We start from the raw sequence: 122,977 nt of genomic DNA on the forward strand, positions 1-122,977 counted from the left end.
AAAATGCTGCAGGCTATTGGAAACTCCAGCCGTAAGTGGTACGCTAACCATCACCACTTTCAAACGGAGCAGCACCTGAGGGTTTTATCTTCGAACCCTTCAGGGGGCCACTTTGGAAAAATTCAGTGTGAACAGAGGCAGAAGAACTGAGCAGCTCACAGTGAACCAAACTAAGTTACTCTGTTCCTCTACCAGGCCTCTTCTACACTGGGGTTTCGGCCCCTGGGATAGCTGCACAGGTGCAAACCCCTCATGTCAACACAAGTTGCAGTGGCATAAATCATGTCTGAGCTAAGGGTTTTCCCAGTGCAGCTACTTGATGATTAAAACCTCAGGGCCAAATTCTCTGCTAATGGAAACTGGCACAGCTCTATTTGGATTCAGCCCCCAGTGTAGACAAAACCTCAGATAGAGTTTAGATGTGGATCTTGGAGCTTGACTTTCTTTTGTATCAAAGAAGATAAAGGTGGAGAGGAACCTGTTATGGGCACAAAGGGAAAACACCCTCCTGTGCCACGTCCCCTGCCTTTGGGTCCATCACTCTTCGCGCCATCTATCCATCCATTCCCACTTGGATCTGATCCTTCTGAAGATCCTTCTGAATCCTTCTGAGATTTGAGTTCTCAGCTTTACAGGGAACACTTTTAAAATAAATAAACACTGATAGGCAGTCCTTGACACCATCAATAACAATAAGACAGCAGCAAGGGGCTGAGCTGGTGTGGTCCCAGGACAACCAGGTAACTAGCCAATGGCTTGATAAGCTCAGAAGGGCCCTGACCTGCCGCTGCCACTCGCCACCAGACACTCCCCCACATCCTGCTGCAGTCTCTCACAGCTGGGTTTCTCAGATCTAAGCATCGCCCGGGGCTGGGAGCTCCATCAGGGGAGACAGAGAGTGTGAGTAAAGTGAAAGTGTCAGAAATCTCACTCCAGACCTGACACGCAGCATCACCTCATATTCCAGTTCTGGGTATCCCAGTCCTGAGCCACAGCCCCCTCGGCTATTCTAAATCAATGGTGGGAGAAATTACCAATGGTTAGAGCAGGGGCAGGCAGTCAAGCGAGCTGGGTTTTATTCCGGGCCATGTCACTGACCTGCTGGGTGACCTATGCAAGATTCTTAACCTCTGTCTCCTTCCGTTTTCCCATCTGTAAATACAGACACTTGCTGTAACTATGTTAACTCTGCCTCCTACAGATGGTATCCTGCCATCTTTCCCTCTTTGCACACAGCATATAGAAAATATGCACCCGTGCATTGCTTTTATAACTTAGCGCATGCATGTCTCCACTACCATGTGTGCTTTAACACCACATGTACCTTCTCTCTTTTCAAACGCAAGGATACTGTGATATGCTAGCTCTGTGTCTAACAATCCACGGAGAACTGGTGGCCACATGGAATCATAAGGCCAGATTCTGTGAGGTGCTGAATATGAACCGATCACCTGGTACGTTCGGGACTTTAATGATGAATGGGGGGTGATTACCTTCAGTATTTGTCTATTCAGGAATTTGTAAAATCCTTGTTTGCATTGTGTGCCTGGCTGGAAAGCAGTCCCACCACTACACAACTGTCACTGAGACATTGGCCGGGTTTGTGATCACTAACAGAATGAAGCTCTGTGTTATGGAACGATGATGGCATCTGTCTTTCTGACTTTCCCAGGGCTATCATGAGAGGGGTGAAGTTAAGGTGATTTGGGTTCCTTGCTTGATAACTGCATTTAACTTTAACTCTGCATTTCTATGAGATGCTTTTTGTTTTGTTTAACTTTAACATTCTTGAAAGACAATATACACACAGACTTCTGCTCTGGGCCTGCAGTCTGTGTGCGCCTAGCACCTGCCATTGTGCTGCCTAAGCGTTGGGTTTCATTGTTGCATTGACCCCTATGCATTGTGGTGTGCTGCATTGCCTTGCCTTTCAGTGCCCGGTTGAGGGATCGGGGTGGTGCAGGGTGTTGTGTAGCACTGAACCCTCTGGCAATAGAGCAGGATGCAGGGCACCGTTGCATATGGTGTGTCACTCTGTAAGTAAATGAATGGATCACATGCACACTGCCTGCCTCCAGCCTGCTACACACACTGCCTGCCCCCAGCCTGTACACACATACACTGCCTGCCCCCCACAGCCTGCTACACACACACACTACCTGACCCCAGCACACACACACTGCCTGCCCCCCACAGCCTGCTACACACACACACTGCCTGCCCCCAAGGGCACACACACTGCCTGCCCCCCCAGCCTGCTACACACATACACTGCCTGCCCCCAGCACACACACTGCCTGCCCCCAGCCTGTACACACACTGCCTGCCCCCCACAGCCTGCTACACACACACTACCTGCCCCCAGCACACACACTGCCTGCCCCCAACAGCCTGCTACACACATGCACGGCCTGCCCCCCACAGCCTGCTACACACACACACTGCCTGCCCCCCACAGCCTGCTACACACACACACACACACTGCCTGCCCCCCACAGCCTGCTACACACACACACACTACCTGCCCCCAGCACACACACTGCCTGCCCCCCACAGCCTGCTACACACACGCACTGCCTGCCCCCCACAGCCTGCTACACACACACACTGCCTGCCCCCCACAGCCTGCTACACACACACACACTGCCTGCCCCCCACAGCCTGCTACACACACACACACTACCTGCCCCCAGCACACACACTGCCTGCCCCCCACAGCCTGCTACACACATGCACGGCCTGCCCCCCACAGCCTGCTACACACACACACTGCCTGCCCCCCCACAGCCTGCTACACACACACTACCTGCCCCCAGCACGCGCGCGCGCGCGCGCGCGCACACACACACACACTCTACCCCCCCCCCGCCGCACAGACACGTTGCCTGGTGCCGCTGTCCCTTTAAGGCCGGCCGGGTGGGGGCGGGGGCGCCCAGCTCCGGGAGGCTGTCGCGTTCCGATGATGTCACACAATGGCCGCCCTGCGCCGCCGCCGCGAGTAGAGGCCCCGTCCCGCGCCGAGAGCCGGAGCCGCCTCCCCCACCCGCCTCGGAGGCGCTGCCGCTCCCCCTCCCCCGCCCCGCGCGAGCCGCCCGCCCCCGCCCAGGTCAGCAGCCGGGGGGCGGCCTAGCCGCCGGGGGGGCTCCAGGGAGCCGGGCGCCTGAGGGGGCCGCCCCGGGCTCCGGCTCCCGGGCAGGGGGGCGGGCCCGGCCCCCAGGATGGAGGAGCTGGCCCCGCGGGGGGGGCAGCGGAGGGGCTCGGGGCTCTGAGCCCCAGGCTGGGAGGGTCGGGGGCTGGGGGGCCCTTACTCCAGGGGAGGAGCGGGATGCGGGCCCCGAAGGGAGGAAGCTGCCTGGAGAGGCGGGGCCCTGCGGGGTGAGTGGGTCTGGGGGGCGGGCTGAGGCACTGGGGAGCTGCAGTAGCACCTGGGTAGGGTGGGGTTGCAGGCAGCCCTGACCGTCGGTGGGCAGTGGAGGTCTAGGGCAGGGTTGTGCTGGGTTCTCAGCCTTTTTCTGTCTCAGCCCCTCCATCCCCCCGACATGCTATAAAAACTCCACCGCCCACCTGTGCCTCAATAACTGGTTTTCTGCGTAAAAAAACAGGTACCGAGTTAAGAGGTAGCAAGCAGGCTATTTGCCTGGGGCCCCAATAAAGCTACATTGCTCAGGTATTGGCTTCAGCCCTGGGTGGCCAGGCTCAGGGCTTCAGCTCCATATTGTGGGGCTTTGGCTTGCTACCCTGGTCCTCAGCAAGTCAAATGCTGGCCCTGCTTGATGACTCCCCTGAAATGTGCTTGTGCCCCTCCCCCCCGGCGGGGGAGGGATTGGACCCCTGGTTGAGAACCACAGCTTCTCCCAAGTGGCTAGGTGCAGGTGGATCTGGGGAAGGTGGGGGCCTGAGTTAGTATACCCACTGGTAAATATATGGGGAGATGATGGATTATTTAAACTGGACAGCTTGTTCAGAATTGTGGATAGATGCAAAGTGACCTGAAGTGAGGCAAAGCTTTACTGATGAAAACCCTTCAGGGCTGTCTGGAAAACATGCTCCCTGGAAATCCAGATGCTGCTCCCTATTCTTTTAAAGCATAATGTTTTACATCTAGACTTGTTTTTCTTTTGTCGCTTCTTCTGACATTGCATATGTGGATTTGTTTTAGAATGAATTTTGCATATTAAGAACATAGGTATTGTGTTAATGAACTCATAAATTAAATGCTCTAACCCTTTTGTTTAGAATGCTAGCCTTTGCCATATAGATATCTATGCCCTATTGGCTTGTTTCATCTGTACAGTGAAATGGTAGCACTGAGGTCTCTCCATGGTATAGCTGTAACCACGTTATCGACAACTGTATTTCAAAACTCTTGTTTCTAGGCTGAGTTCCCTGAGCAGTGTGGACAGGGTTTTTTCCTTAGAATAGTGCTGCGGAGTTACTCACTAACTTGATTTTCAGGCAAATCTGTCAGCAGTGGTTCAACTGTTTTGAAACAGTTATTACTAGCACTGGTCCAGCAGTAGTATGAGCTAGGGCAAATGTGTGAATTCTTTCTTCTGATCTTCATAGGGTTTATCCAGTGTGTGGAAAGAGGTTAAGATCTCTTCCTAGCGTAAGCAAACTCTTACTAACCATCTCACTCAACTTATTTTAATGCAGTTTAATTCTGAAACCTAATTATTAATGAATAATGTGCTTAATAAGTTTAACAACTTCATTTTTATTCTCTGTAATTAGACTGATGTGCCAATAGTTTAAGGTGGGAATTTCACAGATTACAGATATTAGAAAAGCTTTGCATGGTCCAACAGTAGCACCTTCAAGATTATGGGAGAGCTGGACGAAAGGAGACCACAAAAATCATTTCAGCAGCCAGGGGGCTACCTCTCCCACAACCTCTTAACTGTACTGAGGAGGGATGTCTTCTAGTCCTTTCTCCCTCAGCTTCTGTTTTATAAGGCATCCTTCTCTCCAGGGCCTGCCTCTGATGCTCAGAGCTCTCTAAAGTCCCCAGAATGAAATTGACTTGTTTCAATGATGGCTCATGGAATTCCAATATTGAAATTGACAATACTCTGATTAGTTTCCACTTTGCTGTAGTTTGGAGAGCCTGAGCAGTTGCAGAGATGCTGGAGCTGAGGGAGACGTTACTTCATGGGCTTACACTTTGTTCATGTTTGGAAGACGTTCTTTTCAATAATGATGGTTAAACCTTTTTAATGAAAGCTTAGGTGCTGTGCAAATTGATGACATTTGCCCAAGAAAGCTTTTCTATTAGTCCCGGGAGACTGGATTTTTCTAACATTTGCTTAAATAGATTTTAGTGTATCAAGGACAAAACTGTTTTCAGCATGGTTACAGAAAGTATTCTTAAGATCTGATGACAGCAAGTTACTGTTTTCAGCACTAGTTCAGTGGACTTACTGCTAACAGATTGTTTTCAGCAGCTGGTCAGTTTGCTATTGTAGGCAGAGCTTAACTTTCTGGAGATTTAATTGAGTATACTACTTAAATAGTTGTACCTTTTAACGAGTTTCTGTCAAATATTGCTCAAATAGTGGAATTTTCCTTCTGCAGAAAGAAGAGCTCTAGGAACAGATTTTGATTAACACCTACTTTAAGACAGCTTGTCCAAATAAGAAACATACATCTCCAGCCATTTAAAACATCTTTGTTAAAACTAGATAAATTCTGCCCTTAGAGTCATGTGGACAGCTCCTGTTGATTTCACTGGGATATGCATAGAGCAAGAGAGGACTGAATTTAGCACTATTTCTTGTAAAAGGCATTAACAAGGGCCCTGAGCCCAGAAGACTAAGCTACCTTAAATTCCATTGCTGTTATCTTCTCTCTAAACTATTTCCCGTAGATGCTTCTGTCTTAACTATTTCCCTTATACACTTAACCTCCACACAAAGAGAGCAACAGTGTTAGTTAGAATCCAGCCTCTCTGTTCAGTGTACCTGTCAAACTGTGCTGCAGCAACTCAAGAACAGGAGTACCAACCTCAGGGCAAACTGTTAAGAAGCAGGTCACAAACCTCAATTGGAGGAGAATTTTATACTTAGTTTTCCCCAACCATTTATTAAGTGTAAACTCCTCAAGCACCATAACAGCCTAACTATGAAGTCACACACAGTTCCCTTGGGCATTCCGATCTATCTTGCCATCCAGGTAACCTTACCTTTGTGGTAGATAGTCTTTTATACCAAAAATCACAACAATGTTCAGTGTTGTATTCAGGTCCCAGGATATTAGACAAGGTAGATGAGGCAATATCTTTTACTGGACCAACTTCTCTTGGTGAGAGACAAATTGAACTCTTTGTAAGCTCGAAAGCATGTCTGTGTCACCAACAGAAGTTGGTCCAATAGAAGACATTTCTGCACCCACCTTGTTTCTCCTTTGACAGGGTTACTGTTCCAGACAATAGAAGTTGAACATAGTCTTGAGCACAGGACCAGAAGTTTGGAATTCCTGAGTTCTAATCTAGGCTCTGTTGCCTTGAGCAAGTCAGGTTAAAAATCATATTTCAAAAAATAACATCCTTGTGTTATGAACAGTACTTTGCTTAATAAAATGGAAATAATTTTAAAATCTCTTCACTAGTTAAGCTGTTTTATATTGCGTTTGTTTCCATTTCCAAATTTCAGTGTGGAATTTCTCCTGCGTAGCTCCAATGCTGTCTTGTTTAACTTGCAAAAGTGCAGAAGAATACTTTTGTATTAAAAAAAAAGATTTAATAATTTTTTTAAGAACATTTTTATTGGTCTTTGGTTTGGTAAAAGTTTATTTTAACATAACCAGAAGTGGGATAAATATGAACAGACTGCCCTTTTCACCTCTCCTCAGTAAGCAGATCCATTTTATGTACTGTAAAAATGAGGATAAAAACTTAAGTACCTGCAGTGATGGTCTGAGGATTTGTTCATATTTACATCCAAAAACCTACATTAAAACAAAGTCAAACACTCAAAAGTTACGAAATGCCAGAACTCAGGTTGTCCGTGCAACCTTAATTTTACCACCTCATGCACCTGCGTTATGATAGTCTTCTATTGCACGATCACATTCTGTTTTTTCCTCGCAGGATATCTGCCTCATTCTGTGCACAGGATGGGCCTGCTTTGGAGATGAATCAGGACTGTGTAGTGAATGAGGCTTTTTGCCTTTAGCACTCCTGCATCATGTGTCACAGATCTGGAACATGTATAGTGAATGAGGCAGGGGATTGCAGGAAAAGAAGAATGTTACTGTAGCAAATTGGATTCTATTCCTGCCTCTGCCACAGAATTCCTATGTGATAGGCAAGTCACTTAAACCAAAGTTTCCATTGGTAGCCATCGTGTGTTCCTCATCTTCTGGGTACTGAACATGAGACACTTAGGGTCAAAGTTACGGAAATGCTGAGCACTCCAGTTGCAGCTGAGGTCGCTGGGAGTTTTGCTCTGAATAGGCCGACCCTTGGCATCTCAAACTGGGGACCCTACATTAGTGCCACACTTTTGACGTCGCCCTTCTGCAGTCAGGTCAGACCGTTTCCTCCTTTATGCTCCCTGGTGTAGAGGGAGGAAGGCAGAGGCTTTGAAAGCACAGGAGAGACAGTCTCCCTGCTTTCAGTTGTGGTGCCACAACCCTTGGTGGCAAGGGAGGTGCAATTGCAGGGAAGGTCCTGCTCAGCCTCTGCACCCTTGCAATGGAACATGTTCAGCTGCTCTGTGGGGATAACACATGCACAGTCCAGTCACATATAGAAACCGTGAAGGATGCAGAATGTTCAGTGCATGCAGAATCTTAGGAGAATTTAGCTACCAAAGTCTAGCAAGTCTCTACTGAGCATATGTGAACTAGATTTTTTTCAGAAGCTTATTACTTGGCCAAATGTGGGTGAATTCTCATGGGGCCAGCAAAAGGTACATCCCTGGCACCAGAACAACCCTGCCTGCCAAATTTAAAATCCCAGATCCAATGCATGAAGGCATTTTTTTTACTTGAGTGAAACCAACATTTTTCTACAATCCCATTCTCAGAAACAACTGAAATGTTTAGTTGAAACTTTCAGGAAAAACAAACAAACAAAACAGCCTGGTTCAGGCACTGATTCAGGTTAAAGTTTGGCAAAGTTACTGGCAACTGAAAACAGGGCTTTCTAATGAAAAAAGTCGGGTGACCTTAAACAGAGGTGGCCCCACCCATAAATTATGAAGTGGTTTTGAAGTATGTTAAGTTGAAGGTAGTATTTATTAATTGGTTTATTGCCACATAACTCTAGGTTATAAGTCCTGTAGCATTATATGTAGATTGGTAGTTCTGCAAAAAAAAAAAAAAATCCATTTGTATTTCTCACAAATTTGCCTTTAACCCATTATAAACTGGGCCAATTTTATAGCATGAGGTTCAGAGTTATTCCTTTTCTTTGAACAGATCTGTTTAGTTCACCTCCACTCAGCCAGTCACAGTGCATCTCTTCCTGTCCTATTGTACTTCTGTAATACTGCTCCAAATAAAGCCCTTGCGGTGTTAGCACAGCTTCCTCACTTGCTTTCCCTCCAGTCCTCTGGACCTGTTTGGGGAATCTGAGAACTCAGAGACAAGTGTGTCATCTAGGACCTAGGCATCTGCATTTCAGCCAGAGCAGGACTGATTGCAGTGGTAGGGTGGTAAATGCTGTCAATCTAAACTTCTTGGAGTAAATTTTAGGCTGGAATTTTCACTAACCTTCGTTTCATTGAAGGAACAACAGTTAGTGGCCTACAAGGAGAATGGTGGCCACTCCTGTCCCCATGTTAATATAAAAAATTATCACACCATTTTATCATCCCACTTTTTTCCTTGTTCTAGTTTCACCTTGTGATTCTTATGGTGGGTTTTCTTGATTTCCATAGAGTTGCTTGTAGCATAATAATCACATCATTTGTTCATCTGGGCATAGTTTTTCTATTGTACTGGTGAACTGAGGCAGAGTGATGACCATGGAAATTGACCAGCTGACTGAAGCGAGGGCCCTCGGTGTATCCACATGACAGCAGACAGTGCAAACTTCCCATGTGCGCTGCCTCACTAAAGTAGCTTTAGAGATGACCCAGCAGACGAGGTTTGAGGCCCGTTGCTGAGGATCGGTATGGGGAAACTTGCAGTGCTGCTGCTGGGAAGCAGGAAATATGTCATGAACTAACATGAACGCTTGCCTTTGTGAATGCTGTTGTTAAGACAGCACTGGTTCTATGTACATTTGTCCCTTCTATCACTTCTTAGTGGAGCTCAACAGGAGAGAGAGGTGCCTGGACTAGACTGTGGTCTTGTAGTTTTAGGAACAGCCAGCAGAGGTGAACGTTTGTACTCAGCAGCCAAATGGATAAAATGAGCATAAGCACATTTTCTCCCACTCCCTTCACATCCCCTAAACCGCATCCTCTTTTTAAACAACTTGTTTGCAGCAGGTTAGAAAACAAATAAATTCCCCTATCTCATCTTTGCTTGACAGTTTGTACGTTTCTCCAGGCCTGTTAATGTTGACCTTTTATGTGAGATGTAACAAATTGTAAGTAAATTGCCATGCATGTGCTGGAAAGGGTAATTTCTCAGGCAGTTAGATAATTAAAATTGTCATAGAACTGTTCTTACAGGAAGTAACAATTTGTGACTGACATTTGAGTTCAGCATCAACCTTTAAATGTTTTTGAAAACACAATTTATTAGAAATCTGTCCCGTAATGCACTTAACTGTCCAGAACTGCAATTAGCAAGAGGCAATTAGCTGTATTTTTATTGAGCTTTTAATTTCGTAATAAAATCACAAAGTTGGTCATTTGAGGAAGCTCTGTGTGCTGAGAAACACTGGAAACTACTACTAGGGCCAAAATGTGTCTACCATAATCTCAGTGGTAAACTGGGCTGACTGGGAGTGAGAGCGACCCATGGGGGGTGGGGGGGCTGTTGGAAGAAGACACAAAAACAAAAGTGGGGGAAAACGAAGGCTCTGTTGTTGTTGTTTTTAACATGAGGAAACTGAGAAACCCAGGCTAAGCAAATTGCCCAAGCCAACACAGCAAATCGATAGCAAGGATTGGAGTTCCAGAGTTCCTGGTTTCCTATCCTGGGCTCTAACTACTAAACCATGTTACCTGTAACACCCTTCCTGCCCCATATCCGTGCTGAGAGCCAAACTCCTTAATAATCAGCCAGGGTTTGGTGTTTAAAGTTCTGAGACTTGTTGTTTTTTTCAGTCTTAAAATCTGTTTAGATTTCATGGCAGTCTGCTTGACCACTAGTGACCTAGCATGCCCCTGTCGTCGTCTGTTGCCTGTCCCTAAGGTAAATGGCAGCCTTTTTTGCTACAGTCTGGGCCAGAGAAACTCCGTAGTAAAGAGTGAGTGAGCTACTGTTGTGGACCAGGAAAGGAGAAAACACTGCGGTGGTAACTCTCTTTCTTCACACAGAAGTAGAATTGATGGATACAAGCTGTTTGAAGGAGACATAGGTTGTCTCCTTAAAGAAGCTCCCTTCTACTTGGTTTAATATAATATTTTATATGTGCAGCATCTTTCATCTGAAGAGTTTAAATGTAAACTGAAAATCTGGCACTTTATGCAGCTCTCAACTGCAGTTGTTTCACAAAGTGGACAAGCTTTTAGCGATCTGTAATGGAGATGAATCAGTTGAGTGAAGCATGACGCATATTTTGAGGGATGGAATCGGTTTGTGAGAGGAGTTTAATAAAACTGATTTGCAATCCCATGATTTTTCTTTCAGCTATAAAGCTACCTTAACAAGCCTAATACCAGTTCTTCTCTTGACTTCTAACTTCTGCCTCCTGCCCTCCAAAACCTACATTATTATAGAACACTTTCACAAAGAAAAGTCAGACTATGTGTGCGTGCGCGTGTGTGTACACACATATACATCTATATATATAAAATTAATGGTGAATTTAGTACTTTGGAAAAGCATCAGATTGACAATGCTGGGAACTTAAAGCCTCTGTTTAATCATCCATAGATAAAGGACTGAGAATACAGTATGAACTTTCTCATGCTACACAATTAGTTTGCCTCTCCAGCATTCTGGAGGAGTAACCTCGATACCCAGTTTAGACCCATACCCCTTCAGTCCTGGGATTCTTCTGAGACTGCCAACTGATGCCAGTTATTGTGGTGTGTCTGGTGATACGTACTTTGTTCTCAGGGTTAAGGTATCTGCACAGAGTACCAAATAGCTATCAAATGGTAACAACTTTACCTGGAGGTCAGAAGATCTGTACCTCATTACCAGTTCCCTGGGCCATCCAGTCCCCTATAAAGTCAGCCTTCTCCTTTGTGGAACGCAAATGCGTTTGCCGTATTACTTCTGAAATACCTTCTGCCTTGCCTCTTGTCATTACTGTACTTTATCTCTTCTATTATAAAGAGAGACCTAATTGTGAAATGTTCATATTGAACTTACAAGAAAAGACATGATGCAGCACATGGATATATTTGATATTGAAATGTTTACTTCAAGATATTTTAGATACAGTATTACTATGTAGAGAGGGTGGTGCTTAGACATCGTTTTTCATTCTAAATTTAACTTTATTAAAAGTTTCTTAATAATCTAAACCAGCCACACACATGTGCAGTTCTTGTTTTGTCTTTGCCCTGGCCAATATGTATAGCTCTTCTCTGCTAAGATATTGAGGTAAGCCCTGACCATGCATTCAGGCAACATCTCCTCCAGTAGAAAGATACCAACTGTATCCCTGTATTTTATACAATAAGTGAGGGCAAGGTTTTTGTTCCACATACTAAATGTATTGTGTTTGCCCTTAGCAGACTAGCAAGTACTGATGGATGTTTCCGACAGCCCTGAGCAACACCCCTGCTCTCCTGAGGAGGAGGACCAGCAGCTCTCAGACGACGAAATCCTGAAAGAGAGTGGCTCAGATCGGGAACTGGATGGAGAGGGTCATGGCAACATTCTGGAGGAAGAGGAAGAGGAGGATGCAGCCAGGGGACTGAGTCAGGGTGAAGAGGAGAACCACTCAGATGAGGAGGACCACTTAAGTGAAACCAAGTCTCAGGACTCTGATAATAATGAGCAGAGCAGGGAGCTGAAGAGCTCCCTGTGTCACAAGGAGGAGGAGGAAGACCGGACAATTGATCTTGGAGACGAAGCATCCTCTGTCACTCGGGAGCTGGATGAGCATGAATTGGACTACGATGAGGAGGTTCCCGAGGAGCCAAGTGCTGCTGTTCCAGAGGATGAGGCAGAGAAGGTCGGGGGTGAGGATGACGAGGAGGAAGAGAAGGGAGACGATGCACCTGAGGATGAGAAGAAATCCAACAGTAAAAGCGATGATGAAAAGGATGGCCAGGATCCCCTCAAAGAGAAGAAGAAAGAGGAAGATGATGGAGAAATTGATGATGGCGAAATTGATGTAAGTTTGAGTTATCCTTAGACAAGGGAGGGAATTCAGCAATGCCTGTGTGGGGTGGGGAAATCTGTTGTTCTGCCCTTGGATTCAGAATTAGCTGGCTCTTAGGCTGGCATGCCCTGAACATCTGTCTAATTTATGGCCTCTAACTACTGTAGGCTCTCAAACTGTCCATCACTGCCTGTCCCTCACGAGCTCAGGTTATGCCCCAGCATATAAATGAGATGCATATTTCTGAAAAGGAAGGCCTGCTGTGTATATAACTGTGACTTCAGTTGCTGTGTACTCTGGAAAAACTTACTGCGCCCAACATCTGTAAAGATGTCTCAAGTAAACTCGGTCCTGATCAGTGCACAGGGTCTCCAGAGCTTCAGATTTCTACCTTTGCTCACCAAGGACTTTTGGGTAATGCTAGCACCTAGTTAGCCAGCCACATGCTAGGCGCTTACAAGCTATGCCATCACTTGTACGTTGTTAACCTACCAGGCTATAATGGCTCCTGAGGATGGGATGTGTGGCAAACCCAAGTGTTTTAAAATAGATTTTATTGTTTGTATTGCAATAGTGCCTTAAAACCCTAGTCGTGGATCAGGACTCCATTGTGCTAGGCAGTGTACAAACAACATAACAAAAAGAGCTGACAATAGAAGTAGATTGTTGTCTGCCGCTTTGGTGATGAGCACTTCCTGTGGTGATGGATCTAAGTTTGTGCTCGGAAAGGCAAAGTGAGCGATCCCATTAGGAACTGTGGTCAATAGCACTTACTTAGCACTTTGTGCCCAGATTGCTGTGTGGCAGCACTCTGCAGTCACCATGTGTAATATTAGTGCCATTTTACAAGTGGAGAAGAATGAGCTGGTGGTGAAATGACTTTCTCAGTACCACAGATCAGGGACGCAGAACCCTTCCTATGGGCTCCCAGTCTTGTGGTTAGGCCATACTTCACTCTGACTACTGGGAGTGTAAGACAGCACTTAAAATATAAAAGCCGAATGGTTAGCATTAATTCCTCTGTGTCAGAGACCCAAGTGCAATTTCTTGGCTCTATTTCTTGTTCCCCATGCATGAGGTGCAACTGGGCAGGGAAAGTTTGTCACTGCAGCACCACTCGATAATCAAGCAAGGAAGCAATGGGTTTAGAAAGGAGTCATTTCTAGTCCTACTCAGCCAAGGAAGATTGCCCAAACCTGAGAGCGAGAATGTCAGGGTAGAAGAGTAGGATGTTCTCCACTGATGACTAAGCCCTGGTCTACACTGGGTGGGGGGATGTCGACATAAGATATGCAACTTCAGCTGGAGCCGGCGTATCTTAGGTCGGCTTGCCGCTGTCCTCATGGCCAGGTGAGTCGACCGCTGCCGCTTCCCCATCGACTCTGCTTCCGCCTCTCGCGAGCTGGCGTTTTGGAGTCAACGGGGAGCGCATTCGGGAATCAATTTATCCACGTCTAGACGAGACGCGATAAATCGATCCCCAATAGATAGATCTCTACCCGCCGATCCGGCGCATAGTGAAGACCTGCCCTAAGGGAGAGGAAGTTAATTGGAGGAGACGTACAAAATAATAGTCTGTCATTTCAATTTGTTTTTCAGTTGGGCTGCAGCTAGCAGTGACATTTTCTGAAAAAGAGGTTCAGATTGGAACGGAAATTGTAGTAGACCAGAATTAGCTGAAGTTAGCGTAGAATGCAAATTATGCATTGCTGTCTGGCTGAACTACTCCATTATGATAAAATGTTCAGGAAACTTGGGTGAATGACAGAGGATTTAGCTTATTAGAACTTCTTGAAAAAGACCTCAAGTCCTAAATCTTGTGGGTAGAATACAGTAACAGAATTGATCTTTCCTGCATTGACCACCTGTCTTTGCTTTGATCAGTTGAATGGCTCAGTTCTTAGCCCAAAGGTCTGGTTCACACCCCAGTCAGCAATCCTCTGACAAATATCTTGAATTTTCTTTATTGATTTAATCACATGGTGCTTTGGCTAACTTAGTGGTCAGGATCACACGTTTCCTCTTATGTTCTGCTCATTGTGGAAGATGATCTGATAAAATTCATTATATATTTTCAAACGACTCAAACATTCTGACTCAGTTTCACTACAGGTTAAACCAGGGATGGGCAAAATACGGCCCATGGGCCAGATCTGGCCCGTCTAACATTTCTGTCCAGCCCACCAGGCTCTTTGCCCCTGTGGCATAGCGGGGCGCTTGGGCAGGCTGCCTACCTGCTGTGACCCTGTGCTGCTCCTGGAAGTAGACGACTGCTGTTAGCATGTCTCTGAGCGCCTCCGGTGGAAACCGGCCAATGGGAACTGCGGGGGTGGTGCTTGTGAACGCGGGCAGTGCACCGAGACCCACTGCTGTCCTCCCCCCAAGGGACACGCAGAGGTGTGCCAGCAGCAGCCAGCCATAGCTGGTTCCAGGAGCAGCGTGGGGCTACAGCATGCAGGCAGCCTGCCTGAGCCCTGCTGCGCTGCTGGCCAGGAGCTGCCTGTGATAAGCCCCTCCCGGTCATACCCCCTCCTGCATCCCAATTCCCAACCCCAGCCCAGAGCCCCCTCCTCCACCAAACTCCCTCCCAGACCCCACACTCTCTCCCGCACCCCAACCATCTGCCCCAGGTCAGAGCCCCCTTCTGCACCCAAGCTCCCTCCCAGACTCCCTCCATTAATATAGTAGAAATGGACGGCCCATGATGACTTATCAAAATTTGTGGCTTGGCCTCCTGCGAAAATTATTTCCCACCCCTAGGTTAGACATTTCTGTGTTCTATACTACCTGAAATCCTTGTGGTGTGAGAACCCAAGCAATTAAATTTACTGGATCCCTAAAATCATTTCAGAATAACTTTTAACACGCAGCTTGATACAGTTCTAAAGCGTTCCTCCCGATTGCTAGGGATTCCTGAGAACGCTGTCCACACTAATATGCAAGATGAATTTGCACTCCGAATGGCTTTCATATATTAGCTTATAATGGGGATCCCAGCTGTCTGATTCTTGTTAGACCACGCCGAATTAAATACTCTCTCTTTTGTTCAAGCACCAGATTTGCAAAGATTTCGCACAGTTCTAGTGAGAAGAGCTGCATTAAGCTGGCTATTCCATTCACATTATGTTGAATGCAAGACCCATCTTTTCTGGGGGGGATGTTAATTTGTCTGCAATTTATGCTGTTTGTGGACATTTTTAGCTTGATGGGGAAGAAAAGCTAGCACAAGATTTAAACATATACACTATTTGTAGGCATTTTAAAAAAGGAGCTCTGGCCCGAGAGAATCTCGGAAGGAATAGAGTGAAAGAGAGGTGGGTTATCCAGAGCCAAGTGGACATTTCTTCTGCTTTCCAGCTGTTACATTACTAAAAATACATAAAACGCTTTCCTCATATAACTTTTCCATGGATGTAATCACTGTAGTTGCTACAGGGATGTCATGACTGTCAGTGAGAGGGAAGGTATCCACAAGACACTTTCTCTGTTAAGATGTGTTCCACAGTATGGCAATATTTGCATCTCTTTGAGGTAGAGAAGCTGAGAGGGCAAGGTAAGGTTCCAACACCTTGTTGGGTACATCTACACTGCATCTGGGAGTGTGTTTCCCAGAATGGGTAGACAGAGACACACTAGCTCTGCTTCAGCTAGCATGCTAAAAATAGCAGTGTAGCCAGGGGTCGTGTGGGCAGCAACTTGGGCTTGTTGCTGTAGAACGTACCCAGGATGTCCAGACGTGTTAATGGGCAGGTGGCTAGCCTGAGCCATTGCCAATGCAATTGCTGGCTATGCTGCTATTTTTAGCATGCAACCTTGAGGAGAGCTAGCACATGTCCATCTGTCCAAGCTGGGAAGCACGCTGCCAGCTGCATTGTATGCATACCCTTAGTCCGAACAGCTGTCATTCTGGCCCCTAGTGCCTTTGATGTCACTTGTCACATATGTTTTCTCTCCACTGGACCCCTTTAAAAAAAACCTCCCTTTGACCTGACAAATCCAAGTGGCTAAAAGCTTTTTCCAAAAGGGTTTCCTTTGGGAACAAAAGCAAGGCCTGCTCTGTGAAGCTACACTTGTTTTATTCTGTGGATATACATTTTCATAAATCATATTTGGATGTCTAATCTTCCAGGATGACTAATCCTGAAGGCAACTTGGAGAGCCTCTACGCACTCCATCTTTCTAAGGTTCTCCCTGTGCTGCATCATGGCTCTCAGTTTATGCTGAGTTCCATTACAAGCCATGCTGCTTTATGACTCGACGCTGAACTCCTGAGCAGTGTTTAAAAATCAAAGGGTAGGAATCGTGGAGAAGGGAGTGTGATTTAACTGCTGCAACAGGGGACTATGAAAACAACAGATTTAACTTCCTCCCTGAAAGGCTGGTCATGAGATTCTGTCACTACACACGATAAAGAAGCATATTCAAATGGGTGTTAGAACACAGCAGTTGTCCTCCAGAACTTAATATGTAGGTTCCCAACATCTGTATCAGCTCTCCTCATCAGTCACTCTTTCAGGGTGGTCTGTATACAAGAGTCACAGCATTGTAATTAAACATGCATTTTTAAATTGATAAACTAAAGGAGGGACTCAAGATAAATTAGTATGATACGGTTCAGTTGATTTCAGAGTGTCCACTTGAGTTTGTCCCAGTTTAACTAAAACAATTTAAAAACATGGAAAATGGATGCCACTTAGTCCCTAGACAAGGCTTCAGATTCTAAAAGAAGCTCTTGATGCTTGCAGGATTTCCAGTCTTCCCTGGAACACTAGAATTAATACCCTCCCTACCCTTTCTTAGGCACAGGAAGGTCCACAGTGCATATCACACTGTTATGTTCCCAGTTGCCCCGGGACACAAATTCCCTGTAACTGTGGAGTTGCTGGCTTTGATTTGATTGTGGAAGAGTTTGTGGTTTTCATGATGACTTGACTTTCTTAAGCATCTGTCCTTCTGTGCCTTGCAGGATGATGATCTGGAAGAGGGAGAAGTTAAAGACCCCAGTGATAGGAAAGTGAGGCCACGTCCCACCTGCCGATTCTTCATGAAAGGTAACAATACACTGCAGCAGAGGGAATGAATCGAGCACTCTGTGGCTTCTCTTGTTCAGTAGTGTAACTGTTGGACTACCAATCACATGAGGCATGCCGTCCCAGACATCACTCAGATCACTTTTCTTTTCCATGGTGGCCAAGTGCTGATTGTGCAAAGGGCCAACATGCAAAATATGTAAAAAGTGTTCTTTCTGAAGTGCAGAATACCTCAAATAAAGGATGACTTACCGCACCTTGAAATAAAAATTTCTTCAGACGTCCTCTTAATAATCAAATATTGCTTCAAATGTTTTAAAAATATTACATTGTACAAGTTAGAGATGGAGAATACTCATTCGTTCTTGTCTAGTTCATGCCCTGCCAGGGCAGAATTGTTCCCTGCAGCCCAATGTCCAGGTTATGTCTGTAAATCTCAAACAATAGGATTCCCCTTCTTCCTTTGAGAGACATTTATTGAAATATCTTTTATTGAAGACAAGGCTAGAAATAAAGTTGCATTTCCCTGTAAATGTTAACTTGGTGTGTCATGTTCCTTTCCTCTCAGCTCCACCAACACTGATCTGCTCGGTATTGCATTTAATGAATAGCGTCTGCCATTTCTACCAAGCAATGCGCTGTATGTAAATGTGCTGTTCTGAAATGCAGAACATTTTTAGAAACTGTCCATAAAGAGTTCCAAAGAAGCACAGTGTTCAAGTCAGACGTAGCATCAGGACTGATTGATTAGGTGAGGAATGGTAGTTTTCCTTTTATTACAGAACACTGGATTCACACTGAGTAGGCTACTAGCATGGTCGGGAAGAGAAACTTTTCCCCTCAGTATAGAAAATCAAAAATGTGAGACCTATTGAAGTATATGATACAATATAATCTGGATTAATGAAGTTTTAGGTCTTTATGGTCTTCATGATAACAGATCATAATGGCAGAGTCCTCACTGAAGGTCATGACACTACATGCCGGTGGAGGGATTACTGTGACAATCTGTATGCCTCGTCAGAGCCACTTAAAATACAAGACCGCAGAAAGGAGTGTGTGGAGCGGGAGCCATTAATCCTGCAACAGGAAGTGGTGCATGCTATTATATATATTAAAAAAAAAAAAAAAGCCTGGTAAATGTTAAAAGTGAATGATGACCACATATTGATGTCATGTCGAAAATTTGCAGTGATGTATGGATGATTAGAACTGACCTGATAGCTGGACGAATGAAATCCTTCTGCCTGTATCAGAGAAAGGAGACATAACGGAGTGTAGTAACAGTCATATTATCTCCCTATTATTGCACATGAGCGAAATTCTGCTCTGCGTAATCCAGGATTGCATGAAGGAAGGATAGAAACAGAAACCACCATAACAAGCCGGTTTCAGAGAGGGAAGAGGCACGTGATCAGGTCACAAGCATCACATATAAAATGGTAGGGATAGGGTCTAAATTAGATGGGGTCTAAATTCCCACTCAAGAAAGAGATCTTGGAGTCACTGTGGCTAGTTCTCTGAAAAGATCCACTCAGTGTGCCACGGCAGTCAGAAAAGATAAGTGTTGGGAATCATTAAGAAAGGGATAGATAATAAAACAGAAAATATCATGTTGCCTCTGTATAAATCCATGGTACGCCCACATCTTGAATACTGCGTGCAGATGTGGTCGCCCCATTTCAAAAACGATGTATTAGAATTGGGAAAGGTTCAGAAAAGGACAACAAAAAGGAGCAGCTTCCTTATGAGGGGTGATTTAATAAGACTGGGACTTTTCAGCTTGGAAAATAGACCACTAAGGGGGGATATGATAGAGGTCTATAAAATCATGACTGGTGTGGAGAAAGAAAATAAGGAAGTGTTACTTCCTCTCGTACCACAAGAAGTAGGGGTCACCAAATGAAATTAATAGGCAGCAGGCTTAAAACAAAAGGAAATATTTTTAATACAGCGCACAGTCTGTGGAACTCTTTGCCAGAAGATGTTGTGAAGGCCAAGATATAACAGGATTCAAAAAGAACTAGATAAGTTCATGGAGGATAGGTCCATCAATGGCTATTAGCCAGGATGGGCAGGGATGGTGTCCCTAGCCTCTGTTTGCCAGAATCTGGTACTGGATGACACGGGATGAGGATCACTTGATGATTCCCTGTTCTGTTCATTCCCTCTGGGGCACCTGGCATTGGCTGCTGTCGGAAGACAGGATACAGGGCTAGATGGACCTTTGGTCTGACCCAGTGTGGCCATTCTTATGTTCATAGCCATTACATCATTGAAAAATGCGAGGAGTTTAATCACCTGTTGATCATGTGTTTCAATGACTACTCAAAAGCGTTGACACCTTCTGACATGACTCTTTGGAGGATACTGGCAGACATGGGGATTCCAAAACATCTCCGTGAACTCATTGCAAGTCTCCACTGTCAATAACAGACCACAGTGCAAACAGCAGCAGGTGATAGTGACTGGTTATCCACTGGGTGAGACAAGGGTGTATTCTGTCCCCAAACCTTTTCAACATGTATGCAGAATTAGTTACAAGACATGCCCTGGAAGGTTTTGACAAAGTGGAAGGAGCTGGGATTTCATTAGCAGACACCTCTTAACCAGTCTCAGCTGATGACACAATGCTCTTTGCTATAGCCACTGAGGGAAGGCAACAGCTGTTGGAGTCTGTTTTACTATGGACTAACCCTGAATGAAGTGAAAATGAAATGCGTGCACATTGACATGATTAACAAAAACAGAATACTCGGGCAGTACAATTACGTCAAGTTGTAGAAGCAGTAGAGTAATTATCTGGACTCATACATACCAACCAAGGAGGCTGTTCCAAAGAAATCAGAATATGACTAGGAATGGCTCATCCGTAATGACCTCCATTACAAAACTTTGGAAACACTGTGGCATCTCAATATTTAATTTAATTTTTTCCATAGTGACTTATGGATGTGAATTGTGGGAAACTAATGCTGCTGACAAGAAGAAAATCCAAGCCTTTGAGATGTGGTGCTGGCAAAACCTTGTGCATATCTCCTGGATGTGGGGAAAAAAAAAAAGACACATGCATATGTTAGAAATATTATTGGAGACAAGCAGACCCTACTGTCAGAAATCAATAGGCACAATCTTATGCACGTTGGTGAAGTGAATGTAACCTCAAAAGTGCCAGGTCATCGTAGTAGAGGACGACCAGCGACTGGATGGATAAATGATTTGTGGCAGATCAGTTGGAGGTCAGCTGCCAAATGTTCAAAGCTAGCTATAGATTGAAGGCGTCCAAAAACTCTGCTATAATGGCCTGGTCTACACTACGCGTTTATACCGATTTTAGCAGTTTTAAATCGATTTAACGCCGCACCCATCCACGCAGCAAGGCCCTTTATATTGATATAAAGGGCTCTTTAAACTAGTTTCTGTACTCCTCCTCAACGAGAGGAGTAGCGCTGAAATCGGTATTACCATATTGGATTAGGGTTAGTGTGGCCGCAAATAGATGGTATTGGCCTCTGGGCGGTATCCCACAGTGCACCACTGTGACCGCTCTGGACAGCGGTACATGGATGCACACCGCCGAATTAATGTGCTTAGTGTGGCCACGTGCATTCAACTTTATACAATCTGTTTTACAAAACCGGTTTATGTAAAATCGGAATAATCCCGTAGTGTAGACATACCCAATGTCACCAATATTCAGACATGAATAAATGGATTTTACTTACTTGGGTCTTTATGGACTGGGTTTAAAGAGGAGTGCTATGGAGTGAAAACCCATATTTTTAAGAAACACATTTTCTTGCCTTCGTTACACACAACACCTGAGATTAGTAAAACAAAGGTTTAAAAACTAACTTGTTTGTGCTTTCTGCTTGCTTTTTTGCATTTTCTCCATCTTGACCATTGGAAATAAACTAACCAGTTTCACTTTCACGGTTTCATATGCTAGCACATTGTTGCAAAGACTGCGGAGGAATGTTTAAAAACTAAAATCTGTTTCCATGGAATTTCTTCAAAAGATGTGGAGACTTGGTTTTGTAAAGTCTTGTTTATAAGAGAATTTAATATGGACTATATTAGACTGAGTTCCTTCAACTTCCCATCTAAGTTGTGTTCACCCAAATGCTTTTGTTTTAGTAGAAATGGTAAATGAAATAAACTAACTAAAATAAAGCCAGAAAGGGCGAAGTGGGAAGACTTGCTTTCACTGCCGTGTTGAAAAAAAGATGACACAGGGATTTGTTTGGGATTTTTCCAAGAGCTGAGCATTGAGTGTAGCTCTCCTGTGTTATTGAATGGCTTCCTGTGTTTAATTGTTTGTTTCCTGTCATGAGTTTGGTAGTGATATCGCTGGAAGGGGTGTGTTCCTCTGTTTGAACCAAGTGAGTTTTCCCTGGGTGGGGTTGTTTGTTCCTTCATTCTTAGTGTTGTTTAATCAGATTACATCCCAATGCGTCACAGAATTATTGTAATCACCAGACCCTTATCTCAGTGTGTGAAAATTCAGATTGCATCACATCAAGCTTTTTTGCCAAAGATACATTCCTTTGATTTTACCTTTATTTGAGTGACCTTAATTTCCTCTCTGACTTCCCCAGTACAAGAGATCTATGGAAATATTGCCTTCCAGGAGCCAAGCTAAAAGCATCATTGTGGGACCTCCGATGCTCAAATTCTAGTCTCAGCTCTTTCTGAGGAATTAATTGCAAAGTGTCATGTCATGTGGCTGCATCCATCCATTTTGATTAATATAACTGATTCTGTGGAATAATGTGTGTTTATACCCATCCTAGTGGAACACCTAATTCATAGCCGTTCAACCACATGCACAAGAACCTCTTACTTGCCAGGCATAAGTCTTGCACTTGACATATTTGAATAAGAAATAGAAAATGGTCTGTATAGATTCTTATTAATAGTCCCAGCATTCAACTTTCAAATCCTTTATACATTTACTGGAAATTAGGGTGCTTAATTAATCACAGTTAACTCACGCGATTAACTCAGAAAAAATTAATTGTGATTCAAAAAATTAATTGTGATTAATCGCAGTTTTAATTACAGTTAATACCAATTTAAATATATGCAATATTTTGGATGTTTTTCTACATTTTTATAGATATTGTTTTCTGTCTTGTAATTGAAGGCGCTCGGAGCTGGGCAGCGCAGGGAGGCAGCCGCGGGGCTGGGGAGCCGCTGGGCAAGGGATGAGCGGGCTCCATGGCATGGCACGGCTCCCTGGGCAGCAGCGGTGCCTCACTCCTGTGAGAGACACTTCCCTGCCGGGACCTAGCGGAGCTTGGCAGGTACTGGGCAGCATGGGGCCATGTCTGCTCTGCACGCCGGGGCTTTCGGCAGCTGAGGCACCTCCGCCTCTGTGATGAAGCTGAAGCCAAACCAGGCGTGGACCTACGACCGAGAGGGCTACAAGAAGCAGGTGGCGTGTTTGTGCTTCCGCAGTGAGCAGGAGGATGAGGTGCTGTTAGTGAGTAGTAGCTGGAACCCAGAGCAGTGGTTTGTACTAGGTGGAGGAATGGAGCCAGAGGAGGAACCAGAAGGTGCTTCCGCAGTGAGCAGGAGGATGAGGTGCTGTTAGTGAATAGTAGCTGGTACCCAGAGCAGTGATTTGTACTAGGTGGAGGAATGGAGCCAGAGGAGGAACCAGAAGGTGCTGCGATCTGGGAGGTTTATGAAGAGGCTGGAGTAAAGGGAAAACTAGGCAGACTGCTGGGGATACTTGAGAACCAAGACCGGACACATAGAACTGATGTTTGTTCTTATGGTGACTGAAATAGTGGAAGAAAAGAGAATGGTTTAAAGTAGAAGACGCTATCAGGGTTCTTCAGTGTCAAATCAAAATGTATATTATTTTTATTACAAATATTTGCACTGTAAAAATGATAAAAGAAATAGTATTTTTCAGTTCACCTCATACAATTATTGTAGTGCAATCTCTTTGTCATGAAAGTGTAACTTACAAATGTAAGGGTTTTTTTGTTACATAACTGCGCTCAAAAACAAAACACTAAGGCAAACACGTTTGTTTACATTTGCAGGAGATAATGCTGCCTGCTTCTTGTTTAGTGTCATCTGAAAGTGAGAACAGATGTTCCCATGGCACTTTTGTAGCTGGCATTGCAAGGTATTTACATGCCAGATATGCTAAACATTTGTATGCCCCTTCATGCTTCGGCCACCATTCCAGAAGACATGCTTCCATGCTGATGACGCTTGTTTTAAAAAAGAAAATAAAACACGTTAATTAAATTTGTGACTGAACCACTTGGGGGGAGAATTATGTCCCCTGCTCTGCTTTACCTGCATTCTGCCATATATTTCATGTTATAGCAGTCTTGGATGATGATCCAGCACGTTTTTCATTTTAAGAACACTTTCACTGCAGATTTGACAAAACGCAAAGAAGGTACCAATGTGAGATTTCTAAAGATAGCTGCAGCACTCAGCCCAAGGTTTAAGAATCTGAAGTGCCTTCCAAAATCTGAGATGAACAAGGTAGGGAGCATGCTTTCAGAAGTCTTAAAAGAGCAACACTCCGATGTGGAAACTACAGAACCTGAACCACCAAAAAGGAAAAACAACCTTCAGCTTGGTGTCATCTGACTCAGATAATGAAAGTGAACATGCATCAGTCCGCACTGCTTTGAATTGTTATCAAGCAGACACACATCTCCTGAAATGGTGGGTGAAGCATGAAGGAACATGTGAATCTTTAGCACATCTGGCATGTAAATATCTTGCAATGCCACCTACGACTGTGCCATGAGAATGCCTGTTCTCACTTTCAGGTGATGTAAACAAACTTGTTTGTCTGAGTGATTGGCTAAACAAGAAGTAGGACTGGGTGGACTCGCAGGCTCTAAAATTTTACATTGTTTTATTTTTGAATGCAGTTTCTTTTGTGCATAATTCTACATTTGTAAGTTCAGTTTTCATGCTAAAAAGATTGCACTGCAGTACTTGTACTAGGTGAATTGAAAAATACTATTTTTTATTTTTTTCCAGTGGAAATACTTGTCATAAAAAAGAAATATGAAGTGAGCACTGTACACTTCATATTTTGTGTCGTAATTGAAATGAGTATATTTGAAAATGTAGAAAACATCCAGAATATTTAAATTATTGTTTAACAGTGCAGTTAATCACAATTTTGTTAATCGCTTGACAGCCCTACTGGAAATATTCAAATATACTATCCTTTCTTAATGAGTGAAGTCAGTTTTATAAAGTTCCTGAAGGGGGCACACTAACCCTCTTAGAAAACATTAAAGTACCAAATGACTAAGGTTAACTTACTCAGTGTTATCTTTGATCACATATAAAAGCTCACAGTTAACTTAGTGCCTTGGCAATGGACAGCCTGGGAGACTGAATGCCCCTTTAGCACAGAACTGATACAAGACAGACAGTGTCAATGTAACTTTCCTTTGTGTGTTGTCCTGCCAATATCTCCCCACCTTGACTTGGAGGGACCACCTTTAGGCGTGAGAAGGTGGTTAAATTTCTGTGTCCCGTTAACTTTTCATCGCTAATGCTGAGACTGCCAATCAAGGTTGCAGTTATAGTGATGGTTGTGTGACACAGACACCTGTCAGGATCTCTACTGAAGGACCATCAAATGATTTTATGTGAGGAGCTAAAAGGAAAAGCAAGTTCTATTACCCACTAACCTGAGCTAAATTCAGACCTGGAACTAGGCCATATCCATATCCCATTACAAACACCTGAGTTCCCCATGGGTACGATAACTTCAGTTAACCCACTGCAGCATCATAGGTGGACTTTCAGGGGAGCTGATGTTAAACTTTGTCTCTGGCCCCCTGAGAATGTTTCTCCTGCTCCCGTGCAGAATGAGCTATTAGAGGAGCTTGGGTTATATTTTTCTTCCCCACCACCGGCCTGTGTATATAACTCAGACTGATGCCTTTAAACTTCTTGCTGGGTTATTTAGTTTTGAGCTATAAAAGTTCCTAACTATGCTCTAAGCACTTTGCACTTCTAAAAGTGCACACAAAACACTCTGGATCACTACCGACAAAGACAGCCCTCCCACCCTACCAGAGTAAGTGTCTCGGGTTTTTGCTCACCCGTGATCCCAACTGAATTCATCTCTCAGGGAAAGCCCAGGGAAAAAGGCTTTGCTGGGTGCCCTGACAATAAGTGACTGTGAACCAAGGTGGGAAGCAGAAAGGTCGTGTCTCTGAAAATCAGAGATGCTCTCTCCTGGAAGACTTCAGATAGTTCTGGAGCTGAACAAGATACCAGAGCTTCCAGGTGTTTGACTGTTCTGTGCAGTATTTTAATGAGATTTCTGTGCTTTTTCACAGGTCACTGTACGTGGGGAATGAACTGTAGGTTTATCCATCCTGGTGTGAACGACAAAGGGAACTACTCCTTGATCTCAAAACCAGACCCTTTCTCACCCAACGGTGCTCCTCCCATTGGCCCTCACCCACTGATGCCAGCAAACCCCTGGGTATGAAAACATCGATTTGCATTTGCAGCTTCTATGTTTTTTGCTTGTTTAGATCTGCAGATAGATTGCAGGTGGTGAAGGATTTGTTTAATTTGGGCCATTAACTTAGCAAGATCAAATGTTCTTCTGGGATGCTGTCATAACCTAGTCCCAGATTTGGACCTTAGCGTCCAGAATATGGGTGTTAGCATGAAAACCTCCAAGCTTAGTTACCAGCTTGGACCTGGTACGGCTGCCACCACCCAAAAAATTAGTGTGTTTTGGGGCACTCTGGTCCGCACAAAAACCTTCCCTGGGGACCCCAAGACCCAAATCCCTTGAGTCTCACAACAAAGGGAAATAATCCTTTTTCCCTTCCCCCCTCCAGGTGCTCCTGGAGAGATACACAAACACAAGCTCTGTGAATCTAAACAGAGGGACTCCCCCCTCCCCGTTTTCCAGTCCTGGAGAACAGAATTACCGAGAGTTAATCTCTCTTTCCCCCTCCACCCAGAGGGTATGCAAAGTCAGGCGAATAAATCTAACACACACAGATCTTCCTCTGACTTGTTCCTCCCCCCAATTCCCTGGTGAGTACAGACTCAATTTCCCTGAAGTTTCCCAGTAAAGAAAAACTCCAACAGGTCTCAAAAAGAAAGCTTTATATAAAAAGAAAGAAAAATACATAAAAATGGTCTCTCTATATTAAGGTGACAAATACAGGGTCAATTGCTTAAAAGAATATTGAATAAACAGCCTTATTCAAAAAGAATACAAATCAAAGCACTCCAGCAACTATAGACATGTAAATACCAAAGAAAAGAAACCATATAACTCACTATTTGATCCCTTTGTCCTTACACTTGGAAACAGAAGATTAGAAAACAGAAATCACTTCTCAAAGCTGAGAGAAAAGCAGGCAGACAGACAAAGACTCAGACACAAACTTCCCTCCACCCAGAGGGAAAAAAAAATCCTGTTTCCTGATTGGTTCTCTGGTCAGGTGCTTCAGGTGAAAGAGACATTAACCCTTAGCTATCTGTTTATGACAGATGCATAAATTTTAAGAAGGCGCTTTTTACAACCTCTAGTAAATGGCAATAACTTTCAAAGTGCCCTACTGATGTTTTGCCTGGATAGTCGCAAACCTTCACAAAGCACAATTTTCGGCCTGTATCAGCCTGTGTCTTTTCCCCTTTCCTTCTCATTTTTCTAACAGGGTGCGCCTGTAGTTGATGAAATTTTGCCCCCACCCCCTCCAGACCCTCCAACAGAAAGTGCCTGGGAGAGAGGACTCCGGCATGCTAAAGAGGTAAAGTGTTCTTTAAGAAATATGCTAACGTCTTTCACTCAAAGTCAGCCTATGTGTATCATTGGTGGCAGAAGGACAATATAGTCAAAGCCTCTGGGAGTGACTTTCAGTCTTTCAGTTGTCTCTTCTCTCTGCTTGGTGGAGACAGTTAAGAAGAGTCAGAGGGCATAGCCACTACTTTTGGTCTGATTTGTAAGATGTTTCTGTGATACTAACCTTGAACCTCTTGGGGGATGTGTAACTTCATCCTTTTTTCTTTGAGGAAGTCTATTTTGTGTGTTTAACCCAACAGTCACCTTCGTGTTATATAACATGGCAATCCTTTGGTCGAAGAGCTGGTTTCCAGCTCTCTTTTTCCCATCAGCACTAGCCAATGGAGATCGCTCCTGAGCAGGGCAAAGGACACCATATTTAACCTGCCAATACAGCAGAACTGTTTTCAGGCTGGTACAATGTGCCATCGCCTCTCTGCTGTTTCCTGTGGTGCTTGCAGGGTAAACCCTGTTTTGTTCAGCTACGAAGATGTGGGTTTAACTTTCTTGAGAGCCTTTTAGTGATCCCACCAATTTGGCTGTCTGATTCATCTTTGTGAGCTAACAGGATAGGGAAATATTATATGTTTTGTTTCAAGTAGATATCCAAACCCTAAATGTTCGTGAGAATTGAACAGGAGAGGGACAGATTAATTAGGAAGCAGGTCCCTCACTAGGGTTGATGTGCCATTAGTAAGCTGAACTTTGCCCTCCATGCCTCTAACTTATTGCTTCCTTAAAAAGCCTTTTATTGTGCCTTGTGACAGGTATTAAAAAAGGCAACAATGAGAAAAGAACAAGAACCTGATTTTGAGGAGAAGCGGTTTACGGTGACCATTGGAGAAGATGAACGTGAATTTGACAAAGAAAATGAATTTTTTCGGGACTGGAATTATCGCATCACTAGAGATGTCCGCGATTCAGCGTAAGATGTGGCTTTGTGCTTACGTCCTTGCTTTTTGGGATGGATGAGTGGGAAGGAATCCCCACATGTCTGTTTGCAGTTAACCTTTCCCTCCAGTTGTTTAGAAATACACAGCCCTCTGAAAATTAGCCACATTTATGTAACAACATCAGAAGCACGCCAGCAAAAGCCATAGGCACCACTGTTACTTGACATGCCTCAGTTGGTCCTAATTCAAAACCAGTTTTCCTTCTATGCTTTTTTAGCTTTATTCCTTCAGAGTACTTTGCTCTTGTTTCTTCAGAGTCTAGTGTGCCAATTTGATTGTCTAGTTGCGTACTGCATTTATCATGTTAGTTTGGGCTAGTGATTTGTGTTCCTTTGGTATTTACACAACTCAGGCATACACTAAAAAGTTTAATATTGTGTGTGTACACACACCAATACCCTGCATCATCAGAGCAGCAGTGACACCATCTTGACTCGGTTAATGCTTACACTGTTCGTCTAAGGGCAGCAATCACGGTTGGCATGGCACTAGATTAGCCTCTGACATCTTAGCCAGCCCTTGATTAATCATTTGATAGGTCACCAACCAGAAGACTTAACCTACGTGTAGTCAGGATTGCAGAGTGGGAAGATTCTGGGCAATGAAAAATGTCTAAAACATCATACCTGCAGGATTTTTGTGAGGTAAAACTAAGTGGGAGTGATGGAAGCATCAGTCAGCACCCTGCTTTGGGGACTGGATGCAGTTCACGGCTCTCTAGAGTGGCTGGCTGGCTGTAGACTCCAGCAGGCAATATGACACCAGTCACCTTTAGGAGTTGGTTTTCTGTTTTTTTTGAAGTCATATGGGCTAGAAAATCATTTTAAAAAATGCATAAGTTCTTCAGGAACTAAAGGGTAAGCCCTGGTGTGTGTGTGTGAGTGTGTACACACACTCTCTCACTCTCACTCACTCCTGCTCACTGTATAAGCATGCACTTGCCAAGACTTGGTCCCAGCTAGTTTGACTGTGGAGGAAATGAAAACATTAGAGGGGCAATTAAAAGTGGTTGGTAGGTGCAGATTTGCCCTGGAATTAAACATAATTCCTTTTCCACATTTTTACTATGAGAGGGACCGTGCACCCAATTCTGTAGGTAGTTGCAGAACAGTAACTCCCTATATACAGTAAAAGCTAACATCAGTCATTCTGTAACCTGGTTTTATTTGATTCTCACCTTAGCATATCTGCAACGTTCCTCAAGTGGCATGTGACCAGGATTCAAAACCACATTTGGTCCGCTGGTTGGATTGTTAGCTTCCCTTGCACGGGACGGGTACTGACGGGGAGCACAACATGAACACTGATCCATACCCCCCTATTTGATTCTGAAAAACTTTCCCACATAACCAGTACATGTCCCTAATATTACTAACAGGTTACTAAAATGCAGGTATTACAGATTCTTAAATATCTAAGTAGACAAAGCCTGGATTGATAACTGGGTTTTAACATGTGTAAAACCTGTCTTCTTAAATCTGCAAGTATTCAGGTTATTGTTTTACAGTATTGCAGTAGTACTCGGCAGAGATTCCATCAAGTGCCCCATTTTGCTAGGCACTTGTACTCTCCTTAAACATAGTCAGTTTAACCTTTTACTTGTGTGCAGCAAAGTTGAACGGAATTTATAAATCTAGTGTGAATTGAGTCCTGAAAAAGTGATCATCCAATTCATTCAGGAAATTCCAGAGGAATGCTTCTGTGAAACCAGATTGATATAGGAAATAACTTTTTCTTCTTAGCAAGCTTTGTATGTTGAGCCACTAAATTTAAGCTGGAAAATGTCAGCAATTTGTAAGCCCTTAATCATTGCAAGAGCCAAGTAACATATCGCAGCACGTCCTAACTATTGAATATTTAGATCATAGCATTGATAGCTTGATTGTTTTGTGACATACAAAGATGGCTAAATAGTTCATGAATTTTTTTTTCTCTCTTTTAAAAAATTATAGGGAGGTGGACGTCAAAGAAAATGTTAACTATGGGTAAGTAGTTTTTTTTCGGATTTCAGTACTGTCCCAACATTTTCTGTAAGAAAATGAAAATGTTCCCTTAATTTTTTTCTGTTTCACTTTTTCAAATTTATTAGGCTACAGACAATTTGTCACAAAGTTGGCTGCAGCTGATCAATTGTTTGTTTATATTTTTATTTTTGGATGCTACCAGTTGTTGGTAGCAGATTATAAAATTTGAAGTTATGTCCTTAATTTTATAAATACACCTAGAAGGCAAAACAGTGGTGTATGTTTCTATAAATAAAATTTACATAAATACCTTACAGGGAAGGGAGTGGAGAACATTGGGGTGGGGCTGGGTTGAAAAGTCAATTTCTCCTTTGATATAGTTTAAAATACCTTTCTGTTTTTGTATCTGAAAACCATGAGTCACTGACTCTGTTCTCTGCTAGCGGTGCAAGAATCTAGAACTGAATTCAGTACTTGGTACCTGTAATTTGGAGCTGTATTATAAGTTTGGTGGGGGGAGGGATAGCTCAGTGGTTTGAGAATTGGTCTGCTAAACCCAGGGTTGTGAGTTCAATGCTTGAGGGGGGCACTTAGGGATCTGGGGCAAAATCAGTACTTGGTCCTGCTAGTGAAGGCAGGGGGCTGGACTCAATGACCTTTCAGGGTCCCTTCCAGTTCTATGAGGTAGATGTATCTCCATATACATATAATGTCATCAGCATCTTCAAGCAGAAATGTGGAAATCTTAAGATACGTAGAAATAAATACATATAATAACTTGGCTCCAGGATAGCACTCAGATCTCACTCTGCCCTAGCTTTTTGGCCACTTATATTCTATGGAGGGGTGTCGGTGGTGATGGTAGTGTTACCCTTCCTATCTTTCAGTACGGGCTACTAAACTGAGTATGGGATTGGAAGACAGAGCTGTTGATTTCTGATCTTAGCTTTGCCGCTTCCTCCTGTGGCCTTGGAAATTACTTGAACCTTTACGCTGGGGGAGATTTCAGCACTAAAAAATTTAAAATTCGGTGCATAATATTTTAAAATTCTGCATCTCTTATTTGCCAAAATAACACAATATAATCACTTCCATTTCAATTATTTTTGTAATTTATTGTGAAATATCTGCCAGCATGTATGTCTGAAACAGCAAAATGATTCAAGAAATATTTTTTGACAAATAGATTCCTTACTAGGCATGTTATAACAGAACTTTTTAGTAGTAATTCATTTAAAATACAATACAGAACTGCATTTCCTGCACCCCCTAGAAGCAGTGCAAAGGCTGGGGGAGTCAGGGTAACAGAGAAGTTGAGGGAGAGGGAAGTAATTGCTGGGCCGGAGTCTGGGAGCGAACCTGGAGGGTTGTTGGGTGTGACTGGGAGAAGTATGGAATGGGGTATTTTTCTACAGGGGGAGGAGGGGGAGTTGTGGAGCCTCCCCCATGCTGACCCCTTGCCTCTCCCATTCAGTCAGGCACATCTGCCCCATTCCCATGCACTCCCACTCAGCCACTCCTCTCCCCCCCTTTTACTATGTGACCATGCACCCCCACTCCTGTTCAATCCCTGTCACCCCATTAACTCCTGTGCCCCTGCCCCAATCCATCTCCACTACTATCTTCTGAACTCCAGTCTGTATGACCTCCAGCAGCCCTGTGTGCCCTGTGCTGTCCGTCTTCCCTCTCTCCCCACCATATCCTTTGCCACCTCATCTGGTCTTGCAGACAGGGTACCGTGAGGAAAGCAGCCTCTCTTCCTCTTGCTTCATGGCTGGCTGCTCTGGCCCTGAGTAAGCTGCCCTCTTCTGGTGCAACAGCAGCCCCTGGTATGTGAAAGGTGTCATTGCAGCACCTCCCCGTCAGAATGTGTTTTCTAAAAAGAAAAAAGAATTTGCGGGGGAACATGAATTCTGTGCGTACACGGTGGCGCAGAATTCCCCCTGGAGTAAACTCGGTACCCATTTTCTCATCTGTAACATGAGTATAATACTTACTATCTGCCATCTAATTTGCAAGGATTAGTTGTTATTGGGTACATGCCATAAAGATACCAAATAGTATTAGTAAAGCTGTTCTAACAGAGGAAGCTTTGCATACTAGAGGACTGGTGGCTTTTAGACTCTTTGCCCCATAAGGAAAGTGTCTGCATGTGACATATTTTTCTCTCACTAGAAAGCTCTCCCAACATGCTTGTTCCTGGTACATTCACAAGTGTCATATACACATCACCTCTGCGAACACAACAGCAGGAGACTCCAGGGTCTGTCCTACTTTCCAGGTCCATGGGTAACCTCCCTTGATGGGAGCTGCACTTGTGCACTGGGGAGAAAATATGCTGAACTTTAAATGGATGGGGGGGAATTGTGCTCTGTTACACCAACATAAATATATATGAAGTAGCCTCTGTAGAAATCAAATGAAGTTACTCTAGATTCACCTCTGTTGAACTGAGAGCAGAATTATGAGAACGTGCTTTTCTAAGTTTTGTATTATTGTAATATTTAGAGGCTTTCTGAACCTCTCCCCAGATACGTATGTGAACCATTTTATACAGTAATTAATCTCTGAATATTTTTCCCTGTCAATATGCTTAGCATTTTCATTTATAAATGCAACAGTTTTCCTAACATGCAAATGATATTTACTTGTTTAATCGTCTCCCCTTTCTCAATATAGGCTTGATTCCTATACAGATCCCTATTATGATTATGAAATAGAACGGTTCTGGCGTGGTGGACAATATGAGAACTTTAGGGTGCAATACACAGATCCAGACCCATATCGTAACTACAGAGTAAGTAAGGTAACATGCACCCTTTCCTAAACTTTGCACACTCTCTTCCTCCAGGTCCTTCACATACATTTGTTTTCAATTACCATATAAGACATATATTGGCATTAGATTTTTTTTTCTCTCTTTTGGCAGACTGTGTAGACAACACTTTTCCCTAATCTCTAAAACGATTCAATCATTATTTATTTATTTAAGTTCTGGTAATGTGCAGAGCACTGAACAAGACAAATATACTGGCCCTGTTCTGCTGAGTTCACGCTCTGTCTTTTAGATAAGGCAGAAGAACTTAGTGGCACAACCTAGCTGAAGGAGTTAGTTTGTCACTTACCTCTGGGGGTGGAGAAGGCATATAACAGATGGAGGTAGTGCTTGGGGGCCTTGCAAAGAAGTGAGTCTAAAGGAGTGATTTGAATGAAGACCAGTCTGCATGAGCATTGTCCGCTGGGACAGAAAGAGATGGATGGATTTGGGCATGTGTGTTATGTACACAAGTAGACTCTCACCAGGATAAATGGGTATTTAAGAAATGTAATACCCATTACGATAATTGGGCTTTGCGTACAGTGGTCACTTTGCATTGAGATGAGGGAGGCAGCAGCTTTGACTGGTCTGCCACTAGAATCCAGGGGGAATCTCCTTATTACGTTGTTGCAGCCCACTTGCTTATAGAATGAAAGGTCAGAGTGTTTTCATTGAAAACATTCGTATTTCCATTCCGTATTCCCAAGGCTATATTGGCACCTGTTGCCAGGTCACAGACTGTAGTGCCTTGGGACACATTGGTAATGAGAACTAATTTTGCCCGATGCTAAGATTTTCAGCTGTATTTGTTATACAGAAGAATAGCAGTAGCTGTTTTTTTCCTGTAAACTTAAATAACACTTTAAGAGTTCTGTGACGTTCAGATTAGAAAAGTGGCTAGTCCTTAGTGCATTTTTGGTACTGTCATCTGATTTTTTTTGTATTATGCTCATTTGCAAAATTCAGGAATTGCTAATGGGTCAAAGTAGCAGTGTGTGGCAGTGTGACCTTCTCCCTAAGATAGGTGAACAGCCACATACGTATAACTTTCTTCTCAAGGGAAGCCGCCTAGATAATTGTCCATGTTCATCATTGATGGCTCTGTTGCCTTTAGTGAAGTTAAATGAACTTGATGCTGTGTTTTATGTCTTTATACAGCTCCTAAGTAATTTTGAAACATTATGGCAAACACAAACTCCATTTGTTCCCCTGATGCCCTGCTGATTTTTGGCGAGCTAGTATAATTGTTTCCAATCTGAAACTTTAAAACCTCACACTTTCATTAGTGGGGAGGTGTAACCATAGAAGTGATGTAAACGCGTCTTGTCTTGTTTTGTTTTATTTATACAAGGAAAGAGAGAGAGAACGGGAAAGGGAAAGAGAGAACCGACAGCGGGAACGGGAGCGGGAACGAGAGAGAGAACGGGAGCGGGAGCGACGACAGAGAGAGAGAGAACGCGAGAGGGAACGGGAGCGTGACAAGGAACGCCAGCGAAGGAAAGAAGAGTGGGAGAGAGAGAGGGAGCGAGTGAAGAGAGATGAAAAAGACAGACAGCACAGAGACCGGGAGAGAGATCGAGACCGGGACAGAGAGAGGGAACGTGAAAAGGAAAAAGAAAAACCAAAACCTAGGTCACCACAGCCGCCAAGGTATGTGCTCCTTTATTGATGCTTGGTTTTGTTTGGTACTGTGGATTAACCAGAGATGCGCCAAGCAGGGAGAGGGGATGTATGCTCTTAGGGCAGCAGACAATAGAGCTCCAAAGTAGGAAAAGCAGTAGTTCCAAGGGATGCACACTGACCATAGGGAATATGCTTTGCCAGCCAGTAAATGGAGCTAAAGCAACATCTGATTAGAGCTTCAAGGGCATTCACCACTGCAGGCTGTACATAGAGAAGAGAACTTCTGGGTGGAAGTGTTCACGGTGTCTTTGGGATGTACCTGGGAGGAGTCTAGATTGCGTAGAGCTGTGGAGTCCAGAGCCACGGTAACTGAGTTTAATGTGCTTCTCAGAAGTCTAGCTGGTTGAACACAGGACATGGAAGCATTGACATTGGCTCCTTCTGTGGCCTTGGCAAATGACTCTTGGCAAGAATCTAGGATGGATTGGGCATATTTAAAAATAACAAAAATATCCAGTGTTCTAGTTAATACTAAAAACAAAAAGTGGATTGGAAGACGTAAAGCCTCAGTTTTCAGGGATTAAGCCAATCTCCGTTACAAATTAGGAATTTGAAATTTCCCTGTGGGGAGGGGCTGGTTACTCAGATCTGCCAGTTGCAGGGTTTCTTGCACCTTCCTCTGAAACCTCTAGTGCTAGCCACAGTCAGAAACAGAGTACTAGATCCTGCATGGGAATTCCTATGTTCCTGTTTCCCAATCTGTCCACCAGGTTACTGCTTACAATAACTCACAAGTGGGTTTGGATTAACTGTAAAGCACTATGTAAATATTAGAGCTGATCGGGGGGGAATGGAATTTTCATCCCTTGGAAATTCTGATATTGCAACACCTGTTTTCATCCTATGTCAGGGAAAAAATAAAATATCAAAACTGTTTGCAAAATTAAAAGTTCAATAAAACTTCAATTCAAAAATGTTGAAATATTTGGGAAATAGGTGGGAGATGTAGTCCAGGAGCAAGACTCATGGGGGAAATGGATGCCTGAGGGACCCAGAACTGCACCTCCTGCAATGCACTGCAGTCTCTCCATGTGGCTGAGCCACAATAGTGCCTCAGTCATAGAGACTGCAGTGCATCATGGGAGAGTTAGTCCATCTGAAGAGCTGGGCCTCTAGGTGTGAATAGAGACCATGAGTGACCCAGAACTAGAACTCCCACATAGTACTGCTGTGATTCAGCTAGGTGCAGAGATTAATGTCGACCCAACCCAAAATGAAACACTTTTAGGTTTTCCTGATAGAAAATTTGGATGTATTTTTAAATGAAATCCCATTTTCCAACAGGAAAACATTTTATTAAGAATCTTTCTACTATCCCGAATAAATACTAAGTGTTCAAGTGTCTTATCAATATGATTATATTAATGTAAAAAACTGCAGCTAAAACACAGATGTTAGAAGTAGTGAATATAAATATGCAGTTTAATTACCTCAGTTGCCACTCGTTCCTCTTAGGCTGCTGGTTCATATTCGCGCTAGGTCAGTGATGGCAAAGATCTTGTCATCTATAATTGTTTGACTCGTGATGCAAGTTGTTTACCTCTCTTCTGAAATGCCAGTGTTGGTCTTGTTTGTCACGACTGATCTAATGACCATGTCCACGGGCACAGATGTGAGACTACAGGCTGAATGGTGCCATGGAGACTAAACTACCTTCTGTGGCGCTAGAGGTAGTTTTGCCCCCAAATCAGGGGTAGGACAGCATGGAGAAACTTTCACCTAGGACTTGCTAGGGATAACTCTGGCACCCTTCACCAACCTTCAATTCAGTTAACCGTCTCCTCAAAACTGTTCGTGGGTCTGAATAGTGGACACTATCACCATAGCAGGAAGGTTAGGCTCATGGTCTTGTGGTACTCGATCTTTACACACTTTATGGATTTGATTTTTCCCAGCGAACAACCTCTCCTGGTTCACAGTGATCTGTGAACTACGTATTGACTCCCTAAACCAGAATATAGGTCTGCATCTGATAAATAAAGAAATACAGCAAGGGAAGCTGAGGGTGTTCCTGGCCTTGTTTTCATCTGGTACAAAGCACACTGATCCAAAGGGTTCCAATAATCTGATTACTTTTGGCTCAATATCTGCTATTTCTAGGAACTGTTGATTAACAAATCTACTCGTTCAGACCCACTCCTGTCTCAGCCAGTAATTACAAGAAATACATAGATAAAGGTCAGGCAAAGGTTCGACTAGAAGTTATGGAGAAAACCAAACAGGAACTTGTGTTGGCTTCGTTTGTAGGTTGGTTTAAAACCAAAAACAAATCACCTCCCCAAATGCTAGAAATGACGTGGTTATTGTGCTGTTTACATTGTTGCACATAGTGTAGATGTAAAATTTAATGCTTTAAAATCTGACGTAAACCTTCCAATGAAGGGTGATAACTGTTTTATAAGGTAACATATTTGGAGTGAAGCAATAGGAATGTTTAACAGTAAGCTAGTGTCTGAGAATCTCTTTATCTTTAAAAGCAGCAAAGAATCCTGTGGCACCTTATAGACTAACAGACGTTTTGGAGCATGAGCTTTCGTGGGTGAATACCCACTTCCTCAGATGCATGTAATGGAAATATCCAGGGGCAGGTATATATATGTGTGCTAGCAAGCAAGCTAGAGATAACGAGGTCAGTTCAATCAGGGAGGATGAGGCCCTGTTCTAGCAGTTGAGGTGTGAAAACCAAGAGAGGAGAAACTGGTTCTGTAATTGGCAAGCCATTCACAGTCTTTGTTCAATCCTGAGCTGATGGTGTCAAATTTGCAGATGAACTGAAGCTCAGCAGTTTCTCTTTGAAGTCTGGTCCTGAAGTTTGAAGTCTGGTCCTGAAGCCATCATATGCCAGCAATGCCCCTCTGCTATGTACATCGGCCAAACTGGACAGTCTCTACGGAAAAGGATAAATGGACACAAATCAGACATTAGGAATGGCAATATACAAAAACCTGTAGGAGAGCACTTTAACCTCCCTGGCCACACTATAGCAGACCTTAAGGTGGCCATCCTGCAGCAAAAAAACTTCAGGACCAGACTTCAAAGAGAAACTGCTGAGCTTCAGTTCATCTGCAAATTTGACACCATCAGCTCAGGATTGAACAAAGACTGTGAATGGCTTGCCAATTACAGAACCAGTTTCTCCTCTCTTGGTTTTCACACCTCAACTGCTAGAACAGGGCCTCATCCTCCCTGATTGAACTGACCTCGTTATCTCTAGCTTGCTTGCTAGCACACATATATATACCTGCCCCTGGATATTTCCATTACATGCATCTGAGGAAGTGGGTATTCACCCACGAAAGCTCATGCTCCAAAACGTCTGTTAGTCTATAAGGTGCCACAGGATTCTTTGCTGCTTTTACAGATCCAGACTAACACAGCTACCCTCTGTCTCTTTATCTTGTTTCCAATGGAGATAATGCTCCAATTGAAGACTCCTGCATGTTAGAAGTACTCTTATGTAAGCAGTCAGATCTCCAGTTTCTGCTGTGTAGACTCTACTCTTGAGCCGCTAGCTCTGTTCCATTTACAAGGGTTTGGTTTATTGGAGGTAGAAAGAGAAGGGCAGGAAACCAAATCAAATAAAGGAAGCTGCCGTTTAAATCCTAGGGATTGTTTACACAAGGGATTACTGCTTGGCAGGCCAGTGTGTGACTACAGCACACTAGCTTGCCGTGCAGTAACAGCCGATGTGGACATTGCTACAGTGTACTGCTGTTTGCAACACACATTTTAAAGTGTGGTTCTAATCTGAAACATGAGCATATTTATATAAATTTGCTCAACTGGCACATTTTTGCCAGCCCTTTAAACTCTACCTCATGCCTAGTGATACTGCCCCAATAAGAATTCACCAACTCCCTACCTCCATTACATACAAATAACTCAGTGCTATTTATAGAACTGATTTCTAATTTTACCATTCTATGAATCAACCATTTACAAAGTGTAATATGTAACATCTTAGCAGTTGCTTCATCTTTAACCTAAATGCCTCTCCCTCATAGGGGAAGTAATTCTGTCCTCTTAGTTTATTTATAGACTCTTGTGCATTCCCTAATGTGTTAAATCACAACCCGTTGGCAATTCCAGCCTCTTTCGTAGTTCTTGGCTGCTGATATTCAATGCCTCCCTCTGTCACATGGCTTTTTGATGTGGAAGACTATTGGCGTTCTAGGTTCGTATGAAATTCCTCATGCAGGCAATCATCAGGTAGCTGTCTGGCAGGCACTGCAGCTCTGAAGCCGGACATTGCATAATAAGCAGATTCCCATTTCCAGCTGGAACGTGAATTAATTCTCCTTGGCTCATTAGTGACTAAAGAGCTTAGAAAGCCCAGTTCCACAGAGACCATGCCAGAAAGCATGATGCAACTATTGAAATAGTAAGGATCTTTGCCACAGGTGTACCATGGACAACTATAATTACTAGTAAACGACATTCAGTGCGTTAACACAGGAGTTTCCCCAAAGGAAGTCGATAGAACAGAAACTATGACCAGCAGAATGTAAGATGGAAATTGAGAGGGATGGAAGAGGATTTGAAGGTCAAACCGCCAGAAATATGAAAACAAATATGACACTTCAGGTATATTGGAGTCTGGTGCAGTGGCCCCCTGGCAGTAAAGGTAGTAGCTGGGAATGGAGATGCTGCTGAGAATTGTTACATCAGTCTTCACCGGGGGTTTTTTCTAAAATGGATAGTAAAAGCGAATATTGAATGATATCCTCTTAGAGTCCAAGGCACCAGAAGGGGCATCCAGTCTGATCTCCTGTACAGCACAGGTCAGAGAACTGCCCCCAAAATAATTCCTAGAGCAGAGCAATTAGATGTTTTTCTAAAATTGATTTAAAAGTTGCCACTGATGGAGAATCTGCCATGACCATTGGTAAATTGTTCCAGTGGTTAATAATTCTCACCATTAAAATATTTATACCTTATTTCCAGTCTGAATTTGTCTCGCTTCAACTTTCAGCCATTGGATCATGTTAGACCTTCCTCTGCTAGATTCAAGAACCTGTTGTTAAATATTTGTTCCCCACGTAGGTACTTGTAGATTGTAATCAAGTCACCCCTTAACCTTCTCTTTGTTAAGCTTAATAGATAGACTTAAAAGCAGCAAAGAGTCCTGTGGCACCTTATAGACTAACAGACGTTTTGGAGCATGAGCTTTCGTGGGTGAATACTCACTTCGTCGAATGCATGCAAAACGTCTGTTAGTCTATAAGGTGCCACAGGACTCTTTGCTGCTTTTACAGATCCAGACTAACACGGCTACCCCTCTGATAGATAGACTTAAGGAGCTTAATCACTATAAGGCAGGTTTTCTAATGCTTTAATCATTCTCATGGCTCTTCTCTGACCGCTCTCCAATTTATCAACATCCTGCTTGAATTGTGTGCACCAGAACTGGACACAGGATTCCAGCAGCGGATGCACCAGTGACAAATATAGAGGGAAAATAAACTCTGCTCCTTCTCGAGATTCTCCTTTTTATGCATCCAAAGATTGCCATAGCTCTTTTGGCCACAGCATGTCACTCTGGGACTCGTGTTCAGCTGATTGTCCAACACAACTCTCAAATCTTTGTTAGTTAGAGTCCCCGCTTCCCACGATAGAGTCCCTCACCCTGTAAGCATGGCCTACATTCTTTGTTCCCAGATGTCGACATTTACATTTAACTGTATTAAAACATATACTGTTTGACTGAGCCAATCTTACCAAGCCATCCAGATCATGCTGGACCAGTGACTTCTCCTCTTCATTGTTTACCGGTCCTCCAATTTTTGTGTCATCTGCAAACTTGAGCAGTGATGATTTTGTTGTCTTTCAGCTCATTAATATAAATGTTAAACAGAGTATGGCCAAGAACCAATCCCTGCGGGACCCCAGTAGAAATACCTGTCCAATGATGATTCCCCATTTACAATTACATTTTGAGACCAGTCAGTTAGCCAACTTTTAATCCATGTAATGTGTGCATGTTCATTTGGTCTTCCTATTTTTTTAATTAAAATGTCATCCACTATCAAGTCAGATGTCTTACAGAAGTATCAGCACTGTTACCTTTAATCAACCCAACTTTTAGTCTCATAAAAAAAATCAAGCTGGTTTGCCAAAATTCATTTTCCACAACCCATGTTGACTGGCATTAATTATATTACCCTTCTTTAATCCTTTATTAATCAAGTCATGTATAGCTGCTCCGTTATCTTTCCCAGGATCAACATCAGGCTGACAGGCTTATAATTATACAGGCTTATCTCGTTCACTCTTTTTTAAATTATTAGCTTTCTTCCAGTCTTCTGGAACTTCTCACAGTTCCAGACTTACTGAAAATCAACATCAACAGTCCAGTAAGCTCCCCAGCCAGCTCTTTTAAAACTCTTGGAGGCAAGTTATCTGGACCTGCTGATTTTAAAATGTCTGACTTTTTTGTAGTTGCTGTTTTAATATCCTACTGAGATACTAGTGGACTGGAAAGAGTGTCGTCATATATGGCATGACTATATCATCTGTTTTTTCCAAATACAGAACAGAAATATTTATTGAACACTTTTGCCTTCTCTGCATTATGATAATTCTGCCATTTCCATCTAGTAATGACCCAATACCATTGTCAGGATTCTTTTATTTCCTAGTATCTTTAAAAACTCCTTATTCTTCTTAATGCTGCTAGCCATAGATTTCTCCTGGTGTCCTTTTGCTTTTCATATCAATTTTCTCAGTACTGCAGGGCCAAAAATTAAATCCTTCACCCAGCTTCCCACACCATCCCCTCCAAAAAAAATCCCTGAGTGTTTTTTCAGTATCAGTTATCACCCCCAAAAAATACAAATATATTTGTACATTTATGGGAACCTTGAGCTAGTTTGTGATTCAAGATGAAAATAACTTGTATTGTTATTACAAGGTTACTCGCTGTGGTGGGTGCAACAGAGAATAGTGTAATTTTCTGAGTTTAGAACCAACCAGTGCAGTTGCATCTGGTCAGCCACAGTTTGCAAACTGGAAAGTGTTAGAATAGGGCTGATCCCGGAAGGGAGTGGTTCAAAATAAGGCAATGCAAAGTGAGCGTGATTCAGGATTGTGAGACATACACCGTTGCAACCTGTCAGAGCTGACATTCAACAAGAAGGATTCATAATTTTCAGTGCTCCTCAATCAGTGTCATCTTTCCTAATAGGTCTTGGTTAACCAACTGTATTGCTGTTTGATTTGAGTTGCTTTTGTGTCCTTTCTGAGTAGATACTGTGTATTATAACAGCTGGTATTATCTCAGAAATGCAGTACAATATTTTATTGTAGTCAGTAATAGGATTTTATTCTAATATACAAAATTGTGTGACTGGCTGCTGTTTGCATCTGACATTCCTTTTTGTTTTGTGAGTAATCGTAGCTGCCGTGTTAAAGCACTGTTAGATTAAAAACTTCTAACCACTCCATTTTTAAAATCTCACATTTTTGACAAATGTAAAATATGAATGATTGTTTATAAAATGTGTCCTTGTTCCTGTTTGTTTTCTCTGACACTTTATATTTTATTCTAGACACGGACTAGCCGGTTTTCCGTGCCAGTTTTATTAAATCTGCCTTATGGTCAAGTTCGTGCACTAGCACACTGCTGCAATGTTGCTGCAGAGAAATATTTTTTTAGAATTAATGAAACTTTTTAAAGGCTTCAGTGAAAACGCTTCTATTGACTGTAGCTTTTGTTAAAGTTTAGCATCCCTGTAAAGCCTTCCTACTTATGCAGGCTTGTCCACCTGCATTTTATATTCCAATAAAAATGAAAGATTTTGTGAACATAAGCTGGGATCAGCAAGTAGCTTGTGTGACTTGAATGTGGACCTAAGGGAGTACATTGTTCTCTTAGTAGCTGTTCAAAGCTGGAATTACTAGAAGGAATGTGTGCCGCTCTGATAAAATTACTGTAAAGAATGAGGCAGAGTGACTAGACACTTTCACGTGTACCCCCGCAACAGAGGAATCTGTAGCTCTAACATATCAAATACCCAGCCTGCAAGACAGGTCCTGTTTCCTAGATATATTTATGCCAGTCTCGATCAGAGATTCAGATTCTACAGAATGAAAGCATCTGCTTTATTGAATTTTAAAGTTTGTCCTTTGTAGTTTTGAAGAAAAGCTTCCAAACACAATGAATGTAGTTCTGTCTTGGCCTGAATTGCTCCAAGAGATGCAAGCTGTCCCCATCCCTTTCAGTGGCACGTTAACATTTATAATTGATAGCACTGCAAGGACCAGACTTTCACACCCGTGCCCGAACTGGGTAATTGCACATGCAAATCACCAAATTTGAAGTCATTAATCTCCCATAGCATACTAAGAGACTTGAAAATCTGGTAATACACATATATACAGAGCTTAATTCTATATATTTTTTAAGTTACTAAACCTTAATGGCTGTTCAGACAAATACTTCCAAACAGTCCTTGGTTTTTATTTCCTGTTGTAAAATTCCATTGTACATTGCTGGAGAATGTGTGCTGATGTCAATGCCACTTCAAAAGTTTATCTTCCTGCTAGAAAATAATTCTTTTCAAATAATAAAGATGGAGTTTCCTCTTTCAAAAATGAAAATATAGGTACACTTCAGAACAATAGCCCTGAAGCTGCACTGACATCACTTGGTGTTGTGTGATAAGATTACATTACCTGTTGTAGACCGATGTCATGTGTGAGGGAGGGGAAGGAAACACTTTCTCTAAGGTTATTTTCCTGGCCATAGATTAGAAATGCTTATAGTAATTTGCATAAATACACTGGGAGGAGAACTTGGGGCATGAGGTCAGACATCCTCTTTTAATTTCCTCATGGAATGAAATGACAAAAGTCCTAGCAGTGGATTGCTCGATAGCTGCAGATTAAGCTGTGTGCAGTGATGATCTACAGTATGACTGCATTTCCAGCATAGTTAGCTTTATTCCCTATTCTTTCCCTGGCAAAGCCAAGCTCAACCTGATTCCTTTTCTTGATCACCACAATTTGAAATTCCAAATTAATGTGTCTTCCGGTTTCTACAGCTGACATCTACTCACTTTAGGTATTAATAGAAATTAGAGCTGGAAAAGACCTATTAGACATCTTGTTCTAGTCCATCCCCCAGGCAGTGCAGGGTTGTTCCCTATTGTTATTTAGCTCTCTGAATGCAGCTGGGCAGTGAACTCCAAACAGGTGACTCTGACTGCTACTTAGGTTCACAAATGCTCCACAAAACCAATGATATACCTGAGAGACATCAATGATATTTTCATCCTCTGGACCAACAACCAAAACTCCTGCATAGGTTTCCACCACAAATTCAACGACCACCGCCCCTCCATTCAACTCTCTGGAACACTGCCACACCAGCATCAACTTCCTGGACACCACGATCCACTTCAACAATGGAACTCTACAGACAACTACATACAAGAAACCCACGATCACCACATCTGCTTTCATAGATCCAGTAACTACCCTAAACACACCAAGAAATCAGTTATCTACAGCCAGGCACTCCAAGGAGAAAGTCCAAGATACACCTTAACACACTTAAAACCACCTTCACCAAACAGGGACACTCCACCAAAGAAGTTGATCGCATCATTCAACAGGCCACCCAAATATCCCAAGCGAATGTGCTTCAATGCAGAAATAAAACCTTCTCCAACCGCACACCCATAGTTGTCACCTACCCCCTGTGCGCGCACACGCTGGAACCCATACTGGGTATCATCAAACTACTTCAAACCATACTCGATGAAGACCCTATCCTGAAAGAAATCTTCCCTTAGCCCCCTCTTCTGGCCTTCAAACAAGCCCCCAACTTCTCCAAGCTCATCATCACAAGCAAGTTCCCCACAGACCAGGACACACCAGCTCAAAGTGCCACCAGACACTGCCAGAACAACAGCTGCAAAACCTGCAGGCATATCTCCACTGCTACAATGACCCCCCCACCCCACCCACACACATCACAACACCTTTCAAGATCTGTGAGTCCTACATATACCTATCACAACTTGTGGTGTACCTCATCTGGTGCACTAAATGCCCCAATAGCACCTAGGTGGGTGAAATCAGGCAGTCGCTATGCACTCGATTGAACTCAGTCTGAAAAATGATAAAAGACACAAACACCATATCACCCCCGAGGCTTGGTTTACGCTACCAATTTGTGTCAGTATAACTACATTGCTCAGGGGCATGGAAAATCCACACTCTGAGCAATGTAGTTATGGCAACCTAACCCCTGGTGTAGAAAGCGCTATGTCCATGGGAGGGCTTCTCCCATCAACACAGCTGCCACCTCTCAGGGAGGTGGAGTCCCTACATCAACAAGAGAACTTCTCTTGTTGGTGTAGATAGCACTTTACTACGTGCTACAGCGGTGCAGCTGGGCCCGTGCAGCACTGTGAGTGTAGGCTAGCCCTGAGTGATGTAGTTAGACCCACCTAAGTCTGAGTATAGACCAGGGCCAAGACTCGAAGACGAGCTCTATGTAAGCTCAAAAGCTTGTCCCTCACCACCAAAAAAAGATGTTATTTCCCCCACCTTGTCTGACTTAGGTTCACCTGTTTCTCAGGCCTTGTCTTCCCTGGACAGCTGTCCTAATTTAACTCAGTTTAGAAACTGATTTAGTTAAATCTGAGCAGCCACCTTGTATAAGCACTCTTACATTGGTTGGAGTGCCTGATAACGATCTACCTGAAGTCAATTCCTTACTGAAAAAGAATGAAGGGGCCTTTTAATCTGTACTTTGAGGCTTCCCAGGGTGCTTCTTTACTTAGAGGTTTTATATTTCGGATCAGGTAGAAAATGGAGGCGCTTGCTACTTGAGATTTCAGGATGCTTTTTTGCAAAAGGAGGGTTTTTCCTTTTATGTGCTGGCCAAATTCCAATTTGGTTAATTCTGTTCTGGTTCCTTAATAACCTCATGCAGCATCAGTTGGAACAGACTTCTTAAACTGAGTTGTTATACTGGCACTTGGCTGTGTGCTTCTAAACAACCTCTGAGTTCTGCCTCAGCAGGAGCTTCACTTTGGTAGGGGGAGAATAGATTTTCTTAAACATTTGTATTGATGAATAAATCCTATTTTATTCAGTACTACAAACTGAAAGATGCTGTAAAGGAGCTCATGTACTACGTTAAGATCCATGCACTGTAAATGAAAGCAGAATGTACTTCATTTGCCAGGCACTTTTCATTTTGAATAGGGCTAATCTGAAGGAATCCACAGGTTGATAAATTGGTTAACTGAATTATGGCTTAACGAGCAGTATGAGCTATCCTCCATTGTCTTTCACCCTATCCCCAGCAGCAAAGCAGCAAGACAGAGCATTAATAGGTAGCACACAGATTTCCATTGGAGCAGAACAAATCCGCTAATCATGAAAGTCTTTTGCTAGTGGAACAGAAGCATTGTCATGCTGGATGTTTCAGTAGTGAACACATTAATGTCCACATGTATAGGATACAGAACTAGTTCATAGGCACAGAGCACCTTATGCGGTGGTATCCTGGAGAGAGGCGTTACTATCAAAGTGCATGGTCAAGGTTCATGCTGACATGTAGTTCCCGTTCCGTGTGGTATCTCTGTGCCCTATGAGACACAAAGCTGCAAAACGCTCTGAAGTTTAGATCAAATACCTAAATCCCCATGCAAACTACCCTGTCTCTGATTGCTTCCTCTCCATTCACCAGTCACCGTGCACCTAGAGTCTTTCCCTGCTGTGACCGTCTTTCTTCACATCACATGCCAGCAGCAGACTGAAATGAGTCAGAAACCCTCTTAAGCAGCTAAGAGCTGGCTTCTTTTATTTCTCTTCACTGCCTACATGCCAACAAAACCATGGACTACATGGCGTCTTGCATGTGTGTAAATCCCCTTGAAAACACAGCAGGATAGGTCACGTGGGCTACCAGCCTCAATAACAGGAATGACTTTCATTTAAAGAAAGGCCGGGTATAGCTGAGATGTAGCTGTTGAACAAGGATGGGCTGAAGTACACCTGAGAAACAGGAAAGAATCCTGTGGCACCTTATAGACTAACAGACGTTTAGGAGCGTGAGCTTTCGTGGGTGAATACCCGCTTCGTCGGATGCATGTCGGATGTATTCACCCACAAAAGCTCATGCTCCTAAACATCTGTTAGTCTATAAGGTGCCACAGGACTCTTTGCTGCTTTTACAGATCCAGACTAACATGGCTACCCCTCTGATACCTGAGAAACAGGAACGTCCATAGTCCAGAGTTTTTGTAGCCTGTTAGCGTAGTTTTGAATGCTGGCTGTCAGATATCCCTGCAGGTTATTAACTGGACCAGAGCCAGGACTAGTTGATGATAGCAGAGAGTTGAACCAGTTTGCCGGGTGTTGCTATATGTTGAGTAAGCAGGTAGCTCTTGAGGAAAGACTAACCATGGAAATGCCCTCACAGAAGTATCATTTCCCCGTTGGCATCTGCCTGGTTGTACGCTCACTGCTGAGTCAATAACTCAAGCATATACGGAAACCAGGCTTCCTGTTGTGATTTTTTTTTTTTTTCCCCAGGCAAAAACCCTCTCCAGGAAGTGTAAGCAGGGAGAAAGCCGTGCATCTGTCTAGGCGATAGGTGTGTGCTTTCTTGTGTGTACTCAGTCCAAGCTCATGCTCAGTGTGTAGTGTGGAGGGGGTGCTGTCTCTGATGAAACAGAACCTGGAGTCGGTGCCTTTGTGTCTTTTGAGAATTTGGTGGGTGGTTTCTTTCAAAAAGCTCTTGAGTGGGGGGTTAAAATGCTGTAGAAGGTGAAACACCCATGAGTTGAGATCTTTGGTAATCTTGGTCTCTGAGATATAGCTGTCTCTGGACAGTTTAAAATAAGATTCTTGGTAGACTAAATTCAGTTATGAAGTGGTAGATCTTACACCGGAGGTGACACACAACCAGCATCACCTTGATATCTCCCCAAGCCCCCTGAGAGAGAAATGGGCCAACAGACTTCACATGGGACCCTGGAGCAAGTCACTTTAGGTATGTCTACACTGCAATTAGACACCCACGGCCGGCCCATGCCTGCTGACTCAGGCTGTGGGACTGTTTAGTTCCACTCGCGCTGCAGCCAGAACTCTGGGACCCTCCCACCTCGTAGGTCCTAGAGCCTTGGCTCCAGCCTGAACCTGGGCGTCTATACTGCAATTAAACAGCCCTACAGCCTGAGCTCTGCCAGCCCAAGTCAGCTGGCATGGGCCAGCCGCGGGATTTTAGTTGCAGCATAGCCATACCCTTTGTGCCTCTATTTACCATCTGTAAAAAGAGGCTAATGCCTCCTTTCTTCTGTCCTCTGATTTGTTGGTTTAGATTGTCAGCCCTTTGGAGCAAGAACTGACTCATACTATGCATCTGTACTAGATCTAACAAAATGTCAGTTCAGTCCCTAACAGTACCAGCCAGGGCTATCAAAATACAAATAACAGGCCCTGCAGTGGGCAGCAAAGTCTCAGGAATAAATGCAGAGGGTCACAGTCAGATGCTCAGATATGGTGATGGACGCAGTGTGAAAACCTAGGTCAAGTCATGGTTTATCACCATGTCCACCACTCACCTTGCGTATATTGAAGAGTGACATTGGAAACGGACAGTAATGCTATATGGAGGGATGGAACAAAAGCCTAATGCTGCTCTGCATACCTGTCCTAAATGATCTGCGTTCTGTGTAATTGCTGTCGGACTGAGCCTGGGGCTGCAGCCCGTGAAACAGATGAACCTGAGAAATGAATGTCTCCCCTGCCATCAAGTTTTACATTGTATTACCACTTGGAAGCTATTTATACATGTGGGAGAATCCCAAGTAGTTAAAAACATGTGTATTTTCCAGCCGTCAGCCTGAGCCACCAAAGAAGGAAAAGGAGACAACTACAACCACCAGCTCTCAGTCCAAGAGAGCAGATGAATGGAAGGATCCATGGCGCCGATCCAAGTCACCTAAGAAGAAACTTGGAATGTCTGCCTCTCCCAGCCGTGCGCGCAGACGCCGGAAAACCTCTGCATCATCGGCATCTGCCTCTGGTTCTTCCAGGTAAATGGAAGCAGGGGAGACGGAGGGAGAGCTAACACATGAGCCTCCCTTGGATTATCCCTGTTATATGGTTACCTGTCCAATATAGCAGCCATTGCAACAAGCACTTGGGAGTCTTGCTGGTCTGTTAGAGCATAGTTGAATATTCTCATGTACCATTCCTAGACCTGTATAGCAGTAGGAATGGGGTGCAAGCAGGTGGTAACAGGAGAGGAGAGGCTTGGAGCACTGGTCATTGTAAATGCTGGTGTGGGGCACATGGGTTACAGCTAGGGTGACCAGACAGCAGATGTGAAATATCAGGACAGCAGGGTAATAGGAGCCTATATAAGAAAAAGACCCAAAAATCGGGACATCTGGTCACTCTTGTTACAGCTTACTGGGTTGCAACAGTGAACTGTCATTGGGAGCAAGGTAAAGTCTTCCAAGAAGCAGCTGTAAGTAGGGGACTACCCCAGGAAATTAGAACTGAATGAGGTTCAGCTGGCTATAATCACTAATCCCTGCAAAGGCTCTGGAGGGTGGGGTCTGTGACCCATATAAATCAAACCTAGCTCATTCCAGGGGTAGCAGTGGGAGGGTTGGCGATAGGAAGGGCCTGATCTCATGGCTGATGGAGAGTCTGGTAAAAGCTGGGAGCGTGGAGACTGTGGAGCCCAGGAGCAGGGTCAGACAGAGCCGTAGAGGACAGAACAGCCCCATAGAAAGCAGGTACTGAATCAGGGAGAGTTTGGGCACAGACTTGAGCCTGCCTCCTGTTAAAGACTTGAACTTTGGGTTCCCCTCAAGCGACTTGAGATACACAAAGCACGCCAAACTGATATGGTTTGGGTCTGAAACAGGTATAAAACGCTGGTAAAATAAATCCCAACATACCTGTGTCTTAAGAACTGCTGCGTTCTCTGGATTCCTTCCCCCACTCACATCAGCAGTGGTCAGGCCATCCTGGCCCAGTGGGGAACAAGCTGGTGGTGACATGGTTGAAGACCACACAGAAGAGCTGGATTCTGAGCTGCCTTTTTCCCAAAAAGGGATGGAGAGTCACTCAGGCAGACGAAGGTGGTCAGCCTGTTCCAGATGGCTGGTGTGGTGGTGGCAAGAGAGCTCTCTCCATCGAAGGAGGAAATGAAGGGTGTGGGGTGCAGGAAGAGAGATTATTGATCTATAGGGTAATATGCCCCTGGATTGGTTTTGAAGATGGGATGGGAGGTTTGAATGATGTTCAGGAGAGTCCTTGAAACTGAACACTGAAAATGAAAAATTTGTTTGCCCCAAAATGAGTTGTTAATCTTTTTCTTCCAGGTCGTCTTCTCGTTCATCCTCCTATTCTGGTTCTGGTTCTTCACGGTCTCGTTCCAGATCCTCTTCCTACAGCTCCTACTCTAGTCACTCTTCCAGACACAGTTCTTTCTCAGGCAGCAGATCCAGGTACTGTTTCTCTGGCTTCTAACGCAACAGCTGCAACTTTCTTCTACTCACCAAAATAAATAAATAGGATGCTTAGTTTTAAAATCTTTTCTTGGTGTTACTCAGGTATTAAAAGCAGATACAAAACCAGTATCTGAAACAAAAATAGTCAAACCAATGATGATCTTAAATAGCAAGATTAGCATATAAAGATAATTACTGGGAACTAAAATACTGGAATAATTACAGACCATGTGCTGCCTCTATTTCAAAAGAGTGTTTAAAATTTTCTCACCAAATAGCTCCATTCAGTGGATGGGCCTGGTGTTCTCTCTGTGGATGCTGTTGTTTATTGCTTCTTTCCCACTGATACTTTCTGTACCTCCCGTTCATACACAGTAGGTCTGAAAGAATGATTTTCACTGTTTAAAAGACCTGGAAATGAAAGTCTTGCAAAGTTGTTAACTAGATTCTATAACTTGTTAATGTTAGTTGATTTAATTACTGTTTAAATTTAACCAACTTTTTAAATGATAGAGTGATAAAAAAAAATTTAAAAATCTGTTTCCCCCCCCCCACACACACACACACTGTTTTTAAATAGAGAAGGTGATTTAGCCCTACTCTGCATCATATAAGGATACTATTTTTTTTATTTGCTGTTTAAAAGTCTGCCTCTTCTGCACTGTGTGTTTGCAACTGTACACCCATTGTGTGCGCACACAGTTTCTGGGGTTGCATCTGTGATTAGCTATTTGTGAAATTAGCTGGCCAGTTATGTCAGTACATTTGTGCATGCAAATGTCTAGTTTTCCGGTCCAGTTGTGGTAATTGTGCAGTGGCATATGCCTGGCTTCGAAAATCAGGCCCCTGAGTTTTTCAATGATTAGCTCTTTACAGGGGTGTTATGAGGAGGAATACATTAAAGATTGTGAAATGCATTGAGATCTACTGATAAAAAGTGCTATATCAGAGCTAGGTGGTATTATTATTCTTTTATGTATTTATTACTCTCTTTCATCCTGCACTGGAATTTCCCTTTAAAGAAGAGGAATTAATGTCTTTGACAGGAACCAGCCTGTGTGTATTTGTCTTAAAGATGTTTCGATATTTGGAAATGACACTTCTGTGCCTTAGTGCTGTTAGGATGCCGGCATATTTATTAGTTTGCTAACTGCCTAAACTGGGTGAGGGTGAGGATAGTTCCCCAAATCAGGAATGAAAATAGTAAGAGGAATTGCTCCCATCCTGAGCACCTCTTTAGGGTTGAAATCGTATGTAACCTCCGAGTGGATTGAACTGAAAATACAAGTGTGTTATTTGAGCCAGCTTCTTCACCCAGTTAAGGAATTGCTCTATAGACACAAGCACTTAGAGAGAGCAAGAGGAAAGGGGAATTAACTTTTCACTTTTTCTGTGCTTCGCCCTGTTTGTTGCAGAACACTGCCATCCTGTACTGTACCAATCAGTCTGACACGTTTAACGTGGCTGCTGCTACTGTGTGAGGAAATGGTGAAACTCCCAGCTATATTCCCAAAATCATTTGGTATTTGAAGGAAAAGTTGTGTAAACAAACTAGTCTTCTGGCCCTGGAAAATGTTAGGCTGCAAGAGACTTTCTATCCTGGTAGTAAGGCGACTCATATCGGCTGCAATCGTTGTCAGTTATAGCATCCCATGGTACTGGCAAGTCACTTGACTCTGTCAGTGCCAGTCCAGGAAATAACTTCTGCACTTGACTCTGATATACTCTGCTTGATGTTCCCCCAACATGTCAGGAAATTGCAAGTGCTTGGTCCATCCCATTTTTTTGCTCCTATCTAAGTGACTAGATCGCATTTGGAGTGTCTGGACCAGAGCAGGAATACGTAGGACTTGAAATAGAATTCACACTTGCAAGCATGATCTAGTCTCTAGTTTCTTTCTTAATAAAAACCCATTTGGTGTACCTGCCTGTAGACCTGAAGTCTGTAATGGAGTACAGAGGGGGCTTAGACCCAAACAGTAATATGGAATAGCTTAGAGCTAGTCACTTTCTGGCTAACATCCAGTTTTCCCTCAGAATTCCTATCTCCCATACTGGCATCTAGAGCGGAGGGCAGGTATGACACTAGGAGAACAAGTTTAGTCCCACTAGAAGTAGCCAGTGCAATATAGCCACCTAACCCAGGGAAGGAGAAGGTACAAATAAGAAGAGGGTACTCCACACACCTGAAAGGCCTGGAGACCACAAGTGAGAGAACCTTTCTGCAATGCCAGGGTCTGAGTTGAATGATGTACCCCTTCTCTTCCTCCCAGAGCTAATCTTTTTTTTTTTTTTTTTTTTTTTAAACTGTCCAGGTCGCGATCCTTCTCATCTTCCCCTTCTCCCTCCCCAACACCATCTCCACACAAAGCGCTTGTGAAAGCTAAAGGGGAGCCTGCACCACCTGCTGGAAAAGGGTAAGACTTCTTGTCTACTTGGAAGAGATGGTGTAGGAAAGCCCTAGAACTATACTTTCACCTTGGCCCTTAAAGGATCCCAGGATATGATTCTGGTCTTTGGTTCTGAAATCAGCCACCCTACTGAAAACTGTAAATGCAGAATGTTATTTATATTGATTGACACTTGTGTTTAAGTTTTTGATTAATTGTGTTCTCTTAATTATCTCATAGGGGTAGGATTGCAAAAATTGCCATCCCTCAAATTGTATGAATAGTTCATGTAGGCCTGGTCTACACTACGCGTTTAAACCGATTTAATGCTGTACCCGTCCGCACAACGAAGCCCTTTATATCGATATAAAGGGCTCTTTAAATCGGTTTCTGTACTCCTCCCCAACGAGAGGAGTAGCGCTAAAATCGGTATTACCATATCAGATTAGGGTTAGTGTGGCCCTATATCGACGGTATTGGCCTCCGGGCGGTATCCCACAGTGCTCCACTGTGACCGCTCTGGAAAGCAATCTGAACTCGGATGCAGTAGCCAGGTAGACAGGAAAAGCCCAGCGAACTTTTGAATTTCATTTCCTGTTTGCCCAGCGTGGAGCTCTGATCAGCATGGGTGGCGATATAGTCCCAAATCCAAAAAGAGCTCCAGCATGGACTGTACGGGAGATACTGAATCTGACTGCTGTATGGGGAGACAAATCTGTTCTATCAGAGCTCCGTTACAGAAGACAAAATGCCAAAGCATTTGAAAAAAATCTCCAGGCTATGATACGGAGTCCACAGCACAGTGCTGCGTGACATGCGTAATGGAAAGCCAAAGAATCAAATGGATGCTCATGGAGGCAGGGAGGGGGTACCAAGGACTCCAGCTATCCCACAGTCCCCGAAAATCATTTGCATTCTTGGCTGAGCTCCCAATGCCTGTAGGGTCAAACACATTGTCCGGGGTGGTTCAGGGTCTATCTCGTCAATTCCATCCCCCTCCCCCTGGTGATAGAAAAGGGGAAAAAATCGTTTCTTGACTTTTTTATATGTCACCCTGTGTATACTGCATGCTGCTGGTAGACACGGTGCTGCAGCAGTAAACAGTAGCATCCTCTCTCCTCCCCTCCCCGGTGGCAGATGGTACAGTGCCGTAGGACTGATAGCTGTCCTCGTCATGAGCCCGTGAGTGCTCCTGGCTGGCCTCAGGTGAGGCTGGCTGGGGGCACCTGGGTAAAAATAGGAATGATTTCTGGTCATTCCCAGTAGATGGTACAGAACGTCTGGTAACCGTCCTCATCATAGCAACTGGGGGCTGAGCTTTAATCAGCCCCCTCCCTGTAATGTGTAAAGAAAAGATTCTGTACTGCCTGGACTATCATAGCAGCGGGATGCTGGGCTCCTCTCCCCCACACCGCTTAATTTCATGCCTGAACTATCATAGCAGCTGGAGGCTGCCTCCCCCTCATTTTATCTCACTAACAAGTCAGTGTTTCTTATTCCTGCATTCTTTATTACTTCATCACACAAATGGGGGCACAGTGCAACGGTAGCCCAGGAAGATTGAAGGAGGAGGGAAGAAAGGGGTAGGGTTGTTGCAGGGACGCCCCCTGTGAATGGCATGCAGCTCATGTTTTCTGCAGGATCTGACACAGAGCGGCTGTGCTCTCTGGTACACTGGTTCTCTAGCACACTTGCCCCATATTCTAGGCAGGACTGACTCTATTTTTAGATACCATAAAGGAGGGATTGACTCGGGGAGTCATTCCCATTTTTGTCTTTGCGCCCCCGGGCGACCTCAGCCAGGGGCACCCATGACAGCAGCAGACGGTACAGAATGACAGATAACCGTCATCTCATTGCCAATTTACAATGGCACAGCAGATGGTACAGAACGACTGATAACCGTCTCTGCTATCATGCAAAGGCAAATGAATGCTGCTGTGTAGCGCTGCAGTATCGCCTCTGTCAGCGGCATCCAGTACACATACATTGACAGTGACAAAAGGCAAAACAGGCTCCATGGTTGCCATGCTATGGCATCTGCCAGGGCAATCCAGGGAAAAAGGGCGCGAAATGATTGTCTGCCGTTGTTTTCCTGGAGGAAGGAATGACTGACAACATTTTCCCAGAACCACCCGCGACAATGATTTTTGCCCCATCAGGCAGTGGGATCTCAACCCAGAATTCCAAGGGGCGGGGGAGACTGCGGGAACTATGGGATAGCTACAGAATAGCTACCCACAGTGCAACGCTCCAGAAATCGATGCTAGCCTCGGACCATGGACGCACACCACCAAATTAATGTGCTTAGTGTGGCCACGTGCGCTCAACTTTATACAATCTGTTTTACAAAACCTATTTATGTAAAATCTGAATAATCTTGTTGTGTAGACGTCCCCGTACACAAGCTATGTGTATGGGTGTATGTAAATGGTACATATGTACACACACACACTGATTTGTAAATTGGGTGTGTACAGATATGAAATCTGAATGACACTCTTGTAGAAGGATGTCTGTGATACAAAGCATGTGACTAAAGCTAGTATGTATTACACATATCATTAAACTAGCGAGAGGAAGTATAGCTGTATACAGTTAAGGTGTGTCTGTTTTGCAATGTTTAGCGTGAATTAACACAAGCACAATAGCTATGTAAACTTAAATATTTGTTTAGTAGCTTATGTCACCCCTCGTGCTCTTTTTAATAGGCCTATATTTCATATTTCACATTTCACACACTTCTGTCACACTAACATAGTACTCGTGGTTATCCTGGGGAATGTTTCTCTGCTGTATACTGAGGTCATTGTTTTTAAAGATGACAGAGAAATTTTTCCAAAAGTTACAACTTGGAGGTCAGGCTGAATGCTCCAGCAGGGCACATGACTACTTCAGCCCATTTCTGATTCAGCATTTACTCACTTTCCTGAGCCCATGACGTGCCTTCTATGGATTGGGTCCCATGTGGAGTGATGCCTTTATATGTATTCTTCTGGTAATATTGTATCTACTGCTGAACAGCATAGCAACCCTCCAGCTGCCTAAAATTTCACATTTTCCTTTCCCTGTGGAACATGGCACGTATTTAATATCTGTGTTCTGCGTGTCATAAAATAAGAATATGAAATAGGTAACAAAAGGGAGAAACTAACAGCCTTTGCAGCCAGCCAGCTCCACCCCTGGTTAATAATGGGTGTGACATCACTATCGGAGTGAATGCTGTACAAAAGCCAACTATTATGTAAGTGATTGGCTCATCATGGGCCTGAAGAATAATGCTGGAAATGTGCTGAAATGACCCTTTTCCTGTTTGGTATGTTCAGTATAAAAGCTTAAAGGCAATTGACAAGTATACTATTTTTGTGATAATATACCACGGCACGCTGTAAAATGCAAGACTAAAAGTCTAGGGTCAGAGTTTCAAAATGAGGCGTGCACAAATGGATGCATACATTTGCACCAACCTTAGCATGCAAACATCCACTACAGGTAAATGAATCAGTTATTTGCACACAAGTTAGTTGTGTGTGTCTAACTTTAAAGTCTGACCCAAAACTTGTAAGGAGATGTTTGTTTCGGATACTTGCGTATCATGCTAATTCCACGGGGAACTTGTGGAACTGTAAACTGCTGGAGTGGGTTGTCACCATAACACTGACTGTTTATATAATAGCTGATCTCTTTAAAAAAAATCGTTCATATTAGAATGCAATAAAGTGCCCTCGTTAAGGGGCTTTGTAGCGTCAGTATATTTCTGTGAAATATGGTTTACGTAGACTTTTCCAAAAGGCCATGGTAACAGGAATTGTATAATGTTTCAGTAGTGGGAAATACGTTGCTTCTGAAAATCCCCGTGTTACATGCCCGTGGTGTTTGATCATACGCGAGAGTATCAAAACTCCATTTTCACTTTGCAGTGAGAAGTCTGTGAAGAAAGTAGCTGCCCTTCCAGTCCCACCTCCATTGACTAAAGTTGCAACAGCTGCACCAGAGCCAGCCAAACCAGGGGATAATAGAGAGGCGAGAAGGAAGGAACGTCAAACGAGGACTCCACCCAGGAGGTAGGAGAACCTGGGCAGAGGGATTTGATCATGCGTACAAATGGAGAGTGGGTAATTGCTAATTGAGGAATTAACCAAGAACTCACTGTGACTTAAAGGAGAAATCTGTTCCCTGGGATAGCAGGGGAATCGGAAAAGGAGGCGAATGTATTACTTGCGTGCAATAAAAAACCCAGGCTGATCTGTCTAGAGACCTGTTGAATGAGAACAGCAGGTGGAATCCTTGAATCTGCACCAACAGGAAACTCTCATATTACAGGGAAAACACATCGTAGAGCAGCTGATTGGTTAGTCCAGCCATTGAGGAAGCAAAGGAAGCTCAGAGCTACATTGAATCCAGAGGGTCATGCTCCATAATGAAGTAAAGGGAGGGAAGGACTCGGGGCTGCGGAGTTGGGTACTGGCCTGCACCAGATTCTTTAATAGATTTAAGAGATGATTCCTACTGTGCCAACCCAGAAGAAAATGTGATTTCAAAAATTTGGAACTTCCCTCAGCCCTCACTAAACTGATGTGCCCTTTGAGAGCAAACAATAGTTTTCCTAGATCCTGGTGTTTTAAATCAATACAGATAAAGTCCTGTGCCCTAATTCTATTTTCCTTTCAATGACAAGCTTCCTAGGTCAATTCTTAGCTTTGAATGGAGCCGTTCCCCTTGTTCCTTAGTAGTGACTAGAGAACAGTACTGGAAGGTTTGAGTTACTTCTGTCTCTAAACGTGAAGATTGGTTGCTAGGATTCCTCTCCCCTCAGAAAAGTGGGTTACGGTTCTTTTATTGGAACAGGTTACTCTTAGGAGTCCTTAGACACTGTGTGATCCCCTACGTGACTGTTATGGGTGTCAGTGTTCGCAGAAGGAAAAGGAAATAAACTGTGATAATTTAGAAGATCGGTTCCAGTTAGCTCATCACCCCAAACTTTAAATAACAAGAGATGAGTTTGATATTTCTATAGTTCATGCTACAAGCCAACCCCACAATCTTGTGCACGTTACACCTTTGTTTTTAGGAAATATTTGCTACTGATGCAATAGGACAGGACAGAGGTGCTGTTCTGTGTCTGGCTCTAACCAGCATCATTCAGTCTTTCATGAAATATCTGCTTTTGAGAAGTGAGGCTGCGTGGCCAGGACAGGGAAGTCTGTTTGATTGACAAGACAGAATTCTCTGCTATATGATCTAGTGTCAGTCAGTGTTTGTAAATCACTGCATTGGAAGCCTCTTTCTCACCATTGGTCAAATGCACAAGAAGCAACCCTGCTCTATTGCTGAGTAGAATCAGATGAGAATGGTTTCTTTTGATCTGTGTTGCAGGCGGACTATAAGTGGCAGCATTAGTGGCAGTGCCAGCAGCTACAGCGGCTCCAGTTCCCGATCTAGGTCCTTGTCTCGGTCTCTCTCCAGATCTCATTCCCGATCGACGTCTGCCTCAGTTTCCCCCTCCCCATCTGGGTCCAGAAAATCCAGGTAAAGCACTATGTTTCACACTTTATCATCAAGGTTAACAGACTCGGACTATGTGCAAGTGTCGTACTTGACACATTTGAGAGTTTACATTGAAGGCAAGCACCTTACAAGCAGGTGCATGCAGTGCAAGGAAAGATTCATTTGCTCGGAGTATATAAATGAGTCTTAAATTTTGATAAATGAAAACAATATTAACAGCTGCCATGTTGCTTATTCTAGGAAATAATGAAATTATCATCAGTGTGCCCTGGATTATCCATTTTCACTCTAACTTGGGGCTGAAGCCTCTTCTCTCCCTGTTTTCAAATCTTAATTGAACATTTACCTTTGCTGTTGTAAATCAAATTTCCAGGGTGTTTATTTTTCTAAGGAAATAGGCATTCGTATTACACAGTGCTGCTCTTCTAAACTTTTCTCTACATCTCACTGTTGGATCTCTTTAGGGCTGATGCCTGGCATGTGAGCACTGCTTGAGCAGAAAGCATCTAATAGATCTGTCTAGTGGTGGTGCTTAGCACTCTTAATGGCAAATAAGGTTGCAAGAATGGTTCCCATTACACATTTTGCCCCAAGACCCCATTCCGTTCTTTGAAGCGAATGGGTGTGCTGTGTCCGTTAGCTCCCTAAAAAGCCCAGTGAAATGAGTCCCCTTCAAAAGCATATTTAGATTAACTTGTGAAGCCTGTTCATACACAAGTGTCTTTCTGCAGCTCTGTAAGCAGCTGCACCATGTTTTTCTATATAAAGTTCTTAAGCCCTTGGGTAGTATGATGAGTGTGGTATATAAACCTTTATAGAATGGAACAGAATGTGATTGAAATCAGAGCCATTTCACACCTCTGTACACTGCAGAGCCACAAGGTTGAATAGCTACATTCCCCCCCCCCCCCCAGGAATTTAAGCATGTTTATTAAATGCTTGTCTGATTCATTAGGCCCTCAGAAGCTGATATGAGAGGCTAGGGGTGAGTCTGCCTCTCAGGTGCTCTCTTTTTAACTCAATCCACTGTAAAGTTTGTTTAGAATTTCAGATGTCTACTTTTTCAGTTGTTACTTGCACAGCACCAAATGGTGAGCCTGCTGCTTCACAGGTATTTGCAAGTAAGATCCCTGCCTCGTGATGCTTACTGTAGACAGCACAGCTAGGGTGTGAGGGCAGAGATGGACAGTAAGTGCTGGTATTCCTGCTGAAACAGAAACAGAGCTGGCTTAATATTTACTATCATGCTGCTTTACCCAGCAGTGTGAAAACTTTGTGTGCATGACACAGTCAGAGCACTCTGCCCACTGATATTCCGGGACCAAAGCACTTTTTGAACATAGGAAATAATGTACTGAATGAAAACAGACTGCTGACACAATTCTGTAGCCACACCCTCCTGTGGAGATGAAATTCTGTCTCTGGGTTCCTGGGTTACCAGGTCATCACTGCCTCCTCTAACAACTCACTTCTGTCCTGGTACTGTTGAGTTGTGAGCTTGTGATTTGTTTTAAAGTGATGTGCCCTCCCCTGAATTTCCCTGTGATAGTCCCTGACCCCAAACCTTTGATCTATCTTATCTTTATCTGGTCCAGTGCAAAGTACAAAGTCTGCATCAAAAAAATACAGTCGTCGTTCTCCAGCATTTTAATTGTGCAGAACATGTCATCACACAGCATCCATCTTGTGGGCCATCTTCCCCTCTGCAATACCCCACCTTCCCTATGCTGTTCTTTCCATCTCTGTGGTCTTGTGGTGCTTCAAAAAGGGAACTTGATGTCCTCTGGGATGTAGCTTTTGAACCCATGGCTTGGAGAATCCCTGTCTTTTAAAGCTTCCTTGGTAAATAAGTATCAAGCAACTTGTACATCAGGCAGCATGAATGATATGGAGAAACTCTTGACGTGAATTGTATCACTGAAATGTGTAGTTGAGGGCTCACCCTAGTTCGTTCTTTGATATCTGTGGAGGAATAAGCTGTAGAAGTGTCTCTGAGTATAATATTACATTGAAGTTTTTTGCCCTCTTGCATCTGACAACACGTTTGAGGGGGTAATGTCATCCCTGCCTCAGGAGATACAGACAACCTTCTTGTCTTATCATGAGTACCACTCCCCATTGCAGCCCTTGTGACGGACGGCTCCTCCGGTGCAGTGTGGGAGTCAGAGAGAAGGTGCTTGTGTGAATTCTAGACATCCTCGTGATGTTCTCTGCTGCCAGAGGTTGTAAGTGTGTGTGTGTGTGTCTGTTTTCCAGGTCCCTGAGCGTGAGCAGCGTCTCCTCTGTCTCTAGTGCCTCCTCCAGTAGCAGTTCCATACGCAGCGCGGACTCAGAAGACATGTACGCTGACCTGGCCAGTCCAGTGTCATCAGCCAGTTCCCGATCCCTGACCCCAGCCCAGCAGAAGAAAGGTAGAGGTATCCTAAGAATGAGGGAACGGGGTGGGGCGAGAGAGAGCTCACTTGGTGATATGGCAAACAGCGTGAAACCCATTACACTGGGGTGGGCAAATGACGGCCCCCGAGCTCCTGGCCCAGGAGGCTCGCCCCAGCCCCTCCCGTGCTGTCCCCCCTCCTCCGCAGCCTCAGCTCACTCGCTCTGCCGCTGGCGTAGTGCTCTGGGTGGTGGGGCTGTGAGCTGCAGAGCCCAGCCTGACCCGGGGCTTCGTGGTGGCGGCAGCGGCATGGCCTGGCTCCAGCGCCACCAGCCACCAGTGCTCCAGGCAACGTGGTAAGGGGGCAGGGAGCAGGAGAGGTTGGATAAAGGGCAGGAGAGTTCGGGGTGATGGTCAGGGTCAGGGGGAAACGGGGTTGAATGGGGCAGGGGTTGCGGGGGCAGTCAGGAAGGAGAGGGGGTTGGATGGGGCTGCAGGCGGCAATCAGGGGCTTGGGTTCCGCGGGCAGTCAGGGGACAGGGAGAAGGGGTGGTTGGATGGGGCAGGGATCCGGGGAGTCCATCAGGAATGAGAAGAGGGGTTGGATGGGGCAGCAAGGGTCCGGGCCCGGGCAGTCAGGGGACAGGGAGCGGGAGTGTGTGGATGGGGCAGGGGTCCCAGAGGGGCCATCAGGGAATAGAGAGGGTTGGGGGGGGTGGCAGATAGGAGGTGGGGGCCAGGCCACGACCCCCACCCCTAACCAGTACTCCATACAATTTACGAAACCTGATGTGGCCCTCAGACCAAAAAGTTTGCCTGCCCCTGCATTACACGGAGGTAGATAAGAGTATGGGGAACAACTATGGTTTGATATAGACTGGGAGAGTGCAAAGGCTTCACCCTGGACGAGTGTTGAGAAGGCAGAGGTGACGAGCTTGAGCGGGAAGACTTATGCATCATTTCTGTACCGTTGTCATGTCTGCTCGGCTGCCTGTCCGAGAAGGGTCTTCACGAACCTTGTGCGTGCTTTGCTGCATGCTCCCCCTTCATCCTGCCATTGCCCATCCTGTTTTCACTCCCACCCTCCTGAGATGACGAGCCAGGACAGCTCTCTCTTCCTGGGGGGTCTGTTATTTCCTCTCATAAACTCCCCGTTTGCTCATTCGAGACCCCATCACGGTCTGATGCAAGAGCTTCTCATTCCTTGTCTGCTAATATGTTAACTATTCTCCCCTCGGGAATTCTGGCTTTCTACCGGTTTTAATCTGGGTACCGTCGGCTTTGCTAGCCAGCATGGGTCCCTGCAGCACCTTCCATCCTTGAGCCGTTTTTTAAAAGGCAGGGCAGGATTTATTGCACATCACTGACACTGGGGTTCTGGTTTTAGCAGGAAAATCGAAAAAAGAAGACAGTGTTAAAGAGGAGAAACGGAAACGGGAGGTGCCTGCCCAGCCCCTGAAATCAACAAAACCCACACAAGCGAGTAAATCGCAGCAGCTTCTCCCACCCCAGCAGCCCCCACTGCCCCAGCCTCAGCAGGGGGGATTCAGTGCCCACAAGGAGATCAAACTGACCCTTTTGAATAAGGTGAGAGGTGGGGTGACTGCTCTTGGAGGGCTTTTCAGAGCCGGGGGAGGAACGGGGCCATTGCTGGCTCTCTGGCCTGTGGAGGAGCGTTTTCTGCCCTCCTGCTGAGGAGAGCTCTGCTGGGTATGTCTGCAATTGCTTCTGAAGTTCTCCTGATTATGGAAAGCGGGCAAATGACAGAACCTGTTGGGCAGCGTACACGATGTCTTGACTTCTGGCTGTGTTGGAAGCTTCCCTGGGGCACATTCCTCCTACCCCATGAGGGGCTCTTGCCCGCTTTCCCTGAGCCACATTCTTTAGGCCTGTGGCCATATAGCACCGTGGCCTGAGATCTCGGTGTGAGATCTCCTGAGCGAGGCAGGGTTGCATATGGTGCCTTTCACTGCAGCTTCTCCTGCCTCTCTCTGAGCCTTGCCAACCTGCAGCCAAGCTAAACCCAGGGTTGTGAGTTCAATCTTTGAGGGGGCCATTTAGGGATTTGGGGATTGGTCATGCTTTGAGCAGGGGGTGGGACTAGATGATCTCCTGAGTTCCCTTCCACCCCTGGTAATCTGTGATTCTTTGATCTCGGTGGGGTTCACTCTTGTTGCGTAAGGGTGCTGAACCTGCCTTGTGAATGAGCTCTCTTTAGCCTGGCTGGCTCTAAAAGTGATCACTGAAAGGGATTAAAATGGGTCAGTGCATGAATGTGGAGACCCCAAAGGACTGTCCTGAGGGCTGCAGAAGGTGGAGTTGGTGGCTCATTAGGGGTGACTCCCTTGTAGTTAGTGCTGGGCCTGATACCCCAGCATGCCATTTGGAGAAAATGTGCTCTTAGAGGCAGCTGTCCTTTGGCTGAGAAGCATGGTTAAGATCCCAACCACATGTGGTGGTTCATCCTCATGATGCTTCATGCTGGAGGAGGGAGGTAGCCCAAGTGACCTGCATAATTTCAATTGGAGTGGTCATTTTCTACTGCCCTGAATTCTGCTTGCAACATTCCCCCTACTTCTCCTCCCTCAACTACAGTGAGGAGTGTTGTGTGTGATGGGATTCCGACAGCTAGCTCGTTAAGCAAGCTAGGGTCCTCTCTGGTGAAGGGGACCTGATAAATAACTTACTAAATGTTATACAGACCCTGCAGCATCACATCATGTGGTGGTAGACTCCCCCTGTCTCTTGTGTTGAGGTGTGTCCTAGAGAAAAACATGGCCCTGTAGATCTTGTTAATACTTGTGTCATCATCCTAAGCTAAGCCAAAAAGGACTGGACAAAATGCAGCTCTTTTCTTCCTGCGGTTCGGTGTAAAATACCCCGTTAGCAGAAATGCAGTCTGTTCCCTTTCATTGTAATGGCACGTGACTCCAGGGGCTCACTTTGCTATTCAAGTACTTGGGGAGGCAGTTTGCCAGCCTGCTTCAAGGAAACCTCCTAAAGTGCTGGGCAATATGTGTTGCTGGCGTGGGAGCATTGCGATGCCCACGACAAAGGAAAAGCGCCCAGCAACCTCAGTTTCCTCTCTACAGGATAGATATGTATCTGGATCTATCATCTATTTCCTTCCATTTCAGGCGGCTGACAAAGGAAGCAGGAAGAGATACGAGCCAGCAGACAAAGACAGACAGGGCTCTCCTCCAGCCAAACGGGTTAACCTGTCACCTGACAGAGGTGAGGAATCTGAGAGATGCAGTGATAGGGTAAATGCTCTCTGGCATGGCCTGAATGCAGCTCTGCGGGCAGCAGTTAAATTGCTGCCCCATACTGCTAGGGGAGGTCATTTGGTCATGGGGCTGTCAGCAGGTTAGATTCCAAGGGATCGGTGCCTCTGCCTCCAATAGCTGGGAAATGAACTGCTGGCACACCCCCTTCCAAACCAGGGCTGTGTCTTCTCCAGTAAACACAGGGCTGTTCACCATGCTCTCCCGCTGGCAGAACATAGTGGGGAGCAGGAACTGTCATTTACTGCGAGGGGAACACCGGGGGCAGGCATAGCGCTGGCCTCCCCAGCTACCTTGTGGCAATCAGTGCCTGGTCTCCGCTTCGGATTTTACAGCAAGATAATTATCTTGCCTCAGTTACTAGCTGTAAAATCTCCCCCTTCCTGTCAGTTAAGACCAAAGATGGAGTACCGTGCTTTTTCCTGTCAGTTAAGACCAAAGATGGAGTACCGTGCTTTAGTCTCCCGGGAGTCCTGGGGAAACGTTCATCGCACACGGGCCTGCCGTCCGCTCACTGCCCGTTACTGATGCGGCTGTTTGAGTCGGCAGGTTTTAGAAACCGCCACGTCTCCAGCTCTCTCCCCGCTTGTGGTGTTGCCTCGCACTTCAAAAGGGGGGCACAGAAGGTTGAGGGGCTGGAACATAGTATTAACCCCACTTAATTCCTGTGACACAGATACTTCCCTCACTTCCATCCACTTGTGTGCGACAAAATCTAGGCTGGGACAGTAATAAAAATACACCAGGGCTGCAGTCTCTTTCTTGTCTCTTGTAACTTGCTAGCACTGCAACCTTGCTCTTTGTATACTTGTCCTTTAGCACTTTGATAGCGGTTAGGGCCCTGTAGATGCAACCTGTCAGATATCCAGCTATTACGCTGCTTTCTTTCAGCCTTGGCTCTTGCTAATGCAAAACAAAGAAGCAGGCAATGGTGGAGGTGCTGCAGCTTTGCCCCGAGTGTTGTACAGAAGCAGGCTGTGCCACGTGATGGTATTTTCCTTAAGCTGTCACTGTAGGCGTATTATGTTGGCTGTGGCTTGGAGCCAGCAAAAATCCTTAGAGTGCTAATAACCCTGTCCCATCCCACTACTGCAAAGGTGGCTTGGAGGATTTGGCTAGATTTAAGATCACTAGGACTCGGTGAGACAGTGCAGCTAGCGCAGATATTCATGCCTTCAACCAGCTGTGAAGCAAAGATAGCCGTTTTAGCTTAGTTTTTGGATTGCTGGATGAATGTGGGAATGTCAGGCTAATAGGCACTGCTGTTCTAACCATCCCAGTGCCAGAATGCACCGAACGTACTGCCTGAGTACAACAAAACTGGGTTGCTTTGCCTCTCCTCATGATTCATTTGTATATAGCGCTGTGGGCATGCGTGCCGTTCATAGGCAAACATAAAGATGTCCCGGGGCTTGTGAGCCAATGGAAGGATCTCAGTCTGGAAGGCAGAGGGTATAGCACTCGCTACCTTTCCCAGCGGAGGGCGAGAGTGCAAAGCTTTGGGCATCACACGCTCCTAGGTTACTCTTATTCCTCACAAGTGCTGTGTCTCTTTGCAGAGCTGCCGGAGTTGCAGCTGGACCTTTCCTTTCCCTGGTGCAGCCTAGCCCATGTAGCGAGAGGCTCTGTTTAAAATGGCGAAGCGGTCCTGTGCGCTTTGGTAACACTCCGTGGGTCATGCGAGGGCTAAAACCTTTTGTCTTTATATTCTGCAATAGGTCCTCGCGATAGGAAACCGGCTGGGAGAATCTCTTCACCCAAACAAGATCGGCAGAGAGGCCAGAACCCTAAACCATCTCCTGCTCAGACAGACAGGTCAGTGCCTGTCCTGGCATCAGTTCCCGCCTGTGACTTGCTATCTCTTGGCATGGTTTGCAGAAGAGCAAAAGCCTTGGCTTGATGGCTAGGGAAAGAGCTGTTTGGCCTCAGACCTATGGAGGGAGAAACACTCTTTCCCTTCTCTAGCAGTCTCACCGTAGAGAGAAGCAAGAGCCTCACTCATGGTCTGTTAAAGAAACCTGGGAGGATGGGGATGTACTTGGACAATAGAGTGGCTTTAGGTAGTACTGACAAGCAAGAAGTTCTCTGCTACTGCCCTGACCGCAGTTGCTTCACCCCTGTGGCTCAGTTTCCCTGCCTCTGAAATGGGTTTAATTCGAACCTCTCAAGGAAGCTATTTGTAGTGCACATTGAGATCCTTGGATAAAAGGTGCTCTGGAAATGCAAAGTTCTAGCAGTGAAGATCTCGACTATATACAACTACTTCAGGGTGAACTGCAGCCGGTGGAGTTTGCAGGGCGGAGTCAGATTGCGTGGAAGCCAGTGGGCTCCCTGCGCCAACTGTCCCATTTTGGGGTCAGTCCTAGCTACAGGTGCTGGTTGTGACCTCTCGTCTCTCCTGGCCAGTGTGCACCACTCCACGTCTCTTGGCTAGTTTTGCAGAAGCTGAGCCACTTAAAGAACAGAATAGGCTGCCAAGATGTGGCTGCTGGTTGGAGTTAGAGTGAATGACCCCGATTCCATTTACGCCTGTCCAGGCTTTGGGCTCTGGTGCCAGCTTGTTCTCCTTCCTGTAGTCCCTTAACTGAAAGAGTGCAGAGCAAATGCCACCTTCGTTGCAGAGCAGAACCCGAGATGTGGTGCCAGGGGGCTCACTGCCTCAGTTAATGAGGATCACGCCTTGCTTAGCGAAATAGGGAGTGCTGGCCCTGGTACAGCTGAGATGTCCTCTGTCCAGCTCGATGCTGGTAGGAGCCAGTTAACACTGCGTTGCGTTCCTCTAGCACTTCCCTCGGAGATCTCTGTGGACATGCAGCCAGCCTTGTCCCCCACCTTGCCTTCCTGTGCCGTGGGTAGGGGGGAGTCTTCACTGATCCGGACAAGTGAAGCTTGCCAAGTGGGACAGAGCCTGAAATAGAACCCAGTCCTGCGCATTAACCACAAGCCCAGCCTTCCTCCTTAACTGGCGACTGCTGTGACCAGGGGGGTTCTCTTTCTAAGCTGTAACGGCGAAGCTGAGCATTGGTACCTGCTTTGTCTGGAGCTGGCATCCTAGCTCCTAACCCTCTTCCTGATGGGTTAGTAAGACTATCAGCTGGGCAAAGGAACGACAAGAACCCTGAGCTCGGGGACTGGCCAGGGAGTAAAGGACAGTCAGGCAGAGCTCTTCCGGAACTTGGCTTTGAGGTTTTAAATGCTTTTCAGTTCACATTTGAAACGCCTGCCAGGGATTAATATCAAAGGGCTTTAAGTGAGGAGTTGCTCAGTTTAAGGAGGATTACGAACCTGTCTCTGTAACCTGGGTAGTGAGTCCTACCACTCATGTGACGTGCTGCTGTCAGATTGCCAGAAGCAGCTACACAAACGGTAGCGGCTCAGTCTGAGTGGCAGTAGTGTGACCCCATGGGACAGCTGCCAGAAGGAGGGAGGCGAGGCTCAAATTGCACCCTTGGCGTGTGACCCGCTGAGCTTCAGCACTGCAGTCATGTGCACGTTGTGCAATTCCAAGGACTATATACAATGTTTGTCAGTCCCTGCAAGGGGGGGCGTGGGATGGGTGACAGCATTTCCTGGCTTCTGTCTGTCATCACTGCCTTGCCTAATGGCCGGGGGTTTCCTCTGGATTTTTGTGGCCCCGAATAGGTGGGAGCAGGGAAGGAGGTGGAGTGCAGTCCATAAAGAGTGTGACTCGCCTCTTTGAACTCCACCTCTGCGGGTCACCTGGAAAAAGCCAAGCAGTGTGGATGGTTAGGTGAGGCAGCTGAGTTCATTCAGCATGGGGATTCTGTGGAGCCATCAAGCTGTGCAGTATTTAACCACGTGATTTCCCCACCTCCTCCCCCCCCTTTTGTTTGGTACAGTCATTTGTTGTCCCTTATCTCAAAGCAGCTTGTAAACTCCTTGGGGGAGGGACCATGTCTTCCTGTGTGTATGCTCTGCTCCTAGCATGCTGGAGTGCTGACCTAGGCCCCTGGGTTGCTGCTGCAGGAAAAGTCATGAGGAGGTGGTTTAAACTCCACCGTACTTGCCACTTGAATCCTAAAACTCATTCGTTTCAGCCAGCCGTTAAAGCAGTGGAGCAGCTTCCTCCAGCAAAAACCTGATTGCTTCATTAATGTTTCTGCAGCATTGGGAAAATGTGCCATGCTATTTAACCGCTGCTGCTGTTGAAAAACCACTTGATCTCGGAGGGGGGAGCCCCCTCTGTTACCCATCAATCCCCTCTTACCGCATTCTGGCTTTTTCTCTCCCCCACCCTGTAGGAAACGCCAGCTGTCGCCCCAGTCCAAGAGTTCCAGCAAAGTCACAAGTGTACCAGGCAAAGCAACCGAGCCAGGCCCAACAGCTGCGAGTGCGAAATCAGGCAAGTCCAGCACGCTGTCGCGGCGGGAGGAGCTTCTGAAGCAGCTGAAAGCCGTGGAAGACGCCATTGCTCGTAAACGAGCCAAAATCCCTGGGAAAGTATAGTCCAATGTGTGCAGAGCTCTGTCTCCAGCTGGATTCGAGACTCTTCTATGGTTTTATAAATAGTACACAAGCGGCCACTCTGGATTTTGCAGTTCTGTCTGATTTTGGCTGCAATTCTTTTTAAAAATTAAAAAAAAAAAAAAAAAAAGTTTGTCATCTGAAAAATCCCACAGACGAGACGACTCACTCTGGCTCCTAACCCGTATGGTGAAGAGTCAGGGAATAATCCCCTCTCTGCATCAGCCATGCAAGACAGACCAAGCCGGCACCGCGATGGAGGCCCACACCGCCACGTTTTCCCTGTAAATTATGCACAGAGGACTCCAAATTCCAGCCCTGTCGGATACTTTCACTTTCTGTCTCTCTCTCTGACCATCCCTCCCCTCTTTGCTAGCCATAAGTTGTATTCTTCTAGTTAGCCTTGCTGTGTGTTGAGTGTCTTCAGCAATGCAGTTCTATATACTGTGTAACGAGAGAACCGAAAACCGCTGTGAACTACTGGCAACATCATCTTCTCTCCCCTGCCCTGCCCTGCCCTGCCCTCCCCCAGGAACAAAACAAATATATATATATTCTTGACTAAAGTCTGATTGGGAACTAGGACCTGTCTTTTATTTTAAGCATCAGATTGTTTTAGTTGATTTAAAAAAAAAAAAAAAGCAAAGGTATTGTTGGGATGTCTGTCTGAGGAGGGTCTTTTTTTTGAGGGGTCTCCCTGAAATAAAGTATTTTGATAAACAGTTCTTCCTATCTATTTCGTTCTCTTAACGATCCCAGCGTGGACCCCTCACTGTGGTCTCTGGGCACCTGCCCTCAGCTCTTTGAGTATTTCTTCCCTCTGTCTGTAAGCTCTTCAGCCAGGTTGACTTCCCCGCGTAGTATAGTGCGGTCAAGTGACACAGCGGTTTAATCTTCCAACGCTGGCATTGCTGCTTGAATGTGAGCTCCTGCCACGGCTGGGCTGCTGCTTAATGTTAGCATTAACGTCCTAGTGCTGGCACATCTTGTGCTCCCGAGCTGTTTCTGGAGGCTCGTAGTGCTTTATAAATGCTGGGCTCCAGCCAGAACTTCCATTGAAGATCAGCTGTATTGTTTAACCCTTGCAGAACTCCCATCAGGAAGGTAGCACTATCCCCATTTTTCAGATGGGGAAACTGAGGCACGGGCACTAAGTGACATACCCACGTTCATACAGCAAATCAGTGGTAAAGCTTTGAGTGGATCCCAGAACTCATGGTGCTTTGGCCAGTCCTTTAACCATCAGATTGTGCTTCCTGTCCTGACCCTGCTGTACTACTTTGAGAGCGAATTTGATGTCACAAACTTAGCATCATTGGTGTTTGCTGCACGATCAAGGAAGGGGTGAAGGACGATGAGCAGGGATTCTAGAAATGCATTTGCCAATGAAAAAGGCAGAATTTGCATTTTTACAGAGAATTTTTTATCGTTACATTTTATGAAAAAACGTACCCTAAAACCCCATTTCCCCGAGCTTCCATTATCTGTTTTACGTATTAACCAAACCACCAGCTGCCCGGCTCTGACAGGGGTGGGGCTGACCACCCGAGGCCTGCCAGTCTCAGCCCCAGGTGGCTGGTGATTCGGTTAATACAGAGAGTCAGCTAATGGAGGCTTCAGTAACTGTCAGTAAAAAAGTATTGAACTGATACCTCTCTGCAAAAGTTCAGTGTTTCATTTTATTGTTCTCTCAGAAAACTAGGCTCCCTGGTGATGAGCTGTGATCTAATGACAAGTCAGAGGGTGAGGGGCCCTAGTACAGCGATACCTACGTTTAATTGTGAGATGAAACTCCGAGCTCAGCAGCAAACAGATCCAAAAGAACACAGGCCACGAGCAATATTTCAGTTGCTGGATAGCCCTTCAGCTGGGAAGCGAGAGTCTCCTGCATGTCTGCCACTTTCACCTGGCGCACAGCACTTGTACTAATGGAGGGATGGGGGGAGACCCCAGCTTTCTGGAATTAACTCCTGTTTTCCTGCCTTCCCTGGCCCTATGTTAGAGAGTCTGGGGATGCCACTCGGGCTAGGTTGGACTGAGGAGATGGTCATAGCCCAAGTGGCTCTTCCCAAAATCTGCTGGCAGTTTAGGTTTGACTGGCTGCTCTTAGATTTGTTTCATTCACTGCCAGATAAAAAGATTTTTGCCTTGGTGTTTGAAGACCAAAACAAAAAGTGGACCTTGCCAAAAAGAAATGGCCTGATTTGCTGCTTGGGTATCTTGGCTGGTAATGCCACTGGGAGGGGAGCATGTGCCCAAAGCCGCCGGTGACCGGTGTTAAAGGCACGGGGCTGCACCTTTCCCTGTATCTTCAGCCATCGCTGGGCTCATTGGACCAGTGACCTCTTCCCCATAGCAACTGCCACATTCATAACCTTCCCGTAGCATTGTTCTACCTTGACTTTCCTAACCTAGGGCAGGGAGTACATATTTCTGACAGACATTAGCTGCTGAAACCTTGCCCGTCTCCTGGGGACAGAAGCAGTCTGGCTTGGGTCAGCAGTGACCTGTCCAAGGGCCACTTATTTAGAGGTCATGAACCTGCTGGTTTAAAAAGGGCTAAGCACAAAACCCATATGCTCTTTGCAAAACTGAGCACGCTGCCGGCACAAGGTGGATGACTGGGCTTGAGATTCCCAAGTGGAAAGCCTGGTAAGGATTTAGCAGAATGAAATTGCTGCTAAATAGCTCTGCTGTGGCCACTGCACTTTAGAGGCACTGTCAGTACTAAGGATGTTTAAAGATGCTCATTTTCATTTGCTTGCTGTTGCCTGTCTCCTGGGATCTGTCCCCTCCTGAAGGCATCGCAATCCAGCCTATGCCCCGGATAAGCCTCTGAGGGGACCAGCTACAAGGATCACTTTGTATTAGGTTCTCAAAGTCAGCTTGATTCTGTGCGCACATCAATAATACTAGGGAACGCTTTCTAGCTCTTGATCCCACAGCATTTCAGAAACATGAGCACACATTCTTCTAATGCACAGAGATCAATGCCCCTACCCTCCACCCAGAGCTGGAACTCCAGGTCTGCAGAGTCTCTCTCCCCGAGATTGCATTTAATGGGGATAAGACATGGAGGTTAATGGTGCAGTAGTCAGTGGTGTTAAAAATATATATAAAAACCTGGAGCTATACCTATCTGCTAGAACTTGAAGGTCATTGAGTCCAGCCCCCTGCCTTCACTAGCAGGACCAAGTACTGATTTTACCATAGATCCCTAAGTGGCCCCCTCAAGGACTGAACACACAACCCTGGGTTTAGCAGGCCAATGCTTGGACCACTGAGCTGTCCCTCCCCCTGTTGCTTTGCTAGAGTGCAGAAAAGTGAGCAGCTGCATGCCAGCTGGGTGAAGGTTTGCTGGCCTCTCTGGATTAGCGAGTCTCTTAGTCAGGGTGCAGATATGGGCCCTTTGCGCTGAACTGCTGGGAGCGAGGCTCACAGAGCAGAGGGGGCAGCAAACCCCCTCCCCCAGAAAGGTGGGAGACGCTTGTTTGGGTATCACCTTCTGAAAGGGAGTTGGGACAAAGTGGAGCAGCTCCACCCCCCTGTTCAGGAGTGGCCAGCTCCCTAGGGTGGCCCTTGGCCCAGAGGCCCCATGTTTGAGCAGCCCGAGTCTGCTGACGCTAAGCCTGAAACTCCTAGTGGAGCCAAACGCTTTCTGGGTCTCTCCCACGACGCTTGCTCCCAGCAGCAGTTTAAAGCCAGGGTTTGGCCTTGTCTCCGTTGCACCCAGCGAGTGAATCCAACCAGGGCCAGCTATGGCTCAGAGACCAGCCCACGTGGTGCTGCCCCTGTCAGAGAGCTGCCGATGGGGTGGCCTCAGCCTGGTTCTCCACCCCCTGCCCTTGCTCCTCAGCAGCAGAAAGGCTTTGAAACACTCTGCTCCTACATTAGGTGAGATCCCAATCTCCGAGCCCCCCCTCTCCTGCCCACAAAACTCCCTTATCTTCCCCTGTGCCCCTTCAGGCCGCATTTGACATGTAATGCCTGGATTGGCTGGCTCCAGCCTCCTGCACCAGGGCATGTCAGCCAGGAAGTCCCTGGGCTAGCGGCTGCCTCAAAGGCGAGTTTCACATTCTTTCCATGCTGCGTTTATTTCATGCCTGCACTGAACCCTGTCAGAGGGCCGGGGCCTCGTGACGGGGGAGGTGTGTCTGCCACTGGCCCCGAGGTGGGGGGGCAAGGCAGTGACGTGTGTTTTAATGTTTGCTCTGATGCAGGCCCTGCTAGATGCCCAGTATGTGGGTCCCTGGCCCTTCAGTGCCCGCCCCTGCAACCTCTCTCAAACCCAATCCCCCAAGGCTCCCACCAGGCCGGCTTTTCACATGTGTGTGGGCGAAAGGTGTCACCTGTCAGCCCTTTCCTGTCTTACCCAACTTGGGATTTCTCGCCTTGCTTCAGCTCCCAAGCTCAGCAGCCACCAAGGAAGGCAGCTCTTGCTACAGGACGTCATCGCCGGCTCCAACGTGAGGGGTGCGTGGCCTCCGGGTCACTCTGATGGGCTCGGTGCCCCTAGGACGGGGCGAAGGACCAGCTCTCTGCCTGCTGAACCTGACGCTGCTGCCAGCTGGAGGCGCTGGGGCTTATGCCCTGTACCCTCCTGTGGCCAGCTGCTGCCTCTCTCCCAGGCTGAGGCCCCTGCAGTTACTTTCTGGGTTCCTGTAAACAATTTACCTGCATGTGCAGCATTGAGTGGGCAGAAACCAGGCGCAGGCCCCTTCCCTGCTGGCAGCCAGGGCTGGCAACTCTCTGTGGGAAGCACAGACTCCATTCGGTATCAAGCAGCTGCCCCTGGCCCTAGGGGAATGGAAGGGGGCGGTGGGAAGGGGAAACCTGCAACGCAGTCGGGGGGAACAGCAGTCAGAGGCCCCCAGGGAGTCCCTGAAGGAGCAGTGGCCATGAAGGTGCTGGGCAGCGCTTTGCAATGGCTCCTAGGCTGTTTCCCCAGCAGAAGGGGGTGGGGGCATCTCCAATGCCAGGGGCTCGCTCTCATTCTGCTTAGGGGCTGGAGATAGTCCGGCTCTCTCAGCCCAGCTCGGGGATAGGAGAAGAGTCATAGGGACACATCTGCTGGGGAGGGGGCAGTACAAACCAAGCTGCAGACTTGGCTCCAGAGAATTTAGGGTTTGAGAAATGGGGTTGAGGGAGGACAAGGACAGAAGGGTGACTGCCCGCGTCTTCACCTAGCTAGTGCTGCCGCCCCCCTCATCCTCCTGGCCACCCTCCAGCCTTGAAACTGGGGGTTGGTGCTTCCCAGAGGGGAGCCCGCGAGGGGCATTAGGAGGTGCCAAGGGAGGACCTGGGGGTCATGCCTCACTGCTCCTGACGCTGAATGCTGCAGTTCAATATACAGCCCTGGCCCCTTGCCTGCCCAGAGCGGGACAGACCAGCAGTCAAACGCGCAGGGGTGCACAGAGAGCCCCAGGCCTGCGCTGAACAAACCTGCCACTGCCAGAGAGATCTGCATCTCCCCTGGCAGCGCGTGGCCCTGGTGGGCACCAGAGCAAGGGACTGCTCCCTCCCTGTCTGAACCCATGGGTGCTGGGCTGGTACCTGCCCAGCCCCGGTCTCCGGGTAGCGCATGGCCTTGGGGTTCCTGCCGAATACCGCCCCATCACCGAGCAGAGGGCTGGGCTCAGCCACTCAGCGAGGCTGCAGGCCAGCTCGCCTCCCAGCCGTCGGTGACTTCGGGGCCGGTCCCAGTGAGCTGCAGTTGTCATGCCAGGGTTTTCCCTCAGTCCAGCATGGCCCAGCGAGCTGCAATGCAGCGTGGTGGGTTTTCCCTCAAACCAGGGCCAAGCGGGCGGGAGCATGTGACAGCTGCAGTGAGCAAGTGACTCCAGCGCACGGTAGCAAGGAGCCAGCTGTCAACAATGCCTGGTAAGGCCAGTTTGCAGGGAATCCGTGATCCTCCAGCCGAAAGTTCAGCGCCTGCTTTGTGGGTTAACGTTTCACCCGGTAGTGGCTGGGCTGCATGTTAACCCTTCCCCACCTGCGCTGGGGGGGGGGACGCACCCCATCTCTGCAGCATCGCCCGGTGCTGCACAAGAGCCCCCTAGATCAGCCAGGCCACACGTGTTCATCACCGCCTGGGCTGCATGGTCAGGCCTTAATGCATTATCTTTGGGGAGGGGGCTTCTCTGAAGAGATGAGGCCTGGTCCAGCCATGGGTTAAGGGCTCCTTTGAGGCGTGTGGCAGCGCCCTACTCCCGCCTCGTCTCTCGCGGGCCAGCCGCCTGCAGAGGGGCAAGTTGACCTCTCCACACGCTTTCAACGGCCTCTGTCATGGGGGCAGCCTGGCATCCTCACCGTGCATGCCTGACTGCAGCAATGCGAGGTTCAGGTTAGCAGCAGCCTGGATCCACCAGTCCTGTAAGGATTTTGACCCTTCCTGCATGTTGGGTCTTTGTCCCACCTTGGGTCTTGGCCGCTGCCGAGCCTCTGCCACTAACTTTCCATGTGACCTTGGACAAGTCACTGCTCCGTGCCTCAGTTTCCCCATCTGAGCAGCGCTTTGAGCGTCCCGGATGAGGCCTGTACAGCGGCATTAGCTGACTAGCTCCCTTTGCCAACTCTGACACCTACCGAGCGGCTGAGAGTGTTGCCCCAGGGACGGGTCACAGATGGGCATGAACAGGCAGGCCTGATGCAGACGGGTTATTGCTGCCTTTGTAATGCCAAGTGGGTTCCCCTCGAGCAGGTCTCTTCCTGGAAAGCCGTAAGAAGAGCAGGTCCTGCATCATCTCATCCTTGAGGCAAATGTGCCACCCAACCAGGCACCCACCCACACAAACCCAAACCCAGACCCCTCTGCTCTGTGTGCCCACCAGCCCTAGCGGAGAGTCAGACAGCTAGACCCAAGTGGCAGTCTCCAAAGCCAAGGGGGGAAATGAGCCCTGGGACACACACACACACACACCCCGCGAGCTCAGCAGGGGCATATCTTCCACTGTCTCCCGAATCAAACACATGGTCCCTGGGTCAAGCTCCAAACGGAGGTGAAAGAGCCACATGTGGGGAACAGCAGTGAGGTCACTGCCTGTAAAAAGGGCTCCCCCCGTTACCCCAGCAGCCTGTCCTGGGCCACCTCGCCCCTAAGGTGCTGAGCCAATGATTAACAGATTGCAGAATAAAGGAAAAGACTCTTACACTCAATTAGCTGCTATCCTGCTTCAGCCCAAGAGGAAGTAGCTGAGGTAAAATGGGAGGAGGAAGCGAGGCTGAGAGTTTGGAGTTTCCAGGTGTGTGTACATCACCCACGGGTCACTATATAAACTCAGGCAGCAAGAGACCTGGCCACTGTCACTGCACCTACCACCCCTGAGGGCAGGAGCTGCCGGCCTAGGGAGAACCACAGCAGAGAGAAGGGAGAGAAGACGCTCCCCAGCCTGCATCACCTGCTCCAAGCCACTTGGTCTTCCCACTCCTCCATGGATTCAGCCAGTGTGGTAAGGTGGCTGCCTCTGCCAGCTCTTAGCCAAGGGATTCGCAGTGCCTGGGCAGACTTGGCACCCATGCCACTGCGGCTCTCCTGGCACGCTGTGCGTGAGGCAGTGGCCAGGAAAGCTGAGTGGCAAAGAGGGGCAGGGGTTAAGCAGAATTAGCGTGGGTGGGTGGGTACATAGCAGGCTATGCTCACACTGTAGAACTGTGTTTGTGTAGAACTGTGTGTGTACATAGATACACACACTGTGGGGAGAGGTGTGTGTACATATAGAAGCTCTGTGTGTGCATGGCGGGGTGTGTGTACATATATACACATTATGTTTGTGTAGAGCAATGTGTGTGCATGGCAGGGGGGTGTACGTATGTACACTATGTGCAGAGCAATCTGGGTACATATATATGCTCTGTGTGTGTACATATATACACACTATGTGCAGAGGTGTGTGGGTACATATGTAAGCTGCGTGTTTGTGTGGGGAGGGGGTGTATACACCTACACACTGTATGTTTGTATAGACCTGGGGGAATATGCGCAGTCCATTGTCTAGATGTTTGTGTAGATAAAAAGTAATGGCAGCGGTGACCGTTCTCCGGGCCGGGGGGGATGGGACCGTATTGCCCCAGGAGTCAGGCTCATGGAGAAGCCAGCAATGATTGCAGAGGGGAGTGCGTTTTCTGGAGGTGTTCCCCCGGGCTGTTGCGGGACGTCCCTCCTGGAAAGGCCGCTCGGCTACATGCACTGATCTTCCCCCGTCTCTGTCCATCAGGGGGTGCTGTGCGCCCTGCTCCTGTTCTCCCTGCCAGCCGGCCAAGCCCAGAGGCGGCCAAAGGATCACCAGCGCCACCACCACCACCACTGCTTCAGCCAGGAGCAGCTGCAGGCTGGAGAGCTGCCCACCCACTTTGTGAGCAGGACCATGAAGTGGGACCGATACGCCCCCGTGCAGCTGGTTCCACACCTGGAAAAGATGCAGCAGGAAGGAGGCCAGAGACGCAAGCGCCAAGTAGATGGGTGCCCGGCTCTGCAGCTCCAGGCTACCGTGAACAGCGAACCCAACGAGCGCTCCCTCTCTCCCTGGAGATACCGGTAGGCATGGGCCGCCCTGGCTGGGCAGGGTTTGCGTGGGGAGGAATCTTAGACAGTGATACCTGGCAGCATTCTGGGTCTAGCAGGCTTGAATAGGGGTCGTGCGGGCTAGTGAGCTCAGCTCTCCTGGGCTCGAGTCTCAGCTACTCACCCCTCCACTGTGGCCCTGGAGCAAATCTCGCCAGCTGTTAAATCTCTGCAAGAGAATCACAGAACAGACCTGTTGATTGTTTACACCTCTGCCATCCCCTGCAGCCAGGGCAGGGTTGGACTCCCCTCCTGGTGCTTAGCACTGATGCACCATTAACTACTGTCTCCCTTCCTGCCCTGGGAGGGAGGTATTACTGTTCCCATTTCACAGATGGGGCAACAGTCCCCAAATGTTCATCGAAACTGTTTCCTTGAGTCCATCCAGTAGAAACAGGCCTTAAATAGCCCCGAACGAATCCCAAGATGGTGCAGCGATGTGGAACTATCTACTGAAGGTACTTCCATGGCCCTGTCCCCAGCGCATCTCATGTAGTTATCCTCATGCGCCCCTGTGACGGATTGTCCGCATTGTACAGGCTGGGCCCTGAGATGCTAAGTGACTTGCCCAAGGGCATGCAGGACATCTGGGGCAGAGATGGGTGAATGGGGATGCTTGGAAACATTGCTCTGGAGCTGGGCACCTGGAGCTCTCACTGACATCAATGGGGGATGGAGGGTAGCAAGTTTCTGTGCCCCCCTCAAGTCATACAGGAAGGGGTAGTTCACGCTTCTGGCTCTCTGTTAAGGTGCCACCTGTGCTCAGAGCATGGCAAGGCAGCCAAGGAGGCTGCTGCCAGCGGGGATGGGGGTTGCATTTAACTCTGCCTTGCCCAGAGCGTGGCGTGACCCTTCTCCTCTCCCGCAGCATCGACGAGGACGAGAACCGCTACCCGCAGAAGCTGGCCTTCGCTGAGTGCCTGTGCGCCGGCTGCATCGACGTCAAGACGGGCCGGGAGACGTCCTCACTCAACTCTGTGCCCATGCACCAGACCATGATGGTGCTTCGCCGTAAGCCGTGCCCGCACAATGCCAGCCCTGGGACTTTTGCCTTCGAGGTGGACTACATCAAGGTGCCAGTCGGCTGCACCTGTGTCCTCCCCAGGTCCAGCGGCTGAGCACGTGACAGGTGCTGGAGCAGCCGAGCTCCTGTGGAGCCAGCTAGTTTCCAGCATCTTAACCTCAGACCCCTACTGTGACCATGTCACACCGACCAGTATGTTTGTTTTAAAGCACTTACTATTTATTTCAATTGTAGGCCCTATGGAACCGTTTTCCTGTCCCTAGCGAGACCCGCCCAACCAGCTAGCTGTCCTGGGATTTGGATTTCAGCCTGCCACCTGGTGATCCTGAAATCCAAACCGTTAAACTGCCAAGGTTGAGCTGCAGGTGCTTTGCAAGCTGGAAATGCAGTGAAAAGAGCTGTGAATCCTCATGCTTCAGGGCACCACCTGACTGTCAGCTAGAGAGGCCAGGAAGGAATTTTCTCCTGGCTAGAGTTTTGCACAATTAGGTGCATCTCTTGAGAGGCGAGAGGGAATGTATTCCTTCCTCTGAAGCAACTGGCAGTAGCCACAGGCCACTAGCCTGCTGGAGGGCTCGTTCTAATGCTCTTGTGTTTATTACAGACCTCATGCCTAGCTGGTCCTGCCTTCTTCCCCACGGTAGCTAGAAGGTGCATGTGATGGGAGGGAGAGGTCATATGGAGCTAGGCAAGCAGTCTTCCTTGCTGACTGCACACATTGTGCCAGGCGCTGCCTCGGGGTGCTCTCTAGCAGAGAGCAGGCCAGGGCTCATTTTTCTTTACAAAAAGCCCCCAAAACATATGACATTCCAGCCAGAAAAGCCTGGCAGGAAAGGCTGCACAGCGAAGCAATGGCCGGGGGGGGTGCCTCCATAGCCTTAACTCTGCCCTGCAAGAAGCAGTGCGTATTGACTAGCATTGTTCTTGCTGCTTCACTTTGCAGCCTTAAGATGCTCTGGGGGCCAGGGACTCGCCTGTACTTTCCTATCAAACCCAAGCACGCTGGCTGGCCAGCAAGCTGTGACATGGGGCAATCAGGCCTGCTCTGGAGCCCAGCCTGCCTGTGCTCTGCGCATTCCCAGCCCCTTGGGAGACCTGCAGTCCCCTGCAGCCGCCCTTGACGCTGCAATGCAGGGAACCATGGGCTAGTACAAGGCTGCGTCCTGCCCAGATGGCCCTCAGCTGGGCCGAAAGGGGTCGGGGCCAGCCAGCCGTGACGCTGATTTGTTCTGTGTATTTATTGGTTATTTATTTATTTCTATTTGATGGGAGATGCTGTCCCCAGAGGCGGAGGTGCTCGCGCCCTTGTAACCACGAGGAGGTAATGCTATGGCAATGAGATGCCGGTGATACTGTTCCCCGGTGGGGAGGGGCTCACTGCTAGGCCTCCTCCACCAAGAATCATTGTCTTTGGCAAAACACTGTGCCAGATTCAACCCCCTGGTCTGTCTCACACTAGCCACAGCCTGAGTCTTGCACTGGAAATCAGGCCTGCCAAGTGTGACATCAGTGAGGGGTTCTGGCCGTGCTGGCACTGGGCAGTGCCTATAGTACCTCATGAGCAGCAACATGCCCTTGAAAAGCAACCCCTGTGGCTTGTAAAGAGCGAAGCAAGTGGCCAGATGTGTGCTCAGGCCCCACAGCGTCGGGCCAGCCCGGCATCCAGCAGGAGCCAAGACGGGGCCAGTTCTTTTGCACCAGCTGCTGTTGTTGCTTTTGAAAGTGGCTAGGGGGCGCTCTTCCTCCCCAGCCCTCCAAACTACAGAGGGGAAAATCTATTTATTTAAGCTCCATTTATTGTCAATTCTGGTGAGTGTGTGATAAGACCTCATTGTTGTTGTTATTATTATTTATGCCAAGCCATTATTATGTATTGTGTCACTGTTGAGCTGCGCTATTTAATATTGCCTGGATTGGAATGGTGCTGATTTGTTGAAAGCCGCCGATGTAATTTCTGTGGTGTGGGAGGCTGGGGAAGTAGCAGAAACACCAGCCAATAAAATTTGATTTCTCTGTGGAAAGTGTCCAGGGCTCAGCCTTGTCTGTTACACTGCCAGGCAGCGGTGACGTTTTGTCCATGTCCCACTGCGATGCTAATCAGCTCCCAAGCGCAGACCAGCCCTTGGGTAAGGTGCTGCCTCCCTGTGCCATTACTGCTGGGAAAACACCCCTGGCATAGGAGCGCCCTGTGGGGCTGACCTCTGCAACCCTGCTCTGCCCCCATCAGAGCATGGGAAGTGCGAGAGGGGGTGTGGCCACCACACTGAGTTCTGGGGGGTGCAGCGCAGCCCACCACCCCGCAGCAAGGCTGGGCAGAGTTCGGCACTCAGCTGTGCTGCCCAAGAGGGCATCAGTGAGGTTTGGGGTGACTTGGGGAACCGCTGTTGTCATTTGAGGGGGAGGCAGGTCTAGCACCTCTACCCAGGGTGTGAGCTCAGCTGCTGGCACGTGCTTCTGGCTGCACCAGCCCGTGCCAGTGAGTGGGGACAGGCAGGGTATGAAAAGGAGAGAGCCGGCTCAGGCCTAATGAAAGGGGCTCCGGAGGCCACCCGAGGGCCGTGTCTGATGAACAAGGCAAGGAATGACAGGCACAGCTTGGCGTGCTGGAACTCCGGCCTAATTAGGGAATGACCTAATGAGGGGGTTGGGCCAATCCACCCAGGGCGAGCCGGACCGTGTCTGTGTTTGTGGGGGCGCAAAACAGTGAGCCCGACGCCTGGGCTAGGCCCTCAGGAAAGGGCAGCAGGGCTCCGGGTCAGGCTGTCCTTCATCGGTGCATTGATCCCACAGGCCAGTGCTGACCCTTCCTGATACACGTGCGCACCTGCTCCGGCTTCCCCTCCCTCATTGCTCCTGTCCAAGCCCACTATCGGCCTCCTGGCCTACCTGGTGTGACATTATTGCTATAAACTGGGACCATATAGAACATGGGTTGCAACCAAGGTCCTGTAGTGGCACCAGATCTTATGTAAAGGGGGTCATATAAGGTGTCCAAGACCAGGTTACGGGTTACTGGGTATGATTATGCTGTCTGTATCATTTTGTAGTTGAAGTTATAAGTATTGGCTGTATACTGTCTATATTTCAAACTTATGCTGTGTTACTGGGAAAGATCCCAGACAAGTGGGTGTTAGTTAGCTCTGCTTAGCCTGCTTGATGGCCCATTAAGGACCATCAGCTACACAATTGACCCATTGAGAGGAGGCAGATACGCCTTGTGACTCAGCAGGGTGTGCAGAAACTGGCCCATGTGACTGCAGACTCCATTTTGCTGTAATTTTCCACAGTAAGAACAAAGAAGTGTTCTTACACCTGGAAGTGCCTATACAAGGCTGATGCCTCATCTCCATCTTGTCTTCAATCCTGCTTCCTACCTCTGGAGGGACTTTGCTACAAACTGAAGCTCTACACAAAGGACTGATGACCCATCCCAGGGGGGATGTTCTCCAGAGACACGATTTGAACCTGCAGTTTACTCCATCACTGCCACAAGCCTGAACTAAGAACTTCGCCATCACTGGATGTAATTGATTCCATTTAACCAATTCTAGCTCTCATCTCTATCTTTTTCCCTTTATGAATAAACCTTTAGATTTTAGATTCTAAAGGATTGGCAACAGTGTGATTTGTGGGTCAGATCTGATGTGTATATTGACCTGGGTCTGGAGCTTGGTCCTTCGGGATCGAGAGAACCTTTTTCTTTTACTGGGGTGTTGGTTTTCATAACCATTCATCCCCAGGACGGGTGGCACTGGTGGTGATACTGGGAGACTGGAGTGTCTAAGGAAATTGCCTGTGTGACTTGTGGTTAGCCAGTGGGGTGAAACCGAAGTCAACTTTGTCTGGCTGGTTTGGTTTGCCTTAGAGGTGGAAAAACCCCAGCCTAGGGCTGTGACTGCCCTGTTTGAGCAATTGGTCCTGAATTGGCAGTCTCGGTTGGGTCCCGCCAGAACTGACTCATCACACCTTGCGCCCGCGACTTTTCGCCAGCGGCCTCATACGGCACAAGCATGACATGACGCAGCCGGGGGGGGGGGTATGTTATAGCATTCGGGCACCGAAAGGCTCCTTATGGCACCCTAGTTATGGCCACGTCCACTGCGATGCGGCGGCCGCCGAAGTAAGTGGCCCATTACACTGACATCACGATGCTATTGTGTCACTTTCACATTGGCATAGGCAGGACGACGCAGCATCTATGTAGACCCTGTGTGACTTACATCGGTGGTTGGTGGTCAGGCCCAAGAGGGCTCAATCCCCCACCCCCCAAGCTCTGGCACTGCCAGCCCAAGCTGTTAGCGGGGTGCTGGGGTCACAGCTGTGCGCACGCCCCAGCCCCTGCTACTGCCTCCGACTAAGGGCCAGCAATAATACACTTCCTGCTGTGAAATGGAAGCCTGGGCTGGCAGTACCAGGCCTGGCGTGGGGGTGGGGGAGCAGTGCTGGGGGGTGTGGGGAGGGAAGGGATCACAGCTCTGAGCCCACACCCAGCTGAGAAGCTGAGGCTGCTGCGGTAAGCTGGTCCAGGTGTGAGTGGTGCCCAGCTGACAGCTTTGGGGCCGGGGGGTGAGGGGGCGGGGGCGAATGGCCCAGCCCCCTCGCCTCACTGCTGTCCCATGTCAGTGTTCTTGGAGGGGGGGTGTGTGCGCACACTGCCAACAGAAGGAGCGTGTGTGGCTGTGCACCACTATGTTAATTACTGCGGTGGCTGTATGGCGACATGCCTTAGCCAAGCCCAGAGCCTGTGCTCCATACAGGGCCGTGTCAGAGTCCAGAGCACCAGCTGGTGTGGCTAACCTGCCAGCCCAGAGCATCCAGCCATCTTTGACCAATGCCACAGCTCCCGCACCCTTATTACCTGGCTCTGCGCCCCTTCGAGGGGCACACGTTTGGCAAAAGCAGGCCCCGTAACCAGCACACCATGAGACTGCACCAGCACGTGTACCCAGGCTTTCCCGCGCAGGAGGCAGGCGTGCTGGGAGCAGAGCTGCAAACGGCCAGCCGCATGCTATAGAAAAGGGCCATGAGACGTGTGTGTTTTGCCATTGCTAAAGTCTCTAGGGTTTATTTCTGTTTGTGCCGCTGACTCAGAACAGGGCCAGACTGTGGCAGGCATGGTCACACTGTTACCTTGAATGGGTCATGGGGCCCTTTCGTCTGGCATGGTTTACACACTGGACCATGTTGCTGTGAAGTGTCTGCTGGCAATGGCCCCAACCCTGGTATAGTGCTGGCCTTAGTGACGGGGGGGGAAGGCACTAGGACGTACCATGCAGCACTTTGCCTCGGATGGCTTAGTACCCGGCTGTCAGGTGTGTGTGTGTGTGTGGGGGTGCTCGTGCAAGCCTCACTGTCACTGGCATGAATAATCAGGTTTGTCTTGTTAGGGCTACAGCCCAAAGGGCATTAGGCACCTGACACCTCAGTGGCTAAATCCAAGAATCAGGTCCCTGCTCAGCAGCCACTACACATCGTAGACCCCTAAAGTCACATGGCGCCTCTGGGTCTGTCGCTGAGCAGCCCCGTTCCCAGTGGGCCCAACTCGCACGCCCCAGAGCACGGCACGAAGCCAGAGGATGTCCTCGCCACCCCGCCACCACTCCTGGGTTGCCCATGGGTCGGGGGGGTGAGCCAGCAGTGGGGAGGGGGGGGGGCTCATAGCTCACCTACAGGCATGGGCTGCAGCGCCCGGGGCGGGGGGGGGGGGCAGCCTCCCACATGACTCAGCCCAGGATTAGGGCAGGCAGCTGGGAGGGCCCTGGGGCTTTTGCCGCCCTCTGTTTGCAGGGGAGGAGGGATATGAAGTAGCCTCTACCCCCCCCCCCGAACCCCTGGGTGTAGCCTAACCTGCTGTGGGGCTCCTGCAAGCAGGCCTTTGATGCTGTTACAGGGTGGCTAAGGCAGGGCTCCCACACGACTCTGTGTGTGTGTGTGTGTGTGTGTGTGTGTACACCCAGGAGGCTGCAGTCAGTGGGAGGGGGGCACACACAGTCGGGGGGGGGGGCAGCAGCGAGCCCCGACCCCCAAGCCCCAGTACAATAGCTGCCAGAGGGCCGTCTGTGGAGCGGCAGGCAGCACGCCCCAGAGCCCAGCAGTTAAGACACCAATTGGAGATGGGGGCGGGGAAGCCCTTCCAGTGGGGCGGGGCGTTAACCACCCACTGTACACCCCACCCCCAGGGTTAAATGCTAAGAGGCAAAGGAGGCCAGTGTCCTAGGCACTGCGAGAGGCAGCGCAGCCCAGACCCCAAACTCCCAGAGAGCGGCAGGGCTTAGTGTGCACCCCAGTATCACCCTCCCCCCCGGCTGGCTCAGGTGCCCCCCCTCCCCACCTGCCGACATGGTACCTAAGCCCAGTGTCTACGTGTGCGGCTCTGAGGCAGGGGCAGGTACCCCCAGGCAGAGCTGACAGGGCCACAGGACAGTGGCCAGGTGTGTGGCCAGCCCACAGTGCCGGCACCGCGCTGCGTGGGGCACAGCCCAAACCCCTGGCACACCTGCTGCGCGGGTCCTTCCTGCCATGATCCAGGCCATGATGCAACCAGCCTGGTGCAACCCTGACATTTACAATGGTGCCACTGCAGCACGGAGCGCTGGCAGAAATAGCAGCGGCGTGAGTGGGTTGAGGTCAGGGACCGGGCTACAGAGCTGGTCCAGGCCAGCCCTGCCTGGGCAAGGGGAGGACGGGCTAGGCCCCAGAGGGGAACCTGGGGTGAGTCATGGCTTGGGCACTGATTTTAGTTTGCTGCAAGGAGAGGAGACACTAGCTGCCTTGGGGGATGAGAAGGGAAACCCGGCTCATTTCCTTCCGGGCCACAGTGCCGTTCACCTGCCGGACACCAGTGCTGACCCAAGGTCGGGGGCGTGGGGAGGGATCCACTGCCCCCCCTCTGGCCCGAAGTGCCCAAGACGGTTGCGCTGTGCCAGCCAGTCAGTGCCCCAGCTGAACGTAGCAACCAGGGGCTAGCACAGCCATGCCCACACAGATACTAGCCCCACATGGGAGCTCACTGGCCCTCAGGGACCATGGGCCAGCTGCTCTCCCCTCCACGGTACCTACTGCCCATGCACCATCCATCCTGGACCCATGAGACATCAGCTGGCCCCTCACCCCAGCATCCTCACTGCTGGCCAAACCAGGCCTTGCCCCAGGCACAAACCAGGTCTGGGCTGCCCACCTGGGATGGGGGAAATCCTAGCACCTGTTCCCCCTCCCCAATTCCCCACATCACCTCCCTGCCACATCTCGGCTCCCGCTGCCCTGACAGCTGGTGCTGCCCTGGCTGAATAGCAGCAAGCCACAGCGCCTCTACAGCCCAGACCCACCAACAGCGGCGCCAATTCAACCAGACTGGGACCCTACCCGCAGCATAGCCCCAGCGAGCGCCTGGGGCTGGGGGACCACCCCGCCCAACCCTGCTCAGGCCCCAGGGGAAGCCCCGCTGCCTCTGGTGCTCTCCTCGCAGGGGGCTGAGGAAGGACCCCTTCCTCTGATCTGGCTCTTTGACCGCCATCCCAGCACCAGCCCCCACCCCACTCTCTGCCTCCCCACCCACCCCCAGCCCCATCAGGCAGCCAGCAGAGGAGGAGAGTGGCCCTGGAGCTGGGTGAGAGACATACCCCATGCAGGAACCACACTCAACCTCCTCCCAGCACCCCCTGCCTACAGGAGCCCTTCCTCCCCCAGAGATCCCCTTGGACGCTGGGCTTCCCCCAGCAGCCAGCACCCGCCCCTGCCCCCCACACCCTGCTGGCAAAGCCAGAGCCAGGGGAGCGAGTGATCACTTCATGCAGCACCCTGGCTTCTCCGTGAAGATCTTGCCCCCGGGGCTGCCCTGGCTGGCTGAAAGGGGCTCTCCTTGTAACCCGTGCTTTGAGGCTGGCCATGCCGACAGCGGCTAGCGCCTGAGGAAATGCAGACGCGGCGTGGATGGGATGCACTGGTACCCGAAGGGGATGGAGCAGGGTCCGGGCAGCTCAGCACCAACAGAACAACAAGGCGAGATGGAAAATGCAAGGCCTGGGGGGTCCTGCCTGGCTGCACAACCTGTGCCCCGGCCAGCCACAGCCCCATCCCGTGCAGCAAGATCGGAGATTGCTTCACTCGTTTTATTACAGTATCAAAAGGAGACAATCCAACGAAGTGATGTCATTCAGCATGACCACACCCCCGTACAGGGGAGGAGCCCAGCAGGAGACAGCCCCCCCCGACCCCCACATACCCCAGTGGGCAGAGTGGGCCCTACAGCCCTCCACTGTGCAAAGGAGCACCAAGGCTGCTGGGCTCTGTGACGCCAGGGGGTCCTGAGTGGGCTGTAGTGTGAAGAGGTGACGAGAAGAGGACTAGGCTCTAGAGCTGGGGGGAACTGGCTGTCCGGGGGGATGGGGAGCAGGCTGGACCCTGGGAGGGAGCATCTGTGAAGGGGGCATCAGGCTACGGAGCTGGCAGTGGGGGCGCCCGACTGCAGGCAGAGCGTGGGACTGACGCGTTACTCTGCCTCAATAGTGACCGGGATGGGATTTTCCTGGCCGGCCACCTCTGCCGGCGGCTTCTTGCGCGTGTCTGCGGGTGGCCGTGGCGGGGGCATAGCTGGGGGCTGCTTGATGGTGCCTCCTCCCACCTGCGGCCGCTCCTGGGGCTTCTGCTCGATGGGGTTCCACTCCTCGCCGCGGATCGCAGCCTGCAAAGCAGCCCCCACAGGGCAGTGAGAGCCGAGTCACCCCTTCCCCAGCCCCTCTCCAGAGAGCCTCCCTCAGGCTCAGGGCAGAACCCATCACACAGCTATCACCTCCCACCATCTCCCATTCACACAACGGGGGCCTCTGCCGGCCAACCTAACTCCATGCACCCGGGAGGCTTTTAGGGACCCAGAACGCTCAGCACTCGCGTTAGCCAGCAGGGGGCACTCAGCGCCTGGCAGAGAAACTTCTTCATCAGACCTAGGGAAAGCAAAGGAGACTATTGCCTTCCACCTGACACCTTGCCAGCTCTGTATGAATATTAACTAATTAACCCCTCCTGGGGGCCTGTAGCTCAACACCATCCACTTTATTGATGGGGAAACTGAGGCACGCACCGATCCAGTGAGAAGCAGTGGCAGCTAGGACACGAACCCAGGTGTCCCAGTCCCCTGCTCTAATCACTAGACCCAGAAATGGAACCAAGAGTCCTGGCTCTCTCATGCTCTAACCACTAGATCACACCACCGGGGGCGGGCAAATAAATTCCTGTCAACTATATCCCTGGTTAAAGCAGAAAAAAGATGAGTCGAGGCGTGAAACATGCAGGGGGAGTAGAAAGACAGATGCCGGCTGGTGCTTTTCTGAGAAAACCAAGCCCCCAAGTGCCTGCTCTGTAGGAATAAGCCCTCAAAGGGCTAAGAAGGTAGGTGAGGTGACAGCACTGGGTACTTACCAATAAATAGATGGCACTTGCTATACCCAAACATGCCGTGCCCAGAATGGTGGATAACAGGAAACCCGCAGGCACTGCAAGACTGAGAGAGAGCAAGATTTAACTCCAACCAAAACCTTTTAAGACAAGCCTCCAGATAAATTAAGAGCAAAGGTTTGTGGGTAACGCAAGGGGGAAGCAAAGGTCTGTGGGTAGCGCACCAGGGAGGTGGTTCTCTCTGTGGATTCTGATGCGTTCTGCAGAATCCAGGCTTTTGTTTACCCAGAAATCTGACGTTTCCTCAGCTGGTGAGTCAAATCCCTGGTTCTCTCTGTGACTGGCGAGACAGAAAGAGCCCGTCTGCTATGGGGGAGATGGCACCTGGCACAAGGGGCACAGGGACAGGCTGGGTAGGGTGCCAACCCCAAATCTCCAGCGTGGGTTTAGCAGGAACAGCTCACTGCCCATTCCTGGATTCTCCCTGCTGTAACCTTTGGGGGATTGTAGCAGACTCTCCTCCAAAGCTTCAGAACCAAACCCAAGCCCCGCACACAACCCAGGAGAATTCCTGAGCGGGCGCAGCAGTCCGTTCACATAAACTCCCTGTGAACTGAAGCTGGGGAGACGCCCACCATTTGACATCCAGGAGGCAGGAATGGATACGAAACCAGCCCTGCCAAGAGCAATGGGTGGCTTTGCATCCCCAAATCAATGAAACCGTCTCACGCTTCCCATTCTGAAGGCTGGCAGAGCACATCCAGAGATGAAAGTAAGCAGGTACGGGCCGGTACGGAGGAGGACCGGTAAGAAAAGGAGACTGACTGAGGGAGGGAGAGAGAAGCCTGCTCCCTGCATAAGAATAGTTTAAACTCAGCTGTTCCCTGATGGTTCAGCCCCCAGGACTAGGTTTCTGGCATCCTTGTTAATTTCACTCACAGTAGCTTGGCGGAGGGGGTCGAGGGGAGGATGTTTGACCATGGCAGGGGCAGTCCTTGTCTGCCCCCGGGAATGAGGGGATCTCTCCAATACTAATATACACAGCAAATACAAGCATTTGGCTGCTCAGCTTAAATCCAGAGCTAATAAAAGCAGGTGGAAGGGGAAAACTGTCACATTGGTTTCTCGTCTCCTCCCTCCCCGTCCTCCAGCCAGGCTGCAGACAAGGCTCTGCATTCCTCCCCATTTCCCGCCCCCCCCCAGCAGAGGTTTTCCTCTAGGCTCTAGCTTGCAGTAAGGACACTGGCTGAGATGCCTGCTGCTGCTGCCTGCAAAAGAACAGTTTAAACTCAGCTGTTCCCTGTGCAGTTCAGCGCCCAGAGTTAGGAGCCGTTTCTGGCATCCTTGTTAATTTCACTCCCAGTTGTTGTTGGGTGTGTGTGACCATGGCAGGGGCAGTTCTTTTCTGCCTCCGGGATGAGGGGATCTCCTAAACACAATCAAAATCAGGAACCATTTCCAGGTTCAAGTCTATCCCATTCCCTCCCCAGCAGAGGATCATGGTTGTGATGACCAAACTGCTTGCAGATCCTCTTTAAAATGTTACTGTTTAAAAAACACAACAAAAAAACCATGGAGAACATGGTGGAAAGATGCGTCATGATGATTAGGGTTTATTTTGGGCAAAGTAATTTTTCTGCTGCAACTAAAGATTCACAGAGAAAGCAAATAGCCCCCATAGACAAAACCACAAAGGGATTGGAGGGGAAAACTGAATATTCAGGGAAATTATTGTGCCTCTTTTGAAAGAAATAGTAGTTTTCATTCCAATCCACCTTCTTTATATATTGATTTAAACACCTGAAATGTCCTTAGGACATCGGGTGCAATCTCAGATCTCTTTTTGTTTTGTCCTGCCTGCAGAGTGCAGAGTCTGAAATTGACAAAAGTTTCTCTAAATATCTTGTATATTTCATGAAGGCTGTTCCAGTTGCCCTTCATTCACCCCTGACTTCCCTTCGCCCCCCAGCTCCCTCCCTGGCTGGCTGGCTGTGGTTTTTGCCTTGGTTACTTACTCCTTGGCAGACCCAGCCCAGCGGCACTTGCTGACTCTCTACAGGCAGCAGCCCACAGGGGCCGGTTGCTGGGGTCGCTGCTTGTCGGTGGCAGGCTGCAGCTGCATTGTTTGTGACACATTCATACACATACACATACATACAGTCAGAGGTGAAAGTAAGCCGGTCTGGTCCAGCGTACCGGCAAGAGCCAGTACACCGTGCAGGACTGCATCGACTTCCACGGTGGGGCTAAGATTTAAGATTTCCACCACACTGACTTCTTGGCCGCGGCTGACATTTAAAGGGCTCAGAGCTCCCGCCGCTAAGGGCAGCCCACAGCCCTTTGAATCCTGGCCACGGCTCCGGCAGCTGGGCTGGGGCAGGGATTTAAAGGGCTCCGGGCTTCCCTCAGAAGCAGGAGCTCTGGGCCCTTTAAATCCCTGCCCCAGCCCCACAAAGTTCAGGGTTCCCCCTGGCGGCCAGAGCCCCGGGCCCTATAATTTGCCCCTCAGCCCCAGGGGGCTTCCAGCCACCTCTGCAGCTGGGAGCCCCTGGTTGATTTCAAGACTCTGGGTCTCCCAGCCACAGCTGGTTCTCCAGGGCCTTTAAATCTTGAGAGGCCACGCCTCCTCCGAATGAGGCCATGCCCCCTCAGGACTTCAGCAGTACCGGTAAGTCCTGTAAGTTACTTTCACCCCTGAGCACATCCCAAACTCCATGCAACGCACACAGCCCCACTGAAATGCAGCCACCTCTGGGGTGGATGGCAGCAGCCCACGGCGACACTCTGTGTTGCCTAACAGCAGGGGAAAGGGAAAACTTTGGGCCAGATCATGGGAGAACCACTGCTTAAAAACAAAGAGTCTTGGGACAGTGTACACAGGCGTTCTCATTCACCCAGAGCAGTCGTGGGCTCAGATCGATGTTGGAAGGGTGACAGTTACACTGACCCTATGGGGATCTGACCCCATGGCGAGAGGGGATAAGGGATTTCAAATCTGGTGCTTACGGACAGAAGCCATCCCCTCTGGCTTTGCACAACCTCTTAGTGCCACCACTCGATCCAAGCCGGGCTGGGTCTCACTCGGGATCAGGCATGTGTGTACTGAGACATGATTAAATGTAACCCCGGGTAGGATCTGGCAGTGGAGAGGACAGCCCAGGCTGCGAGAAACATACACACGACTTACGCAGCATGCAGGATGGCCCGGACGTAGTAATTCCTAGTGATCGGCCCAAAAACCTTCACCACAGCTGTCAAGTACTTCTGGCCACTGCATGGGGTGGAGAGAGAGAGAGCACACACAGGGAAGGGGTGTCAGAAAGGCATGGGATTCCCATAGAGGATGGGGCACATGACACAGAAGGGCAGCCTTCCCTCCGCTCCCAATCACATGCCCTAGCCTGCCCTGTGTTGTGCCCCTCTCTCTGCCCCCTCTATCCTGATCAGGATCTAACATGCTCACCCAGGCAGTGGAAAATCTTGTGGGAGCGCAGGAGTCTCCTCCCACCTGATCAGCAATGACCAGCGAACAGGCAATGACCTGCAGCCCCTGAACTGCAATGTGACAGGGAGCCAGAAAGGGCAGAGAAAGCCCTACTGCTATGGAGGGGGTCAGCACCCTGGACATGAGGCTGCAGGGCTGCGATACCCAGAGACACAAGCCCAGTTCAGCCACTCCAGCTCCTTTACGACTTCCTCTCCAAACCCCCTCAGAGTCCCTCCAGCTATGAATTCAGGGCCATGGCTGCATTTTGGGCTTTTAACCCCAGCCGAGCCATGCTTCACTGCCATGGAAACTCCCCACTGCTGGCAGGGTGAGACCTTATCTAGCAAGCCGTCCTGCTGGCAGAATAAAGCTGTTCAGCCATGTGTCATAACCCCCATACTGCTCGGACATTCTCCTGTTGGAGCAGGAGGAGGCACATTTTGGCCCTTCTAGGCCAGAAGAACATACCAATTGCCAGACTGAATCTGACCTAAGGTCCAGCTAGCCCAATAACGTGCCTTCCACCAGCACCAACTGCTTCAGAGGAAGGAATGAGAAACTCCATCGCGGGCATTAAGGATCACCCCGTCCACAGGGGAGAGTTCCTTCCTAACCCTTGTCAGTGAATTGCTGGCTAATGCCCTGAAGCATGAGGATTTATCGGGTTTGATCCAATCTAATCTAACTACGACTGCTCTTTTCAAGACTGCCCATGTCAAAATCCCATTTTTAGGACCCCGCTAAGCTCTTCTCTTGGCCTTAATATCATGTTGCAGCGAGTTCCACTGCTTACTTCTCCATGGCTTAAGACACCATTTCCTTTCCTCAGCTTTGAGCATACTACCTCTGCTCTCCATGCCATTCCATTGCCAGGAGGGGCTGCAACATGAGGTGTCAGTTTGGGCCTGGACTGAAAGCCAGAAAATCCCCTTTGCAAGATCACCCTACCCACACACACAGCTGGAGGTGAAGGCGGGGGAGTACTTACCATCTCTCCATGGTGGAGCCCTTTTTCCGCTTCCCCCGGGGATACTCCAGCAAGCAGACGAAGACCCCAGCCGCTCTAAGAGGGCCAGTCAAGGAAAATAGCTTCTTAGCACCCCCCACCCCCTTGGTCTATGCAGCCTAACTGGAGCAGCCCATAACGTGCAGCACAGACCCACGATAGCCCACAGGGTCAAGAGCAGCCTTTTTCCATCTCCCTCCCGCATTCGCTGCCTGGATGGGACCTCGACTGCAGCATCCGCCCTGGGGAACTTCTGCTGCCAGCTGCAGCAGCCTAGGGCTGGCCAGTCCAGACCAGCCCATCAAATCCAGGATCCCACCTGTGTCTGTGGACAATGCCTGATGTTCCAGAGGGAGACAAGAAAAAGCCCATAATGTTGGCCAGCTAAGCAATGACAGGCAGAAGTTAACAACAGCTGACTGATCCCAGCAGGGGGAAGGGAAGGGAGAGAGGAGATGAGTTTGCCCCTGAAGCGTGAGGATTGGAGACCCCTGCTTTAGCACACAGAATCACAAAGGTTATTAACCAGTGGACAATTCCCCAGCCTCATTACAAACCCAGCCACAGAAGGTGGGCACTTCAAGGGCTAAACCATGGAACTCGGCTAGTCAGTTTCACTGTTTGTTTATAACAAGTTCCATTTCCGGGTTGCAATACACTGGCCCCAAAGCGGCAGCTTTTGGGTTTCTAGTACCGGAGGGGGAGAGGAGTTGAAATGCCCCACCCCAATCTCTTCATTTTGACTTTGTGACATTGCGAAAGCTTTTCCAGCGACTGTCAACCTCCCAACAGCTGGCACCCTTTTAAACCACTGCTGCGGTGAGCAAACCCAGGACGACGCAGCCTCCGGAGACCTTCGTCAGTAAGATGTCTGGGGAGCCTGGGGCCAGATGGCGGTTCTGGAAAAGGATACATGGCATAGGCAGCAAACGGCCACCCTTTGAACTGAGCGGCTACCGCCACAACCCCTCCCGTCACTAGAACTAAGAGACAAGGGAGAGAGAGAGGAGGAAGTTAATAAATCAGAGTGAACGTCCCCATACTCTGTCCTAGTGGTACCCACCAGCGGATCTCCTCTGTGCCCAGAACAGGCTCTGTCCCCATGTTACTCTGCTCCATAGCGATAGCTAATCCCAGGTCTAGCCATTCATTGAGCGCCCCACATGCCATGCCAGGTCGTTTCTGTCTGTTTACAGAGACACGGTTCTCATGCATTAGCGAAAAAGCCCCCCACGCGCCGCAAAGCCTCAAACTGCCCCTGCTGCTGCTCCCTCCCCCAGCCAGTATCACACCACAGACTGAGCCTGGGTAAGATTTTAAATCAAAGCCTCTCCCCGGGAGGTAAGAGCCAAAAACAGGACCCAACCTGATAGGGTTTTTGCCATCCGATCATGCTGAAAGAGGTCACCTCAACTTGTGACAAATTTAGCAGGAGAAATAACAATCCAAACACACTCTGGGGCTCAACCCAGGTCAGTTGGACACTCATTAGAGCTGATCTTTGCACCAGGGAGTCAGACGCCACAAGCGTCACTGTTTGGTCAGTTAAACTCCAGCCTCTGGCCTGGCCACGGCATTTCAGCACAGCCCCGGCTACGCTGGTTTCAATTCCACTTGGGCCAGCCACCATGGACAGGAGAAATCACCTGCAAACCACCTTCAACCGAAGCTGAAGGACAGATTTAAATGTAAGAACGCCACCAGGATAGAGGGCACCATGTGTAGCTGCGTCTGGCACGCTGGGGCGGGCACGTCACTGCAAGGGAAAGTGACACCGAATGGCCTCGGCTGGAGCTAGGGTTGGGGTGAGGCGGCAGGAGGGTGAGGAGGGATGAACTTGGGTGAGAGTTATGGGGAGCACTTAGCCGTAGGCATCAGTGGAGAGGGCCCCTTGAGAGGGCATCCGCCTCAGTTACTGAAGGGACTACACTAACCCAGTATTAGAATCCAGAATTGGAGGAACCATCATTGCTTGGGCACCTGCCCGGAAGTGAGTCCTGTCACGAGCCAAGCATTGAACCCAGCTGGATTCTTCACCAGGAACAGGAGGAAGAGACTTGGCGGGTTACCCAGACACCCTGGCTGGGAATCAGCAGGGGGACTTTCTCAGGGTGTTGAGAAGTCACCAGCACAGCCAGAACCTCTCCAACTCACACAGCAAGAGCACAGCAGAAAACCCCACTGCCAGGCTGGCCCTCCCAGCGAGAACACAGGAGCTGGGCCCTGAATGTGCCGGATAGCAGCAGCTTAGCAGGGCATTTTCACATTGCCCTAAAGCAGAGCCAGTTTTGCAGGAGTGGCCCCCTGTGAAGGTCACGTGTCCATGGCAACCTGGGCAGGAATGCAGCTCTCACTCTGGTCAAGCCAGTCCAGAGGTGGCTTTTTAAAGCCCCAGCTAGTGCACCAGTGATGCCCACTTTGCACTCTCCCATCAGCCAGGTCAGAGGTGGGAGCAGAGGGACAGAAGCTGCCTGGCTCTTTACTCACTGGACTTGACCCAGACCAGCGTATTTGGCGTGAAAGCCCAGAGCCAGCCAGAGGGAAGGTTTAGGTCTAAGGGAGGACGTGCTACTCTCAGAGGCAGGCCCAACCTTAAGAACCTTCCTTGTTTCCCGCACAGCCCACCACATTCTTTCCTTGCTTAAAAACCCAAACAAACCCAGCCCTGACATTCCCCTAGCCTCCAGCAGAGGAAACTAACCCTGCCGCGCAGCACTCGCGGTAGGGCGTGATTTCTAGCTGAACAAACCAAACAGCCCGGTTGCCAGGATCCGTTCACTGGATTCGGTTCCTTTTAGACTAACAGAAGCCTCAGGATTTTTTGTGTCTAAGCAGAAAAAAATATGTCCAAAAGGCCCAAGGCTCAGTAAGTAACTTAATCTACCCCCACCTCCATCTTCAACCCTCTCTCACCCTCCCCAAGGCATGGCCCAACTTGTGACCCTTAAATGCAATGCCGCCCCCCCCCCCGCATGTTTTGGGGCCTTTCTTTTAACTTGTTAGGCGTGCCTAATTTGCGTTACCACAGCAGAGCCCACAACTCAGATAATCCAGCAAAGAATCCTGTGGCACCTTATAGACTAACAGAAGTTTTGGAGCATGAGTTTTCGTGGGTGAATACCCACTTCGTCAGATGCATGTAGTGGAAATTTGCAGGGGCAGGTATATATATATGCAAGCAAGCTAGAGATAATGAGGTTAGTTTAATCAGGGACACTGAGGCCCTGTTCTAGCAGTTGAGGTGTGAAAACCAAGGGAGGAGAAACTGGTTTGCCAACTACAAAACCAGTTTCTCCTCCCTTGGTTTTCATACCTCAACTGCTAGAACAGGGCCTCCGCCTCCCTGATTGAACTAACCTCATTATCTCTAGCTTGCTTGCATATATATATATATATATATATATATATACCTGCCCCTGGAAATTTCCACTACATGCATCTGACGAAGTGGGTATTCACCCATGAAAGCTCATGCTCCAAAACGTGTTAGTCTACAAGGTGCCACAGGATGCTTTGCTGCTTTTACAGATCCAGACTAACATGGCTACCCCTCTGATACTTAACTCAGATAATGACATGCATGCACCGCTAATCAGGGGCCAATCACTAATTAGGCACACCACCACGCAGTTACGCAGCTAGCAGGTATAAGGATTAAAAGCCAGGTGCTATAACCACGCCTGCTTCAGGCTGTAAACGTGATGGATTGAGAAGCAGCCTTCCCTGCAGACAGGCGAGTCCCTCACTGCCAACTACAAGGCACCTTGCGCTGAAGCATCTGGCACTGGCCGCTGCCAGAGACAGGCTCCCAGACCAGATGGACCCTCCGTCTGATCCAGACTGGAACTCCTACACGCCTGGCCCCCAAGACGTGGATTTTGCATGCAGCGTTGCAAATGTATAAACTGGCCATTTGCAGCTTTGAGTTCCAGGCTGGTGCTGGCCTGGCAGCTCCCAGCTTCTTCATTTATCCACAGCTCCTTTGTTCTGCACTCACGTCCCCATCGGCACATGCTGGAGGCACCACCATGGAGGTGGCAGGAGACAGAGGGTTCCACACCCCGGTCGGGAGGCGGACTGCAGTGTGCATAGGCAGAACTGAGCTCTCTTAGATCAAACCAGCTCCCTAAGAACGGCAGCGGCATGGGTTAGATGCCCCAGTACGAGACAGTCCGTGGGTGTCCTCCCAGACACACTGCTATTTTTAGCAAGCTAGCTCAGGTCTATCTACCCTCCCTGCTGCAGCATCGACATACCCTGAAGGTGAAATCCCAGTGCCAGCAACATTGGCAGGAGTTTTGCCAGTGACTTCAGTGGGCCCAGAATTTCACCCCCAAGGCCAATCTTTCCAGCTACTGGTTTTAAGCCTCACTGCCCGCATGGGTGTCAGGTTGATGGTGGATTTTGTGATGACCAGCTGTCCACGGGAACTAGACCGTAAATGTAACTTGGTGGCTACAATCGCCTGATGGTAACAACATCCAGTAACCAAGAAGCAAAAGGCTCCCATCTCCCCCCTCTCTTCCCACCAGCCCTCCCACCCACTCTCTCTCCACTTCCAGCAAGTTCCACAACAATTGAAGTGTCACAATGATGCTGTAATGTCTCTCTGGACTGCAGCTAAGCAAAGTTCACATCCACGTCATGGCTGAGGGATAAGAAGCTGAGGTGCCAGCAGGGCAGATCTAGTGAATTTATACATTGGAGCAGTGGTTCTCAACCTGGGGCCTGTGGGCCGCAGCTGTGTGCTGACGGGGCTCCATGTGACATCCTCAGGGCCAGACAGGTAATACTGGATGCGGCCCGCAATGAGAAACAGGTTGAGAACCACTGCACTGGAAGGATCCCAACTCCCAGCTCAAGAACACTTTGGAAGAAAAAATCCCTGTACAAAGGCTCTTCCCAAGGGACTCAGCCCCACGGCCTGGCTCCACTGTCAAGTGTTACCATATCCCCGTGTCGGCACAGGGTGTCCTTCACAGTGTGAACGCTGCTATCCCAGGATAAAGGTGCCGTAGCAGTAGGGGTGTTTGTTTCCCTTCCTGCGCTGGAAAGCTATACTGGTTTCAAGCACCTTTATCCTGGGGTAACTGCATTCAGTGAATGGCAGCTCTCTCACGTGAGCAAGTCCCCAGTTTACTCAGATTTCTATAGAGAAGTGAAGTTGGTGGCGCAAGCCCTGTACCTACCCTGCAGTGGGAGTTTTCATGAACATTGTATTACCAGATGCTAACCAGGCCAATGGAAAAGACTCATTAAGCAAGAGGAGAACAGAAGAAATACAGCCCAGCCGCTTCCTTCCCCTTTCTATTCTTTTCACTTCCTCACCCTCAGCCCCAGCCACTGGGGACGCCCAGAGCTGCAGGGGGATGGGTGCTTGCCCAGGCTGGGGAGGAGATGGTCTCCGGTGAGGAACACAGCAGCTTGGGAAATGCCCGGACGAGGAGCGGGCTTTGCTCATCACAGACCCTGCAGGGCAGAGGCTCCCTCCCCCAGGAATGACCCTGGGGAAAGCCAGCCACTTCAGACCTGCTCTTAAACCGGTGATTCTCAGACTTTTATACTGGTGACCCCTTTTCACACAGCAAACCTCTGAATGTGACCCTCTGATAAATTAAAAACACTTTTTAATATATGTAACCCCATTATAAATGCTGGAGACAAAGCAGGGTTTGGGGTGGAGGCTGACGCCTCGCGACCCCCATGTAATAACCTTGTGACCTCCCAGAGGGGTCCCAACCCCCATTTTGAGAACCCGTCTGAAACCCTACCCCACAGCTCCCTGCCCACTGCCAGCCCTCCCATACCCCCTCCTCAGCTCCCTGCCCACTGACAGCCCCCCCATACCTCCTCCCCAGCTCCCTGCCCGCCCTCCCATACCCCCTCCCCAGCTCCCTGCCCACCCTCCCATACCTCCTCCCCAGCTCCTTGCCCACTGTCCACCCTCCCATACCCCTCCCCAGCTCCCTGCCCACCCTCCCATACCTCCTCCTCAGCTCCCTGCCCACTGCCCGCCCTCCCATACCCCTCCCCAGCCCACTGCCCGCCCTCCCATACCCCCTCCCCAGCTCCCTGCCCACTGCCCGCCCTCCCATACCCTCCCCAGCCCACTGCCTGCCCTCCCATACCTCCTCCTCAGCTCCCTGCCCACTGCCCGCCCTCCCATACCCCTCCCCAGCCCACTGCCTGCCCTCCCATACCTCCTCCTCAGCTCCCTGCCCACTGCCCGCCCTCCCATACCCCTCCCCAGCTCCCTGCCCACCCTCCCATACCTCCTCCTCAGCTCCCTGCCCACTGCCCGCCCTCCCATACCCCCTCCCCAGCCCACTGCCTGCCCTCCCATACCTCCTCCTCAGCTCCCTGCCCACTGGCCCCCCCGCCCATACCCCTCCCCAGCCCACTGCCTGCCCTCCCATACCTCCTCCTCAGCTCCCTGCCCACTGCCCGCCCTCCCATACCCCTCCCCAGCCCACTGCCTGCCCTCCCATACCTCCTCCTCAGCTCCCTGCCCACTGCCCGCCCTCCCATACCCCTCCCCAGCCCACTGCCTGCCCTCCCATACCCCTCCCCAGCTCCCTGCCCACCCTCCCATACCTCCTCCTCAGCTCCCTGACCACTGCCCGCCCTCCCATACCCCTCCCCAGCCCACTGCCCGCCCTCCCATACCCCTCCCCAGCCCACTGCCTGCCCTCCCATACCTCCTCCTCAGCTCCCTGCCCACTGCCCGCCCTCCCATACCCCTCCCCAGCCCACTGCCTGCCCTCCCATACCCCTCCCCAGCTCCCTGCCCGCCCTCCCATACCTCCTCCTCAGCTCCCTGACCACTGCCCGCCCTCCCATACCCCTCCCCAGCCCACTGCCTGCCCTCCCATACCCCTCCCCAGCTCCCTGCCCACCCTCCCATACCTCCTCCTCAGCTCCCTGCCCACTGCCCGCCCTCCCATACCCCCTCCCCAGCTCCCTGCCCACTGCCCGCCCTCCCATACCCTCCCCAGCCCACTGCCTGCCCTCCCATACCCACTCCCCAGCTCCCTGCCCACTGCCCGCCCTCCCATACTCCTCCCCAGCCCACTGCCCACCCTCCCATACCCACTCCCCAGCTCCCTGCCCACTGCCTGCCCTCCCATACCCCCTCCCCAGCTCCCTGCCCTCCCATACCCACTCCCCAGCTCCCCTTCCTACCTCCTTCTCCACCCCACCCCCAGCTCCCCTTAGTCCAGTTCTCACCCCCAGACCTCCCCTAATCTCCATCTCACCCTCCCCCCTTCTACCCCCAGCTCAGTTCCCCTCCCCTAATCCCCGATTGCCCCCCCGCTCCCCTCCTCCAACCCCCACCCAGCTCCCTTCTCCTCACCCCCCAACCGCCCCCGCCCCACTCACTCAGCCCGGACGCCAGCGCCTGCTCGTTGGCCCACATGGCCCACTCGATGCGCCCCATGGCTGCGCTGCTGCCGGCCGGGACACACCGCGCCCCGCACGGCTCGACTTCTGCCCGCCCCGCTGCCGGCCACGCCCCCGGGCAGCGCGGACCCCCCCACCCCGGCCAGCCCGCCCCCGGCTCCGGCCCCGGTTCTCGGTCCCGGCGAGTCGCTGCCTCAGAGGCTTTAAAACCCGCCTTCAAAGCGGGACCCCCAGCCCGGGCAGGGCTCAGACAGCCCCCGGCCACACTGGGGAAACTGAGGCACAGAAGTAAAGCGACTGCAGGCTTCCAGCCAGCCCACCTGCAGGGGTCTGGAAGGGATTTCCTCCTCCCCACCCCCCGGGTTTGCTTTTTGGGGTTTTTTTAATCCCCTTTCTCTGAAGCATCAGAGATTGCCAGGGCTGGAGACAGGACCCTGGGGTGGGCCAGGGCTGGAGAGGGGACCGCAGGGCAGGCCGGGGCTGGAGACAGGACACGAGGAGGGCTGGGGCTGGAGAGGGGACCGCGGGGTGGGCTGGGGCTGGAGAGGGGACCTCGGGGAGGGCCCCGGTCAGATTGGCGGTGGTTTTCACCTTCCTCTGCAGCATGTGGGTGTGGGTCACTTGCCAGAATTATCTAGGGGTATCACACATCTTCCTGCCCCTGGGGGGCCTCGGGCACTAGTGCACTTCACTCACTCCCGCCTTCTCCCCCACCCCCTGCACTATGCTGGTCTCAGTTTGGTGGTTGCGTTTAGGGTGGGCGTCAGTGGTCCCTTCTGGCATTAAACGCTGTGACTGTATGACAGCATCACTCGTAGAGGCAGCACTAGAGCTGGGAACGGGATCCACCACTCTGGACTTGCAGGGTCTCACCTAACCTTTAGGCCGACCTTCCTCAGGTAGGGCGCAACGGGGAAGGTTGTTTGGTGGGCACATTCTCTGTTACTGGAGCTTGTGCTCTTTGCATTCATCAGAAACTGGGTGCAGTGAAGGGACTGTGATCCGAAGGGCTGCAGAAATACAACCATGCTCATATGGAGTCTTTCATCAGATCTCGCAGCATTGAACTAGGTTAAAGCTGGGGAAACTGAGGTACAGAGAGGCAAAGGGACCCGCTCATGCTCAGAGCATGGCCGTGGCAGAGCAGGGACTGAACTCAGGCTCTCTCCAGGCCCAACCCTGCTCACCCAAAGCAGTGGGGAGAGAATCACTTGCATCAGGCCTTGGCAGCTGAGGTACAATTTGCATGAAGGCCAGGAGCCTAAGGGGCATTAACAGAGGCTGTGGAATCATGGCACGCAGAGATACCTACTGCCCTGTTCCCCTTCACCAGACAGGTGGGGAACAAGAGGAAGGCTGCTAGGCATGCAGACCGTCTCTGAAGACAGCAGAGTCCTGCTCTGCAGGTGAGGCACGGGACAGGAGCCTTGGGCCCAGCCTGGCCTGAAATGCTTTCACTCAAGCCTCTGGCTACAGCACTCAGCCTAGGGTTTGCAAGCCACAGCTGAAGGGGTCACAGCTGCCATCAGTTGGTGAGGAAGTGGATCAATATCCTCATGCTTGTGGGTTGATAAAGGCAGCTCCTCCTTGACCCGAGAGCTGGCTAAGGCCATCTCACCCCAATGCTCCCTTCATCTTATCCCCCAACCCCGTATTTATAGCAAATGCTGCCTGTCTCCTCCCTTCTTGGATCAGCCACTTTCCTCCCAGGCCAGCAAGATGGCCACCACCCCGGCCTTCGAGATACCCCTACAAAGGCATCAGGCAGAGCTCTACAGTCTACACACATTTCTGGGCCTGCCCCTTCAACGTTTACTCTGACCCAGGAGGTGATGCAACCCCCCCTCCCCCATTATCCCACTGATAGCTCTAGCCACCCTGAATTTCTGAATGGGCAACACTATTTCTATAGCAACCCTCATCCCAGAACTTCCGCCAAACTGGGGATTTCATCAGGACCAGATAGGTCACAAGCACAGGGGAGAAGAGCCACCAAGGTGTTGGAATGAGCGAAGAGGAAAGGCTTTAAAAAAAACTCACCAACTAGGCAGCCTGTAGCCAAGTTCCTCATGAGTAAGCGGGCTGATAACAGGAGGAGCGATGGGACATTAGGAAAAGATTCTGAACACTACAGCTGCTACAACAGTTGGCTACGACATCTTCCATTTCAAGTGCTGCAGTGGCTGTATACACTAGTGATCACTCACCCACCTCTGAAATGCAGCCACCTCTGGGGTGGAACACTGCAGCTGTTGAGCAGCACACAGCACCAGCATTCCACACAGTGGTCCCCAACCTTTTTCATCTGGACAAGCCATGGAGGACCGTGGCGGCAGATGAGCATCCGCTGAAATGCCACTGACAAGGGGCAACGTCAATAGGTCTCGCCACTGAAAATCGCCTCTGGATGACGCAGCTTGTCAGCGGATGCTCATCCGCCGGCCAGTACGCGGGTGCACTTAGATGCCCCAGCAGGCATCATGGTACCCGTGGGCACCACGCTGGGGACCTGTGTGCTAGGAGCATGTGGCGGGGTTGTTATTAGGAGGGGAAGCAAAGAATAACTCCTACAACTGGAACTGCATAAGGGAGTGGGAAGTAGGCAGAACGTAACCAGAATTTGCCCCAGACACCAGGGCTTTTAGTCTAAACGTTTGCTAAAGTAGCTGTGGAATCACCATGGAAAGAAATAATCCTACATGTGTGGGGAGACTGGACTGGTTAGTGCTGCTAATGTAATGCAGGAATTTAATCTACCTGCTTCATTTTCAGCCTCTTCCTGGACAACACCCTCTCCCCATCCCTCTGGGTGCCTCCCGCTGGTCCGTAACAGGTCGAAGGGAAGCAGGGCAGGAATGTAAAAACTGAGCAGACACTTGGGTTCAGAAAGTGATATTCATGGGCATTTACACCTAAAAACCAACAAGGAAGCAGGGACATTTCAAAGTTGCTCCTATTGCTCGATTTTTAAAACCCAGCTTCTCAGTTAGTGCAGCGTGGGACGGTGTGATCTGTGCTGGAGAGCGGCACCAGCTGGCTAAGGCAATGAGTGAGCCCTTCATCTCTAGGTTGGTCCGGATCAGGCCCCACCAAAGAGCCCGGGGCAGCTGGCACCGGAAGCTGTTTCCATCCGGAAGCGGTTTGCCATGGCATCTCAGTCCTTTTCCTAGCAGCTGAGCAGCCTCATCACAACTGCCCTCCTTTGCTGGCAGAACTGGCCATGAGACAGGACCCTCCTTTCCTGAGGGGCCCCGGCAGATGCGGGGAGCAGCCCTGGCTGGGCAGCATGGGGACACTGCCACTGGCCAGGCGGCGTGCGTTCTGTGATGGGGCTTTGGTCACCAGCGCTCTTCCCCAGCATTAAATCCCCCCCGAAGGAGCAGCAGGCACAGCAGGACCTGAAAAACCTTCTCCCAGACTGTACCTCACTGGCAATCCCCAAGCCTTGCTGGGATAGGTTCCCCAAGACCAAGCCCCAAACACCTCTTCGCTCTCCTGAGAGCCAGCGACTGAAACAGCACGTTCCCCATGGGCTGAAAGTATCTTTGCTCAGCGTGTCTCCCTGAGGCTGAAGGGTGCCGGACGGCTGCTCCGCAGGGGGCTGCTCAGGTGCTGGGGTGGGGAAGCCCATCTGCTCCCAGCAGATGTAGGCTGGGATCGTCCAGAGACTGAGGTCCTGGCCCTGGCTACAAGAGGAACAAAGCCACACATTACAGAGGAGATCTGGAGAGGGCTGCTGGGACCCCATGGGTGCTACGAGCGAGGGACCTAGACACTGGGCTTTACGTACACAGCAGAGGGTTCAGACAGCACTAAACAAACAGGGTGCCCTGTCTAGGGGGGAAGTTAGAAGAAAGCCCCCTTTGAGCACTGCACTGCCAGAGGTGGGCAGGCCAGTGGTCTGTCTCCTGCCACTGCAGATCTGCAAACCTCACGGTCCAATCTGGGATGACGAAGTCAGCACCAGCAGCCTGCTCCCCCTCCAATGCCACCTGCATCCTGCCCTTAACTGGATACTTGCCTCCAGGTCTCCCCTCTGCACTCTGGTGGGTACATTGGATTTAACCCCATGATGCCAGGGGACACCATGCATCACGCGCTGCTTTCCTCTCACACCAGCCACATGACTCCTGCAGGCCCAGATTCCATGCGGCTGATGAGCTAGGGGACAGCTGGGTGTTTCGCTAGTGCTCAGAGAAAGAGGAAGCAGGTGCTAGCGTGGGGCGGGGCCAGCTGCCGGGAAAGAACTCGGGGTTTCTCTTCACTAGAAACATGAAGGTGCTGTTGCAGCACCAACGCTGGGAGAGAGAACTGTAAAAAACCCAGCCCCCCCAAGGGGTGCAGCTCCCAGCGCTGGCGCACAGGCTACAATGGTGCTTTACAGCGCTGAAACCTGCAGCGCTCAGGGGGTGTTCACACCCCTGAGCGAGAAAGTGGCAGTGTAGACAAGGCCTGGATGAGAGAGTCTATCTGCACAGTGCTCAGACCTGCCCAAGGAACAGCTCCCCAATCTTGGGGTGCTCCCCAATGGCACAGGGCTCGTCCTTACAAGGGGCCAGCCTTTGCAATGGGGATGGGGGAGGAGGACCTAAACCCCCTTCCCACCCCAATTCAGACTCTGGCCAGAGACCCAGAGGGGAGTCAAACAGACCTGCCCCCCTCGTTCCTCACTCCAGGCCGAGCAAACACAATTTTTCTGCCACTGCAGGCAGTCAAGCCTGGGGTCCAGCCACGTTTGAGCTCTCCAGCGTGGATGGGCTCGGGTCTGCGACAGCACCCCCTGGGGCAACCTGCCTCAGGCCCAGCCCCGCACCGTACCTTGGTGAGGAGGATGTACTGGATCGCCCCAGGAACAGGCTCCAGCACCACAGCACAGAGCAGCTCCTCCGAGAGCGAGGTGGGCCTGGCTGGTAGCCCCTTCAGGAACCTGCGGAGGCACAAAGGGGGTATTGGGGAGGGTAGGCGGTGCACACCCCAAGAGAGGGGAGATGGGGGGTCAAATGGGGCTGGGAGTCGCTGCCCTCCCAGTCATTCCCCGCCCCCCCCCGCACCAGGACACCTCGGGCTGCCCCCCATCTGCTGCAGACTGGCTCTGTTACCAGGCCGAGACCAAACTCTGAGCGCTCCCGCCTTAGTCCATTGCGGTAGACCCCGCCAGCGCTTCCTGACAGCCCCAAACCAATCCCAGCCTGCAGCCCCCTCCCCTGCTAGCCCAAGCCTGGGAACCCCCGCCTTCCACAGCCCTACCGATACCCCTCAATGCTGAGCAGCACTGTCCCACACCCCGCTGCTGGGGCACCCCGTCCCGACCCGCAGCCCCCAGCACACCGCGTGCGACTTACTGGTCTCCATTAGACCCCGGAGGGAAGCTGCACTTCACCACTTCCACAAACTCATCCACTGTGTCTGCCAGTGTGAAGACCACAGCGTTGGGGCCGGCGTCGAAGGTGTAGGCCACCTATGACAGAGCGGACGTGGTTAGCGCAGGGCTGCCGGTCCCCAGCAGGCTCCAGCGCTCGGTGCCCTGGGTCCTAAACACTCGCCCGGCCTCACAGCTGCAGCCTTTGCTGGCCCTGGGCTTGTCTCCACAGTCGGTGCCCTACAGCACACTGACACCTGAGCAGGGAGTTCAGGGGGCAGGTGAATGGGACTGGCCAGAGAGAAACACCTGCTCGAAAAGCAGCAGCTGCTTCTTGTTTCATTTGCCACCAGAGAGATGCACATTCCCTCCCCCTGCCACGCAAAGGGGCTGGTGCTAGCACAGCTGGGTGGGCAAACAGATCCTGCCCAGGGGTCCATTTAATCCAGAATTCATGGGCAAGGCCTGGTGCCACAGAAGGAACCACCTCCCCGCCCCCTGGCAGCTGCATCTGGGGTGGGGATCCCTCCCTAAGCCCCACAAAGAGGAACAGGCCCCCTGAAGCTTGTGAGCCACCTGCACCTCGTCCGCTCATCCACCAACTGCTCGACCCTATCACGTCTCAGGGGACAGGGCCGCACATTTCCCACAAACAGGGACATGTGATGGAGATTTGCTGAAGGTTAGCCACTGGGGAAGGCGAGTAGGTGCTGCAGGGTGGGTGGCAGAAGGCAGACAGGATAAATCACTCACACAGGGAGGTGGATTTTAGTTGGTTTCCTAGGGGCAGGTCCTCTGGGGCAGCAAGGAGCCTTTTGTCACACACCAGAGCCCTATATGGGACATCACTCCACTAGGAAGTTACCTCCTGCGTAGCGGTCACAAGTCAGTGCAGCCCTACACCTGTTCGCTGTCCCACCCCGGCACCCTGACTGCGCTGGATGTGGCGTCTTCTTGGCACATAGCCCCGAGTTCCCTGTGCTGCTCCAAGCCACAGCGGATGGTGGACAATTGTACACAGTTGTGAGGGACTCTTGGGTGCCAGGGGAGAACGTGGTAAAAGTCTCCCAACTCCCACAATCCTATTGTAGTGCCTAGCACAGCAGATCTCAAAGGGGTGGCCAACGGCTCTATGGGTACATGGCACATGTTCTGAGCGGACAGGCACCACTCTCCAATCCCAGGGCTCTGACACTCGCTCCCGGGACCCTGTCACCTTGGTACAAGGACAAGCCCCTCTCTGAACCAGGAGGCCATGCCCGAAGTGCCAGGCCATGCACCCCTGATGTCAGCTCTGTCCACATATCCTGCACTGAACCCACCTTGGTCTTGCCATGGTACGCGTTGAATCGGTGGGCCAGGGCGATGATGCGCCGGGAGACATCATTGAGGTAGAAGATAGGAGGGAAGGTGTCCAGGCAGGTGGCATGGAACTGGTTGCTGTCCTTCATGGTCAGCTGGCCAAAGCCCTCAAAGTCTCGCTGCTGGATGAACTGGATCATCTGGGCCATGCGCTCCGGCACCACCGCCTCTGCGCGGTGCTGCAATGGGGCGACAGGGACAGTTACATTGGGGGGTGGGCAGCACCCCATTACACTGGGAAGGGGAGACCCACAAAGTCATTACTACATTGGGCACCTGTGCCATCTACTTGGCACCATCATCCAGTGAGGGCACCTCATCACAGTGGGGGGGGGTGCCCCCCCACAACCATTGGGAGGGGCTGCTCCCAGCAAGGCCCCACCCACCAACATGCCCCTGCAAAGGTGGGGAAAGAGCCAGAAGAGGGTCAGAGACAGGAGACTGGAGGAGTCCTAGAATCACAGAACTGGAAGGGACCTCGAGAGGTCATCTATTCCAGATCCCACACTCATAGCAGGACTAAGTATTATCTAGACCTTCCCTGACAGGTGTTTGTCCAACCTGCTCTTAAAAATTTCCAATGATGGAGATTCCAAAACCTCCCTAGGCAATTTATTCCAGTGCTTAACCACCCTGACAGTTAGGAAGTTTCTCCTAATGTCCAACCTAAACCACCCTTGCTGCAATTTAAGCCCTTTGCTTCTTGCCCTATGCTCAGAGGTTAAGACCAATTTTTCCTCCTTGTAACAACCTTTTATGTACTTGAAAACTGTTATGTCCCCTCTCAGTCTTCTCTTCTCCAGAATAAACAAACCCAGTTTTTCAATCTTCCCTCCCTGGTCATGTTTTCCAGACTTTAATCATTTTTGTTGCTCTTCTCTGGACTTTCTCCAGTCTGTCCACATCTTTCCTGAAATGTGGTGCCCGGAACTGGACACAACACTCCAGTTAAGGCGCAATCAGTGCGGAGTAGAGCAGAAGAATTATTCCTCGTGTCTTACAACACTCCCACTAATACAGCCCAGAACGATGTTTGCTTTTTTTGCAACCGCGTTACGCTGTTGACTCGCATTTAGCTTGTGATCCACTATGACCCCGAGATCCCTTTCAGCAGTTCTCCTTCCTAGGCAGTCATTTCCCATTTTGTATGTGTGCAACTGACTGTTCCTTCCTAAACGGAGGACTTTGCATTTGTCCTTATTGAATTTCATCCTGTTTACTTCAGACCATTTCTCCAGTTTGTCCTGATCATTTTGAATTTTAATCCTGTCCTCCAAAGCACTTGCAACCTCTCCCAGCTTGGTATCATCTGCAAACTTTGTGTGTTCTCTCTATGCCATTATCTAAATCACTGATGAAGATATTGAACAGAATGGGACCCCACTCATTATGCCCTTCCAGCATGACTGTGAACCACTGCTAACAGTCCCTCCCCACCAAGGGCCAGAGCACAGCTGCTTTGTCCTGCTTTGAAGGGGATGCAGGGGGGGGGCACTCCCAAATCTCCCTCCCACCCTTGGAATAGAATTAGTGTTTCAGCTACAAAGGGTCTCCCGAGACACATCCCCAGTCACATCACAATGCCGCTGCTGGCTGAGTTGTTAACACAGTCAGTCACGTTCCGGCAGCTGTCAGAAACCTTGGCCCATGGTCACTTGGGTACAGCCTGGTCACCCACTAGTAAAACCTCCCCAATGTGAAGGCAACACCCTCGGATCCAGCAGCCTCGGAGGAGGAGACTCAAAGCTAGCGGGTCTCAGTGTCTCCAGCCACACTGCATCACAGCCCGCTGGCAATGAGCAGTTTCTTTGAGTGCATTCAAGGGCGCTCAGTCACTCTGGTGACCAGGGCCTGAGCAGCACCGACATGGATTCATTGTGTTGGAAGGAGCTGGAAAAACACCATCACACGCACTCGAAGGTCTGGAGATTTTGCAAGGGAGCAAGGCATCTGGCCCGGCAGCCCTGCAGACAGCATGGATGGAATAACCCTCCCACCCCTTCCCGGTCACCATTAGCTAGAGATCACCTCAGGCCCCGAAGCAGGAGAGTTTAGATGCCACCAAATCTCACAATTCCAGGGTCAGGAGTCAAACGCCCCCCAGCATGGCTCCAGGAGCAGATGCTGGAGCACAGAGGAGGTGAGGGAGGGGGGAGTTAGCCGCAGGCCTCCTTTGCTCTGGGATTTGAGTGATTTGGGGGTTATTCCAAACTCCAGTGCCCCCATCCACCCCAGCAGCATTGCAGGGGCAGCTAGATCAAACGTGAGCAAGAGAAACACCTGCCCCCACCCGCTTGCCACCCACGTGGCACAGGGCTGAGAACAGGGCTCCCGCCTCAAACCTTCAGCAAGGGGCTGGTGTCCACGCTTGTCTGCATCCCAGCCGTGCTGCCCACCGGCTTCTTCTCAGCGCTTACCTGCGGGGGGGGGAGAAAGCACTTGGCATCAGCATCCTCAAGAGCTCTCCCCACCCAGAGGAAGGTGCAGTAGCCCCCAGATGCTTGGGGAGCAGATCTCACCACCTGGGTGCAGTCAGTTGCCCCACCCAAATTGTGACATCCTTGAGAGTATCCCACCCCTAAACCCTCAACACCACACTGACTCCACGCTCCCCAGCACACCAGGAATGGACACTGCTCTCCCTCCCAAGTGAAGGCGCAACAAAACTCCGGAGCCCAGGTTCTCAGGCTCAGAGAGCGATTGCCTACGAGAGCCGTATTAGCCAGAATCCTGTCTGGAACATACCTCCAGCCCCGTCGGGAGGAAGATCTGGGACTGCAGGGGAAAAATGAGCCACAGGGAGTGAGAGTGACTCACCCAAGGTCTAGTCAGCAGGAGATGCTGGCACAGAACCCAGGAGTCTTGATGCCAGGTCCCTGCTCTAACCACTAGCCCACACTTCCCTTTCAGAGCTGGGAACAGAACCCAGGAGTCCTAGCACAGAAGCAGCCACTAGCTCTCGCCATCCCATAATGCTTGTCCTGCCCCACCCCCATGCTCAGGCTGGATGGATGCCATGACCGAGGGGTACCAGACCCCCTGGGCCGGCACCCGGTTCTCACTCACCACCAGGATGAGCACTCTGAGCTCCGGCCAGTGCGTCTCTGGCGCCACCTGCTGGGCAATGCTGTCCTTGCCGTCGGGCCGCTCCCCCATCAGCCACAGCACGAAGCCCCCCAGCATGCTCCTGCAGGCACTGCCTGAGCCCTGGCGGGCGACCTCGGAGAGCTCACCCTCCACGCCGTACAGCCGGGCCAGGGTGTGCACTGGGACACGAGACGGGGCGAGGTCAGTGCAGCTAGGGGACTCACTCCCCACCCACAGGGCCTGGCCACAGGGCTCCTCCAGCATCCAGCCCCCTGGTCCTATCCCAGGGTCACTCGTCCCCAGACGCCCCCCCCCCCCAAGGCTTCTCTCCCAACCCCTCTGTAGCACGGCCCAGCAATGGGTGAGGAAGGGGGGCCACAGCAGACTGGTACAGGGGCATGGGTGGGGGCATGAACAGCCCATCCTCCACTGCCTCCAGAGTTGGGGGCAGGGTGTGTGTGGGCGAAGGGACAGCCCGGCACCCCCTCTCAAGAGCCAGGAGCAGGGACAGCCCAGCACATACACACCACCCGCTCCCCTCTCCCGAGGGCGGGGGGGGGCAGGACCCAGGAGCAGGGCTCACACCCACACACTCACCCAGGCAGGCGTACCCCGCTGCTGAGGACGCCAGGCCGGCCGCCGTGGGAAAGTTGTTCACCGAGGCAACGTGCACTTTGTAGGCTAGACTGAGGGGGGCCGCGGCCCCAGCACTGCCGCCCCTCCGCTTCCTGGCCAGGCGGCGCACTGCAGGACACAGCAGAGTGGAGCTTAGATGTTCAGGAGACATCTGACCTGCCCCAGTGGGTTCCACAGGGCTGGGCTGGAGGTGGCAGGTCCATAGGTAGCACCTGACACCCCCTCCCCACAGCTGGTGGGACCAGCTGCCTGTGTTGGGAATTAACCCCTGGAGTGCTGGAGAGAAGACTGAGTGAGGTGGAAGCAGCAGGGCCATGGTGCCAGCCAGCGTTATCTGCATGTCCCTCCTTGCTCTCCTGGATGGATTCTGGGCAGGGAAGGAGAGGAGAGGGCCTGTGCTGGGGTAGCACAAGGGACTTTCAGGGCGTGGGGTACGTCCCAGAGAAGCAGCCTCTACTCCCCAATCAGCAAGGGTCTCAAAGCACTTCCCAAGCTTTAAATACAGCCCTTCGATCCCCGAAGAACAGGGGGGAGGTTTTACAGAGGGGTTAACTGAGGCACAGAGCAGGGCAGCACCCTGTGCACGGTCACGTGGGGAACCAGTGGCATGGCTGGGAATGGACCCCAGGAGTCCCACCTGCAGTTTGCATATGGTCTTGTAGGGAGGTACTGAGCACGCCTAGTGGAAGTATATGGGAAACCCAAGGGACTGAGACAGACCTCGGCCGCCTGCCCTCCCCGCAGGTGAGGGGACTTGCCTGCTTTGGGAGCCCAATGAGCCCCCTCCTTTACACTGCCCCTACACACCCCTCAGTCCTGTATTCTGGCCACCAGCCGGGTGTGAGCACAATGACTAGGTCTGGGAGAGACTGTGCAGTTCCCTGATCAACCAGGAGAGGTCCCCCTGAGGCACGCGGCACTGCCCTTGCAAGGGAGGCAGGGAGAGCTGGGGGCTCAAACTGGGGCCTGCCCCCTGGCAATGCCAGCTGCTCACACCAGCCCAGCTGGCTGTGCCCACCCTGCCCACCACCAGGATACTCACTCTCCCGCAGGCAGGACTGCAGCCGTGGGTGCCCGACGTCGGCTTCCTCCCCGTTCAGCCACAGCCGGTCCTCTTTGAAGTCTCTGCTGATGGCGGCCGTGGTGGTGGCTTTAAGCTGGGAGGGAGAGATCAGAGCACGCTGAGCTGCAGCCAGGGCCCGCAGGGGGCGCTCCAGCGCCATGCAAGCACACGGTTAGAATTAGCTCTGGGGATTGGTGCTGAGCCCCACCTCATGCCAGTGGCCACTATGCACCACTCACAGGGTCACACGAAGCCCCCATCCCCCACCCCAGAGGGGGCTGTGGATCAAATTCTATTTATGACGAGGAAGAACAAAAGCTCAAAATTATTCTAATGCATCATGATTGCTCTCTGTCACGGCAGCACCCAAAGGCCCCCATTGTGCTAGGCGCTGTACACAGGTAGAGTGACACAGTCCCCTGAAGAGCTGATACAGGTGGAAGAGACTTGCCCAATGTCAGCAGAGGTCAGTGGCAGAGGTGGGACTAGAACCATGGTCTTTCAACTCCCAGTCCAGCACCCTGCCCACTGGACACCCCCTCCCCACACAGGCTCCCACCCCGCCTTGATGAATGTGTGAAAGGATTCTCTGCAATGTTTACTTTGTTTTACAGAGCGGCTCCACTCTCACCGCACGTGTACATAGAGCAAAAGCTAGGTGCTCCCAACCCCTTAGCCCACGGGACAGCGGCTTGCACATTTTGCTAGGATAATAATAAAAGATTTCTATTTATACCACCACTTACTTGGGATCTCTCAGCCACGTAACCCCCAGTGGTCAGTAAATTCTATCACCCCCACTTTACATATGGGGAAACTGAGGCACAGAGGTGGGAAGTGACTGGCCCAAGGCCATACACAGCAAGCCAGTGGCAGATGTGGGGAGAGAATCCAGGTGGTTCCTGTTACCAGGCAATACTCCTTCCGGTGGGAACATGGGAAGAGGGATCCCTGACAGCCACGAGACGGGCTGGCACCTCTCACCTTTATGTGAGCGACACTGGCCATGACCTTCCAAAGGACCTAGAAGTGCAGTTTAAACTAAGTGTCTATTTGGGGCTGAGGTGTAACAAGTCACCGGAGACTATGGGGACCAGACAGCAAATGTGAGAAATTGAGACAGTGGGTGGGGGAGGTAATAGGAGCCTATATAAGAAAAAGACCCCAAAATTGGGACTGTCCCCATAAAATCAGGACATTTGGTCACCCTACCCAAGATTAGGCAGCACTTCAGCACAGGCCACAGGCCAGCCTGAGACCCCTTCCAATCCCAAGTCCCTGCCTTTGCACCAGGCTGCACCCCCCTTGCCCTGCAGAGAAGTCCTGAGCGAATACGTGGATGGATACATCTCTCTAAGCACAGATGCCAGTTAAACACTGCAGAGGGCCAGATCACAGGGATCTAAAAACGAAGGGCCAAAGGGAACTCCACTCAATTCTCGGGAGTTAATGATTACACCAAGGGAGGGACTGGGCCAAATGAGATTAAAAATAAGAAAAGGGAAAATATTGGGTAAATATCAGGAAATGAGTCCAGGTGCTGTGGCTCAGGAGGCTGTGGAATATTCTCCCAAGAGAAGGGACAGGAGCCACAGACAGGACTTGGACTGGTCCTTGGGGAACGCACTAGACAACAACCTAGAAAGTAGAGGGGAAAGATTTTTATGACACGCTTACAATGGGGTTTACAGCAAACCACACTTTGGGGCAGATGTTTCTCCCAAGATCGTCCATCATGTCCAAGCCCTTTGGGAAGAAAGTTACCACCTCTTTCCTTGAACATTTGCCTGATTGTTCCCAGAAGAAGAGCGACTGCTGTTTTTTCACTCCCAAATGACCCCTCCCCCCCCCGCTCCAGTCCCACTGTTAATGATCTCTCTTCTCTAGCAGCCTCAGCTCCAATTCACCCCCAAGAAACATCTTTCCTGGGCTTGTATTACAAGTTCATACCAACCTGGTCCTGGTGCAGGGTGACGCTCAGAGAGGAATTGATCGGTAAAATCAGCTCTTCATCTCGCTTCCCCCCTGGAAGAGTTGAGAGGGTAAAATCAGCCCCGAGAGCCCCCGGTCGTTACAATAGGGCTCTCAGCAAACAGTTAATCACTCAGGTTCCCGCCTCAGCAGTTACCGTCCCTCAGGCATGGGGAGACTCATCAGAGGAGCCCAAAAATGCAATGAGAGAGACACACACAAGTCACTTCCAAATAATCCACAGTGAACTGGCTACAAGGAACAGGTTCGACGAGATCATGGCTGCAGAATTCATTCTGCCTGCCTCACCCGGTGCTGATTACTTAACCACGGCCTCTGTTCTAAGTTATTAACCCCTACAGTGCGTACGGCCAGGACAACCGGAGGTGCTTCCGCAGCAGAGACCAAGACTAATAAACAAGGGCAACATCTGCAAACTCAGGACCAGAGAACAAGCCGAAGTCAGCCCCATTAAAGACGGGCCTGACGGCCCACGCGGCACGGAACACGGGGCTGAACAGGATGCCAAGAGCCCACGTAGAGGCCCTTTCCCTAGTTACGCCCCCATCCTGTGCTTGGTCCAGCCAGCGTCCCAGGCCTGTTAGACGGAGTCTGAAAGGGACTTTGCTTGGGCAACAACATCTGGTAACTTTCAGCTCCTCCAAGACTTCCAGACTCAGTGAGACAGGCTTTGACAGGGCTCTTCTCCTGGCCCAGCCCCCCTCAACCCTCCCCTGCCCTTGCTGAGAGGCCTCTCTGGAGGGACCGGGGCGGAAAGCGCCAGCCCGCTGGAAGGCGCAGCCCCTGCCCCGAGGAGCTTACACAGTCTCAGAGAGACACGGACCTTTGGTCACTGAAAACTGCAGCCGCTGCCGACTCCAGGGCCTTACTGGGGGCGATTGGGGGATACGCGGTGCCCACCCCCCTCTGGGGCGCTGCCCGGGGACAGGGGGCACCAAGCCCGGCAGGCCAGAGGGGCAGGGGGATACTCACAGTATTTGATGACTGCGATGTTGACAGGGGCTGTGCAGGTCACCACGGTGAGGGGCTTCTCCCCAGCCATGCCGGGGGCTGCAGAGGCCCAGCGAGGGAGCCGCGGCGCTGCACCGGGCTCGGGCTCCCCCGCACACCCCGCTGGCTCCTGCCCGACGCTGCAAGCCCCTGCGGGCAGCTGCCCTCCCACACGTGTCTGCCCCGCGCGACACACCCATCAGCTGACGGGAGCGGATTGGCTAGCGGAACACCAGCTGCTCCCGCCGCTTCCAATCAGCACCGGCCCCCCGCCCACGGCTGGCTCTGCCAACCAATGGGAGGGATCGGAAGAGGGGCGCCGACCTCTCCCTCTGCACCCAGCAGGAGGAACCCTGGTGGCCCCGGGTGCACGTTACCACCCGAAGGATTTTAGGTGTCACATGAAGAGGGGAATGTTGCTGCAGGACACCAGGCGCCATATTAATGAATGGAACAGCGTGCACATGCGCAGTGTATACTCGTGCTACCGTCATTCAGGCCCTTGGGTTCCAGCGTCGGCCATGACACTATAGGCAAAGCCAAGGGAGGCTGAATTAGGGACTGATGCTGCAGTTGAGCAACCTGGGGGCAGGCGGAGGGGTTGATCCTCGGGCCACTGACACCAGATTACCCAGGGTGCCGGATCTCGCAGTGTTATATGGTGGCTCATGTGACTTTGGGAGGGATTGGGGATATTTGCAACATTTGGGAGGCTGGGGGGATATTTGGGGGTTTTCGTGGTGAGGCAGTAGTGCCACTGTAGCCAAGACTGAGATGCTCTTACTATTTAACAGCTGACTTGTCTAAGCACTGTAGAAATCTACATACTTCCTAAGATTTCAGAAAGCCCCAGCTTCTGGAGTCAGAGGATCACAGGTGAAATCACAGCTTTCATTTTAAACTACAGGTCTGTCGTATCTTAAGTGCATGTAACGTGCGCGATTTCAGCTTTACATGGTCGGCAAAAACCAAAAAAAAAAGAAAAATAACAATGTTAATATTGTACCTGTAGTGCGGACGATTCCACCCGCTGTTCAACTCAATGTAATTTTGACTATACGCGGTTTTCGCTTTACGTGCTAACCGTGGAACGGAACCCCTGTGTAAGATAAAACTCGCCTGTAGTAAGTTTCTAGCCTTTGTGATTGCAGAGGAAAGCTTACAAATATCCTTCCTCCCTCCCCCTCGGGCTCAGACACCAGCAGGCAAATAAAAAGAACCAGGCATTTGTTATTCTTATAACTCTTGTGATTTTTAAGCCAAGCTTGTGATGGGGGGGGTGGCGGCTTTTTCACATTTGAGGTTGGCAGTGCCCCGTTCCTGTGTAGCCAACCAGGTTGTCATTCCTGATTGACACCAATGAGAGACGAGATTCAGCCCTAGTGCCCCATGTTTTCCGGCACAGTACTACACACCCCTTGAGGGCTGGGTAACTTCCAGCAATGTCAGCATGACATGGACAGTTCAAAGAGATTGGAGGAAGCAGCCTGTGTGTAATTTGGGTCACACAAGTTTAGACACTAGGGGACGTGTAAGCAGAGTTCCTTGAAGTAACATTCAGCCTGGCCCTTTAGTTCCTCTTCTTTCTCCTGCCAAGCATGGGTCAGCCTTGGTGGCCAGGCAGATCCTGTGAACATGGCTGCCTGGCTCTGGTGCTGGTTCTGGGCCTCGGACACCTGGATGCATTTGTTCTACAGGCAGTTGTGGTGAGAAGGGAAATGAGTGAACTTGGCAGGCCTACGTATCATCCTAGGGCATTAAAGCCAGCTGGTTTCCTCCCCTTCTCTGGCTCAGGCTCTTTCACCCTTCATTGCAGAGAAATGCATTGCTGCTTGCTGACTCTGGAGACATTAAGACACTGTGTGGATGGCCCTTTGCAGCTGCAGCACTCTGACCCAGATCCTTTGACTCCAATGGGAGTTAGGCACCTTAATACCTTTGAGCATCTGGGCCTCTGTTCATGCAGCATGGGCGGCAGCAGGGTGCAGTTCCCTCAAAGGCCTTTGTCTCCCATTCACTTGGCTGCTTTGCTGCATCTGCCAGCAAAGGGCGGATTGGTGCCTTGTGGAATGGTCTGTCTGATATAGAGGCCTGTGAACTGGGCAGGCATCCAGGCCTCGATTCATTAGGGTGACCAGGTGTCTGGTTTTCAACCAGAACACCCGGTCGAAAAAGTGCTGCCGATCGGGCAGTTAAAAGTCTGGTCAGCAGTGCTGCGGGGCTAAGGAAGGCTAGTCCCTACCTGTCCTGGCTTTGTGCTGCACCCCGGAAGTGGCCAGAAATCCAACTCCTAGGCAGGGGAGAGGGAGCCCATGGGGCTCCGCGCACTGCCCCCAGCCTGAGCACCAGCTCTGTACTCCCATTGGCCAGGAACCTGCAGGCAAGGTCAGCGAGCAAAGCCTCCTGTAGTACCTCTGTCTAGGAGCCGGACCAGCGAGCCACTTGCAGTGATTACCTAAATTAGGGATCGGCAACCTTTGGCACGTGGCCTGCCAGAGTAAGCACCCTGGCAGGCTGGTTTGTTTACCTGCCGTGTCTGCAGGTTCGCCGCTCCAGGCCAATGGGGGCTGCGGGAAGCAGTGGCCAGCACATCCCTTGGCCCGCGCAGCTTCCCGCAGCCCCCATTGGCCTGAAGCAGCTAACCATGGCCAGTGGGAGCCGCGACTGGCTGAATCTGCGGATGCGGCAGGTAAACAAACCGGCCCAGCCTGCCAGGGCCGCATGCCAAAGGTTGCCGATTGCTGGCCTAAATTTCAGAAGCTGGCTCTTGATTCCACTAGCCAGTATCCTCCGAGCAGGCAGCTTGGAGCTTCTTTGCAGGATTCCAGCCCTGGAGCCTGGGGGATCCGGCTGGGATCCTCAAACAGGGTGAGCTGAGATTTACAGCTCGCTCCTGCTCCATCAAAGTCAACTGCAAAACAATCTGTGGGCATGCTGGAAATGAACAAAGCGTAAAACTGAGCAAAGGGAGGTTGAGACTGGCGAGCAGGGAGTGTTCCTGCCAAGCACGATGGAGTGATCGGTCTACTATTCCAATCTGACCATCTCCTCAGGGAAATCAGGAAAATCTGGTCACGGGCCTGTCTGCAGAGACTGATCAGCAGCCGGACAGTTAGTGCTGCTGTAATTTCTCTGTCTGGAGTCTGCTGGGAACTGGACTTGGTGTGCCCATCCATGACACGTGGGCCAGCAACCAGCCCTCAGATGGTAACAGCTCCACTCACCTCCGATCAGTGGCCTAGAAGGAGTTAACAATGACCAGTCCCTCCCAAGAACTGTTTCTGAAGATAGAGAAAGATCGTGATTGGTTTTGATGTCACATAGCTTCCTTTGGACTCTGGCTTTAAGCAAGTGACAGGCCTCAAGTTTTCCTTGGTTAGAGGAATTGTTCTGTCAGTCACTGGATGCATTTCTCTTCTGTTGGATTAATGCCAGGATTGTCCAACCAGTCTTGGTGCTGATGCCTGGAATATCCTGTGGTTTCAGCACATTCACTGTGTAGGGTGTAAAACAGCTCTGGTGGGACTTGAACCCACAACCTTTGAATGGCTTTATTAGTCATCAAGCTAGAAGTCCAATACACTATCCATTGTGCCACAGAGCCCTTATGGTGATAAGAAAATCTGCAGCACATGAATTGGGCTCCTCGGCCACCTACAAACACCATGAACCCCCTTGGCAGACATGCTCCCTGCATGGAGGGACAGCCGAAGAAAAGGAAGATCCTGGTGGAGGCTGGGAGTCTGCCACCCTCGCTGTATTTCTTCAGCAGGACTCGTTTGGCAGGAGGCTGGACAAAGGAAGCCAGGACACCCTGTTTCTTAGACGCATGCTTTGCACCTGTCTAGTACCTTCCAGGGCTTTACGGACATTAAGGAGCACAGTGGGCGGCAGATGCCCCTGGGAGGCATGTCACTAGCATTATCCTCATTTTACAGATGGGAAACTGAGGCACAGAGCTGTGACCCTGCTCACGCAATGAACTGAGAATACAACCCAGAGCGCCTGGCTCCTGTTAACCACAGGAAGGCTCTGAACTCAGCTGCCAGTTCCCTTCCTTACAGTAATGGTGTAACAGGGCCCCTCGAGGGCCCTGGGGCAAGACTAGGCTATGGGTCCCCTTCCTGATTCTGAAATCTAAAATGTTATTTACTCTCGATATCACGGGCCCCCCGCCTACCCCACCATCCCCAACCCCTTGCCCTGCAGCCCCCCAGTATGCTCCACTCCACAGCCCACTAGCAACTCGCCCACAGGCCCAGGACCTTCCTAGGCATTCACCAGCCCTGCTGCCCCTCTCCCCCCCTCTCAGTGCACCGTTCACATCCTCCCAATCCTGGGTGCCCAGCAGCTCCACTTGTCCCCTCACCCGCCCCAGGCTTGCAAATGAGAGCGAGTGGCATTGCGATCCCATGGGCCAGGAGACAGGCTGGAGCATCGCTCCATCCAGTGGGGCCCCCGTAACCCTGTGGGCCCTGGTACGCCTGCACCACTTGCACCGTTGCAGCCACCCCACTGCCTTCCAGGGCCCCCGCTGCCCACCACTGCAGCGCCTCCGGGGAGGTGGCTGTGCTCAGGAGGGCTGTTCCTGATGGCGCTTTGAATAGCAAACGCTGCCTTGTGTCACAAACACGGTCACCCCTGGGGCCAAGGCAGCCTGGTACTGGGGGCAGCATGGCGGGGATTGCCCAGCAGGTGGTGGCGTGGGCCCTGCTTTCCCAGGGAAGTGGGCTCAGCTCTGCAGCTTTCCCTGTGAGCCAGGGATGTTTTCTCTTGGCACCTGGCGAGTGAGCGAGGGGCAAGGTGGAAGGGAGACAGCTGGGAGTGGGCCAAGAATCCTCCTTTCCCTCTCCCAGCACCTTCCCAGTCACCCTCTAATCTCCACAGCATCACCCCTCTGGTTCCAACCCGCCAGCCAGGTGGGCATGGCCCCTCCCTTCCCTGGGAAGCACTGATGTCGCGGGAGGAAGAGAGGTGCGAAGCAGGATTCTCCTGGCTGGTTTGCTGGGGGATTTCCCTGCCTCGGGCTGGGCTGGCCCAGATCCTGGCCTCGGGCCAGGGCTTGAACTCAGAGCAGCGACAGGGCTGGCTCTCCGATCCTAATGGCGCTCCAGGGAGGAGCTAAGGGGAAGTGTCAGAGAGGCCAGAACAACAATACAGGAGGTCACAGGATTTGCAAGGAGCAGGGCACCACCCGCTCAGCTTGCCCCTCCTTTGTGCCCTGCCCTGCCCCTCCAGAAGATCAACTGCCCTTCCTTGCGCAGCCCACCCTCCCTAAGTGCACGCCGGGCACAGGACATGGGCCGCACTCCTGGGAGCACGCTGGACACAAGACAAGGGCCGTGCTGCTGGGTGCACGCTGGGCATAGGACACGCGCCATGCTGCTGGGTGCACGCCGGGCACAGGACACGGGCCGTGCTGCTGGGTGCATGGCGGACGCAGGACACAGGCCGTGCTGCAGGGTGCATACTGGGTGCAGGACAAGGGCTGTGCTGCTGGGTGCGTGCCGGGTGCAGGACAAGGGCCTTGCCGCTGGGTGCATGCCTGGCACAAGACAAGGGCCGTGCTGCTGGGAACACGCCGGGCACAAGACAAGGGCCGTACTGCTGGGTGCATGCCAGGTGCAGGACACGGGCCATGCTGCTGGCTGCATGCTAGATGCAGGACACAGGCCATGCTGCTGGGTGCACGCCGGGAACAAGACAAGGGCCGTGCTGCTGGGTGCATGCCGGGTGCAGGACAAGGGCCGTGCATGCCGGGTGCAGGACAAGGGCCGTGCTGCTGGGCACAAGACAAGGGCCGTGCTGCTGGGTGCACGCTGGGCACAGACACCGGCTGTGCTGCTGGGTGCACACCGGGTGCAGACACTGGCCATGCTGCTGGGTTCACACCAGGCACAGGATGCTGGCCGTGCTGCTGGCTGCACACCGGACGCTGGACATGCTGCTGGAAGGCCCAGGCATACCGAGGGAGGTGCGCTGACATGCCAGGGATGGGAGTGGATGCTAAGAGACGAGAGCCGCTCAGGTGGGGATAAAGCAGCAAAGACATTAAGAGCATTGCGGGCAGCAATGCCCACTGGTTAGCGTGCCCCTGCTGCGGGGAGTGTTCTTTGCTGGGTCTGCCCACATACTCGCTGCGTCCCGCTGCAGGTGCTAGAAGGACCAGTGCAGGGCCCGGGCTGCTAAGCTCTCTGCGGTGCCGCTGCTCCTTGACGAACCAGCTGCTGTATTTATTTATGCACTTTAAATACCTGCCAAGCTCTCTGGATTCCGGGCATAGTTCTCACCCCATCACGCCATCGCCGAAGAGAAGGTCACGCCGATGGAGTGCGGAGGATGGGGGTGAGCGCTGGGGGTCCCGAGACTTGTCCTTAACCTCATGCCCACTGCACGCGCACACACACTCACAGTCACGCACACGCACAGTCTCACACTCCTCTCAGCAGCTTTGTCACATTAGCCCCAGACACCTGCTAAGTGCAGGGCTTCCTTGATAACGTTCCCTCTTCTCTCAGTCGTCCAGCCCCAAAGGTCCCATCCCACTCTCCTTCTTGGGACAGGGAGCGGTTTCCACCTTCCCACCCCAGAATCTTGACCCCATCAGCTCAGCTATGTGGGTGAGGTGGGTTTACCAGCTGTGCCCCTCCTGAATTCCAGCCTGCTGCAGGAGTTGGCCTGGCCCCTGGGGCAAATTAGAGCAGCCCAGGGCCAGAAGCTGCTCTAATTTGTGATGGCTTTCCACAGGTGCAGAGGGGCCAAGCTGCAGCCCAGACTAGAAGCAGCACAGCCCCACCCTTCCTTTCCTCCACCTTGGCCCCATCCCTGCACTGGCAGCTGCCGCAGTGGGACAACTTAGAACGCTTTCTCCAGCTGCGCAACACCAGGGACTTTCCCTGACACTGGGGTAATTCCTGGTGAGACGATCCATTGCCTTGGTAGTCTCGGTACGAAAAGCCGACGTTCAGGGTCCACAGCAAAGTACAGACCCGAGCCCCTGCCTCCCCTCTGTCTGCTGGGGATGCTAATAATTATCCCCAAATCATGGATTCCGGCCGCTCTGATCTCCAAGGCTCCGTCCAGGCCGGTGGGGAGAGTCCTGAGCGACGATGAGTATTACTATCATGTTTTCCTTTTTTCCAGTGTTCCATCACAGCCGGGTACATGTAGGCCTGGGCTGACATGAGTAATGGGTCACAGGCATGACCTCATTTCTTGGGAGACAGAATTAGGGAGGTCACTGGAAGCAGAGCTCCTGTACAAGTTGAAACAAGGGAGGACACCCAGGGACCTATTACCAGAGGAGCACAGAAGCTTGGCACGTGAGATGAGGCACAGAGTAAGGTGTGCCCGGCCCACGCATGACCGGAGCATGCTGTCCAGGCATTGGTGCCTACCAGGGACTGCACCAATCCCGACACGTGTGATGCAGTGTACAGCAGCTGCAATGTGATGTGTAAACGTATACGAAGGAAGAGGTTTGCTGTGTAACTCTGGCTGTGTGGGGTACCCTGTACTCAGCGTAGCATTGCTGTGTGCCGGATAAAGGGACGCGAGTGTGGGCGGTGAGTCTCGTAGGCATGAGGAGGCTCAGCCTCCCTAACCAGGCCTGTGGCCCTGCCCACACTGCACCCCGCCCTCGCTCCCCCTCTCCCCTGAAGATGGCAGGGGCTCTGCTCCAGTTGGTGGCCTGTACTCGGGCCGGCCGGTGCAGCTGGTGTGGGCCAGCTGGTGCAGCTGGGGCTCCTCTGGCCATGGGGGTGGCCTCGGGGCTCCTCCAGCTGCAGGGAGGGAGGTTCGGGGTTCCAGGGGGCAGGGCACAGATGGAAGGGGCGGGGCCAGGGGCTAGCCTCCCTAGGAGGGGGTTCAGCCGCCACTGGAGACAGACTGACTTCTTGGGGAACTGACAGCTCAGGAGAATCCCACCAGTCCGTCCCTTAGACCAAGCTACCCTGCTCTGCCCCTGCAGCTCCCAGGGTTATCGCGTCCCTCGCAGGCACCATCTGGCCAGGCCAGACAGGATCATTTGATTCTGCCTTCATCTCTTCGGCATCTTTTCATTGCTTTCTGAATTCCCTTGACTTTTGCAACATCTTCTTAGCACTGAGGAACACGGGCTTCCAGCTGATCAGAGCTCGACGAAAGATGAATAGGGCTTGCTCCAAATTTTCCCCTCACCTCCCAGAAAGAGCAGATGCCCCATCCCCTGGGCAACAGCTGAAATTCAGTCCTTGCCCCCCTTTAACAAAGAAAGCTCCTGAGTCATGGGGGGATGGGAGATTGCCCCCCCCCACCTTCGGAGGAGCCCGGCTCATTCTGCATCCTTAACGAATTTCCAAAACAAGCAGCTACAACTTCTTGCCCCCGTATTTACATGAACCTAGCAGAGAAATGCAGGCAACAAGTGCATGCAAAGCCTCATTCACCAAGCCAGCACCCTCCCCCACGCGGGGGGGTATTTTTATCTGCCAGTCACTGACAGTGGAAAGTATTCAGCAAATCCCAGCCCTAGGAGAGATACATACACATGCACCCAACCTCCAGGATAAATATATCCCAGCCTTGATTCACTGGGTCTGCCTAAAAATAGCAGCCTTGCTTAGCACACACCTGCCTGGTGGGTTACTAGCTGGAGCACTTAGCACTGAGCTGACCCCACTCAGGCAGAATGGGAAACCCTGGGGCAGGTGGTGAAACCACCACTGAAGAAGCAAAGCTGGTCCCAGCAGAGCCCTGCAGTTAGCTCCACATGCCTCCAGACTGATGCCCTGTTGTCCTACGGTTTAGGCAGAACCGGGAGTGCCAAGGAAACCTACGGGTCTGCCCCTTGAGTGCCTCTAGGGTGACTCACGCACAGGTTCTCTGCTGCCCTTCCTAGCAGAATGTATGGAACGTAGCAACCGCCAGACCGGATCAGAGCCAAGGGCCATCGAATCCAGGGTCCCATCCCCAACAGCAGCCAGCACCAAAGGCAGGTGGCGCAGCAACAGATGTGGGATAATCTGGTCTCTGATAGTCAGAAATCAGCTCAAGCCCTGAAGCAGGAGGTGTAATCTCCCCGACAGCGTTATCATCACTCATCATAACAACTCTGGCTAGTCTATTCCCAAGGGCTGTACACATGGCCAGGCTAAATTCTTGGCCTCAGCTCCCTGGGACGGTGAGTTCCACAGCCTAATTCCATGTCGTGTGAAGAAGCATTCCCTGAGGTGGGTTCTGAATCTGCCACCTTGGTCGTTCATTTCTTGTCCTCGTCTGGACCCCCCCCACTACCTTTGATCACCACGACAGCAGATTTGCAGTTAAAGGTGGGCCCACCAATCTCTCACTGGCTTGGGGCACCGGAGCTCTGATATTCGCTGTGCACTGATCTCCAGCTGGGCTCCGACTCAGCTCCCTCCCGAAGACACAAAGCCCACCACCGTG

At 50.1% G+C, this 122,977-nt stretch overlaps 4 protein-coding genes, 1 long non-coding RNA gene and 1 other non-coding gene across 10 annotated transcripts; 3 read left to right on the top strand and 3 right to left on the bottom strand.

The window, feature by feature from the left end:
- The first annotated feature begins 3,072 nt into the window (after positions 1 to 3,072).
- On the top strand, positions 3,073 to 68,919 carry ZC3H18 (zinc finger CCCH-type containing 18). 5 transcript variants are annotated; one of them, XM_030581453.1, is made up of 19 exons: positions 3,073 to 3,106; positions 11,808 to 12,412; positions 17,367 to 17,451; positions 25,776 to 25,924; positions 27,123 to 27,215; positions 28,015 to 28,172; positions 30,153 to 30,185; positions 32,844 to 32,970; positions 34,334 to 34,632; positions 48,522 to 48,722; positions 50,025 to 50,150; positions 52,469 to 52,570; positions 56,464 to 56,607; positions 57,920 to 58,072; positions 60,308 to 60,462; positions 61,816 to 62,012; positions 63,563 to 63,659; positions 65,428 to 65,524; positions 67,972 to 68,919. In XM_030581453.1, the coding sequence occupies exons 2-19, from the start codon at positions 11,822 to 11,824 to the stop codon at positions 68,174 to 68,176; spliced, it is 3,012 nt and encodes a 1,003-aa protein (XP_030437313.1). In that variant the 5' UTR covers positions 3,073 to 3,106; positions 11,808 to 11,821; the 3' UTR covers positions 68,177 to 68,919. The 5 variants fall into 5 exon arrangements, with proteins under 5 accessions (XP_030437313.1, XP_030437315.1, XP_030437311.1 ...); XM_030581451.1 differs by having other exon boundaries at positions 3,074 to 3,106; positions 61,813 to 62,012; XM_030581454.1 differs by having other exon boundaries at positions 3,074 to 3,106; positions 32,844 to 32,961; positions 61,813 to 62,012.
- A 3,033-nt stretch (positions 68,920 to 71,952) lies between these two features.
- On the top strand, positions 71,953 to 77,872 carry IL17C (interleukin 17C). The gene is made up of 4 exons (XM_030581987.1): positions 71,953 to 72,088; positions 72,596 to 72,660; positions 76,408 to 76,727; positions 77,623 to 77,872. Exons 1-4 carry the CDS (start codon positions 71,953 to 71,955, stop codon positions 77,870 to 77,872), a joined length of 771 nt encoding a protein of 256 aa, XP_030437847.1.
- An 8,000-nt stretch (positions 77,873 to 85,872) lies between these two features.
- LOC115660568 (cytochrome b-245 light chain) lies at positions 85,873 to 99,145 on the bottom strand. Its single transcript, XM_030582090.1, has 6 exons — positions 99,042 to 99,145; positions 92,575 to 92,644; positions 91,644 to 91,718; positions 90,356 to 90,439; positions 87,193 to 87,274; positions 85,873 to 86,458 (listed from the first exon to the last, which is right to left on the bottom strand). Exons 1-6 carry the CDS (start codon positions 99,097 to 99,099, stop codon positions 86,267 to 86,269), a joined length of 561 nt encoding a protein of 186 aa, XP_030437950.1. The 5' UTR covers positions 99,100 to 99,145; the 3' UTR covers positions 85,873 to 86,266.
- Positions 99,146 to 101,938: 2,793 nt separating this feature from the next.
- Positions 101,939 to 113,727, bottom strand: MVD (mevalonate diphosphate decarboxylase). Its single transcript, XM_030581890.1, has 10 exons — positions 113,534 to 113,727; positions 112,524 to 112,594; positions 110,549 to 110,663; positions 109,468 to 109,614; positions 108,850 to 109,049; positions 108,126 to 108,200; positions 105,744 to 105,962; positions 104,405 to 104,520; positions 103,881 to 103,989; positions 101,939 to 102,748 (listed from the first exon to the last, which is right to left on the bottom strand). The coding sequence occupies exons 1-10, from the start codon at positions 113,601 to 113,603 to the stop codon at positions 102,668 to 102,670; spliced, it is 1,203 nt and encodes a 400-aa protein (XP_030437750.1). The 5' UTR covers positions 113,604 to 113,727; the 3' UTR covers positions 101,939 to 102,667.
- LOC115660445 lies at positions 103,692 to 110,540 on the top strand. Its single transcript, XR_004002820.1, has 3 exons — positions 103,692 to 103,702; positions 107,398 to 107,413; positions 110,190 to 110,540. It is a non-coding gene; the product is annotated as an uncharacterized LOC115660445 (long non-coding RNA).
- A 3,335-nt stretch (positions 113,728 to 117,062) lies between the features above and the next one.
- Positions 117,063 to 117,155, bottom strand: TRNAR-UCU. Its single transcript has 2 exons — positions 117,119 to 117,155; positions 117,063 to 117,098 (listed from the first exon to the last, which is right to left on the bottom strand). It is a non-coding gene; the product is annotated as a tRNA-Arg (tRNA).
- Positions 117,156 to 122,977: the final 5,822 nt, after the last annotated feature.

The sequence above is a fragment of the Gopherus evgoodei genome, chromosome 12, assembly GCF_007399415.2.
Source record: "Gopherus evgoodei ecotype Sinaloan lineage chromosome 12, rGopEvg1_v1.p, whole genome shotgun sequence".
Taxonomy (NCBI): Eukaryota; Metazoa; Chordata; order Testudines; family Testudinidae; genus Gopherus; species Gopherus evgoodei.

Excerpts from the sequence above, each read along its gene's own strand:
- ZC3H18 (XM_030581451.1), top strand. The coding sequence starts at position 11,822 with ATGGATGTTTCCGACAGCCCTGAGCAACACCCCTGCTCTCCTGAGGAG. Across the intron at positions 17,452-25,775 it reads CTGCCGATTCTTCATGAAAG|GTCACTGTACGTGGGGAATG; the intron begins GTAACAATACAC and ends GCTTTTTCACAG. Across the intron at positions 32,971-34,333 it reads GTAACTACAGAGTAAGTAAG|GAAAGAGAGAGAGAACGGGA; the intron begins GTAACATGCACC and ends TATTTATACAAG.
- IL17C (XM_030581987.1), top strand. The coding sequence starts at position 71,953 with ATGGCTCAGAGACCAGCCCACGTGGTGCTGCCCCTGTCAGAGAGCTGC. Across the intron at positions 72,089-72,595 it reads ACACTCTGCTCCTACATTAG|CTCCCAAGCTCAGCAGCCAC; the intron begins GTGAGATCCCAA and ends GCCTTGCTTCAG. Across the intron at positions 76,728-77,622 it reads CTCTCTCCCTGGAGATACCG|CATCGACGAGGACGAGAACC; the intron begins GTAGGCATGGGC and ends CCTCTCCCGCAG.
- LOC115660568 (XM_030582090.1), bottom strand. The coding sequence starts at position 99,099 with ATGGGGCGCATCGAGTGGGCCATGTGGGCCAACGAGCAGGCGCTGGCG. Across the intron at positions 90,440-91,643 it reads GGCTCCACCATGGAGAGATG|TGGCCAGAAGTACTTGACAG; the intron begins GTAAGTACTCCC and ends CACCCCATGCAG. Across the intron at positions 86,459-87,192 it reads CAAGTGCCATCTATTTATTG|GCTGCGATCCGCGGCGAGGA; the intron begins GTAAGTACCCAG and ends GCTGCTTTGCAG.
- MVD (XM_030581890.1), bottom strand. The coding sequence starts at position 113,603 with ATGGCTGGGGAGAAGCCCCTCACCGTGGTGACCTGCACAGCCCCTGTC. Across the intron at positions 110,664-112,523 it reads TCACCCTGCACCAGGACCAG|CTTAAAGCCACCACCACGGC; the intron begins GTTGGTATGAAC and ends TCTCCCTCCCAG. Across the intron at positions 108,201-108,849 it reads TCAGAGTGCTCATCCTGGTG|GTAAGCGCTGAGAAGAAGCC; the intron begins GTGAGTGAGAAC and ends CCCCCCCCGCAG.